The following is a 144,179-nucleotide window of genomic DNA, read 5'->3' on the forward strand; positions in this document are numbered from 1 at the left end:
GAATATACAATATGGAGCCATCTGCTTTGCTCGTGTGGTACACTGTTTAAAAGTAGCCTATTTATTAATCCAGATAAAATATATTAATTTATTTCTGTACTACTTATAATTAATTAATATTAATTTCATACAATTATAGATATGGGTCGGTTTAGTCTCCATTATGTATTTCCCCACGTAAAAAAAAACAAAAAAGAGTACATTTTAGATTAGAAGAGATTAGACTCCGAAAACATAAAAAATGGAGTACCTAGTTAGGTATTGTCAACAGTTGAGATAATAATTATCAAGGCATTTTTTACGAAGTTATTATAGAATAAAGCTTGAAAGATAGATTTGTGTTGATTTTCCTCATTCTTTATTTATGCAATCTTATAGTGCCACAGTCAAGCGTCGGAAAGAACAGCGTGAGTACAGTGAATTATAAAATTATTTCTATGACCAAAGGGAAAGAACCCATGTACTCTATGTCCCTATTACTATTACCCCAACTACTATTGTTCCATATAATAAATATGATCGTAAGTCTTTCGTAGGTACCTAGTCTTTCACTAAAGTACGATTTTATAGATTTAGATGATAATAATTTGCAGTGTGACAAATAGGCAGAAATATGCATTTGTTTTTGTTTCGTCTTCAGGTGAAAATGATTTGGTATAGCTAGCTAGTAGATTAAACAAGTACTGACGTACCTAGTTTTTTGGGATTTACGTATAAGCTTGACCTTTATAACGTGCGATCTGAGATGCATCAATGACATTATATTAACTGGTTAGTGTTTATGAATAAAAAATTGTACCTCAATCTATTTAGCTAGAGTAATAATTAATCATGCATAAAATTTGACCTAAATCCCGATTCACGGTAATTTTTTTGTATCCTTTTTATTTTTTTTTATAATACCTAACATGCAAAAAAAAACATTGCATTTAGTTAATACATAAAAACAAAAGCAATCATATTATATAATTTATTTTATTTATAGCAAGTTTATATAATTTATTATTATTATGTTTAATACATAAACGTTTTATTGCCTCGAGCTAAGATTTAACGAGGTCTACCCATCACAATAATTTTATCTCGTCTAACGGGAAACTTATCCGCTGTGTTTTTGCATCAAACGGAATAACCAGTTGGTTTTACACCGTTGTGAGTAACAGATGTATTTATAAATCTTATAATTATACCAGTATTAATTTATATAAAGCTTGTGTGTGACAAAAAACATCAATTGCTTCTATACAGCGGATCTGTGTGTTTATCAGCGGTGAGATTTGTTTATAAACAAATAAGTTAATAACATAGTGATTCGGCAAAGTTTGAAGACTAATTAATCGTTTTTTCCTGTTGTTGTTAATAATTATTTACCTCAAGTTTGGTGTTTTTTGTGCTCTTTAATTTGAAAATAGATAGAGGTAGGTGTGATTGAGTTGCATAATATAATTATGTTTTAATAAAATAAATTTATAGATAGATTTATTTATATAGGTAGGTAACTACTTACTTAATTTTAACATTTTTCTTCATCATTATACAATCTGAACTAACGAAAATATACCTATTACCAACTTATACTTCAGGTATACCGACTACCTATTTATTCATTTATATCTACGTATTATCATTGTTATAAATAATAATATTATGATCATTCTATCTATAGGGTAATAAAGTATCTCTACATTTACAGAAAGTCGTGTAAGAGACACCACTTGTAACTAAAACGGCTGAACAGATTTCATTAATTTTTGATTTGATTTTGTCAAATTGGAATAAGAGGATAACTGTTAAATATTTTAAAACTTAGAAATACAAAAAAAAACTACCCAGGCCTCGGAGAGAAGCTAGTCTAATAAAGGTAATTTTCTAGTAGGTAGGTATCGATATAAAATGCTCATGTTCATATCCTTCGTATCAATTTAAGTGTTTAAAAGGTTAGATATAAATGTCAAAAGTTAATTAGCTTATACTAAATCAAAATAGATTACCGATCTATCTATATAAACAAAATCATTCAATGCAAATAACCGATACGTATTAAATAACCTTATAATACCTAAATCTACTTCCAGTGAACAAACAATTTAATTAAATATTTAAAATTTGCAGATGTTTACTTGGAAGATTGTGTGTTTACTTGTGACGGTAAATTTGGTGGCGGGTCAACGACCTACCTTCGCAGGATTCAGGCCAATCGGCTTTCCAGAACTACAGAACAAAACAAGTGAAGATGGACTCGGAAACAGGTAATCAATGCATTTTAATATACCTAATATTCTAATATACTTAATTTTTGAGACGATACAGGAAAAGTTAGAACTCAAACTCTATGTAAAGTAGGTAGGTATATAAATCTCAAGTGTTTATTTCAATACAAGTTTGTAAAAAAAGAAACCGCAAATGAAATTACTCATAAGCGCGTCATCGATGATTTTGAGCGAAATTGTTCTTTTCATGTAACTAGGTAATGTGAAAAACAAAGCTAATTGGACATTTTAATCTACGAATATTTTATAGGAGAGGTGACACGAGTTCATAACTTTCCTATTTTTGAAGGGTTTAGCATTCTGAGGATATATTTTTGTAATCTATTTATATTTAGGGATCTCACTACATAATATTATGTGTTCTAATTTTCATAACTGTTATTAATTCTATGTTTGTAACTAAGGTAGTGTCTAGATAACATATTGTAGTAGAGTGGTTGTAACTTAGACGTCTTCTTAGAGAATGTGTAGTTTACTTCTTAATTAGGAACCTATATCTATACGCAATATTCCCTAACATTTATCTATTTTCCAGATTTGGCGATGACGGAACACCGCTACCTTTACCCATAGAAGCCAAAGGTGATGTAGAACTAATAAAACGCATCAGCAAACTCCCAGTCGATAAGCAGCCGTTCTGGTACATCAATTGGAAGGCTCTAGAAGAAAGCCGTCGTAACCCACAAACGTACGACCAAAGACCTAATCCATTCATACCTTCCGACACATCTTCCAATGCGAATATTCCTGAGAATAACCCTTCCAATGAGAATATCCCTTTGAATAACCCTTCCAATGCGAATGTCAACATTCAGCCAAATAATGCGTCGAACGATTTGACATCTAAATTTGGTACTGTTAACGATACTCAGCTTAAACCAGAACAAGCTAAGCCAGTTCAAGCACAACAGACAGGCTCTTATAAACAGTATAGGTACAGATCGTATAGAGGTTATTAATTTGACGTCAAATATTCAGTTATGCATGTAATTAACTCTATTAGGTGTTATGTGGTAAACGAACAATGTCCTTTTAATCGCATTACGTAATTTTTATTAGTGATGTCCGTCTATTGTAAACAATATAAATTTACCTTGTACTGATTTATCTCGGTACATAATACAGGAGTTGTATTCCAAAGGATTGTTTTTATTGTGTGTATGTTCTTTGTAGCCTTTTTATACAATTGGCTTGTATTTTTTATAAGAAATAAAATTATAAAAGATATACATTGTTTTATTGATCATAACATTATCAGTGATACAGGCTGGCTCTTATGAAATAGGTTTAGGCTATACATAACTGGTAATTCAATAAGGTAATGATAATTAACTATAACGCATAGGTGTGACCATAGGTATTAACTTTTTTCTCATACCTATAGAATACATTATATTGTTTATCCTGTGCTTAATCAATTACCACAATCTATACGACTGTTATTAGCCTTAGGAATATTTCGGTATTTTTTTAGAAACTTATGCGATTCAAAAGCTTGTTTATATACCTATTGATTTTTTACAACCGCTAAAAACAAACGAACATAATATAAAACCATTCGATCAGTTTCGTATTTCTTGTTAAAAAAAAGCGCGCTTAAAATTTATCGGTTTAGTCGATTTAATTGACTACTAATAAGGTTAAATTTTTGATGCTAGAGCTAGTCGAGACTCGTATTTTAGAACGAAAACTCGTATTCAGTGTTTTTCAGTATTACCTAGAATCTTTTCTCTATTTACACTAAAAGAATTTGAGATAGTGGGATTAGAATGACCATTCGCACGTTTGATGTAAATTCACTGTTATTAGACAAGCACCATAGGCAGAGATCACTGCTTAGTGATTAGGCCGCCAATTGTATTACATCTTTCTTGTACCAAATTTTATTTTTATTGTTTCTTATATAATGATTGTATTACAATAAAGTGTAATAAATATAAAAAATCATAATATGAGGATTGTTTAAAGGTTTTCAAATAAAACAACTAGTCAAATAATAAAACACATTATATTGACTTTTAAATAAATAAACCTTAATTACTAAGCGTATACTTACAACTACACCTTAGAAAAATATAAATTATAGCAAAATGCAATAAACCTAAAAAGAATGACTCAAAAACATTGTTCGTTTCAAATATTATGTTTTACAACTACCCTTCAATGTTTGTAAATGTTAAAAAGTTAAAATTTCAATATTATTTATTGAGGGTAGTTGTAAAAGTATGGAGAGCCTATGTAGCACAGCCCTAATTGAATGTTAAGTCTTATAAATATTATTTATACATTTTCCATATTTTGCGGGTAGGTATAACTATAAACTGTGTGATCAACAACAAATTCTTTGATAAATACTAGTACATGTTATGAACTATGAATCATTTTTAATTCAAGATTAAACGCTTAGAGGAATGCATTGCAAGTACATTGAAAAAAAATATAACTCAGAAATCAGTAGAAAAATCTTTGAAATTGATAAATTCAAATAATCTCAAATCATAATTAAGCAAAAGAACAATTTTTACAAGAAAATAAAAGAAATATGAAGCCACAGGGAATTGGTTCGAAGCCATTAACTAAGGAGTATTCATTTATAATATTTTTGCTACACAAAAAATTTATAGCAAAAAATATTAGGTAGAAACATCGATAGATTATGTACAAGGAAAATTGAGACGAATCAGTCAGTATATTAATTGTAAATACTATAAAATAATACCATTTGGTATCGTTTATCACCTATAAAACATTCACACAGTCACGATTTAAGCCAACGTTTTCGTGAGCAAATTCGCATAAGTACAAAAATCACAAAAACATTAACTACAATTTAATATACAACATTTCAATGCATTGTTCGCAAGACTCCAGCCACAGATTAATTTGTCAATAAATTAAAAACTGCACAGATAATACGAAACGTATTTGGCATAAACTAATAATAATACTTTACAAGCTTTTCGCTTGGAACGCAATCAAAACAATAAAAGCTCTCGTTTTTTAAACTCACAACGAAAAACAACAATGGGTTTAACCAGTGATATTATAAGTAAAAAGTATAAAACATTCGATGTTCAAAAACAAAAAAAGATGGAATGATTCTTGAAACAATAATCATTCTTTCATTCAATTCTTTTGTTGTCTCTTTTCTACTCATATGTGATCGAAAAAGAGCAATTAAAGTCAATTCTGGCCAATTAGCCACATTTCAATTTACCTTTAGTCTACCTTTCTGCTTATAATATCATCGGTTTTAACATTAACAGATTGTTACCGCGCTATAAACAAAGAGGTTAGAATCAAGATGGCGGATATTTTTGTTCTAGAAGCTTCGCCGGTTGATCCTGTGACTGAAGGAAGTCGGACACTCTTGTAATGGCAGGATTTTTCGGATGCGTCGTTACTAGATAGTCTTGTGTAGTTGGGGTAGTTTTGGATTTGGATTGGCTGAAAGAATAAATATAGTAAATACAATGTCATAAATTTAGTCTAAGGATGGAAAAAATTAAAAAAAAAAAAAAATATGGGAAAAGTTCAAAAAAAAAAATATTTAAATATATTTCCCATAACATTTTAGCAATTGAATAATTCTTAGGCCGTTAACAGTAAAACTTGTATTTTATCTGGTCCAACATTTATATCAGAACATAACTACATTTGTGGGATTTGTGGTTGTGTGGACAAATAAATATTGATATAAATTCTGGGTTTTCCGTCAATTAATGTGGTTTAATGACCACAAAGCTTACAATAAACAATTACTCATTATATCTCTCATGTCATATATTTATATACAATTATTAATTAAAACCCTGCCTACGCGTGTATTAGGCAGAGTTTAATGAGCGAATGTTTTAGTCAACGCCTCTCGGAAAGATTTTCACGAACTTTCAGTAGCGGATTTTGAATCTAGTTGTTTTTAGTAATTCTATTTTTATAGTTTAAATATTTTCACATTGCAGTAACAGTTCAGTGTACTTATGGTGTCTAATAGCAGTATTATGTCCAACATGTCCAATGTGAAAAATTGACAGCGTCTAGCGGAAATAATAAAGCTATAGAAGCTGCGAGCGAAAAGCTATTTTCATATAAAAAAGTTCTTAAAAGATTAACTCACCGCTCCCCAACTATCGTCTCTCTTCTTACAGAACGTCATATGCCATCCTCTGTACAATGTCTTCTCAATTTGTTCGGTTAATAGCGGCTCGGACCAGGGCATTTCGTTCAAGTGCGCCATAAACGTTTTGTTGCGGAATTCTGGGGGTTCCTTTATTACTAGACCCTCTGTGGACGAATAACTTTGGTTTAGTATATGAAATGTATGTGCATAATCTTTAACAGTGTTATTGAAATTTTATAAAGTCTGATTATATACAGAACTATATCATGACAATACATACATCTTTCTTTAACTTACATACTCATTGCGAACGAAAGATAGTTCTAACGCGTACAATATCAATTTTAATAATTAATGGTATTATGTAAAGAGTCTTAAAATAATTAAACTTATTGAAAACAAGATACAGGCCTTGAATAGATGTTGATTCTATGTGATATTTACTAATTTTTTATGATATTACTCACTCATTAAACCGACTCCTTGGTCATCTCCCTGCAGTGCACTTATATCGCCTTCGATTTCTTGTGGCAAGCCTTCCAAGTTCCTGTAACAAGATACGATGTTATTTTTTTGATTAACGAAATTTGCGCTTGAATAATGACAGCCAATTTTTTTTGGAACACCTAATTTTCAAACCACTTCCCTCGCCATATTTCCTCTTAATCTTAGATAATATTTGCACTTTGAAGGCAAATGAATAACAACACAGGTAGGTACGTTATAATCCCCGAACGCATTTCTATCAGTGGCTCATAAAGAAATCTACATAAAATAATTTATATGCAACACACATGATGTATTGGACATTATTTTTCCCAGACTCAAACAGGTAAAACCTAGCTTTAATGTGAATATTTTTTGTGCAAATTTCGAATCTCAATTACGTCATAAGCAAAAAACTTTTATTATCCCATACGTCCATTCAACAAACAAGTTTAAAAATGCGTATTAAAATCTGCAGGCAAAAAACTTGATGGTTTACCTATTGCCCAAAATCGTCTACAAATTTAAGTCACGAAATATTTTCTCACAGATTAATAGGATAATCAATGTAACTACGTAAATTTAAACTAATCATACCTATCCCGTTCCAGCCTTTTAGGATGTCCACTGCAGGACATAGGCCTCCCCCAAAGATTTCCATAATGACCGATCACCAGCGGCCTGACTCCAGCGGCTCCCCGCCACTTTGATCAGGTCGTCTGTCCACCTCGTTGAGGGCCGTCCCACACTGCGACGTCCTGTACGTGGTCGCCATTCGAGAACCTTTTTGCCCCAACGGCCATCGGTTCTGCGGGCTATATGCCCAGCCCAACGCCACTTCAACTTACTAATACGGTGGGCTATGTCGGTGACTTTAGTTCTTTTGCGGATCTCCTCATTTCTGATTCGATCACGCAAAGAAACCCCAAGCATAGCCCGTTCCATAGCTCGTTGAGTGACGCGAAGCTTGTGCACCATGCCCGCGGTTAGGGACCACGTCTCAGATCCGTAAGTCAACACCGGTAACACACACTGCTCGAAGACTTTCGTCTTCAGGCACTGAGGGATTTTGGACGAAAAGATGTTGCGTAGTTTCCCGAACGCTGCCCAGCCGAGTCGGATTCGACGATTGACCTCTTTCCCGAAATTGGACTTACCTAATTGGACTGTTTGTCCCAGGTAAACGTATTCGTCAACAATTTCGAGAATAGAGTTTCCAACTGATACCGGAGTGGGCACAACATGGACATTTGACATTATTTTCGTCTTGTCCATGTTCATGCTAAGGCCCACTTGTTGTGAAACTCTGTAGAGGTCACCGAGCATTGTATTGAGGTCTTCCAGGGATTCTGCCATGACTACGATATCGTCCGCAAATCGAAGGTGAGTGATGTACTCGCCATTAACGTTGATGCCAAATCCTTGCCAGTCCAGGAGCTTGAAGACGTCTTCCAAAGCAGCGGTAAACAGTTTCGGAGAAATAACATCTCCCTGTCTGACCCCGCGCTGCAGAGGAATTGCCTTTGTGCAATGCTCCTGAACCCGGACTGACATAGTGGCGTTTTCATACAAACTTCTCAACACTTCGATATACCGATAGTCGATGCGGCAACGCTGAAGAGACCTCAATACGGCCCAAGTCTCGATCGAATCAAAGGCTTTTTGATAGTCCACAAACGCCAAGCATAATGGCAGATTATACTCCTCCGTCTTCTGTATAATCTGCCGCAGCGTATGAATGTGGTCCATGGTGCTAAAGCCTCTTCGGAAACCGGCTTGTTCGGGAGGCTGGAAGTCATCAAGCCTGCGTTCGAGACGATTCGTAATGACTCTCGAGAACAGCTTATAAACATGGCTCAGCAGTGATATTGGCCTGTAGTTCTTCAACAGGGTTTTGTTTCCCTTTTTGAAGAAGAGGACAACCATACTGCTGCTCCACGCTTTTTGGCGCAGTGCCCTCGAGTAAGGTGGAAGTGAATAACCTCTGTAGCATTCTGAGGATTGGTTTGCCACCCGCTCTCAGTAGCTCAGAGGTGATTCCATCCTCACCCGGCGCCTTGTTGTTCTTAAGCTGTTTGAGAGCCATCCTAATCTCGTACAGGCTGATGTCCGGGATATCTTCGGTGTAATGTCGGGTTAGTCGGGCTATGTATGGTTTTCACGCATAAACTACTGGACCGATTTTGATGAAATTTGGCACAGACAATCTTTAGACCCTTAGAAAGAACATAGGCTACCTTTTATTGCGAAATATGTACCACGGGCGAAGCCGGGGCGGACCGTTAGTTATAAATAAAATAACAAAAAAGCTTTATGTCATACTACTGTTCAAATGCTTTTCACGGAATATGAATATTATTAAATAATATTATCCAATATAAAAATGGGTCTACACTATAAATTAAAACTCACCCAGAAGACAGGAATATTTTCTCGACTTGCATCATGCTGAGTCCATAAAATTCTTTAACTCCAAATGTTTCAAAGAACTCAACAACTGGGGTCATAGAGTAGCAGCCGGCTAGCTCCGTCCGAGGGTAGTATAGTATGAAGGATAGGCACATTTCCTGTAGTCAATGAAATAATTTACAAAAATGCACTGGAATAAGGTCTTAAATACTGTAAATTCTAAATCTTATAAACTTACTTTCGGTAAATTTATCGATTGACTATTCAACACAAAAACATATTTTTCATTGAAAAATATCAGTTCGGGATTAGTTTGTTCAACAAACCAATAAAAAACTATAAGTACAGCGTATTAATATAATAAGGAATAGTTATTGAAAAAATATAAATCGAGATGAACTAAGAAGATCTATAATTTATTTTTAAATACATCTAAGGCCGCCTTTACACCTGTAAGTTACTTTCGTAAAAATTATGTAACTGACTTACGGTTGCATTTACACTTAAAATAAACTTACAGTAAATAATGCTTACGTAATTTTTGTGAGTTTAAACTTACATAAATTATTACACGCCCGTTTACATTAAATCAGTAAAAAAAATGCCTCGAAGACGCCACGTTCAAGCGGCTGCTGCATATATAATTTTGTCCAATAAAAAGCGACGGAAAAATAATACTGAAAGAAAATGCTGGGTAAAACCTTGGTTAGAAAAAAGAATGGCACAAGGTGCGTTTGAAAATCTTTTGAAGGAGTTGACAATGGAAGACCAACACGGATTTTTCAATTTTATAAGAATGAATACTACAAGTTTTGAATTTGTCCTTTGAATTTGTTTTGAAATTGTCCTTTCAAATTATGCAATTTTCTAATGATTTCATCTGGAGTGGTATTAAACATTTCGCTAAGTTCAACATGTAGTGAATTTGTTTTTACGCGGTTTTTGTATTCTTTATTTTTGTAGTCCCACAGTATGGGACGTGCTTCAAAAGCGGTAATTAAAGCTTCTACCTCGTTTGGTGACCAGATTTTATTTTGTTTTTGTTTAGAGGACATTGTTTTGGTGAGTTCTCAACTTATCAAAATAATTCAATAAGCTGCGAGTCGCTTCCGTAAGCAAACTCGAACACGTTTAGACTTGTAATTTTTAAATTTACGAAAGTTGTAAAAAATTACAGTAAGTTACTTACAACGAGTGTTTACACTTGAAAATTTATCGTAAGTAGCTTACGTAAGTGACTTACGTAAGTAAAACTTACAGGTGTAAAGGCGGCCTAATAAATAGTATAATAACTAAAGATATAACAAAATTATCCAATACAAAATATAATTAGCGTATAAACTGACCTGCGTAGCGGAATATCCACCAAGTATGGGCTTATCTCTGCTCGAACTATCGTAAGTGCATTCGGTGATAAGTGTATCGCGTTTGAAGAACCGTCGCCCACCCGGAACGATCCGGGATTGTTGATAACGCGCGTCGTATACGTTTTCCTGAATAATGTATGGAAAAACACATGTAAGGGTTTATTTTTATTTATAGGCGATAACCTGGATTGAGTATGATAAAAAATTCTTAAAGTTATGTATCTTGATTGCTGAAGGCTGAATAACTGTTTTTACTTTTTTTTTGGTGGGAAATTTTGAATGTTATAAAAATTATTTGCCCAACCGCTAGATGGCGTTGTCAAATAGAGAAAAGGTAACTAAATAATAATTTTCTTTTGTAATAAGTGGATAAGTTACATATGAAATTATAATTTGCGATACTAGGTACTTCGTGTTTTATTTTCACAAAAGAACTTTTTCTTAAAACCGTCATCTAGCGACGGAATTAAGAATCATCCTAAAATTTTATAAAAGCGCCATCTAGAGAAAACTACTGGTACTACAATAACGCGAAACCTAGACGATTTATGTTAATATATGCCATAAACGCTAGATGGCGTTAAAATCAAAATTACCTCTGATATTTTAGGAAGTTCCTCGTTTCCCCTAATGTGCTTGAGGGTGATTTTCCTAGCGGTGCCGTGAGCGTGCAGTAGAACTGATACAATATTGATTCCTTCTTCTGGCATCGTCTGTAAAACAAAGAAATTTTTAACCTGTATTCTTTTATAATTATTTTTTATGGCCTTATTATATTTTATTTAATAAAAAATCGAGATCAAGTTTTGTGTCTCTACTATCGATATGAAAAAATATGTGAAATATCACGAAAAAACAGTTGAATTGAAAAAGTACTTTATGCTTTATTGTGAGCTAAAGTACTACATAATGTGCTAATTTTATTAAGTGGCTTAAAAGCCCTTGACAACTATTTCCACTCAACCAAAACACATTTAGCAAAATTTTCATTAAAACCGATGCTTTAAATCCATCACTCTCCGTGATTGATGTTTAAATCGTTTATAAATTCCAATGAGAGAATTTCCCGATCATTATAACTGGTATTAAATTTAGTGAAATTAATTTACGGTTAAATTAAACAATTATAAGAAGACGCTTTATAAATATGGACGAAATTGAAAAGACTATTTATATACAAATTTCTTAGAATTTGGGAGCGTGTTATATTACAGACTAGGGGGTTTGTAGAAAATAATCACGTACAAAACTAATATTGACACTCCGATACCGATACCGAATAACGCTGCTTCGTGTTTGCGATATACCGGTGCTGATATGTATCGTACCGGTATATCGTTACTACAGTTATCTAGTACTAAAGAGTACTACGATATAAGAATAGTACTCACGCTATTAGTGCACTCCGGGCTGCATATACCCACGGTGCGGTATGCTCGCTGCTTCGGCGGTATCACGTGTAATACCGACACACCGATACCGGCACCGAGTAACGCGGCGTCGTGGTTGCGTAATACCGGTGTGTAGTGGATGCGGATACCGGAGTTGTCCAATACTGCAAAAAATTAAGCTTATATAAGTATTGCCTAAGCCCTATGTTATACTTATTATAAATTGTTATAAATTCCCCTCGAAACATCAACGCAATATTTTGTTAACTTTATTTAAACAATACTAAATAAACGTTAAGAAGTAGTTGGTTAAGTTTACCCTTAAGCACAGACTACCTTAAGTAAACAAAGACCACGCTTAGCTTACAACGTCATGTAATCAACTTAGTGCTTATGTCTTACGATAAGTACTACACAAAATTCTCAAACTTTACAGCCATATAAACATATAAATGAAACATAAATCCGAATAGCTCTCAGCGATACGAAACACGTTGTAATTATCTGAAAAGTACTCAAAGTTTAAGGATAATTACTTACCCTCATGTAACGCCTGGTTATCATAATGAACCTCCAACATATAGTATGAGACGCCACCTCTCTCCCCTAGCGGAATCCCAACGTTTTCTGGCAAGAATTCACCTGCAAACAATCATGAACCTTATTAATAAGTAATACGATTGAATTTTAAATGATCTCGAAGGTCTAAGTAATGGATTGTTGTGGTTCTATTTAAGGAATTCAGTTTTCACATCTTGTCTTGAGGAAGATAAACTGTATTGCGGTTTATTTGTGTGATTTAATGAGGGCTGATTTTGTATACCTCATTGTTTGAATAATTACGTACTTTAGTATTTAATCTCTTTGATATCTTTTATAAATTGATGAAACAGTACATACCTATATCTTGAGATGTTTTTTTGCAATGTTATAACAACAATCATACGAATATATTGTTTACACGTAATAATTGTAGGTACGGATAAAATACTGATTTGTTAGTATAATGATTAAAGAGAGAGGAGAGGTTTAAAAGATGTATATCTAGCTATTTTGAAACCACTTTTACTTGTAAGTATGTGTAAGTGCGCAAAATACACAAAACATTCTCATAAACTATTAATATAAATATAACTAAATTACCTTTAGAACCCATAGCCCACGCGGCGATAGGAGTCACACATGTCGCCAATTCACCAGGCCTACTCGGCCCAAAGAAGCCTTCACCCTCCGCCCATTCACTCCATAGCCTTTTATCATGGTCTTCAGCACATTCATACAACACCATATGATGTACTGGAGATAGACTGTCCTTCTCTATCACTGGTTTGCCGTTCCTGATTGGTCGACTGTCTATTAAGGGCTGGTAGCCGACTATGTGATGCTTCTTTGGCAGGTCTGGGGCTTTAAATATCTTGCACCAGAAGAGTGTTGCCATGACGTGGGGGATTGTGAGCTGAAATTTGAAATAATGACTGTTGATAGAAGAATTAAAGTAGGGATTTTTGTATGAATTTTGAATTGTTGTTATAAAGTGCTGAAACAAGATGCTTGCCTACATAATATCGATATACTGTATGTAATTATATGTGTGTAATGATTTATTTTCATAGCCAATAGTGAGACAAATTAAACTAATAATAGTTGTAATTCTGCGTTAAGACTTAAGTATATGTTTGTATATGTAAATATAAGATTCATAATAATTTTAAACATTGTATGACGTACATAGCCATATGAATACACGTTTCGGTTTAAATATTTGAAATGAAATAAACAGACTGATTGAGTGAGGCATTTTTTAAATAAAAGTACACTTCAGACGGCACGATTTGAATACGCGATAATCATTATTCCTATTAATTCATTTAAAATTTAAAACACACTCAATATTCCCACGAAATATATTGAATGAAAAATTGTGTTTTCGCTCAGAGGACACCGTCGTTTTATAATATAATTAACTAGTTTTTAAATCATAAATTGAATAGTGTGCATTCATTGCCTTTTTTGCTATTAATTATTAATGAGAGGAAGTAATAAATATGCTAAATTAGCACGCAGGACGTGCTAGGTTTATCTTAGCATTCTAAAAGTAATTATGTGAAAATAGTAAATTGCCATGAATAAAGAACACGTTTCAAACTCATTATTCATTAATAATATGAATAAAATTGACAGTTCTTTTAACGTTGTTATACAAAAAGACGTTAATTGGAGCATTATTTTCTTTCTGTGGATATAAGAGACTCATCACTATTGTTGGGAAGGAAATTTCTATATGTACCTACATTGAATTTATAGACTGTTTTGTGATTTTATTAATCGTTATCTACATATACAGATTACAGAATACCGTTGTAAAAATATGCTCTCGTTTATTTTGTATAAAATATATTATATTTTTCATGGTATTTCAAGCGTTTGAATTTGCATTGCATAGAAATATTCATATACCTAACTGAGTTTCGGGGGAAGTTGGGAACTCAAACCTGCTTCGGCAATGAATTTCATTTGAGAATGTATTTTTTTATTTCAATTCCTATTTTATGTAGATAAGATATTTTAAGAATTATTGCTATAATGAGAGGTAAAATATTCTTATTAAATAATCTAAATCTAACTTAAGATCTCTTTTAATTTAGAAATTTTATTTGGTATTTAATACATTTACACAAAATTGCTCATATCATAACAATATTTCTTGACAGAAATTAAATAAAATTTAAACTAGTTTCAACATAATACTAATTTCAATAACTTACATTAGCAATCCTGACGTCCCAATGTTTAAGTGGTACGGTGTCTGGTTTGGACAGAGGCTGTAACAACCTGAGTGGTCTGGTGCCGCTATTCACATGTCTGGGGAGGTCCCCATCGGAGCCCTCAGGGCCTAGAGCCCAGAGGATCTGGGTTGTGTCTTCCTGTAAAAAAAAACATATGATAAATTATATGATTTATTGCTTTTGGGATAGATAGAATCACTTCGTTGTATAAAACAAAGTCGCTTTTCGCACCCTATCTCTATGCTTGCTTATAAAATTATGCTGTTCAAGAGTTAAATGTTCGTTGCTCTGTAAGCCAAAACTATTGAACTGAACTGAATTCGCATCGCTTGATTTTACTTTTATCATGGTGAAGTTGGTGTGTAATTAATAAGAATTTCGCTTGCTATGTTTGTCCTTTCATAATGATGTATAGCAACCACTTATAGTAAAATAATGATTATGTGGCTTCAGGTAGAATATTAATTACAATGGAGAGGATTTTAAAATTTATCGTCGCTTAGTTGGTAGGTTCTGCGCAAATTGGCGCAATAAATTTGCGCGTAATGAACTCTATCTGGCTACTTGCACCTTGCAACTGTATACTACTTTTGTATTTTAATTAAATGTAAAGAGTATGCTCAAGTACACTAGCTTTTAAAAAGAATTTGCCATACATACAGGAATTAATCTAATTTATTTTTTAAGAATGTATGAAATAGGTAATTGAAAATTTTTCGATAATTGTATTAAGCTAGTAAAAGTTTGCCTATATTTTTCATCACGTTATGAAGAATGTGGAGTGGGTGTTCTTCTACATCTGGCTTTATTTAAATATTGATACGGACACTAAACAATATGATAGGTAATTTTGAAATTATACTATATGAGTTTTTTCATCACGAGGCGGGATTTGATATAATATTATGGCGTTAGGTGTCCACATAAAAGACACATAAAAGTAGAAAGAGTGGAATGAATTCCATTGCTCTGGTGGGCTCATAGGTGGCCGAGAGAAAGACACGGGTTCAAATCCTCGTGATGATTCTCATTTAGCATTTAAATGCTATAAAACTAAATATCACACGCAATACTTACACCAATAACAAAGTCCTGTCGATCACACGTGTCCAACTGTCTCCTGAACTCCAGGGTGGTGTGGGTGTCATTCTGGTAGCCAGATATCAGCTCGTAGTTCTGCACCTCGTCAGCTACAGCTCTGTCTTCGAAGGTGAGGCCGTGACAATCCTGGAATGGTTAATAAACATTGTTAAATACAATTTTTAATGATGTAGAGATATTGAATATACGAAAATTTAAGAGATATTTATTATACATACGAAAATTTAAGGGACTGACTGTCTTTTGAGATGTAGGTAATGGATAATGATAATCTGGTTCAGAAGATCGAGTTAATGTTTAAGTAAATGTTTAAGTTTTTAATGAACTTTTTTATGGATAATAAATATTTGAAGTTCCTGCTAAACATTATTAAATTACGTTCAAAATTAAATAAAGGATGGGAATTGGGAAAATAATCTATACTCAAAACTCAAAGTTTTGTAATATTAGGTAATATTATAAAACTTTGAGTTTGTTTGTTTGAACGCGCTAATCTTAGGAACTACTGGTCCGATTGTAAAAATTATTTCGGTGTTAGATAGCTCATTTATCGAGGAAGGCTATATTATATCATCACGCTAAGACCAACAGGAGCGGAGCAATGCGGGTGAAACCGAGGGGCACAGCTAGTAATTAATAATACAAATTATAATTTGATATCCCATAAAGTTTCGGGAACTGACAAAACAATCGTCTCTCATCAACTCTATAATTTAAACGACAACCTGTATTTAACAAGGGTTAGAAATTGATTTCATTTCAACATCATATCTACAAAGTAACTAGGTATATTATTTTCAACTAGTTTCTAATCTAGGTAAAAAAAAGATACGGATGCGTGTCTGTGCAAAAAAGTATCATATTCATACCGGTATCAGAGGAAACAGACTTTGATATATTAACGAGTGTAAATTAAATGTTTTGATTTAATTTAATGTCAAAACATTCATTTAGTCTATAATTCTATATCACTTTCGGATCCAAAGATTTATAATGTATTTTCAAATTGCAGATGTTTATTTTTTATATTATGGTTAAGTAGCTTAATCGAAATTCATCTATCATATTTTTTATATCACAGCCATAAGTAATTCACCTTTATCATTTCTAGTCAAAGAGGAAGTTCTATACAACCCATTATTAAACCCACACTAATCTCACAATTTTCTTGATCCTTTATAACAAAAACGGTTAAAGGAATGTGACCTTTATTACGTGCATAAAAGCACCATGTTTGCGTAGCTGTAACGTCTATTTTTTCAAAGAAAACAGCTGATACGTTTTGAAAATAGTCAGGCAGATGTTATATATAAGTGTGCAATAAAGATAAGTAATAATTCCACTATTTCTTGTTTTTTGTACAGCAGATGTCGCGGGCGCACGTGCCGCTCCGTATGTGCGAGCACCTGGCTTCGCTCGCAAGTCGCCATACAGTTTCATTTACCAAATGTCAATGTGCCTATGCCCTTTGTTTGAGATACCACAAACTTTACGATGTATAAAATATCATTTCGCGTTGAAGATTTTTATATAGCGCGAAATAAAAACGTCGAGTGGCAAGAATAAATTTGTAAGCCCCTTTTTGTGAGCGATAAAAATGTTATGATAAAATGGATGAAATATTTTCGCTATAAGCTCCGTTCGGCGATGCTTAATTTAGCAGCTGATAAAACTGCATTATTAGCTGTCAGAATGTCTGTCAAGATATCTTTCGGCTCTTAAAGAATTAAGAACTGCTTTTTGCAATTAGATACACTTCCTTTTTAATTAAACACGTTTTAGTTTAATTGCAAAAAGATTGTCATTTTTTTTATTGGCACGAGTTTAAATTACCTACTAGTAATAATTAAGGTTGAATCACAGAATAATTATGCATAATAGAAATATTTAAAACAGAAGAAGAGTATAAACAACAATCAAAAATTACTACAATAACAAAATTAAAGCAATGATAAGCTTGCATAAAGCAATTAAAGATATTATAAACTCTTGTGCATAATAATTTTTATTCAATTACATCATTATTGCACCAATTACGGATCTACAGTGCTCATAAAACCGCATACAATTTACGATTAACATGATCATTTATACACTGTCCTTAACAAAAAAGCAAGCTGCAGTTCACATCAAACTATCACTACATTTTTTTGCAAACCGGTTACTCAAAATCACGATTAAACCCAGGATGTTAATAAGAACAGCGCACCGTGGGAACAAAGCTTTCGTTCAATCGTATTCCAGTTTGGTGTATTTTTATAGGATTGATAAAAATCGTCGAGAATATTAAATACGATAGCGGAAGCCATGCGGAACGTTACACTAAATACAGATATGCATGCTTTGGGACACCTTTTATGATTAAAGTCGACTCGACTGGTTGTCGTTTTAGCGTGTTCTATAAAATTTGTGCATTCAAATATGTAGGTAACTATATCGATCGTGATTTGTGATATGGCACCTACCTACTATCTTATTTATAGATACATATCGGGTATCAATGTCCTAGTAAGAATTTAAATTACAAAGATACATTAGTTTATGAAGAACGAGTAGATTAAGTTGGAGATAAATTTTAGCACAGATTAGCCTGGATATAAAACACATGAAAATTATTTTATGAAAGCTCTGATAATGATTTTATTTAAATATCAATGTTTTTTCAGAAGGACGCCACACATGACACATATGATAAAAGAGATGGTATGTTGTTTTATCTAAGGCTCCCTAAAGCGACGGAGGTCCTCAATTCCTAGCATAAACACATATTTTCATAAAACGATACAAAAACATGCGTATATTTATACAAAGTCTTTGTAACAATGGGATTCGGTGGCATGAAAGTAATGAGATATGGGATTTTGCATTTTCTATTCTATTACCTATAGCAAAGAGTTAAATATTGTTTGAAATAAACTCCAATCGTTTCCTGGTAATGTTCACTCTTCGTCGTGTTCGTACATTATTATATTTTCATTTTGGTCTTAGAGGAACATTGATAAAATGCTGCTGACAACACAGATTCGGAGGGTGATTTATTGTAAACAAATTTAATAACTTTTCGGTACATATTTTAAAGGTTTTTGGAGGTCCTAGGTGTACTGATACATACACAGATATGTAATAAATAATAATGGATACAGGATATTTTCTAAGTTATATGAATAAACTAACTATTCATGAATACAAGTTTATCCAAAAGCCACTACGCACTGTTATAATAAATTGTGTAAGGTAATCTGAATTTCACAGAATCAATAGGAATTTAGTATTTAAAAATGTAAGTAGGTAGAGTAACATAGACGAAAACCTACAAGCTGCCCAAGTCCGCGCATAATCTATTTAAGCACACAGGACCATCTATATCATAATATCATACAATACCCTACATCTCTATAGCTCAAACGGGACATCTTCTACGATCTTTAGAAGATCAAAGATGTACCATTATCTTTAACTCAAAACATCAAGCGGTTGAAAGTTGCATAGGTATTGAAACCGCAAACACGGCGGCAATCTCCCTACACGCGATTGCCCATCTTGCCCATCTCTAAACCATGTCAGGTAAATTGTCTATGAACCTATTACGTAAGAGCGGTCCCATTGTGCAATTTTACACCAGTACTGACGGAAGCATTAAAATTCCTTCGTCGCACACAAAAGAATAAGTTTTGAGAAACGTTTGATGGTTGGCGCATGTGAATCAAGTTCACAATGGCATTGATGTCAATTGCGAATGCTAGGTGTTCTTGGTAGACGGTATGTGACGGTATCCAGGTATTTCAAACTTTCTACCTGAATTTCGATGAATGAGTGTCTGTATCTGTAATAATAAGGTGCTGGGTAAATCTGTGTGTGAATTTCTCTATAAATTTATCCTCCTCCTAAATCTCTAGCAGATGCACAAAGCAATATCGTAATCAGAATACATATTATACATATCTATTACCTACGATTTACGATTACGGCATTATAAAGTCAACATAAAAATCTCCTAAAGAGTCATCTCGTCGTGTGTTGCAACGATTAATAAAAAATCTAATAAATCAAAACACACGCATACAAAACTTCTATATTATATTTCAAGTCACTTTTTTTAATCCCACCAAGCATGCAATTAACTAAAACCGATATCACATAACACATGCAATATGAGCCTTATCAGACCTTCGTAAAAGCACATTCCCAAATGTATTTATAAATGTTATATTAATATTATAATCTAACGTCAAAGCTTCGAATCGATTTGCATTTTTATCGAAACGCTAATGTAACTGCTTAATTTGCGACGGAACATTTTAAGCATGTTTCACGTTACATTTAAATATCACATAAATAACAATTATGTAATGGCCCAGGAGGGATACTTTTTACTCCATGTACCTATGGGAATTAATCAACGTATAAAATTGATTAACAATTCAATGAGAATACGGGATATTTCCGTGTGAGCGTTAAATCATTAGTATTTCGGTACCAAATCCGTAAATCCTATCGGGGACATGTATTCATTTAAATTATGTAAATTCAATACACGGTTTACGTGTTTAGTTTTAAATATCAATATGGCTATCGTTTAAATTACATGTATTTATGAGTAATGGTCATTATGAATTAATGTGGGAACATTGCCATAAATTATTTGAAGTCACACAGTAGTCATTTAAATATCTTGACTGCTTGTTTTTTTCCTTCCTAATTATCATCAATTTGTTCCGTGTAAACAATATTAATTATTCTTAATCTAGTGCCTACTTATACCCTTGAATAAGCTGTCTTATAGTTTAACATATCATTATAAGAAGAGCAAAATGCACAGAGCAAGCAAAATGGCGTTTTCTTATCAGTGAAAAATGTTTATTCATATTGTAAAAATTAGTATAACGTTATTCTTGAAATAAGCCAATAATAAAGCTGAACTTTCATCCTTGTCTCTTTAAAATGAATAATTAAATTGCAATACAAGATAGTAGATACAACATAACAAAATTGTCTCACTGTATTTGACGGTAAGTATTATGATACCAAATACATAGGTAACTTTTATATATTCACTATAAAGAGGCGCAGGTGTCTGTCCCGCATGCACCTTGCATCAGAATTAAGTACGTAGTACTTAACATTATGTAACAAACATTGTTTGATGGAATAATGAATGCCTACCTCTTTTGGAACAAGAGGTTAATAGACGCACGATTAGTAGATATTAATACTGAATCTACAAAGCGGGATATTAAAATTTAAAGAAAAATAATAATGAAAAGCTATTTTAAATATTATAAACTCAGTGTTTATTATGGGAATTAGTACACATAATAATATGCACACTGTACCTCCCTAACAGCTTGTGCTTTATTCGAGACAGCTTTTTAGGTGTTAGTACAATATTTTAATTCATGTACTTACCTATTGTTTCCTATATATTCTGATAATTCCATAGTGATTAAATTAATTATAAAATAAAATAACTATAAATAAATAACTATATATAAAATAAAATAGCTAAATAATTAAAAATATACACAAAATATTATAAAAATGCGCAGTAAAAAATTGTATGATAAGTATGAGTGTACGTACGTACATCGAATTTTGTTATACTTTGTGGCTTAGAGCATTAAACCAACCGGAGTGGCCATTGGCAGGCGTTCCCCGCTCGCCAAAGGTTTGAGTAAGCGTTACATACCTGTTATATAAAACTAGTTGACGCGCGCCCAACGCCATTTTGCTAATGTCAGTGAACGTGAAAAAACCGGAGCGAAATATGCCAAATTGAAGTGAATTTACGTGTAAGAAGTGGTCAGAAACGTGGAATGTAATTAAGGATAATGTTACTTTTCATCTGTAAGTACTTTTACATCAAAATATTGTGAAATATTGCAGCAAATTTGCAAAATACTGAAATATATTGTCAATGTAAAAGTGTTGCCACATAATGGTACTACATCCACTTTTGGGTAAATTTTAAAGTACGTAGACTGTTTTAATATTTAATTATAACTTTTATCACCGTTCATATTTGTTATTATAGAGTAATAAAATTTAGCCAAAGAAACCATAAATAACGTGAAGTATAATTTGTATAAACTTTATGAATTAATGATAAATACCGTTTGCAAATTCATTTATTGTTTATCTCCAACACATGTTTTTCTTTAATATTTTATAGTATACTAAGTTTAAGTTTGTATTTTATTAATTATAATGCAATTACTTACGTTCGTAACATGTACGTAAAAAGGCATTTTTAATTCGTTATTCTGGTATCACTGCATAAAAATTAGGGATGGGACGGTAAAAGAATAATATCGATATAAATATTATCCAGCCGTGGGCGTCTTATGGCTGATGATGATAAATTTTATCAGTTTGTTTCATTCTCATTTTTTTTTCAGATTTCTCAAAGCTGCTGTGATTCGGGATGTTTGGATTCGATCTCCGAATGCGAATCATGTTTCATGGACTCCTAAACGGACTAGCACTAAGGGGCCATCCATAAAGTACGTCACACTAATTTCATGAGTTTTTGGGTACCCCCCCGTGCTTGTCACAGGTGGTCACATTTCTAAGACCCCCCCCTCCCTAGTGTGACGTCACATGTTTTGCAATTTAACATCGAAAAATTATTAAATTACTTAAAACAGCAGTTCCGAGACTTTAGTTTTATTTCCATTTAAATTAAGTACTTTTTATGAAATCTACATAATATCAAATATTTGAAACAATAACAAAAAAATAAACTACCTAACGAATAAATATAAATTGTCAACAAAACAATTTAAACCGTATTGATCTAAAGATAGAGTTGGACATATTTTTTAGTTTATATAATTTATATTTCAAATTACGCGATTAGTAGGTACCTCTAGAATTTGAAATGTGATGTCACGAAACTTAGGACCCCTCCCACCCTTTGTCACACTTTGTCGACCCCCTCCCCCCCTCTTTACGTGTGACGTACTTTATGGATGGCCCCTAACTAGTGTTTCTGCGTTAAAATAAATGTAAATATGTGTAAATAAATGATGTAAATGAACGACGAAGCTGTCTTTTTGTTCACTATTTCTTGTTTTATATGTAAGTTGTGACATTCACAAAAAATGGTATTAGGCTAAACTTTATGGGACGTCGAGTTGAGAGGCGTAAATTTTTTTGTGGTTAGCTGTTGTCCTACGGAACCTAAATCTAAAATTTGCAATTGACGGAAACTTTTAGTTTTTGAGATATGAATTTTTGAAAACTAGAAAATTACTATAGAGGTTATACTACATCTTTATTTTTATTACGCATATTCATTGTTTTGAAAGTGTCAAATCGACGTCACGACGACCTCTCAACTTGTTATTCGTTATGAATACTTAGATGTCACAAATCACAAATATTTAATTTATCATTAAAATTAAAATTCTAAATTTATTGAGCATAAAGTATCGATTAGTATTATAATTATTATCGACTTAAATTATCGACGCGTTTTCGCACTATCGATGTTTACATTGATGTTGAATACAGACACGGTGTCTATGTGTGTGTTTGTACCAAGGTTTGTACTTGTATGTGTATAGTCATGCTGGTGTTTGATTATTTTGTCGTGTGCGTGTTGTAGCGACGTAATCTCAAAATGCGTTTGTGTTAACACTATTTAAATGTGTTTACTCGTTCCCCCCGCAGGAAATGACAGACTTTTTGACTATGAAAGAATTGCGCGTGTCGTCTCCGGTTGGTTTAATGCTCTAAGCTTTGTGGTGAACGTAGTTATTTTCTTTTACATTTAATTACTTACAAATAATATAGTTTAATACTGATTGAGGTCACATTTAATAAAAAAACCCAGTGCAATATTTATTGGAAAGCTGTACGTTTATAGACGTCCATTGTTCCAGGGAGTAAATTAAAAATATTTTAAAGGTTTTTATTTTCATTTCGCACTACAACTACACCATTTTTATCACTTTTGTAGTTCAATTTTAAATTTCAATCTTCAAACGTCGATAACAGTTTTATATTTTTACAATATTTACAATGTTTTGAGTGAATTTTAAGTAGTCTTCACAAAAGGTCTGTCGATGCGTTTGTATAATGCAAGATACTAAAGTTTTCCACCGTACATCGGATCAGCTATTTTCATTCTTATCACAAAGAAGATATGATTTAAATCAGCTTGACATGGAATTACATTAAAACCATACAAAGTTCCTCGTATTGTATCGTATGCGAAGTTATTGATCTCCGATAAAGCTAAAGAATGCCAGGATTGATCATTAGAACGAGATTACGGGTACCGACTTAACTTTTTAGTCTTTGATGCGTTTATATGGTGTTTATTTATAGTATGAACGTTAGTCAATACTTCAGTATGTGGGAACGAGCCTGTCAATGTTCATTGTTCGGTACATGCGACCAGAAATTCTACGCACTAAAATTGTAAGACTTCCACTGCGGTTTCTGATTTTTTAGCCGGAAAACCATCGCTTTGACGCTAAAGGGCTTTATCGAAGTATTAAAAGTTCGAATTTTATTTGTCTATTGCAGCAGCAAACTAGAAATGCATGTGTGTATTTTGTTAGATTGTTATTTAATTCATAGTTAACTTGGACATAGTATATTATGTAGATATATTGTGGGGAAAAAATGTTGATACGTATTATAGCCACCAAAATCATCATCTATTTTATTACACACATCTGTAATTCAGATACCTCACCGTGTATCTACGTAAATACTAAGTACATAAATGCCCTTTATATGCCACAAGCTTACAAAGAGAATCGTCAACGAGCTAGAATTAGCAGTGCTATCTCCAACTCCACTTGAATAGCTCGTACATCCAATCGAATCCCTTAATCCTACTATCATTCTTATACACATACAAGCTAGATACGTGGGAATCTATCACAGGAAGCCTGATTAGATCTATTTATAGGAAAATGTATTAACCATTCTGTAAACGTGTCACCTATAAGTGAGCTACGTGTACCCGAGTCCGTTTAAAATGTTGTATCACCGGGGGAATTTTAAGTGATACAAAAACAACGTGATCAGAGTAATGAACGTATCAAATTCAGAAAAGATTGGTATTCAAAAATTGAGATAAGGACATTTTGCACACGTTAAAGGTTAGGTTATCGTGTTGGGAGTGGATTGTGAATTATTGGTTGTATATCACCTTTTTATGACGCTGTTAATGTATCAAATGGATTCCTATAATTTATTACCAATATTACATATCATATAGTCAGTATATATTTATTTATTATCAAGTTGCATTCAACAACGATTCATAGAAATGTATGCAAATGTTCTAAATAAGAAGCAACTATGTAGTAAAAAAGCAGAAGTCCGTTATTATGTTATTTGTGTTGAATGAAATTAAAACACAAACTTCTATTTAAAAATAAATTGTAGAGAGATTTCGATCAAGTTCTTAAAAAAAAGAACGTTCCAAAAAGCAATCTATAGTAGGTTGACCTCCTACTTATTGTTAAAAATAGAGTCGTCATATAAATATTGAGAATATTAAAGGCGATAATGAGGCAATAAAATAAGCACTAAATCTTACAAATGCAGACCAGACTGCATAGAGATGACTCAAATTACAGTTTCTAGTTCTAACAGTTTCGCAATAACATATATAATAACCAATGAGACAGATTAGACCGTGGGAATTACATGTGTTTGAATATCTACATTTGATGCAGATGTACTGTGCTTCGATAACTATCTGTGCCCCGCGGTTTCACCCGCATTGCTCCGATCCTGTTGGTCTTAGCGTGATGATATATATAGGTAGTCTTCCTCGATAAATGGGCTATCTAACACCGAAATAATTTTTCAAATCGGACCAGTAGTACCTGAGATTAGCGCGTTCAAACAAATAAACAGTCTTCAGGTTTATAATATAATATTAAGTAATAAGTATAGATATTATTTTCCTGTCTGCCCGTGACCACGCTCGCTGCAAAGTGTGCGAAACGTCATGAAAATAATATAATGAATAAATCGCGTTTAAAATCCGTTAAAAATCTTTAATTTCTAAAGGTATAATACTCGCGTAAAATCAAACACTAGAAAATAGTATTACATGTGATTTGAATACATTTGATGCAGATGCTCAGTGCTTCGATATTAAGTAATTCGTGATGATATTTTGAACGTGTTTCTCTTATAAATGCTAAGTAAATGTTCCGTGAGAACGTCTTCGGTGTACCTAATGTAATATTTGGCTTGAACAGTTGAACTATAGCTTTGGTACTTACGATAAGTTTAATAAATTCTAGATTATTGTTCTAAGATTGCGCTTCGTGTTTGGCTGTTTAGACTTTTAATATCAGATGGCATTATTAAACAAAATGGGTGTAAATCGTATTCAAGTCTAATAAATGTTTGCTAACAATGTTAATAATTATGCTCGTAGCGTGCTGAAATTGTGTTTATTTTAAGCAATATCGCAGTGTGATCTTAACAGTTCTTTACAAACTATTATAATATTTCAACCTTTTAGCTCGTTCGCTGTACAAGGTTCGAATAAATAATAAAACGAATAAATCTTTAAAAATCCGTAAACTTAAAAGCTCGCTCGTAAGTACTAATAAAGAGTGAAGCTACCAATTTTCTATGACAAATGAAGGTATAGGAATTTTTACGACCACTTATAGGAAATAATTTCAGCGTAGGTCGCGATGCCCGTAAGCTAAGCGCGTTAAAGATATATCGATTAATTTTTTTCTTCGCTTCCTGTATTACATTAGAGCAATAAATCAGTACATACCTACTTTTGATTGGACGGTTTAATGTAAACGTGAATAGTGCATTTTGGGATCATTTTTAATTAATAAGTATTCATTTTTAAGGATACATAGAATTAATGTATTAAATGATGTATGAACGTATAGATGAAAAAAAAATTAATGTAAATATAACATTTTTGGCTTGCTGTAAGTACTAAGTAGGTGCCTAAATATTCTATGGTCTAACAAACTGAAAGAAATTTCACCAAAATATTTTTTTTATTTTAAAAATAAAAGGTTTTTTTTATTCAATTCCAACGTGACATAAAGGAGATGTATCACAACAATGAGTCACTGTACGTGATTGTACTTTACGACGCGATTCTACGGAGAAGCTTTAAAGTACAGTCGCGCATACAATTCATAGCATTGGGAATTCCCAAAGAATGACAGCGCGATGGGTACAGCCGAATACAAATTGCCCTTATTTCGTATTCTAAATTACGATAGCCGTGGAACGAACTGGAATTTGACTAAATAAACAGTCGCTTTATGAGCTTCTAGTTTTCCAACTTAAAACTTGTGAAATGCTGACATTTTAAATTACGTGAGGATATATTAGTTTTAAATAAACCTTCGCATTTCATTAATGTGTTACCATTCCCTCTATTTAATATAACATATCAGTAGTTTATAGTTCGTCAAATATTCCAAACGTAAATTATTAATAATATAAAGTGAAAAAACTAAAACCCAACTACGACAATAACCGGCGCTGAAAAAGTATAAAACAAGATTTCAGAATACTGAACTGAACAAAGTTGCTAATGTAGTTACAAGTAAATGGACACAGTAGACTCTACCAAGATGCCTTCGTTGTAAATTGACAATAATGTCATACAATACTATCCTGAAGTATGCAATATTCCACTATGTAAAGACAAATTTCATGTTTGGAAAGGCGTAGTCACACGTTACATAATATACCTATTTACCGTAGCACTTCAACAACGTGTGACTACGCCTTTCCAAACATGAAAATTTATCTTTACATAGTGGAATATTGCATACTTCAGAATAGTATTGTATGACATTATTGTCAATTTACAACGAAGGCATCTTGGTAGAGTCTACTGTGTCCATTTACTTGTAACTACATTAGCAACTTTGTTCAGTTCAGTATTCTGAAATCTTGTTTTATACTTTTTCAGCGCCGGTTATTGTCGTAGTTGGGTTTTAGTTTTTTCACTTTATATTATTTGTACTATTTTGGTGTTAAAGTGTATTTGGGGGCATAATATTAACAAAAGTTAAACTGATGAACTAATAAAGAAGCTATGGACGAAAAGATGTGAATTATATGCAATCAGCCCATGAATACAGGTAAAGTCACGAGCAAATGCTAGTAATATAATATATATATTCAAAATGTACAAGGAAAGCGCTTTCAAATGATACCAAACACGGGATATTTATCTTAACTTTATTTTTTTACTTTGTATGTTTTGTCCGATAGAGGACGCCACATTAGATTTTGTGAAACCCCATATAGCCTATAACCAGCGGACAATTAAGACGCTTCTAATGATATGTCATTTGTCAAATTCTGATAAGTAGTTTAGACGTTACGAGGGAACAGATGAACATACATACATACATACATACATACATACATACATACATACATACATAGCCTGTCAAAATCATAACCCTCCTTTTGCTTTGCCGTAGTCGGGTAAAAATAGTCTTTATCAATCAACTTCAATACAAGCTTTACTAATTTCAACGTAAATTATTTTTTTTTTTTAATATAAGCTTTTTAATACGACTGTACTCAGAAATGTACAGGATTCAAAACCGGAATGGGCAGACTGCATTGTTACGTAATACCTACAGGATATGTAGGACTATCCTGTACATTGAAACAGGACCAAACAAGCGTAATTAAATACACAATAATTATTAAATCGATTAATATGAATAATTGAAAGCATTAAAATCGTTTTATGAAATTATTTGGAACTTAATCGCTTATTGGAAAGTACTCGTATGGAAAATTATCATTGTTTTGATTGTGTATTGAATGTGATAATGGTTTTAATAAAATGCTTATGATTTATTTTAATTTATTCTACTTAGTGAAAATGAGGTAGAATATGAAACTTCAAGTTTAAATTTTTATATTGGATAGCATACTTAAACAAATAAATCGGATTTGAGCGAATTTTTTCGAACTTACGGCCTAAGCTTACTTTTGGCAGATATTAAACTGAAAAGCAGATGAAACAAAAGTGAGCTTCTAATTAAAATAAAGATTAAGACTTCTTTTATTAAAGATTTTAACATGAGCAGTGCAAAATACTTTTACGGTTTCATATAATTCAGATAACAAAAGAATCTACGTAATTAAAGACATGTGAGAAAATTTACAGGAATTCCCACAGTCGTAACTACCCAGATACTAAACTTTTGTATTCTTTTGTTATTACTTGATGTATAATAATATTATCTAATGCACATAGAGGAAAGATACTACCTACTCATATTTTTGGTACGAAAATTAGCGAACTTTAACTATTAGTTTTATGAAACTTACCTACAATCTTATAATATTTCAGGATTAGGTTTTTTCGAGTAATATACTTACTTTTTCGAGTAATAAACAAAAAGCTCACCTATTAGAGTCCGACTCGTGACTCAAATAGGCTATGAAAATTCGCGCCCGGGTTTTGACTGGTTTGAACCTGGATTAAAAAATATTGCAGCTCCACCCATCATACAAAATCTACTAGTTTAAACGTCATTTTTTTATAAAAACAGAAAAATGATTTTGCACTTCCCAAAATTACTAAACACGTGTAGATGATAATTAAAACTCTTCCATATTATGTAATTCACGTAAACATTCCTGAAATTGAAAGAGCAATGATATTCATAGACGCACACTAATAGCTCGAAGACCCTAATGGTTTTCTGATAGCATCGATTCCTAATCGTCCCCGCTCTGCTTCGTCATACTTGACGTAATTGCTATTCAATCTATAGAGAATGTATGTTTGTTTGTTTAATAGTTGGTATAAACTAATTGCTATTAAAAAAATACGCTACAAATTGAGAATTTCATTCGTTTTTAGAGACGTCTCTCTTTGGAAGACTACTACTAATTATTGCCAAAATCCATTTTGTTTTATGTATTAGTATATTTTTTTTTATAAAACACATGTGTGTGACGCTCCAGTAGCTCCAGCAGAAATCTAATGACACCGTACAAAGTACAAACTAAAAACCTTCAAAACCTACATCTTCATCTTTTCCTACCTTTAAATTACTATTACTTACACTGTTTTTTTTATTAATATTTTAACAAAAGCTTTGCACGAGATGTTCAAGCCAAAAGATTGTGCAACATTTACGTTATTTAAAACCACAACCCAACCTTTGTCATTAGATTCTTGTATTACATAATGCTTAAACAATGGCAAGTTAACGCTGTGTCAACGTCCACGCATCGAACCGTGGCGGTTGTCAACTCTAAGCTTTGTAATGGGCCCTCTTCACAATGGGCAGCGTTGGACGAGTAGAGGCAATCACGATAGTGTAGAGGGCATAAATGTGAATCGACCGTCACTGTAGATTGTTTATTCGCAAGCGCCGTAATGGCGGCAGACATCGACGATTATTTGCTGGGCCAACGTTGTCCATTGTGTAGAGGGCCCTTTACTTGTTTATAACAACTATTGTATTCTATTGTATTTGACGTCAACATATGGACAAACAGTTTATGTTCTAACAAGAAAGTTGATCGTTACGCTCGCGATTACGGTGTGTAAAGTATAATTTGCGCTTTTTTGGAGCAATTTGGAAGTTCGGTTGTTTTATTTGGTTTATGAATGTATCCAAATTCATGTATAAATAATGCTTTCTCAACGTTTGAACCGAGTTAATAATTTAGACTTTTTTTTTAAACAAAGCAAAGTACCTATAATGTAGATTGAAGAGCATAATTTGCTAGAATAATGATATACAATATTAATGTACAAATTTTACATGATTTACGATATAAATATGTATAAATACTTAAATCTGCTATTCAACAAGCGCTCCTAATACTGCTCTATGTTCTGGAGTATCTTGTAACCCTTATAATACACTACGGTCACTGTCCGTTTTTGGTACAAGAATATTATATAATCCTCTTCCAGCCAAAGATAGGCTAGGGTTGTGGATTCGGCCATAATGATCAAAGAAACAGAGCGTGTGAGATTCAAAAGGATCTTTTGTAGCAGGCACTTAATCGCAAGGTCCATTCAGACCTCGCATAGTAAGTTTAATTTAATATGTACTAAGATTTTCTCTGCTACGGTCCTAAATCCTAATACGTTGCTATTACTCAAATCTTCGCTTATAATAAGTCTTAGTAGAGACTAACATAAAAATTCTTACTGTAGAGACGGTAAGAATTTTTATCGGAACAAAATGTTTTAGAGCTGTTTTTAACCGACTTCAAAAAAAAAGGAGGAGGTTATCAATTCGGCCGGTATGTTTTATTTATGTATGTACACCGATTACTCCGAGGTTTCTGAACCGATTTACGTGATTCTTTTTTTGTTCGATGCGGGATGGTGTCGAATTGGTCCCATAAAAATTTTATTCGGATAGGCCCAGTAGTTTTTATTTTATGAGCATTTTTGTCTGTATTTGTAAATGTTGCAAGTGCAAGTTTGAAGTCGGTTGTTTTTAGCGCAGTTATCACTTGTCATTAAATTACGGAGGAAATTTTCATCGCACCTAGATATCTTTAAAAACAACCAACTAACAATGATAGAAAAGTAAATTGATATTTTCGGAGTTTAGATAGCCTACCTTCTCAACATACCTACGAAAAAATCTAAGATACTATAAACTTACAGTAGATAATTTTTACTCGAAAAAATCGTGAATGAATTTTTGAAGTTAGTAACTCAATATGATTAAATTTTAAAATAAAACAAAGTTAATTCCGTAAAGCGCAGTTCATTAAGCTTATTTTTGTTTTTTGAAACAAAAAATGGTAGATATTGGATTACTGTAATGTTAATAGCAGTTAATTCGATATCGGAGCAGTGGGAGCATAAATTTAGGGCCGACCGCAATTTATCAAGCCCTTGAGATTTACTATGTGCGACAATATTTATAATTTACTTTTGGTAATCACCCCAAATACGAGGCTTGTTTATTAAAGTACATATTTATTTGCGCAAAATTCTCTTTGAATAAGATTTTCGTTATTACGTTAACATGTAAATTTCAGGACCTACGGGTATCTAAATAAATATTAAATAGAGTACCTAGAGATTCAATAATATTCATTTTTAATGAAGTTACTAAAAGTGTATAAAATAAGGATTTCTGTGGTTGTGTTAAAAGTAAATTAGAGACCTAACTGATTTAGATTACAATTAAATCTAGCGAGGGTAGACTGTTGCGTAACACAGATAAGTCTTGCTTAGTTCAACTCTAGGCTGTAATCTCATTGTGATAAACGAAGCTGTTGTAGGTATACGAATTGCATACACAATATTATATTTTTTGGTAAAAGACTAAACGATCAAAAAATAGATAGTCTGAAAAGTGCTATGAACTCATTTCTAATACCAGAAATATGCGTATTTTAGAATCTATTACTTAACTATAAAAACCAACTAGCATTTTGTAATATAATAAAAAAGAGTGAATAAACACATCGATAAACATCACCGAAAACTCGAATCAAAATTAACATTGACAACGAAGAACGTGCACCGTGAGAACAAAACAACAGGTGCACCGAAATATAAATATATGTATAAATATATGCTTACCAAAAGCTGAGCGTTGCCGTGCCTGTCGTCCACCCAAGCGACGACCAAATCCGCTCCTCTCATATTCCTCGCTGAATTAAAACCTAAGCCCACGTAACCACGTGTTTTCGCTTCCAATCTAAACGTTATACTCGAATCTGTGGTCACCCATCGTAATAAAACATCCCCGTTTTCGTCCAATCGCTCCGAATGCGACCATATCAAACTCGATTCGTACGATCTTGAATCAAACGATTCCCTCCGATGCCGCGTTCTATATTCGTTCACTATTCGACTCGTTTTTTCATTCTTATTTTCCGTCTGTAGTAAGCCCAACGCTTGCGAGTTCTGTGTGGGATTCCTTGGTAATTCGTTCGGTTGGACGTTTTGCTTGTATTTCGGCAGTTTCGCATCACATAAAAGTGAAACGCTTAAAATAAAAAGAGCTTGTATGTTCATTTTGTTATTGTTTCTTATCCGAACATCACTTTCAGAGTACCTGCAAAAGAAAACAAACATTAGCGATTTCAGAACACGATTGTTGATAGTAGATATTTATTGTTATTTTATATCATAATAAATTCTTAACAATACCTAGCGAAAGCGAAATAAAAATAACATGTAAAATTCCTTGGTTATGAAATATTTACGACAAGAATTTCACGAAAGTTGAGAACTTTTAAGACGTTGTAAACGCAATATTTATACGAAAAAATACGCAAATACAACGGATGAGCCTCGTAAAAAGTTATTTGCTTTATTCGGGGAATAAATTCAGCGAATCACCAGTAATTGTTATCTTGTTGACAAAAAGTTGCAATTATCAAAATTTAAGGCTTTCGGAGACAATTTATCGGATAAAGCTCGAAGAATTCCGGATTTATAATATTTTTTATGTGGTTTCGAGATGTCGTACAAGGAACGAGGGGTGAACAAAAAACGGATCGTAAAAATGTTGCACGGACCATCAAACTGGTACTGTTTCCTGTTTAGCGCATCCCAACAAGAAACTTAAAGACCTTCGCCTGTATAATATTATAATAATGTTATATAATCTCCACCTTTTTGTTCAACGCTATTTGTAGAACAATTTGAGGTTACGTAATCTGAGAAGGATGATATTAGTAATTAGAATTAAAATTTGCTCTAATTATGACAAATGCGTGTAGCATAATTTTGTATTTTTCAGATGGCAATTTAATTAGGTACCTATCTATCTAAAATATAGAATGTATAAATAGTGTCTGAATGAAGTAAATAGTTTAATGTTCTAAATTTTTTTTTCTGTATTTTGACGATTCAAAAGCGCTTCTAAACGAAGTCTACTTCATCGCTGTTTGAGTTTAAATTTATGCGAAAAATAAAAAATAAACATATTTTCGTTTAAAGACGAGGCTCTATCGCTATAATTTTACAAATGAGAATGATAATCAAGTAACAAAAAACCGTAAAAGGTTATTCTTTTAATGTAAATTAAATCAAGAAAAAGACTAAACTCATTACTAATTGGCAAAAAGCAGCCCGCTAAAACCTTAACCGTGACCGGCTGTCAAGGTAAAAAACAATAATTTAAAATGCAAAGTTTTTAATAATTTATTCCTAATCGTAACAGTTATGTTTGTTCGCAGCGGATGTGAGATTATTGCAATTTTATGATAACATTCAGAAAAACTATAATAGATTTGCAATATTGAAGATAATTTTAATGTAATAATAACATAAGGAAAATAAGTGTGATATTTAATTTTAATTTAATATCGCAAAAATATATGAAACTAAGAATATAATTTTTGTATAATATTCTGTTTAACAAATTGCTTTTTTGTTATTGTCCGCTTATAAATGCAAATTTGTTGTTTTAACGTTATCAATTTGCATTTAAAACATTCAAAACACACATCTACACAATTTCTTAATGAAAATTAAATATTTCGTCGCACGATATTAATGTGCGATAATTAATTATCAAGACAGCCTCACGATTCACAAAAGAGCAAAACCACGCAATACGTTGGAATTCTACAAATTACTTTAATGCTAAACAAAATTGCCGCTAATGTGACTAATATATTAAAGATATCTCTGTAACTATATTAAAGATATTATACAAATGTATATAAATATACCTTAAAATGTTGTAATGAAGTGTTAAATTAAAATGCATTTTACAAGCCCACGTATTTTATTAAACAGCTATACACGACTTAAGTCGACGAAGAGTATTTTTCATATTCTTAAAAGTAAAATGTTCCTAATGTGACATATTGTCCAATATATACGTAATGAATATGAGCTTAATTAAATACATATTTTATATAAACAACCCGTTGTTTGAATAAAAGTGTATAGACTATCAAAATCTAATTGACTAAATTAACAGACAAACAAAACGGTATAGTTAGTTAAAGTAATAAATTCATAAAGGCAACAATTCTGGTTGTCCCTATTAAATATTCAAGGCACAAAAGATATGAGAATAAGCGAATTTGATACATAACCTTCAAACCATCTGCGTACGAACACCTTTTGAGATTTACAAGCGTATCACGGAAACATTCATTTCAATATTTATTTATGGCTAATTTAATATCAATAAGTATATACCGTTTAATAGCGAAACATTTTGAATATATTTTTCATGTTTTCTTAACATTATTTGAAGAAAAATAGCATAATAATGATGAGATTTTGGATATATGTAGCTACATACGGAATGAGAGTATAGAATGAAAAATCGAGATCATATAACAATGAGCACATCATATAACAATATGATGTGCTCAGGGAAACACTTGGGAAACATGAAAATGTGAAACGATATTATTAATTATATACAACCACTAAACTTGTATATATTAAGTGATATAAAATTTAACAATCGCTTATTAAAAACATTGTTTCTCAGTTCTATTAAAGTTCCGTTAATTTTACACACGACTCGCAAAGTCGGAGTGCAAAACGATGCAACTGTCACAAACTAAACGAGCTTTTTTAACTTAAATTATAATAGAGTAAATATAGTTTTATCAAAATACCACACACAGTAAGAATTTTAATTAATATGTGCTAAATTAGTTATGTAATAATTTATAAACTACAAACATGTGTTCATATGTGTATTTCTTATTATGGGTACTCATTTATGTTACGATTATCTAGAGACGAAATTCTTAATAAAAGTTCCAGAAAATATTAAGTTCTCATGAGACATCCAAAAACATCTTACTTTAGTACGCACTTAATTAATCGTTAACTTTATGGCAGGATAAGTAAAGAAGCATGCGGGTCATATATTAAACGCCGCTCTTTAACACGATATGAAAGGAGCAGGTGCCTTTTCGACCTTCACTTTAAACTAATGTATGTTTCAAATGCCATGATTGATTGTGTCAATCTGCAATTAGCAAATAGAGCCGAGACGTTCATACTGTAAGCTAATGTACTACGAAGTATTAGATTATAATTCTTCACGCTCGTAGTTGTCACTCTGCTGTGGTTAATAACCTCAACCAAGGGAATGCAGCTAACAATTTTCGTCACAAATACGTTGACTTCGAGTTTTTCTGACCGACAAAAAGTAACTAACGGCTCGATTCCCAATAGAATATCGCTAACCACTTTTTGTCTGATTACTTTTTATCACATTTTCTGGGACAAAAACGATTGCAATGGAACAAGATAACAGGTGATTATCCACTTATTGGACGGAAGTCGAAACCGCCGTACGCCTGTGCCCAAAAGAATATTTTTAATAAAAAAATCATAAAAGTAAGTGAAGCGTCACAAATTACTCTCGCGTTTCCCTGAGAGCACCTAGACGTGCATCCGTTCTGGATTATTATAGCTTATTGAGTTTTTATAATCAATATCGGATGCTGGTTACGTCTTTTTATATAGCAGGAAGGCAAACGAGCAGAGTTAATGTTAAGCGATGAACATCCCAAGAGCATCCGCAATTGATAACGCTAATCGATCTCGTTTATGACAAATCCAATAATTTACTCTTTTGTGACGAAGAAATACTTGTTCGCATCTATTCAAAGTTAAGTGAGGCAGCTCAGTTGAAAATTTTCAAACGGAATTAAATTCATAGATTTATTATCCTGCAATACCTATCTAACTAAAGCAACTAATCATTTTATTAAATACAATATCAAATGAATATCAACTAATAATAAGACATTTCATATAGTCTATTTTAATATATCGAAATATTCGGTTCCGTGCGATTCAGCCAGGTTATTAATATTGCATACAGTATAGAGCACGTATAACAAACTTGGAATTTCAATTACTAATTCATATCGATATATAATATCGATATTTCATATCGTTATCACACCACTAACGGTTTCAATGTGTCGATATCATTAACGCTTGATAGAACTTTACTAATCAGCGTGGATAATCTGTTTTGAATTTAACAGAAATTATTACTAATTAGTAATTACAATACTTTAGGTACACGTATTTATTCAGGTGGGAAAATTCATGTTTACTTTAGTGTTTAGCAATTTCTGATTTATATTGGGATATATTTAAATAACTATGAAACAGATTGGACAATCAATAGGTACTAGATACTATTTTTGATAGAATTTTATACATAGGTACGACATGAATTTTATACTTATAGACAACTAATCGGTTCGGTAGTATTTGCGTGAAAGAGTAACAAACACACACACATCCGCACAAACTTTCGCATTTATAATATTATTAGTAGGATAGCACTTAACCCCCGAAATCTCTGCTTCGAATAAGATTAGTTCTTATTATAATAATAAATAACAGTAAAGCAGTTTACATAAATATCTAGATACCAGATAAATGGAAGATTTTATTAAATATCTGTCTCAAAGCACTGTATTCGAATGGATAAATTTGATTTCGTACAATATATACGAACTCCGCGATGCTGAACTTTTGTAAGTCATTGTTATATGCAAATTGTGTGCATGCAGCTTGAATTTACAAAATAAACACGATTTCATATACGATACGAGTATAAAATATGGTTGTATGGGTGGTATGGACGAAAACGTTTGCGAGAAAGTAATTTACTAGATGTAGAGAGGTCAACGTCTTGACAAGTTGACATAGAATATAGAGAAAAACTATGAAGAATACTCGACGTTATAAAATTGGATAAATGTAAGCTATAGATACGTTTGCAAAGATAGGTTTCATTACCTAATGACAAAGTTCATGAATAGGGATCTAACTTTATATGTATAGGTACTAATATATTAATTTATTTGATAACAAATTACCTATAATCTATAAATTTATAAAGAATAAAAAAAAAATCGATCACGAGGCGGGACTCGAACCCGCATCCTTTCACGCCAATCCGGGGCGGACGCTTGACGCCTAGATACACAGCCATTATTTGTTTTTAGGTTCATCACACAATTTATTTTATAAGTTCAAAGAATCCTTACATATCCCAACAGGCTCAATCATATTAAGCAATACCAAGATAACATATTAACGATTTCATTTCCACGATATCGAATTATATTCGCAATTTCAGCATGTTAAGACCATAAATCAAATAAGTTCGTATCCATTACTGCGTGTATACGGAAATGAACTTGTATGTAACATTCAAACGACGCAATGTACATGTAACATTACTTTATTTTCAGAGTGGTATGAATTGGTACACAAACTGAACACACGTTACGTCTTGGAGTAATTTAAGCTAATGGTTTTCATTTGCATCAGGATATGTCGCTCTAAAAAGGTAAACGTGTTAATAAGTTAAGTCGAACGAACCTATTTTTAAACATAGACGTTTGAAGCAGTTAAATAAATATTTGTCATAATATTTTAGGCAGCATTTGAATAAGATTGGCAAAGAAAATTATATGTGAAATCGAACGAAGCATTATAATTGTAATAAGTTATAACTACTAATGTATTACTATAAAATTTACCAACATTAAAAAATAACAAAAATTCAGTTAACATACGCTCAATGACAAGTTTAAAATTTATAATTATTAATTATTTTGTTTAATAATATCTCTATAATCCAACCATGTTTATCTTATTTGCTTTATTTACAAATAAAGCAATTTCTGTATAACATGCAGGCACTTATATATCTTTAAAGAGATATAGATATTATAGTAGGTACATTAATTAAGATGCTCCCATTTCCGATATACCCGACTACCATTACAATACATTACCGTAATAGATGCATTAAATAACACACGATTGGGCAAATACAATTAAACTATACATTCTGTACATATTAGCGATGTTAATTTATACTGGGGCAAAACAAAATAAGCTATCCAGTTCCATACTAATATAATATATACGATTCTGTTACACTTTTAATTTGATGTAATTTGGGATAAATTTAAGACCAAGAGTGTACGCGCATTTTTTTTAAATCAGACAGTGTTATATTATATGTAACATTATTTTAATTATTGATAGATAATATAATAACTAGTAAAGTGGTTAATTGTAAATGGTTAATTAAAATGTGTATTTCATATTTTGAAGTATGGAATTCAAGCGTAAAAGCCACAATGTATATAAATTATTATCAAACCACATACATTGTTGATTGTAATCACTTTTGAGCTAATACAAGACAAAAACAATAGGTATACCTATATTATTATAAACGAAAACATTAAAATTCATGTTTATTTATTACGAACAAGTATATTATGTACATAGGAAAAACTTCGTCTCATTAAGTTATATTAACATACTTAAGTGATACTTAGCCATTGCTTTAACAGGATATGAATTTTTGAGCGGATGCTACTTCACAAATATGGGAAGTCACAGTTTTCTCATAAAAATCTGATTAAAAAGCAAATGTCATTGTCATTTCACAAGATTATCATCCAAATTTAATTTTTTTTTTGTGAAATTACTTTTTCTTTGGGTTGATAATTAATCGTCATAATATTATACGGTACCTACCTACCTAATTTAATACAAGATTTGTACAAAAAAAAATTACATTATGCGTCACATTATTTTTAGATACTTTAATGGGAAATTAAAAAAAAAATAGCATGGTTCTAATTACCTACATTTACACGTAAAAATAATAAATACTGAACTACAATTTATTATCATAAAATCCTTTTCGCCCTAGAACTAGCCTCATAACAGAGTTACGAAGATATCCCTTTCATAGAGGGAACAAACAAATAACTGTTATCGAAGATCGAATAACTCAAACAGAAACTGATCCAACAAACACAGAGGAACAGCGGCGCTTTGTTTTCATAGAGAATATCGAAAGGATCGTAATTGTAATAATATCGTGTTCAGAGCGTTAAAATAAAACGATAAAAATATATACCCAAACTAGCTGCGTCCCGCGCTTTTACCCGCATTGCTCCGCTCCTGTTGGTCTTAGCGTGATGATATAAGTCTATAGCCTTCCTCGATAAATGGGCTATCTAACACCGAAAGAATGTTTTAAATCGGACCAGTAGTTGCTGAGATTAGCGCGTTCAAACAAACAAACAAACTCTTCAGTAGGTAACTCGTCAACTTGTATTAGTATAGATATGCCCACACTTTGAACGATGCAATGGTGTAGGTAAGTGTTACTGTAAGAGGTGAAATTACAAAAGTATTAGCCAATGTTTAATGGATGCCTTTTGAGGAACTTGAATGCGTAATATTGACTTTAGATTGCTAAAATAGCAGTCTGTTTATAATTGTAGTAAGTTCTATATTCACCTAGATATCATTATTGAATGAAGTACTCTGGGTACTTCATTGAAATAATATCCTTAGAAATATGAATTTCATTAAAAATTATATTTTCATCAAACATGGAAAATAACGAATCATAAAGGAAAGGGAAGACATTACAAATAATGTAAGTATTTCTTTTAAATTTCATCGTCCTCGTGTTATCTATAGGTACATATTCTTCAGACTACGAACTTACGACAAAGACTCCATAAAATTCGGTAAAACAAAACATGTTAACGATTAGCACTTACCAGCGAATTGTCCAAACGTTCTCACGAGAGCTTTAATTACTGCTGCCGATTTAATAACTGTTAGAATGATTGTTAATTCGTAACGGTTACACTGAACATCACGAATAACGTTTAGTCAAATGAAGTGTGAGTTTTTGATGCTGAGGTGCGTCGATAATGAGTAATCGCGACTATTTTTTATCATAGTGTGCTGTGTAAAGCGGGAAAGACAGCAAATCCTTAGTCATTTAAAAGAAGTTTGATTCAATGCAAAATTGGGATGCTAAAAAAGGTCAAAGGAATAATGAATCTTCGTTGTCTGTCAACTACGCAAAATAAACTGTGTGCTTAAAATTTTACCTCCATTAAAATACGTAAAAAAACTTAGAATCAAAAAACGAGGCTTTAAACATTTAAAATTAAAGGAAATGTCGTTAAAAAAAACAATTGCGATGCGTAAATCGCCATTTGTTTTAAAACGACTTCGCTTCAACTAAACAGAAAGCACTTAAACAATTTTCACAGTGAACGCTGTAAGCTCGAATTCAAACGTCAGTTACATACAAACATATTAAATGAGCTACCCCTTTTGTTCTGCTGGAAATTACATATGTTGTTACTCGGCTTAGGAGTAAGGAGTATTTTGATAGCACTGTATATGAACTGTTTTTGCTAGTGTTCCTGTAGTTAAAAGCTCTTGCGTTTACGGTTTATCTAGTATTTGCATGTTTAGTATTTGCGTTCTATTGTGTACCTACATTATTATAACAATTATGATAATAGATACTATAGCAGTGTAGTTGTAAGGACTTTAAAATGCATACCTAATATCTCCAAATTGTTTCGAAGTCAAAATAATTAAAATATTTTGCAATATTCTGTTTCGCTTCCAATTATTATCTAATCCGATTGGTTGAACTCAATAACTGCAGATGGGAAGTCCAATTTTCAAACACCAAACGACTATTTTAATAAACGAGAATGAAGTTAATTTTCTAAAAGGATTCCGTGCAGAATATTATTACAAGAGTTCGATTCCCTATGATTGCAGGTGCAATACAAGGTCCTACGAGGAAAATAGCATATTGTTAGGTACCTAATAATGGTCTTTATTTAATTTTAAATATAACATTGTAATTTTAATAGCAGAATGTTGCAGAATTCATATGATTTTAAAAGAACAAACCATTCACTTGCTTCGTTTAAATTCTCTTTATCGAGTGGTATATTAATATATTTCGTTATAATTGTAATTAAAATTTTCCTTAAATTGGCAAATTATTCCCTATCTTATCAGTCTAATTCACAGAATGGTCGTTTTATAAGCGGATATGACCATTAATTAGAAGTCTTCAATTAATGCATCCCAATTCACCTATGACGAGAATTATTAATTACAAAATGGCTTTTAGTAGGAAAATCGATATTGTGCAGATAACTAGGTACCTATGTACCTAGGTATTTGGTATTTAGGACTAGTGAGCTAAGTATTTTGATGAAGTATGAAATATTTTGATGTTATTTATATTGTTATATTTATCAAGGTATTTGATACAAGTTTTAGGGTTAATAGGATCTCTGTATGGATTTGCGATTAGTAATTTGACTTTATAAATTTCGGAAAATGTTAATATAGACAGACTACGTGTATAAATGCTTTAATTTTTTGTAAAACCGCAGAAAGGTTTCAACAATAACTTTATAAAAATCTAAGAACTTTCAGTCAAGCTTTATACCTAATTGAAGTAAGTATACATACCTACAGCTGAAATAAGTAGATAATAGGTACAATGAATTAGTAACGGTTTTGTACTTTGAAACTTAAAATCATATTCTTCAAGTCAATGAAGCCATAGAAGCTAAGTATAAGAAGCTTACACGTTTCCTGTGTTTTAAAAGTAATATATTCAAGATTACCTGCATATTAAAGTATCGACTTTCAAAGCTCCTATTATTGAATATTGTTTCAAACTATCCTGGTTAACATCTACTAATGCAATGTTGCAAATTTTCGTACTCATAAATAAGTAGTGTGCTCGCGGTTTTAAATCAAGTATTTCTATAGCTCATGTGTTATTCTGTTAAACTATATTCCTGTAAAGTTTCATCCAAATCCGTCCAGTACTTTACGTGACAGAGTAAAAAACAAAAATATTGTAAATTTTCTTGTTTATAATATTAATAGGATTTAGTACACGTGCCCTTAAAACGTCATTCTAAAACATTCTTACATCTGTTAGGGCTGGTTTTTCAATCCTTGGTTAAAATTTATCCGTCCAATAAAGACTAAAGTATTACACGAACATTTTAAAATGTCACCTGTACCTAAACTGTCAAATACGGACAATTAGAATACATTTTTGAAATGGTAGTTTAATACGTTATTCGATGAATAAGTTTTAACCAACGAATGAAAAATCGGGCCTTAGTCTTTTAAAGACCTCTTTGTTGGAATTACGCGCTGAAAATTTTTCACAAGGTCCGACTGCGACCCAAATGTGTCCTCTTGAAGCGTTACTTCGTGCTTTTGTGGTGTTTTAGTTACGTTTAATTAAAAACAAAGGGTTCTACAATGTGAATAAAAACAGTAGATAATAAAACATCGTATCAGATTTCTTTTCTATTATTTGGACTGGTACGTTTACAATTTGATGGTTTACTTTCGTTTATTATTACGCTTTGTTTTGTAAAAATGCGATGAATAATCGAAAGACGTAAATCAAGTTGCAATGCTGAATGCAATTTATCCCACGTGATTATCAATAATTTTTATTTAAACCAAAAAGTGAACCAATTAACGACGTTGAATTGCCAAAAACGCTTTTTTATAACATATACAACGGGATATTTTACTCCTACATTAGTAAAAACTGCGGATAACATCAAAGGCAACGTTAAAAATGTTAAACGTGGAACTGTAAAAAGTTTAATCGATCGTAAGCCGACAATCACATAATGCATTTCCTGGAATTGTCTATTGTCATTTCTATTGTTTTCTTTATTTCTCACGATAATCACAATTAATGTAATTACATCTCATCAGAATGTGTGAGGTTGTCTTTGATAGATGCGAACATGAAGAATTATTTAGTACTATCACATTTAGATTTTGATCAAATGTTTTAAAGGTCTTTGCCGCTTTATAATATTACGATATATACGTAAACGTATGGCCTATATGAACAAATATATGGTAATAACTAATATAGGTACGTAAATATTCTGTGATTGTACAGCTTGTATAACTATAGATTGATGATCTATTATTTTGTATTTTTCTATTTTTAAAGCTTAATTTCTTTTTTTTTAAATTAAATGTCTAAAACTAGAATTCAATAATGACGCATACAAACAAGACAGAAATAGCTATAATGTTGAATCTGCACAACGTGGACGCAGGTGACGGCTTCGATTAGTTTCTCTTGAAATTTAATGCCTCAATAACAAAATTCTCGGATTTCTGCATGGGAATTTTGTAGGCGAAATGCTGTAATTCAAAGCGTTAGGAAAGTATTAATGCTTCGGTAAATGCACAAGGTTATTGGAGGTAATGATAATTTATTAGTTACATGTTGAGTAAATAATGCAGTGTGGGCGGTATGCAAAATGTCTAATTTTCAATACGAAATCTAAGAGCCAATATTGAATTATTGTAAAGTTTGTAATGAAAATGTTCTTATGATTATAATAAACGCGACAGAAAAAAACAGAAAATATACCAAATATATACAGCCAGAGTGTAACATACAACACACATAATTATGTCTTATATTCTTTTGTTGCTATACATTTCAAAATCACTTGACCGCACCTAGAAACTTCGAAATTCATTTTCCAATTAGTACTATTTCACAACGTATCGTATAAGTATTATCTAATTGAACCGTATTTATTTACTAATCAACCCAATTCTCAAGATAATTATAAGGTATAATGTTTATAGCTGCTATTAACTTCTGCAAAACTGGTTTTAAATATCCCTATATTGGTATTAAAGCACGTGCTTGAAGATCGTTGAACTAAGGACACCTGAACTGGTGGCATTCCAGCATCCTTTTGTATGGTAGCATCTGCTAGGAAGACTATAAGTAGTTGTACTTATAAGGTCAGGTCATAATGTGAGCTGTACGGTATGGTATAGCTTAGCGAGATGTCCTTTGAAAATTAGAGCTTTGAATAACATTCGTGGACTTGAAAGTACTAGAAATTTATGACTATTTTCACAATAACAACGTACTATCTGTGAGCGCATCTGACGTAAGTTTATTTCGTTCTTTTTATTAGTTCCAATATGACTGCAAAAAGTAAATTAAAGATCGAATTAAGTAATTAAGAATCACAATGTCAGCTCGCAATGTAGGTAACCTGCGCCTTAAGTATTTAAAGGTACAAAATTTATAGTTAATAATAAAATGCCAAGACAATTATGGGTTTTATCTTACAGCTGGAATTCCGGAATTGCACTCACGCGACATATAGGTACGCGTAAGGAGAATTTAATTTACGGTTAATTAAAGAGTTTTGTAAAGCACAGAAAAATACCATTAAAGTTTGGAATGGTTTTTAAAATTCTTAGTGAATAGTACTTAAACACCTTACGCATTCAAATAACGCAATTACAAGTGATCACTATCGCAGACAACATGACAATGCAAATTAACATTTCGGAAAATTCTTAGAAATCAATGAAGTCATCGATCAATAGAACCAGAAGCGACATACACCGAAATGGTATAAATTCAGAAGCACGCGTCGAGATCAACGGCCGTGTACCTCGTGACATTCCAGGCCACTTCTTGCGAATCGTTTTTAGATCCACGAAATCGATTTGTTCCTCTCGCGGATTAAGTAGTCATTTGATGTGGCATGTGCTTTTTACGGGTGTTTGAGAAATTCGAAGGTGCTGGATGCGTGTCGGTGCGGCTTCGTCGAGCATTTGAAAGGGTGTGGAGAAACTGCTAGTAATTTGAGCCTAATTTATTTAAAGACCCACTAAAAACATCAAATGTTGATTTGATTTTGATTTGATTCTGAGTTGATTTTGTGTCGTAAATATTCGAGTTACTTTTAACTTTTTCTATGCTAATCTGTAGATTGTTGAGATACAAGTGAACATAATCAAGCAGCTATTACAAAAATATGATGTGTCATGCTTTAAAGATCTCTGAGTGCTTCAGCTCTTAAGATGAAGATAAACCTCTTTATGAATAAATATTTGCACGTGTACGTGTGTCTCCAGACAAAACCAATGACTACTTTACTGTGGGAATATGGATTGTTTCTACCCATTTTATAATTTTATGATAAAAAATGTACCTGCAGTAAATAGGTATACAGTTTTAAAATAATATTTTTACATTATTTTAATTTGAGTTAATTATTGTATTTTTCCAGATCGGGTTTCATAATCAATATTTATATAATTCAATACTTATCTAAGTAGTATGTATTTGCTTACTACTTTACTGACAAACATACAACATTACGGAGGGTTCAGGAATGAATTAAATTATGTCAACATAAACAGCTGATATCCATATTTTGTTCACATACTTTTTGATTCATCAATTCATCATACATTTATTTTTTTCCGAAATAACCTTTTATAAATTCAGACCTATCAATCAGTTTTTCTACATTTTATAGGTAAGTCTATAGTCCTGTAGTCCACTTGATTCCCCTTTCTATCATTTCGTCTTGACATTTCACAATAAATTTTAACATAATTGGATAATTTTATTAACTGTCTTATTTAAGGTACGTCTAGCTATAGTATAGTCCTTCTTTATCTTGATAGTAATTTGCAACATTTATTTTTAAAAGATACTCCTCTTTAGTTCGTAGCGTGATTTTAAACAACCTATATGCATAAAACAGTTCTATCCAACGTCAAAACTCGAACAACTACCCAAAATTGCGTATTACCAAAAAAACTACCTTTATAAAATTAGTATAGATCGTACGCCCTTTATACACTGGTTCACACGCTCAATTCATACATGGCCCATTCATCTCTCCGTGAGAAAATTAATATAGTTACGATGATACTGTGTCAAGACCGAAATGGTGCCTTATTAGTAACTACATAATGCGCCATTGTAGTAGCTTTAATATTAAATAGAGTAGAACATTAATTTCTAGAAACTAGAGTAGAGAAGGTACGCGGCGTCTAGTTTTTATATTTTAGAATTTATTGCTTAATGATTTTTCAAATTGAGGAGTTATCAGTCGATTATTTCTTATTTATATAGTTTTAAATATAGAAAGACTAAGCTATAATCAAAAAGCGGTTCCGTGTTAAAAACGTTACTTGCTTTCAAATACGCTTTCGTATTCCATTTATGATCATTAAAACCTATAAGCTTCTTAAAAAAAGTATACAATAAAGCGTAGGGTAGTACAATCGTAGCCAACGTCAATACCAATCAATGGCTGTACAATCCTATTAAGGCGTTCAAACATTTGCAATAGCACTCAAGACTGTTACGAAAGGCGCTCCCATCCGTGAACATTCCACCGGACAAAAACGGTTGCTAAAGTCTGGCTATCGAAAGATGAGACTGGAAAAAGGCGGCAAATTCAAAAAATCAACATATGGCAACTTAGGTTATAGTTGGAAATATAGTTTTAATACTTTTATTTATTATTTTCTCTTACGAACAAAAAAAAAACAACAAACTCTTACACAAACTTAGAACAGTTAAGTGATACAGATAGACAAAAAAGAACACCGAATGAAAGCAAGAAAAAACACAATAAAAATACAATTAAAGTTTGTTTAATCAATATAATCATATCAAATGTAAAAATTCAACCGCGAGTGAATAGTAAGAATCACTATCACTATCTCTGACTCTTATTATGAACCCTTCCATTTCTGCAGTTATTACATTTCGTTTTTTATACTATCTTCAACACGAATAACATGGTCCGGTCATAGAAGAAATCTCGTCAAGATTTTGTGTCTTTAAACATTTTGAACGAAACAGATCATTCAATTTTTTTTATTGTTGCTTGAATAGAATATAACTGGACTATTGGTATCATCCATGTTACCTGCAAAATAATAAATATTAAACAATGCAATCAAAATGAATAGTATCAAAATATCAAAGTCACACTTAACAATGCATTGAGATATTTCACGTAAACACTCTTATTTTTCTTTGAAAACTACATCTCTTTCAACTTGTTTCTTTTCAAATTTACTAATCATAATAAAAAGAACCTTTTTTAAGTCGCATTTCAATGTTTTCGTCTCGTTTTCAATTAGAAATCACTAAAATCGCGGAAATCATTTTCACTTTGACACATCAACAACTCAGGTTTTAATGACAATTACGTAATTATAAGTGTTGCCATATAAATTTTCGAAATAAAAACCCAGTCTCATCTTTCGTTAGCCAAACTCTAGATAACTTTAATGCTTTACAAGTAATTAACTGGGGATTGTTTTTACTACTGGTATTGAAATTAAGAATAATTTGTTTTTAAACTGAGTTTGGTTCAATTTTTTTTCAGCATTGGTCAAAACTCGATATTATGCCCTATACCGGCATGGCAGCACAAGAGCGTTTTTCTACTTTTGCAGTCAATATCTTGCAAATTGCAATCAATAGTTTGTTTGAAGTACGTACGTATTAAACTCAATTTCACAATTATTAAGCTTCATAGATTAGAAAATTATTTATGAAGAACATGCTTTAATTCTTAGAACCAGTATTATGTAATGGGACATCTTCGTTCCTATTTTAGTGTTGTCTCTTCCTAGTTGTCTTTTATTTCAATGCAGAATTGTCCAATGTATTGCTATGCAGTGGAACGCAGGTGAGAGTCGTTACAATGAATAGGTCGAATTTCGATCAACGGGAGATGCCAGGTCCTTTAATACTGAATGCCATCAAAATTTAAGAAGGGAATTCTGTATTATATGATTTTTCCTTCTCTTACTCCTGAGAAAATAAAAATTAAAGGATACACACATAAATTAAAATATTTAGTGGCAAAATTTTGTATTTATGTGTAGGTATACAACTAGGTATAATATGTACTTAATCTATTAACCCGATTTTCGTTGAAATATTATAATTTAATTTAAATGCTCTGCTATGTTAATTAAGAAAGTATACTTACGGTACTTTCAAAAGTAGAGAATCTTCATTAGCGAAGCTTATAAATGCGACTTGCTAGTAATCGTCTAATTTATTTGAACTAGTATGATATCAAGATATTTCCAATTTATGTTGATAACCTAGAATTTGTCAGTGTATTAACCTGACACCTCATAAATCAAGGTAATATTTTCATACAATTAATTTCGGGATAGATAATATTTATGCTTATAGATTACAATTGACAGAGTAATAATATGTTCGCACCAATATTGATCCATACAAATAAATTATTTATGTGACCGTTTGAATGATAAAATAACTTATTTAATTAAAAAAAAAACTGTTGTATAAAATTCCTTTATAATAAATACAAGATAACTTTGTCTCTAAGAAAGTTTATGTACCCGCTGTCTGTTATTTAAATTGAAACGAAAGCAAATAAATTGCAATTCTTTAATCTCATAATGAAGATAAAAAATGCATCCGATTCAAATATTACCGCTTATAGTAAATGGATAATCACTGAGCGCCGGAAGGAAAACATTTCTCCTACAGTTAGACTTTCAAATCGCTTTTATATTTTATTAGGGTTCCGTACCTACTCAAAGAGTAAAAACGGTTCTACATTACTGAAGCTTCGCTGTCCGTCCGTCCGTTTCACCAGACTGTATCTCATGAACCGTGATAGATACACAGTTGATATTTTCAGAGATAAGAGAGAAGAGTAAAAATGTACCTACTTACATATTTCTGATGCCCCTGAAACAACAATTATAATAAAAAATCGAGGTCAAGCAACGGTTGGCGTGGTCATAAATTGGATGGGTGGCCAATTATTTTCAGATGATCTTTAGCTTATTAGTACGGGTCATAAATTGGATAAATGACCATAAGTTGTTGTTTAGCTTATAAAAACTTTGTACGGAACCCTTCGTGTCACCGCGACTCGCAATTGATTTTTAATAGATGTACCTACAATTTTAATTATTTTTCCACCTTCAAAGGAAACACGTGTAGGTAAATGAATTAAAAATTAATCAAGAGCGTATGCACCGTACTCGTATATTCTGTGAATAAATAATACTCGAGAAGCCTCCGGATTACGGATTTATTCATTCATTGCTTTTATAATTTATCTCATGTAAAGTAGTATTAAATTTATTATAATAGCAGATTAATATTCAGCTTTGGTTAAGAGTGAATAGTAATTAAATATTGATTAAATAAATTATTGTTATTTCTAGCTAGAAATAACAATAATTTATTTATTTAAAAAACATATTGAAATTAATTCAAAAGGCCATAAACTTTACTTTTTATAGTATGTATTATAGGTATTTGTATTTCACCCGCGACTGTACTGGCGTGGTTCTCGGATTAAAAATGGCTAATGTGCTAATCCGATCTATCTGTACTAACAATTTACGTTTATTATGAAGTAGGTATTATTAAGGTAAGCATTCCGCCCGCAGCTTCACCCGCAAAATTAAGGAAAATCGCATGGTAAATAAGAAGCTTCAGTCTTCACCGCGGTTAGCATATATCACTCTCTTGCCACCTAACTAAATTCATATCATAAAATGCCTTGCGACGTGAAAGAAAGACAAGCAAACCCACTATCGCATTTATAATAATACAGTAATAAGGAAGATTATTGTGCACATTTGAGCAATGCACAAACCCAAACGCATACCATCTCCACGGACCGTTAATGACCGGAGATGGTAAGTCGTAATTAAAACTATTCAGAGCACGCCACTCTTCCAAAACGGCCTTGTTTCTGATTCGGTTTGCTTCACTAAAGTAAATCGTTTATCACTGTACAGTGTACAGGTTAATGGACTGATGAAACCGATGTTTAACAGATTATTTTCCGATTTTAAAGCTCTGTGTCCAGCTATGTTTTAACGGAATAGGAAGGTATATTTTAAACAGTTCAATTACCTGAATTAGATTTGCTAAGCAATTGCTATGTGTGGGTATGAAACGGAAACAGAAAAAACTACACACATTGATAAATTGTGTACCTATATGATACACCGAGTATAAATAGGTGCAAAAACCGATTTGCTTAATCTGATGCTTTTGAATATAACCTCAATCGCTTATTGTGATGCAAATATATGAGCAGTGGCGGTTAAGGATATTCGTTTGATCCTCGATTGCGACTTAAGTGAACAGCCATTATTTAACTAGATACATAATGAATGAAACTATACAGCTATTAATAAGCGAGGAAGGAGTATTTAAAGAAACGATAAGACACAGATTTTTACTAAGCCGAAAATAGTGATTTGATTTGATTAGGTATCATAGTTTACTACATTATCTATTAAATTTTCCATCAATTTGTTTATAGAGAATGACGATCGAACACGAGGTTTAAATTATTATTTCATCATTTTTTTTATTCAATAAAAATAATAAATAAACATCTCATACACGTGTGAATCACGATATAACAACTACTTAAAATGTATTTATGTTCTAATATATTACGTCCTCGTCTAGTTAAGACATTGCTTACAATATTTTCTCAAGGAAATAGCAATAGTGGTTTATCTAGTTTAAAAAACAATGACTCATATATTACTAACATATGTACCTGCTTTAGACGTCTATGTTTTAAGAAATACATTGAAACGTAATTAGTATCGAATTGTATTTTAGTATAGGTAGGTGCTCTGTGTTTCTTATTTTTTTCGGGTAACTCAAACTCAAAATAAATTAAATGGGACCACATAGAAGCCTAACCAGCTTTCAAATAAAGAAGAATTATCAAAATCGGTTGATCTAATCGAAAGTATTGAAGTTACAAACCCAAAAACAGTCGGTTGAAATAATGGGCGCAGTTGGAGGATAATGATTATTTCTATACATTATACATTATTTTCATTTGTAAAACAAAAGAAGAGGATGTGTACCTCTTCAAGCCGATCGATACTTATCATATTATTATACAAATTACTCAGTCAAGTTGTATTGGCTTATGAATATATTTAAATGCGATTATTTATTTTGTGTGTTTTTGTAGCACGTTCAACATGATGGTACTTGAAAGTGTTTACAAACATCTTGTTCTTTTAATTTTTTATTGTGTCGTTGGATCATCTAAGTTATCTGCTGTTATAATGACTAAAACATTGTAGATGACCAGAATTTGCATTATACCTGACACCATTTAGACATAAATATTTTATTAAAATCTATTATTATAGACTTATAGTTCAGGATACATCGCCCATTTTTGCAAGTGACTACTATCAAGCTGATTTTCCGTTTGTAGCTTTATTTTGATGAGACACCGAATAATTTCGTGTACGAAACTCTCGATTGTGGTAGCTAACAGAGATAACAAGGATAAAATTTTTTGATTTGATGGTTCTCAAATATTTATTACGCAATTTGTAGGACAATATGTCTGTTGAATTATATAAACATTAACTAAGTGAAAACAAAAAAATCAGCTTGTTAGTAATCATTTATGATGACCTCGTTATCGATACACTTTGGAAAGGGGGACTCTTTGAACCAACCATAGATTTTGTAGGACAAATATTTTTTCGAATAATTTAGGCAATTATCTTGAGATTGAACAAAAAAAAAATTCAGTTAGTAATAAATATTTGAGAACCATCAAATCAAAAATTTTTATCCTTGTTATCTCTGTTAGCTACCACAATCGAGACTTTCGTACACGAAATTATTGGGCGTCTCATCAAAATAAAGCTACAAACGGAAAATTAGCTTGATAGTAGTCACTTGCAAAAATGGGCGATGTATCCTGAACTATTATTTGTCACAAAAAATTCAAGAACTTATATAAGAATGGAATAACCATATTTTAGCGATAAAAACTAATGATTCATTGGCGCCTATTTACCTGTACAGTGTATGTACGTGCATACGAGTACAAACGTGGTTTAAAAACTATTCTTTATCTCATTATTATACTCAGACTAAACTATATTCATTATTACGTATAAACCGAGGCAACTTCTAAACCTATATTATGAATGGTACCTACCATAATTAAAAAGAATCCTAAAACAAAAGTGTGTAAGATACTTTCTTACAGATAGCATTGAACCATTTCTGTTCAATGTCTCAAGTTACATAATGCGACATTTCTCTCATTGACACCCTTATCAATTGACACTTTCTTTGTCTATTCTCTAATTATAGCTGTTTTCTATTATAGCTGTTTCCCAAACAATACAGATGATTGGAACCAATTGATAACGTTTGAAAGTAAATATTGTTTACTACAACAGTTTTATTATTTGAAGATAGATAAGATCAATGCTTATTGTCAATTAAAGGAATACAATCGTTTTTGAACAGTTATTGATAATTAATTATTTGTTTTGTTATAATGAAGTTTTTTTATTGAAACTGATTAATACTAAGTTGGTTTTTAATTTTTATGCCACTATTCAGTAATTGTAAATTAAGAAAATTATTTTATTATCTGCATGAATCTTGAATGTATTTAAATTCAACACATTTAAATTCACACACTTCACAAACACCTATTCAATGTATAATAATTAGGAAATCTATTTCTTATTTTACACGTCTTATATCATTATTTCTATTTCTAATAATAATTATTCAGCTATTGCATTAGCAAATTGATATATTTCGTATCACCATAACTGTGTTTGGATATCGTTGAATTGCAAAATGCCGTCGTGACTGAACAGAGCCAGCGCTAGTAGAATCGTAGAGTATAGAGTACCTATAGACTATAGTCAAACTTAGTAGCCGGCATTTGAAAGATAAAGGGGCTGGTAATTGGCTTACTGACATTTGCTAAAAGTTACATTCTTCTATATGAACGTGGCAATAGTTATGGAGTTATTTGCGATAGAACTGTAAGGGGAAGGTTTTGTAAGCATCTGTTTTTTATCTATAAAATAAAGAATGATTTTTGAAAATAAAGTAACATAGTACTATATATATATACCTAGTAATCAATAAATACTGTATTGCCCATAGTATCAATGACACTATTAAATATAACTTTGCCTTTTGCACTCGTAAAATGCACTACCTCGAATATCAGTACATATCTCAAATCAAATAATAGACATCAAGGTAAGTTTCCGATAGTACCTAACGCTAACTAAGATAGATGTTCAAATTTATGACAAGCCAAGGAAGCCAATGAAATCAGCTCTGTTCACAATACTCGAGGGAATAGCCAAATTGCAGTTTCTGTGAATACCGAACACAATCGGGGAGGTTACCGGTACGTCTTTTAGCAGTATTTATTCCAGTAAAGGAAAGTGACGGAGCTAGATAACCCGTCTAGCGCTATCCCTTTCTCACATTGCATATAGTACTGTTTTAAGAGTTCATGGTAAACCCCGGGAATCTGCAATTTGTTGAACAGAGTTACTCTCTGTATTCCTGTAACTTTTTAACATACGACGCAATAAAGCTTTAATGTTCTTCTCTATAATGTTCTTCTATTGTATATAATATATAATAAAACCTTAGCATGCCTACGTAATAGAAACAAAGTTTTATGTAACCACAATAAAATGGATTTGCCAGAAAGTTATCAAAGCATTTGCATTTTGCTGACTGATATAGGTACGTAAGTACATAGATTAATTTGACTACGATTTAAATAACTTTTATATTAATAGAAATATTAATTGTTATAACATAACGATATAATTGATTGATTTTTGCGAGATAAAAGCGTTTTAAGTATTTAATGAAAAAGGTTCACGATGAAAGCCGTCCATTGATTAAAGTTAACCTCTTTGATTGCGTGTGAAGTTCAAGTGAGTCTAATTGAGCAAAGTCCCTTTACTGCTAACTTGGCGATCCCTTTTGAGGTAATATTATCTACAGGTAAGGACATTTGGAGATACATACAGCAATAAAAAGAACATAATAAAATATTACAAAGTAATTCAGAATTTATTCCAAGTCTAGACAAGATTAAACTTTAACGTTTAATCGCATGTAATTAATATAACTCGAAGAAGTCTGTTGAAAGTTTTAGTTGAGTAAATTTTTAGTTTTCATCGCAAAATTTTTGTCTAAAGAGGAGTTCACATACATCACTTTCACGTGTATTATACATATGATATATTAGGTATATCTATTTTTACGGTATAATAATGTGACAAGTTATTCAATTTATTATTCAGTATGTTCAGTATTAATATGTACTGTACTGCTTCGATATGGATGCATATTCATTATTTCTACCTTTATATAAGCATATTATATAGATTATATAGATATTGTTGTAATAGAGAAAACAAAGCGACGTTATTTACTTACATGTATATTGCTTCTGTCGCCATTGTATGTGCGCCTTTACACCTGAGTAATGCACTTTCATAAGATTCTCATTATTAAGAAGTTCAACACAGTAAGTATTATCACAATGGGTAATTTAATTTAACAAAGTCTTACAGAGAGGCGTTCTTAATTAGCCTTACATGATACAATTATTAACAGCTATTAATAAAAAAAAACTACAAAATTCAAGGTTACACGGCAGACTTAATTATGGCTATTCGGTGTTGAAAACGTGAGAAATATTAGATAAATCGAATAAATCGAATAAGCCGTGTGATGCACATCGATATCGCCGTGACGAACAATGGTAATTGAATCGATAGAAATCATGAGATGTATGGATACCTACGCATCGAATTGAGATTGATTTCTTCACACGGAATGAGGTTAACGTCGTAATCAGTACTTTAGACAATTTAATTAAGATGTAAGAATATTATCTTTAGTCGTACATTTGCTCTAAATCTATCTTTGATTGATAGTAGGTATTTACTATTTAAACTATTTAAACTACTTAATTTAAAGTAAGTACCTATTTTATAATATACCATAGATTAATGCTGTCTTAAATGCTGGTGATTTTTTTATATATACACGACGCACGTCTGATATTTTACACCTCAATTGTTTATTCATTAAATATTTAAACTATAAGTTTTAAAAACTTGCAAAAAAGGCTTGAGTTAATTCCAGTCCGATTTTGTGTACCTATCCGAAAATAAATTAAAACCAAACTTTAAAAACATTGCAATTGCCATAACGAAACTGTGCTTTATTCTCTTCTAATAAGGTTATTTTCACTTAACCGTTAAAAATTTAACCGTTGTAACATATTGTTAAGGGAAATGATCCATTCATTGTTACTCTCGAACCGAATTTTAGGGGTTGCTTTTGTAATACTTACCTTATCGTAACGAGGAAGGATTCAAAATCGTGTGTGCGTTAAAATGAGTTTTACGGTCTTTCGAGACAGGGATCTTGATACGGAACGGACGTTGAAAAAAGGGGCACGACGGGAACACACCTGTCAGTAGTGTTGCGAGTTTTTGAAGAGGACGGGTGAATGGAGACCGGTACAATGGGCTGTTTGAATTTTGTGTTTCGAACACTTTTTCCAAATTCCAATTATTCCCGCTTTGCTCGCCCATTGTTCAAATGCTATTTACTAAAAATTATTGTCACTATTATAGAAACTAGACATGCTATGTCCTAAGATTTATTATCAATAATTTAGCTAACAAGGCAAATTATGCAACATCCCGTGAAGCATTTATGACTCAAATTAAATAGGTGTAACTAATAAATATTCGATAATCTGCCCACGTGCGGAGTCGACCGGTGTATTAAAAAAACATAACATTATAGAGGAGTTCCTAGCAAACAGATAGATGTGTCATTCACTTTGACTGTTTCGTTACATCATAACCAGTTGAACAGAGCAGCTTTTTTACTATTCTCTTTATGGTTAGCCACTTTAGTCCACATTGGATGCGACAACTATCGTATTTGGATATTGTTTGGGAGATGAGAGCACTCGTGTTGTATTTTGGCGCTATGTTCAGTGACAGTGAAATTATGAAGATTTTGTAGCTGCTCGCAACGTGAAAATTATTGTCTGTTTCGTATATTAATATTACTTATGTAATTATTAACGCAAACATTTGAAGATTAATTATAATTAATCTGACTATTTTTTGACTAATCCTTAAATAGTAGATATGACTTAAAATATATTTTTACTTTAAATATAAAACATACTTACAATGTCTTATTTGGCTTGGTTTGCTTGTTGGCTTGGTTGTAACTTATAAATCAGTAAACGCGACAAATAAAACAAAGTAAACAATATTTTACACGCAAATGTTATGTTTTACAAATCACAATGCCCATTCAAGCACACTTCTTGTATCTGAATGAATTATTATTACCACAATTAAAGGCAAAAAATAACCAAAAAATTGAAGTTACAAGAGGAACAAAGCAAAGACCAACCATTCATTCGCCCACGACTGCATACCAAAATATAGGTAATGTTATATTCTTTTTTTCGGCCTAACATTATGACGGACGATACGAAATCAGTCAGATCTTACTATGTTAATAACTTCATAGTAAATTATGAAATTTAATACACAAACGCAAAATAAGATAGAAAAGTTTAATGTTATAACAGAAAATGTATTTTACATATTATGTTAAGGTACGTAAAGCTAAGTATATCGAATTTTAGTGACACGATAATATGTTAAAATAAACCCATAAGCCATGTCTACATAATATGCTACTCGGTAGCAGTAAGTAATTTTCTAGCCAAAACGATTCAAAAACAACACATAAAATTACAAAACCCGAGTACAAAAACATGTAGCTTTTCGTCAAATACATGGAAATTAGCTTCATTAAATTCGCCATTAATACAGGCATCACGTGACGCCATTACTAATAAATTACTGCCTCGCCCATATATTTGTCTTTTAGTTAAAACACGAGTGATTATTTCGAATTAGATGACATTTCGAGGTATGCGGGCGAGTGTAAAGCTGCGTATTCACTTAGTTCTACATGCTTTGTAAATTTACTGCTGAGCGAATGTATACCTAATGCAATGTGCATTACGCGTTGTCACTGGATTTTTCTTGTAGTACGTACGTAGTAGTGCTTTTGAAGCCCTCAAGTGAATACACAGCTTTAGAATAGTATTATGTATTCGTTCTTTAGTTTATTTGCATAAGCTTACGTTTGGGAGCTGTTGGGAATCCGTAATCAGATTTGAGCTTAGGTGAGTCGGTGAATTCTCGAACTGACCGGGTAATGAAGGTTAATGTCAGTGTGATATTCCGATGGATGTTTCTGGAGCTAGATATAAACGAAAGAATCATAGTTAAAAGTTATAAACACAATTTAAATATTATTTATAATTTTTTATAAATGCTTTTTTATTTTATTTGTAAAGTGGTAAAGTTTGAGCTTTACCAAAAAAAATGTAGTATCACAATGTCTCACTATTTTACGTCACGCATCGCGTACCTGCCTGACTCTATCACTAACAAATTTAAAAACTGCATACATACATTTATTATATCCACGAAATGAACTACGCCAAATTCCAAGCGAGCTATGTAAAAGCATCCACAGCGGCGATCCCACGGAATTCCAAGCCAAGATTTAGTCAGGATTTACCAGAAAGCCGCACTTAATTGCGAAGAATGGTAGAAATTTCAAGGCTTAACACGATACCAAGTAATCCTGATAAATAAAGATTAAAGTATAATTACGAAACATATAAATAAAGGTCATGTCCCAAAATATTTAAAGAAATTCAAGGCATAAGAAAGGTCAGGAGTATGAAATAGAGCGAACGTGCTTATTAATGCAAAAATAAATATGTCGCCTTTTGTTTTTACGAGTTAACAACTAGGCTGAACATAAGACATAAAACTGTAGTACCGTTTGATATACGAGATAAGTAATCTTAAGAAAAACGCAGACTCAAATACCTACTACTGAATAAATTATCCTAAGATTTCGTATTTTTCGTTCACAATACAAGAATATTGTCAGTGTCGAAGTTAATTATACATTTAAACCCATGCATGATTATATATCTCCAGTCTACGGGATAGGAAAAGACCTATCAATAAGAAATATTACATCTAAATTAGATGTTACAGATTTGTTCAACGCGATTATACATTTCATTACACATAACTCGGTAAAAAAAGAAGTGAGGTTGCCGGTTGGAAGCCGTCAGTCCATCATTAAATGAAATCTGAGCAATCATTCATCATCAACCGTGATTTGAAGAGGTTAACCTGCTACCTCCCGAGGCGGAACCGGTCGAACGAGAACCCGAGATAGGATCCCGTGCTAAAAAAGGATAGGTTTAGATACAAAATTACAATTAGTGATGTATGGCGTTGGTCAGGTTTCTTGTTAACCGCGTTGTAGATTATTATTGTCTAGATTCATCCGACATCGTGGGTACCTATAATGAATTCTCCGAAAATCTATAGTTACTTCAGTGATGTTTTTCAACATAAAAACGAAAGGTTAATAAAAATTCGAGAAGATTTAACAACACGATATGTAACGTAGAAATGGTAGAGAAATAAGCACACGCGTGTTCATAACATTTAATTCTAAAGATTTTCAAAACGAAACAGCCATTACTTAAATTGAAGACGCACGGGTTATTTCTCATAATATTTCCTTTTCTGTAATTTTCGGCACGCGAAGCCCCTCGAGTAAAAAAGGTAAAAAAGTAAGTAAACGGTAGCCGTACGATATAAAACATGAGCGTCTTTTTGTATCCTCAAACATATGTGGAGGATATCCTGTACCACAAGGGGTCATTATATTATACAGAGCAATCCATACTTTTTGCTTAAACAGGAGCTGTAATACGGTAAATTATCGGCTATAAAATCAACCTAAATTGCATGAAAATAGAGTTCAGATCGATCGATTCCAGTTAATATCGCTAATTAATACACTTCGTATAATAAAAGCGGAAACACTTAACTCGTCTAGATTATGTTTTGGCGGCAGACTATGCTGTTGATTTAACTAGTTTTGGTTTTATTAAAAAACTGTAATTTCTCTACTGATTTTTGTTTGTTGTGATGTGAATGAATTGAATTTCCTGTGCTACTTTTGCTGCCAATAAATATTTCTACCAAGAAGAAACTGATTTAGCTATCGATGGGCAAAATATTTTTGGACCAAGAGGAGTAATTGAAAACATCAACTTTTTTGGTATCATTTCGTAAAACATCAGTGAGTTCTTAAAATTGATGTCTCAAGAATTCTGCAGTTTTGGCGATTATGAATCAGTGAGTCAGAAAAATGATTTTATGTGTAGTTTCGAATAGGAAATTTTAATAAGAATCCGCATTACGAATTGTTGGTTAAGGTGAATCACAATCGACTCACTGTGCAACGTTAATAAGCCATTTCCTCTGGAAGATTAAAATTGGCACGAAAAATTAGGATTAATTTAGCGTATTTTGAAGTCAAACTTCGTTAACGTTTTCAAGGTACTTACATATTTCGTTCGTGAACTTTTATTATAAACTTATTTAGGTTTATAACTAGGAAAATATTTGTAGTAATTATTTAGAAAATTTGTACAAAATAACATTATTTTCTATTGGGAATAAGAGTAGACACCAGAATTCAATTATTTAAATGAGAGCCGACGGCGATTGAAGAGATTTTAATCAAAACAATACTGTTTTATTGTTTGTATTAAAAGATAATAGGAACTTATTTCTTCTATTTTAATAAAAGACTTTATTCAGAATTTATAATGAATTTGATCATGCGTTACTAATCAATACGCAACTTCATTATTCAGTGAATAAAATATAACAGTTGTACGCAGTTGTACGTTACTTCATTAATATTAACGGTGTATTTTATTATTTATACCTTTTTATACCTTTAACATATTAAATTTATTGCTGTAAAGGAAAAATACTGATGATATTGTAATTTATTTCAGCCATGCAAGATTGCTACTTGATTTTATTTATGAAAGTCTATGATGATGATTGATAGATATTTGCTCAAGTAAAGTTTACTCTCCAATTTAGTACTTGATAGATTGGTTTACGATAAATTGATGAAAGACGTAAAGTCAGTTAATTATGGGGAAAATATTTAAAGACTTTCGAGTTTCCAGAAAGACTTACCGCCGCGGCGCAAGAAAGAAACTGTAAATTGGTACTGAGTGAAGACAAACAATACACTAAATATGATTATTAGTTATTACAAACAAAAAGTTCTTAACGTTCAAAGAATAACAACTGTAAAAACGTTTGTTGATTCAATGTTTATTTGACTGATGGACGTAATTAAGCCCATGGTTTAAGAATAACAAATGTTTGAAGTCAAGTTCATGACACGAATCGACCGGTCACGACATGTCTTCAACTGGGATGTGATAAAATAGCAGATGACTCACATATGATTACATCTGAGTAATCGTCTCATTGCTCGTTGATTTATTGATGTGCTTAATGTTAACACTAGGTGCGCAGCAATCACAGTGATCATAAAATTGGGTTTGTGAATGATACTATGGAAGGCTCGAATTAAATTGTTATTCTAGTGAACTTCTTTGGTAGGAATATTTAGATATTGAGGGCTTTTTAACTGATTTCAAACATGATTCAAGACATTCTTAAAAATACTCTGTATTTATTTTCTTGAAAGCTCGCACATATAATAATATTAATGGAAAAGTGTTTTGTTTATTGATAATGTACTTAGCATCTTATACGTTGAATGTAGTTTAAACAAATCTGCGGATATAATATAAACGGAAATAACCTACCAACTTCGTTATATTTCCTTCAAAAAATAACTAGTGCAGCAGAAGTTTTTCCCAAAGAATCTCCGTACAAAGCCGCGTCAGCATGCCGTTCTTTTAATCTCATTTCTGTCAGATATATTGAAATAAAGCTTCGAGATCTCGGCCTTTTATCTTATCTGGATCTTAGTTTAAATATAAATCGAGAAAACGGTAGCAATTCCGTAGCATCCACAGCTATGCGGAAATACGTCCAGAGTAATTTAGATTGCCGTCATATAAATACACGGTGCTGTATAGATGTTTATTATAGTAGAATGTTGATAATAGACTTTCACAACACGAATCTAGTGGTTGTGGAAATTGGAACTGCTTATCTAATTCAATTATCGTAGCGTAAGCTTACCTGACTCGACAATCGGTACAATATCTTCATTAGCTGAATGGTAGTCATAGCTACACATATTCCGTTTCATTTCTGGTACTTAGATGAAATAGTTTTGATAGTACAGATGATTGACAAAGATTATCTGGATAGGTATTTTAATTTTAAAATATTTTTTGTATATCTGTTAAATACCTGAAAGGAAAGTGATAAATTTATATTTTACGTACCTAGTTACCTACTTACTATCTATCTAATTAACTGTATTATTATATTCGGACCGATCGAAGTATATAGCTCGAATAAATTGTTAAAAGTATGTAATGATAGGAAAGGATGAAAGGATCCCTTATTCCCTTCCCTTTATTAAACTTACTTTCATATGAATTCGTCTTTATTTATATTTGCGTTTTTTTAGCTACTGGGAACTTCCTTTACAAGATTATCATAAAAAGTCAATTCCGGCATCCCACAAGGCGCCGGATCCTTGTTATTTAGCACCTCGACCACTCCCACGACTCCAAGCGCTCCCGTCTGGGAATGTCCTGTTGGTTTCAAACTTACCGTGAGGCAATTTTGTTATCTATGGAGTGCGTAATAAGGGTTAATTTGTGATGATTGTGGGTACGAATTGTATCTTTCATTGCGATGTTACAGAGCAGTTACAGTTGAGCAAAAGTGGGGAAATTCGTGACTATCTTTTTTCATTTTCTATTTTTTTTTTTTGTTTAAGTCAGAACATATATTTACCTGCATATAATAATATAATATAATATATGAACAAAAAAGAAGAAAGACCCTGCTCTATTCATACATGCATTCAATTTATTGCTTGTAAATTGAAATTCTATAGAGTACGTAAATATGTATTTATTTATTAATAATAAACACTATCAACTTAACGTCTTCAATATAAATTGACAAACCGTTATTAATATCAGAAATGGAACATTAACATTAAGATAGTACCTAAGCTATCAGTCACAGTAATTTCAAGCAATAGCAATTGAACACGTATAGAAATATATATCAAACCTAAAGAGCTATCAACGGACAGATTGAAACTATGATTTATTTGAGTGGATGGCAAATCAATAAATTATTCACTTAGAGGAATGTTTCTTTTGGTATTTGTCGTATGATCCTATTCCCATAGGCACTATTCACATCTTTATTATAACATATTATTAAGTAACTAGCTTACCGCCCGCGGCTTCGCCCGCTTTGTTGTAATAACCTAATAAATTATATACTAAAACCTTTCTCTTGAATCACTCTATCTATTAAAAAAATCGCATCAAATTCCTTTGCGTAGTTTTTAAGATTTAAGCATTCGGGACATAGGGACAGAAAAAACGACTTTTTTTATACCTACTATGTAGTGATATAGTGATAACTAATTACTTACTTATTCGTATAATACAAATATAGAATTCAAATGCGTCTATCGTCGTCATACTCAGTTATTTTTAACAAACAAAATTTTATTTCCATGTAAAATTCAATATAAAATTCTAACAAGGATTGCTTTCTATCAAGTTACAATCCACAAAACGTGTAGATCTATGTACGATAGTCTGAACCTTTTTAACGTTTATCTTATAATTCAAAAGTACGCTCTTATTATCATAGCAGTAAGGAGCATTTTCATTGGCAAATAATATGTGAATGAAAACTCACGTTCGAACGACGCAGCACATTTGAAAAGGCTTTTCAGCAAACATTTTACTTGAAACCATACTAGGATCGTATTTATTGTTAAATATAGAAACCTCTTTAAAGAAATGGAGTATTATAAATGCTATCTATAAGTTTTTTTGTTAAAGACACTGACTGAAATAATTTATTAATTTAATGTGATACGAGTAGGTTTATGAATGAATTGTCACTAAAAATAAATATTTATTTTCATTTTATGTAGGTGTCACTTAACTCATCGATCATTAGATACATTAAATTCCATCTTTGGTTAAGATATTTTTTATAAATAAAATAATTTGTGTTCTTAAATAAAAGTGAATGAAATGAAAAGATCTAGGTACTTTTAATAAAAGCTGGAGATTATTTTCTATCGACCCTTTTATGAAAATGAAACAGAAAATGTTTATTCTTTCAAGTCTTCCATTTCATAAATCACGTAATGCATATACGATAAAATTCCGAGTAAAACTTGGAAAGGCTTTTTCTAATATACATAAACACAAAAGGTTTCTGTTTTCATAAAAAGCTCTAGAAATCATCCGATACAATTAACCATACATATCTAAATTAATTAACAATGATTGACAGTTGGTGGTTATTGCATCGCATCACTAAAGCGCCATGTCGTGTGACGTCATGTCGCAGAGATTGTTTATTGCCTGAGTCATATTAATTGGCCAACAAAGCGGGGGTAAATTGATCGTCGTTTGTACATTTTCGCTATTCAGGTGTATTTTGTTCGTGACAAGTTTTTGTACAATTAATATTCCTTACATTGTCCTTATTATTTTCAAGTTTTCATAGCCAATAGAATTTGGTTCATTAGGAAAATTATAAATCACAATAATTACAAGAGAGATCCATACAATAAGACCTCAGAGAATAAGATAGAAATTCGAAAATATTGTCAGATACATTTCATGACATTTTTATTTATTTTATTTGGTACCTACATTTTATTACACTTTTAACAACATGACCCTTTTAGCTTGTCGTTTATTTAATTATTATCCTCTCAAAATATCTCACATAAAGAAAGAACAAACTTTTCCTCAATCCCCTGTTAGTCGTCAAATGTTTGCATAGGCCATTTGCTGAGTAAATGTCGGATCGCAATTTGACTACACGACTAACTCGAATGTACAAATAGATACAAATAGTACTAAGCCGCCTTTATACCAGACGATAAATGTTTCCGATAATTGCTGTATGAAGTGCTAAACTTATTTTTATCCTGGATTATTCACACGTTGTTTTATCCGTGCATGTTTTTCAGAACTATGTGCTACCACATGTAAAAATGTCAACAAATACGAGACAACTAAAATATGACTGAGAATTATTATATATACGATTTTGATATTTAAATGGTACAAACGAATAGACGAACGATCTATTCAGAATTTGATTTCGTCGTTACGCTTATAGCTAGTGGGAATTTTCATTAAACAGGATGGAATATCGAGAAATATGGCAGAGTTCTATGTCAAATAAAATTCTCGTAAGCTGCTACGGAACTAAACATGTCAATAACAGAATTCCACTCAACGCGGAATCTTAGCTCATCAAATAAAACCAATAAATAAAACCGCAAATAGGATAATGTCATTACATCAATCGCGCCTCAAAAATGTTGATATCAATAAACATCGGGAAGTATGTGCGTAAATTTCGAAAGCAGTAGAGTGACTCATATATTATTACTAGTTTTGTTAGGTATGCAGAGTAAACTAAAAATATAGACAGGGGTCGAGGCCGAGGCAATGAGTGGAGTCAACGGCACGCTAATGTGACCACCAGTCGTTTCGCGAAAAATAGAATGTGTGAAAATTGTTACGTGCGAAAATACTATTGTTAAAAGGTGACATTGTTTTAATGGAATTTTTCTATTACAGTAATTTAAATCATGTCGGAAATAACATGTTTAAAGAATTTAATTATCTTGTGGCTTCTTTAAATGAAGTCCTTATAGTTAGAGATGTTTTAAATCTGTAGACGTAACCTTTTTTTAAACCAGAAGGGGAATTAAATTATGGCATGATGCACGCTAGCAAATTTAATTTTCAACGCAAAGTGAAAAAGTTAATCGATTACAAACAATAGCTAGATCAGATAAAACTCATTTGAATTACAAGTACATCTCCATAATAAAGCAAAATTTCGTGACCGTAATGTGTAGCATTTATGGTCACCATTAGTTCACAGGAAGACAATGTTTAGCTTATCTGACGGGCGCGACGAATATTTACTCGGCTATACTTTTGTTCAAGTTAACCTCTAATTATGAATCCCTTTAAGCCGACTTACGTATTTAACTAAACATTTTCACAATTAGCGGTTAAAGGGTCCGTCACTTATCTAGTAGATCCCGCAATTGATCTCGCAAAAGGGACGGTTTTTGGTCAGCTTTAGGCTGATACAATCGTTATAAGCATACTAGGTAATTTATATCGATATTTTTATCACGGTGACATCTTTGCTGGTAATTTTACGTTATATTTTGAGAAATGATTATTAAAATATAAAATGTGAACCTGTTCCATCAAGTAGGGCCTTTTTTCCAATATAATGTGTCAAATTTTTTCTACAGCTGATTAAACAAATGGGTGGAAATTTCCATGTTTTAAAATAACCATTCTGGTCGTTCAAAAAATCAGTGATAACGATCACTTACACGGTTGAAATGCGAATTCCGCTTCAAGCCGCTTAACAACGTCGTTTGTTTACCAATTTACATCAATTCGTGATCCCGAAACAGATTTAAACTCCACTTCCCATAGCTTTTAATTGTGTTAATTAAAATGGAATGTTACAACAAATATGGGAAGGAGTATAGGACTTAGTGGGGCAAAGGTATGTGGCCGCTCCTTGAGAAAGAGCTGCCTTTCGCAATCAGCGTGCGTTGGCGAAGTTATGCTCAACTTTGATCTATCAGAAGTTTAATGGCTGTCTGTGAACACGAAAATTCACTCGAATATATACCAGTAAGTGCATAGTTAGTGAAGAGTTAGTCAGCTCGTTAAATTAACATTATTACAACAAGGAAGTGAACTGTTCATTTCTTTTAATTCATCAGTTCATCACAAATTAATTAAGGTGCAAATCCTCTCGGAGTATGTACATAAAACATGTTTTATTAAACTGTCTGGCTATTCATTGTTATACGTTCTTATTCCCACAGCATTGCAATAAAATATGTTACCGTCTTTACATCCTTATTGTTATATTATTCGCGAAAGAAACATAGATTTTAGGTGGAGATATGCGAATTACCTGAACCAGTGCCGACGTCAGCGGCTATAAAGTGACTTTATATCTAATTGGAATTCTAATTAACTAAATTTACCCATTAATGATACAATGACCCGTGCGAAATGTATCATCGCTAGCATAGGAAAATGTATGGGCACTGGACAGAGGTGCCGCGTTGACGGGGTATGTTTTGTAACGGATATAGCCAATCAATGAACGCCTCTTATTTTCAAAGGGCTTCAACGTTGATTAGATTTCCAGATAAACGCTTTGATAATATTATTAATAAGAAAATTGTACAAATAGGTTTATTAATGTGCAATTATAATTTACAATAGATTCTTGAATAGCTAGTGAAAAACATTTACACATACATTTTGTAATTACTAATCTTATAATATAAAGATGAATCCCAAGAGGTAAGCGCATAACTTGAGAACGGCTTAATCCGATTTCGTTTATTCTTTTTTTATAATATTTCTTGAAGTTCGAGGATGGTTCTTATGTACTTAGAGAAAACGTGAATATGTACCACGGGTGAAGCCGGGGCGGACCGCTAGTTATAAATAATTTTGAGACATTTTATAATATACATCTTGCAGTTAGTTAAATTTTTAAAGAATAGAAAAAATCTTTGGATTCAAGATTTTTATAACCTTTTGAAATATGATTCATGTGTATATATACTAAAAATTATTAAAATACAATGTCTAGGTATATGCTTAAATATGTATGTAGAGCGATGCGCTCACTTGTTTGCAAAACTAATAGGCACCTAGTTATTAAGTATTTTAGAATACATGTAACATGACTAGGTAGTTACCTACCTATGCGCAGTCTCGCAAAATGCTTCATTCAAATCTTCATTCTAAATCTGTTCTGTCTATTACAAAACGATTTTCAAGTACTCTATATAGTAGGTATGTTCTATATTGTCTATGCGTCGAAAAGAATACGAGATAGGGATATCCATCCGATAAACGGTCCAAGTTCGCAATTTATATGTCTGGGTTGTAACTTGTAAGGGTAGGTAGTTTGTGCCGTGTACGTGTGGGGTCTCATTTTGATTCCCATTGTTCGAGAAAGTCTTTATATGAAATTTCGATAACCTACACAATATTTTGTAGTTTATTGCTGATGTAGGGACTATTTCTTCGATATGTTACCAAAGCTAAACGCAATTATTTTTACTTTTTACCATTGAAAAAATTATAGGTATGTACTTAGGTATAGATATTTTATTTAACATAAGATGTTTATCGCAAAAAGAAAAAATCGTTTTGTCGAGTAGGTAGGTAGGTATCATCGCGAATTTGCGTTTCGGATGGTAGGTGAGTACGTATACCTACCTAATAAGATGAAAGAGGTATTTTTAAAGATTCAAATACCTAAATGAGAAAAACATTATTATCTATTAATTTTGCTTCTGTGACAGAAACATAAAAACAGTCATTAGGTTTCCATAAAATCAATGCGGTAGGTACCTAGGTACGCAAAAACACCGGTGTCTACCTCCTTACAATGAGAGATTAATTAGAAGTCTAGCTAGACTGATTGGACTTTCTTTGGCACATGTCTGGGATCAATGGCCGGGTAATTGCGTTTTGTTATGAAGTTTAATTCATTTATCATTTATTGGTAAATATCTATATATGATTATATGATTAACATTTAGTAGGTATGAATTTCAAACACTAATTCTAAATTGATACACCGATTTGTTTATTATTTCTGAATAAATAATTGTCCGCATATTCGATAAATTCCCATTTTCATATTCTACCTATTTTGTACCACTCCTACCTACCTATTTTGTACCACTGCAAAGTTCAAAAGGAACCAAGTAGGCTTGACATAAAAGACCTCTATCAAAATATAACTAGGTAGGTACCTACTTTATAACATCTACATAAGAACATTAATTCATACATGGTATACCTAGGTGCTTACACTAAATTTGAATATAGAATACTTATTTCAAAATAAAAAATAAAAGAAATAGGTACCTAGATAACATCAAAATTAGAATAAAAACGGATGTCATGAGCAATGCAAAAATAAGTTTAAGTCCTATAACCACATCAAATATTTAATTTAATTGTAAGGAAGTTAATTGTTACAGTTAGAGATATTGATCTTTACTTCTTATTTGATGATCCCGTTGCACAATACAAATCACAGGCAATGCCGGCTGTGCACCGTGCGAAAAAAAAGACAAAAGAAATACTCACTTGCAAATTCGTTGCACTAATTGGCACGGTAATTGAAATAGTGTTCTTATTGATTGTAATTAACTTATATCACGCACTAAGCAGTATGGGCTCACGTAAATGAGATTCACTTGTTTATTTACGTGCTTCGAATTGACAGTTCGTTATTGACGCGCAGAGCGCATGCGCGGTACGTTCAAATCGACGGTCGGCGCTAGACTGGCGGTGGCGCGACTGAACAAAACAGCGCGGCGGCGGTCGGCGAGCCGCGAATGGCGGAACATTTTTCCCTTTTCGTTTTGGAATTGGTCAATTGGAAGTCGGAACTTTTTCGTCACTATCCGTGTACATTGGCGTGCCGGTGAATGAGTCAGAAAGAGAGCACACGTGGTAATCTGTTAACTTATTATTTTATTGAAATGAATTTAGCGTTTTACCTGATAAAATCGCAGATTTTCGTTATAGAGAAATGACCGTGAGAAAATCACTCTATCTATGGATTTCGAGAATGTTTGGCATTAACTAACAAAACATAAAATTGTCGTTTAAATAGTAGGTATGTAGGTAAATAGGTACCTACCTACCTACTTAATACCTTAAACGCACTACAAAATGACTACAACTGCAAAAATATGAAAGAGAAAATACTTACTGTGATTTAAAAAAAATTAATCATAAAGACAATGACAATGGTCATTGCCTACCTAAGTACCTAAGTATATGCATAAAAAAATAATATTCAGACAAAAAATAGGTAGGTACTTACCTACCTAATATTCGATAAAAAGAATAGTTAAGATAAGACGAACGTGTATTATCAATACATAAGAAAACCGTTATATAATGAGGAATTAGACTATGTAGGTACTTACCTAGTTTGTTTTTCTTTGTCTTAATTTATTGTGTATTTTTTTTTCATAATAAATACGAGCATACATAATAATATAACACAGCTTATAATATTATAATACCTTTGCAGTAGATGAAATATTTAAATAATAAACCAATTTATATATCATCGCAAACAAACATTATTATAGGTAAACCAGAATCTGATGGCAATTAGGGAAATCAAAATTTTGAGTGTGCAACCCTAGGGAAAATGGACTGAACGATCTTGATACTGCTTATTTTTTATTTTGTCCTCAATATCATTAGTCACATTACATAAGTGGACAATACTGTACTTAATAATGAGATATCCACTTAATATATTATTTAGTTACATACTTACATGTATAATATACAATTATACATATTACTTTTATACTATATTTGTATATTCATTACCAGTGTGCCATGTGAAAATATCGATATAATGATAATGTAGATCAAAACTGCTTATAATTTTTTATAAAATAAAATTTAAATAAAATAAAATTATGTTTATTTTCGTCACACATTATAAAATTGACTTGGACAGCTTGGACTTGACGAATAGCCGTATTGGAAACTCCTGTAATAAGTTTTCATAAAATTATATTCTAATCAACAAACAATATTATAGTTACCTACATATAATATTTTTTAATATAAAGTATCAAAACGGGTAAGTCAAATTTACAAATAAAATCTTGAAAATTGAAAATTGTGATGTGTTTGACCCTTCTTCATCGAATGTTTTTCTATACACATTATAAACAACACCTCTTGCTTGTGATCGCAGCGGCTTTTTCGACATTTTCGAAGATTTTTTAGACAAAATCCTAAAAATTATTCATCAACTGCAAAAAAGACAAATAATTTGACAACCAATTTGATAGTTGTCTATGATATATAAAAGAGCTAGATACGTTACCCGCTCTCTATTTTGGCAAGAAAAAACTCAGGTAAGTGCCCGAGTTTCACTTAGTCACGCACCATTCAGTGTCGTGGCTGGACGTTCTTTTTGTATTTTAATCGGCAGTTGTTATTAGATACGAAGTACATGAGTGAGACATGTATTATGTCTCGTGCGTGAGAGTGAAAGAGAGAACAACTGTATTGGTGATAATGCGTTAGTAAGTAGGTATGTATTAATTACGCTGTTTTTTAGTGCAATGATGTTGGCGTATGCCGCGTCTACTAGTATAATAGGTCATTGATAGTTGTCAAATAAGTTGCCACATGAAAATCTTTTATTTCTTAAATATAAATATGCCATCAGATTCTGGTAGACCTATATAATATTTTATGAACACGATTACATTATTATCTGTGGTTTCAGAATTCAATTTTGGAACTTAACGCACACAAGCATACTTTCATATTGTACTGAAACTTCAATCTTATAGCTATTGCAATAAGATTTATAATGTACTGGCTGTTCTTGTGATGTATAATACAGTTCGTTCTTAAGTATGTGGTACTGCAAAGGTGTGGGGTAGCTCTTTTATTTTCAAACAGGATATCCTGAGCAGGGAACCATGCCAGCTTCCGAACGTTCGGTTCATTAGGTGTTTCTATAAAAAACCTAGCCGGTAGCACGTGTGCCTACAAGTGGCTTAAAATAACTTGATATTTCATCACAAGGGGTGACGAAAGGACTTATAAGATTATTAAATTATAATAGAGTACCTAGGTAGTATGTATTTTTAATATAATTATCTTATAAGCACTTATTTTAGATCACTAATAATATACCTAGCTATGTGAGCTAGTATCTAATGTAGTGTGATGTGGGTATTTTTTTTATTTAACGAAGTACTAAACATAGACCAATAAAAAATACCTAATTCTTAATGGTTTGTGCGGTAAACTAAAACATTTTGAATCTGTGTAATTTATTAGCGTTTAGATTAACATAAAATGTAATGTACCTACCTAGGTACCCAAGTATTATTTTTACATTTCAATTATGAAACTTATTACCTAAGTACCGCTTTTAGGTACTTACCATGTACTTACATGTTATAATCAAACAATTATACAATAACAAGACAATTATAATATAATGTCCTGAAGCATTGTTTGCAAATACGGAATTGGACGCAATCCCGTATCAGTAAAAGCAAAATGAGTCCCAAAAATGTAATTTCTCCGTCAATTAACAGTGAAGAGCCCTTGAATTAGATACAAGGGCCTTTTTAAGAACAATAACAGAGCAAAACAATTGTCTTTTCTGCGTTAAGCCGAGAACAAATGATTGTAACATCTCAAAGGACAATCCTCTCGAAACGTAATTATTGGACACACTTTTTTTGCCACCTCTTGACTCGTGTTTGTACTTTTGAATGGTTACAATCGTGTTTCTGTGTATTTATGGTGTAAGTACTATGTTCCTATGTGGACTGTTACTTTAAATTAATATAATTAAAATTCGAAGAGGCTAAATGTACATAACTTATTAATTATTACAAACGATTTGTTGCGTTTCTTTCTTGTATATTTTTCATTATGGAGAGATGTATCCATCTCTCATCAATAATATCTTATTCCTTACATGAACTCAATGCTAAGAAGAGAATTATGAATGTTTCCTTATTATTAAGTAGGTAGGTATACCACTTTCAAGATAGGTAAAGTTAGCCATACGAATCATTAAAGTAGGTCTAATATTTCACATTATCCCAATTCCCCAGATGTCCAGGGGTGAAATAATATCCACAACACTTAAATAAATCTACCTGGCGGCCATATTGTTAGTATCCCTCATTCATACAAAGTGTAGACCGGTAAGGTCAAAAGGGAATTCCTTAGAATTGCAGATACATTGAAAAAGATCCATCTCTGTCGTCTATTGTGGAGTAAATATTTATAAAAAGAATTTAGTCTTACACACGGGAATGGATCGATTTACATGACCTACCAGGTGATGTATGTAAAATAATCATAAAGATGATAGAAACTTGGTAAAACTTCGTTATGAAGAAGCAATAATGGTAGTAATGTCGAACCTTACAGATAAGTAGAAAGTAAATATTCTATAAGTACTTTAAAATTTAAATGTCCAGTTTTGCGTCCAATACAGAATGACTAGAATGTATTTAGGCACGTGACGTGCGGGTTGCAGTAAAACTTTAAAATAATCTCTTATACCTTTTTTAAAGTATGTATATTATTAAATTTGTGAAGAATCTGTGTACGGTGCTACCAGCTACATATTATAATAGTGCATTATAAAACAGAATTTTTAATCATAGATATTATATCCTACGTATAGTTAAAACTTTCAACTTTGAAATTAACATTGCATTAAGTACCTACCTAATATAGAGAGAAGTAGGTAATACATAAAATTTTAAAGTTCATCTGTTGAATTAATTTTTTTTTCATAATTTGAATATAATTGGTTAACTAGGTAATTGTTTTAGAATATTACTTATCGCTTACCATATGGTTACATAAAGCTTATTTCCTTAACAAAAAATAAATATGCGGATGCGGGTGTCGGTACATATATATAACGTCTGTTTTGCTCAAAAAATAAATTACATCAAGAAGAATTATTTGACTTTCTAAATCTGCGTAAAAAATCCTCGAAGTGCGTGTCTCAATGCCACAGCCTGTGAAGCCTTTTTGGCTCGTGTCACGCAATGAGATGACCATGTAACATATACCTATGTATATCACCGTATTTTTTTTTAAATTCCGTTATATATGTTGGTATAGATTCTGACAAAGCATGCGAACCGAAATGTCAATGAAAATCTACCTATCATTTTTTTAAATATAGGTAGGTACCTAAGTATTCTTACAATTTCGGTAAAGAAGCATTGTGTTAGCAATATGAACAAAAATTGTACCGACTTAAATAATCAATCAACGTATTGAAATTCTTCAATAAGCGCAATAAATTGCAATCTAGTTGAGCATTCCCTGCATTCGTCATATTAAAGCTTGAGTGTATTGTTTTTACAATAAACTACAAGATAAGTACCTAGATCCAATTCAGCACAAAGCAGTAATTTAAACAACTTTTGTTTTCACAGTTCCGCTTTTTTATGAGCCTAACTTGGTGAAAAACCTGTTACTTCCGGGGTTTATTTGAAGAGTGCTTGAAATTTTGAAGTAAGTAATTTATAACAATAGAATAATTACAACCATAAATAACTCAGGTATTACACAGTCCTCGATGTCTAGTATGCAATTGTTGCAGGAAGCCTTCACACAAAAGCAGTTTATACGCGAATATCATACGTATATCCACAGCATAAGGATGGTTATTAAATACACATATAAATATCAATGGCAGTACATCGCTGTGGGGTTTGTCGTACGTTTGCAAAGAAACAATGCATCTGTACCTATACTTTAAAACAGTTATTTATGAGGCCTCCGTACGAGCATTATTTTCGCGTGCTGTTGCAATTTTATATTTCTTCGTGAGCTTTACAATATTAATAGAAATATTATAGGAATTTAATATGTGAAACTGCTGGAATAGGTAACCTAAACATGAAAAATAAATAAGAGGAAATTTACAAGTAGATTTTAGGACTATTCACACTAATAATATTTATTTCACTCTATACCTCTGGGTTTGAATTTTACACACAATGGTGTAATTTAAGATCTACAATATCTTAAAAAAATACGCCTTTTGTAATTGAGAGCAATGTTCGCAAGGCGCTACTTTGCCATTTTCTCCTTACTTACATTATCGTTTTAACTTAGCAAATAAGCACTATACGAATATTGCTCATTTCCAAATCAGGTGTAACCCGTTACTTAATTCTAGTACTAAAAAACTCCTTACTTACTAAAAAAATACATATTGCATACCATCCAGGTATTCCTAGATCCTAGTAAGTAATTTAATACACTTTTCCAAACACAACGAACGTTCTCCTCAAGCACAGCTGTTAATTTCCAAAGTAATCTTCAAACTTGATAAGGACTTAGTGGAACTCTGAAAGTTTTATAGGTACATATTTAAAGCTAACGTTGAATTTTTGCTATATGCTTTGCCTTAGTTTTGGATGTCAATTGTGGTCTAGTGAAAGAAGTATTAGGTAACTTAGGTACTTGAAAATACTGGATTATCCATAGAGTTAGCTAACTCTAAGGGGAGCTACTTAGCTAACTATAGATCATGGGATCAAGTCTGACTTGATACTGATTTGCTACGTATTTTGTATTGTCTTCGGAACGAATGTATTCTGTATCTGTGCCAATTATTTAAATGCAATCAATCAAATCTGCATACTAAAATACATTACTTTGAACACAATAAATTATGACCGAAAAAAGGTACAGACGAACTCAATTGAACGTACACATTTTCACTAAAAACCGATCACAAACTTATGCCGTACGTATAATAAATTTCGTTCCGTTTTATTAGTTCAATTCCCCGAATGTTTCCGATGAAACACACTCCACAAACTATACTTTTCAAGTCTGGGACGTTGTAAGATGCCCCGTGAATAGAAACGAGGCTAGACAATCTGGAAATCAATAGTTGTTCGAAATCTATCGATAGCAGCTTTTCTAGGTGAAGAAAATTCTGGAATACGTTAGTGTCGTGAATTTTATTTGGTAGGAAATTTTGAGTGCTAGATAAATTTTAGATCTGTAATTATGTGAAAATAAGGGGTTGTTTTTGTAAATTATTATTTATCTTTTTCATTCATGCTAAAGTTAGTAGTGTATATAATCTCGATTGCCTTACCACAGAATAGTTAGTTCCATCAGTCTGCAACCGGTTGACTGACGGACTGATGGTTCAGAATGTACCGGGTTTTTCATCCATCATTCTGGCATCAGTCTAAGCCGGATCAAACTGATGGACTGAACTGACGCCAGACTGAGCGTGTAACATATGAATATCTAAGATCTAACGAAAAAAGAGAGAGAGAAAATAAAATAAAGGTAAGTACATTTTGCATTATTTTCATCAAAGATTATTTTGCATGACTATGAAATTATTTAAGGGCCGATTTTCAATGCTTGGATAAAACCACAGATAAAACGTCTTATCCGTCCAATAAAGTATTACACGATAATATTAAAATGCCACGTAAACTGTCAATTGTCAAATACGGGCAATAAGAATACGTTTTTAAATTGGTAGTTTTATACATTATTCGACGAATAAGTTTTAACCAAGCATTGAAAAGCCCTAATTCTATCAGCTGTTTAGAATTAAATTTGTAATTTAATCCGATTATTATAAAAGCATTTATATCATACTTTATTTGAAACCACCGAATTAATCAGATTTGGAATCAAGGTTCCTGCTAAAATATTGAGCAAAGTTACGTAAAAAGGTTTTTATTAAAAAAGTTTGATATAACCTAAGTAAAGAAAGTTAGAGAATGACATTCAGAGGAATAAAACAATTTTCTTTATGGAATATGAATTGGAATTGCCCTTTAACTCTATTCGGACAAACTTCATTGAATATTACTCAAAATTGTTAGATTTTTGAAAATAAGTAAATTGACAAATGTTTTAGTCTAAAGACGCGGACACGACGCGGATTTTGACTCCCGCCTCGTGATCGAACTAGCTTTCCACCCGCGGCTACGCCCGCGTTTTCAAAGTAAAGCCGCATAGTCCGTAGTATATTTTGCGTGAAAGAGTAACAAACACATCCTCACAAACTTTCGCTTTTATAATATTAGTTAAGTTATTATTAGGTATAAATCATATGAATACTATAAAGTATAAAGCAAAGTATCAAAATAAACAAATTGCTCATTTAAAATAAGGATTACAACCGTCCTTTGTCCGCTTTTTATAAGAAAAACACACACATAATAATTATTTCTGCAGCACAGCTTTACAGTTCCATAAGCCACGACCGCGAATGTCTTTGATCGTTTTGAGATGACTGAATTGAAAACGACGGCAATGAATGCCCGTATTTCCTTTCTGATTTTCATCCTGAAATTGTTAACGTAGCCATAGATTCGTAAAGGACTGGAAAGCGCATGGTTTGTATATAAAATTTAACCCTCCTTTAATTGGTAAAGCTCTCGAATATTAATATTATAATATATCTAATATTTCTAATATACAAATTACTGGCTTGTTTATGTAAGAGCAACCGGGCTGGTGTTACACCTGATGGTAAAAGGTTTTGCATTACTTAAACTTTTCCTACAAACGTCGAATAGTGTGTAAATTATAATATATACATATTTCTTGATTGATTTGTTTCTTTATTCATTTTTTATTATCCCGAACAATTAAGACAGGAGCTTAACGTTACCGTACATTAAAACCAACATTAAAACAAATAGATTTATATTACTTGCTACTAAAATTGTCATAGGCGCATGAAATGTTGATTTTGTTTTATCTGTTAATAACTAATTATTCTGGACCGATGCTTATCCAGGATATTTTATAAACCTTTGTGAAAGATGACGGTTCAGTAAATAGAAATGTGCTTCAGTTTGTACCATTTGTGGCAAGTATAATAAATGGTTTCAATACAAACATGTATTTTCAAACTACTCGGGAACTTGTGCTTGTATTTAATTTCCGTAAAATTTTAGTTAATTTTGTAGCATATTGTGTTATTTAGTTATAAGCATTTTAGGAAAAGAACAGAAAAATGTTGAAAATTCTATAACTTATCTAATGTAAATAGGATAACATTATAATAGATAGTATATTTACGACCTTTATGTTTGTGTTTTTTAACCGACTTCAAAAAAAGGAGGAGGTTATCAATTCGGCCGGTATGTTTTTTTTTTTTTTTTTTTTTTTTATGTATGTACACCGATTACTCCGAGGTTTCTGAACCGATTTACGTGATTCTTTTTTTGTTCGATGCGGGATGGTGTCGAATTGGTCCCATAAAAATTTTATTCGGATAGGCCCAGTAGTTTTTATTTTATGAGCATTTTTGTCTGTAGGTATTTGTAAATTTTGCAAGTGCAAGTTTGAAGTCGGTTGTTTTTAACGCAGTTATCACTTGTTAGCATTTTTGAATCAGCTGTCGAGCAAGAGCAAAGGCATCTCCATATTTTTTTAAGGCTCATACTAAACCAATAATTTGAAAACATAAATATTGACTAATTTACAGATACATTTGAATACAAAACAATTATTATTTGCTCCAGAAGTTAAAATCAAAATCTCAACCAAGAGAGTTCTCAACATACCACTAGATTCCTTACTCATGTTTCAGTAAATTATAAACGACTTAAGCACCCTATACACAAGTTTTAGTAAGTTCAATATTCAATAAATGTAAAGGAGTTTACTCTTGTGTAAGGTTACTTACCTTTGACGTAACCACAACCAATGTTTAATTAATATCTTTCGAAGTTTCGAGAATCAAATATAAAACGAATAAGCCGAATTCGCTTTCTACTGCTTTGATTAAGAAATTGAAGGACTTTTGGAGCTTTGAATTAGAGGGAATCTATAATTGATTTAAAAAGTAGATTTTTCTAGAAATTTGTTATTGCCTCAGATCCGATGGTATCTGATTGACAGAACAATTAAGTTCAATCAATTATTTAGAACAGATCCTAAAGAATACTGGTGTATAAATATCAAAACAGTACCCACTGATGTAAATTGTTATATTTCAGTTGGAAGTTTATAAACATCTGTGTTTTGTGTTAGGTATGTGTAAGTATTAGATCCAACAACTGCTTATTTAAACTATATTTATAAAAATATTAACTACGAATTTATAGTATTAAACAAAAATCAAACTATTGCCAACTATTGTAATGAATTTTAGACTATTTATCGTTTCCTATAATACATAGTTTACCTACCAGAAATAGCTCTATATCAAGGCTTATAAGAGAAACTACAAAGCGAATTATATATTACTATCATTATTATAATATTCACAGGGTTTAATATAAACTCGAATCGCATAAATCCCATCAAAACAGTCAGAGAGAAGGTTCTAACTACTTACTGATAAAACGGCAAGATCATTGCAGGATTATAAATAATTGTATCCAATTGTTCTGTAGTTTTGTTTATAAGCTTCATATAATTATAGGCTAAGCTGTAATATCTAACCCAAATGTCTAATTGGTTTTGGGTTGCTGTTAAGTTTGTGAGCTTATCCAAATTTTGAACTTTGATTGACGATGGCATAATTAGTAATGGAGAACCATAATTCTACTATTTATTTTTTCTATAAATATAGATATAAAATAACAAGCGGTTTCACCCGCGGTCGAACCCGCTGACAAAATGGCATTTCTATAATAGGTCATGTGTAATGTGTAACTCTTATACTTATGCTATACTGCCAAGTATCATGAAAATCTATTCAGTGCTAATTTCGTAAAAGAAAAACAAACATACATACTTACTAATCTAAAATCTCTAATATTAGGAAGAGTAAGATAAATACAAGATATTAGTAGCATAAGATAAGATATTTTTTCGTAGTTCGATAGTTATCAATATCGACCAGAATATACACACAAAATACATTCTATACAATATATTATTAAGGTGAATCTGAGCCATTAACTTCGGAAACCAGCACAGCATCCGCTGCATTTAACTTGGCAATATTTCAACGAACTTCTGCATATTTGGGTTATTTTATTTTTTATTAGAAAAATATTAAATTCTGAATATACCTTATACATAATATTATGCATGAAGAATTGATAGGAAAATCCACAGTAGCGGTCCGCCCCGGCTTCGTCCGTGGTACATGTTTACGTTTTCTCTCCATATAAGAAACATCCTCGTTCTTCAAGGAATATTATTAAAAAATAATTAACGAAATCGGTTCAGTTGTTCTCGAGTTATGCGCTTACCAACACCTGCGAATCATTTTTATATTAAAGATAATTAATTATCTCTAGGTACATCTTTTTTTTCATGGTTCATAGTTATTATAACTTATATTAGCCAGATAAATTCATAATTAATGTGTATGAAAGCAGTAATTATACATTACATCTCACATTTCCATAAAATTTGTTAGAGAAGCTAAATTTTAATAGTAGTTTACTTTTATTTTAATAAAAATAGCATGTAAATCTTCCAGCTTACATCAACAAAATAACACAATAACACTAAATCTCCTCAAAATGGTTTTATGGACAAAACCTGCAAATAAAACCACACACGCACGAGCGAGCCATTTTCATTTGAAATACATATGTAGTTTAAAAAAACACTAGGTATTAGATAAATAATATTAATCTTGCAAGTAAATTTGTTTATAAAGCATTGAATGCATTAAAAATATTTTAATTTGGGTGCCAAATTAGTTAAGCTCTCGCTAGAGTAATTTTCATAAACAACCTATTAAAATAAATAGAATGAATAGACCGAAGTACCATTTCTTGATCTCTATCTGTCTCTATATTATGAAACACTATATACAAGTTGTTATAAAATAAATTTCTTCACGCAAATTCGCAGGTAAGGAGTAAGTAATAAAGTGTTAGATTGTTATATAATCTCTGTATCAAAGATTATCTATATTCACGTTCATAAAGCTATCCATATAGTAAATTGAACTCTAAAACTAATGTTACACTTAGGGTTGCCAGGCCATAAGATGCAAAGGCCGGACTGCGCACTATATAAGGCCGGACATTTTAGCCTAAAAGCCGGACATGTTTTTTTTATTGCCAAACATAATGTTTTTACAGCTGGGCTGTTGAAAAAAGTATTTATACGTGGTGAAAAGTGAGGATATTCGATATTTATTAAAAGATGGACATAATATTTATAATAAAAAAACTCGTTTACGAATTTGAAATGTTTATTAAGTTACACTATTACAGTTTTACTTACAAATGGATCATCAGTCTTTTGTAGATAATTAAATATTATTAAAACTAAAAAAACAAATGAATATAGCTCTCTTTTGGCATTCTTAATACTATAAACTAAAAAATATAATAAAACAAATAAAAATAATCATTCTTCTGGAAAGTAACAAAAAGATAATATTAATTTTACGGCTAGGTAAGAATTTACTTTATAGTAGGTATTTATAGAACAATTTAAAATCTTTAAAAAATAACAAAATCTAGTTATATTTGCCGGCCGGAAGATAGTTTGCTCTCCGCTCGCCCTTGTCCTTTCGGGTCGGGCGCTCGTCCGCCCATCGTCGTACGAATCGCCACTCTGACAAAAAGCCTGACAAAAGCCGGACAGGCCAAACACGTACATATTTGGCCGGACGCGACTGCAAAAAGCCTAACATGTCCGGCTAAAGCCGGACACCTGGCAAGCCTAGTTACACTAGTTATGCTAAAATCTAAAGCAGTTTCCAACTAACGGGCACAGATGAGCCAGTGTTGGCAACTTGTATCTTCTGTAATATGAGATAAACTAGCAATTAAATACTCAGGGATATAAAACGTCTTTCAATCCATCAAAAAGTCTGTTATATATTTTTTTATTATTTGAAATCGTTAACTGGTCGTCTTTTATTTCGTTCAATTCCCGTAAAACAAAAATAAGAAGACAATATGAAACCTGAAATAATGTTTAGCTTTCCATAAAAAAAAAATTTGTGAGAAAATAAAATGTCATCGTCCTTGAGAGTATAGAGAATACATTTCATTTTCTTCAGTTCCACATCTACCTTAGAAAAATCTCGAGATGCATTATACATATCATGCACATCGGAAATTTAAAGAGATTACCGCACGACTTTCCACACAAAGGCTCTATGAAAATTAGTCGATAGAATATAACGTTTCATCGCTACATTTTGAAAAAGAAAAATTGAACGTGTACTAAATTTGAATGGTTGTAGTTTTGAAACTATTAGCTTTGTCCACAACTTCGCACGAACTAGACTTTGATTGTAAAAAAGTTTTATTGTTACCGGCCCTCGTAGAGTTCAACATTCTACGCTCATCGTACCGAAAAGGTTGGGCATATTATAGCGTATCCATTTTTAAAAGTTGGCTTTGAACTAGTAAAGAATATATACAAATTCCCGGAAAACAATTTTAATACAGTCTTATGCATATATTTTTTAAGATTTTGTGTGAACTGCATTGTCAGAAAAATGTTATATTAAAATTTGTAGAGGCGTTGTAATATTAGAGAATATATATCATCTCTCTGATGCACTGCGGCATCTTCTTATGACAGATATTACGATAAGGAACACATGGAGTAGTTCCTTTACTAACATAAATTAGGAAAGTTTCAATATTAAGTTACCCCCTTTATTCTAAAGGCATTTTACACTGTGCGATTTAGAAAGGCAATCCTTCCCAAATCTCGTGCAGCTTAAAACGTATACTTCACACTGGCAGACACAGCAGTGCATCAAGCCAGGAATATCCAATTACGCTTCAAAGAGACTTGTATCTCACGTGCAATTCCTTTCAAGTTCTAACATATATTCTGACATCGAAATTTTGAACTTTTCAACAAAATACCTACTTCATTTTTACTTTAGACTAAACTCGGAGTTAACTAGAATTTAAACAGCCAACTCCCGAACATCCTTTGAAGTTGGAGCGCAAAGTGAGCCAGAACTTACTTATTAGCTCCAAAATTTTACGGTACACGATTACGCAATTAATTTGGTATTTTTGTTTTTGTATGCGATAGAGGACGAGGTGGATCGCCCGGACCGTCGTCATGGCAACGGGGTGCGCTGTCGGCGCGCGCCGCATCTCAACGGCAGAAGTGACCCCGCCACCGCCGCGGATGCTGTGTCAAACCGCCCGTTACCCTTTTTTGACGTATCGAGAACAATTAGTGCGTCATGCTGCATAACCTCTGACAGCTAAGGTTATCCAGTGATATATAAGTGTCGATACAAATGTGTTTGTGTGTGATCGAATGTAATAGCTATGGAATGACGAGGGGAGGGATGGAACTGTGACCGGGACGACTGCAGGGGAGGGGCGCTTTTCACGCTTGGTATCATGCCTTTCGAATTGAGATCAGGTAAGCCTTATAGAAACCGCTTAAGGATATGCGAAACCGCAATTGCGTGGATTGAATCTTAAATGTTGTGATGTGAAATGATTCGTTATCGGATACATAATATTGTCAGCTCGTTTTGCTTAACAGAAAAAACGTTGAATGGACATTTTTTGTAAACAGCCTTGAGTATTACATAAACGAAAAATAGCTCCTTAGCGAAAATGCCCCTCGCTAAAAGTTTTCTTCGTCTCGTTAAATGTTTTGTGTCTACAGGATCTCCAAGGAATTTTGTACACGTTTATTGTGAAAAAGCAATGAATTCGTTATTCATAGCTTATTTCTTTTGTTTTTTAGTTGTTATCATGTAAAATTTACCACTGTTAGCAGTCTCCTCTGAGGATAAATTTAAGGGTTACAACATTTCTCTTGGGATGTTCATTTCGCTTCATTTTTCATGTTTATGGCTTACATTTAGCTCTATTTGAGACAATGGCACCGTTAAGTGGCTGTTTATCCCTTTCTGCTGCTCCAAGAGTTCCTACTGAAGCTTTGTAATGAAATTCTGCCGTGATATTGGAATAATTCATCTTCTTGGTGACTGCTTTATGTATGTTATACATTTTGACGATGTATTGTTCAATGTTCATACAGAGAGAGATAGTAAAACTATAAACAGCATCAGAATTGTTTATTTTCTTTTATTTAACGATAACATAATATGTGTAATTTTTATCTACAATTAAATGAGTTTTTTTATTATTTTGTGTTTTATTCGAATAGAAATTCGCATACAATACATATCTTCTTTCTAAATTAATGGATAATTACGTATAAATGATAATTACGTAGTATAAATAGCTGAAACAAACGCTTAATACATCAGCGTTAAACTGAATAATACATTTTTTTGCACCGAATAACATTGTTCCTCCAAGCTACTTCGCACCAAGTAAAGATACATTTTTAAAGACCCGAAGCGTAGCGTCAGCGTCACGTAGAGTCTCATACAATGTAGGATTTCACTGAAGTTTTCATTGTATAACGTAGTGCAACACTGTATTGTTAAAATAGTTTTAGTAACTATGTAGTTTTAGTGTATTTTATAGTTGAAAAAGATACGACAAATTTAGATGTCTGAAATTGTACAAGTATGTATATAGATGTTGGTTACTGAAGACGAGAAGTAGTTTTCACTAATTCTTTTAGAAATTGCGTTTTATGAAATCATGCACGGTCGTGTGAGCTTTTGTTTCAGTATATACCTGAATCTGTATGAGGAAAAATATTCGATTAAAAATGTATGAACTTGGCAGCGGAGGCAGGACCAATTTTTTTATTTTGATTAAATTAAAGGTAACTGCGACTGTGTCAAGATGAGTCGAAAGAAATACACAATTTTGTAATTAAACACGACTAATAATCAACTTAATGTAACTATTTTTCAATAGTGCAACTAATATTCGTTACTATTTGCTTATAGTTGAGAATAATTATTTCATTGATATGATACGATTTATTGAGTTATGCAGAGAAATGCGAGGAATGTCGGATTTCAGTCTACTAAATAGGTACTATTAGTACATTGACTAATATTGATATCTAACTAGAGCTTCTAGGTTAGGTTAGTAAATACTAGAATGATCTGTCTTTGTTTGAAATGTTCAAGTAAAATCAAAGATTCATTGAAGATGTTAAGTATTGCTTTAATTTTGAAGATATTATGATGGAACGGTCACTTATATTCTAGTCCCCTCTTTTAATGTTAAAAAACTAACAAAATTTAATCCATACTAATATTATAAATGCGAAAGTAACTCTGTCTGTTTGTCTGTCACTCAATCACGCCTAAACTACTGAACGAATTTTCATGAAATTTTGTATGGAGATATTTTGATACCCGAGAAAGGACATAGGCTACTTTTTATCCCGGGAAAATGACGCAATCCCGGAAATCCCACGGGAACGGGAACTATGCGGGTTTTTCTATCAAAACGCGGGTGAATCCGCGGGCGGAAAGCTAGTAAAAAATATAATAACATTTCTATTAAAATACAATTAACAACTAACTTTTAAACATCCTTATCTATTGAATATACGCCAAGCAAGAATGCAAATAAAAATAAATTCCTGTTAAATTGTTAAATTACTAACTAACAGTAAATATTCCTTCCTATCTACTTAGTGACTTCCTATTCTTAATAATTACTTGTTTTGTTTCTAATAAAAAATCAAATGTACAGAACCTTCTAAATCGTATCGTATCGAAGCGTTTTCATTTTAGTTTGTTGTTTTGGTTTGTATTTTGAATGTGTATTAAATCATTGATTTTTTTTCATATAAATATCGAGCTTATTCCTTATTTACTATACCAATAGATTTAAAACTCTATATACACATTTCACGTAGCAAAACTATAGCTTCGAGGTGTTCTACAGAGTTTCAAAGGATGGATACAAAATTAAATATTTAAACGTTTTCGCCAACTAATTGCGCATTTTGTTCCGCTTCCCTCGTTGAAGCGAGAAAACATTAAATTTTACTTACTAATTTTATATTCTATTTTTGCTTTTTTATTTATTATCTCATGCATTAAGTATGTATTCAGTTCTTGTGAAAGTCACACTACCTATAGTATTATATTATCTGTGCTACTACTATTTCCACTACTCCTATACATAGCCTATCTATTAATGAGTTTCTAACCTATATATTACTAACGGTCCGCCCCGGCTTCGCCCGTGGAACATATGAAAAATTGATGTTGGCCGATTCTCAGACTTACCCAATATGCACAGAAAATTTCATGAGAATCGGTCCAGCCGTTTTGGAGGTGTATGGTAAGTGGTAACTAACATTGTGACACGGTAATTTTATACATATATAAGACAAATAGGTATAGATTATTATATCTAAGTGACTGCTACTACAAATTAATAAACATATCACAATTCGCACAAACTTATAACAAAGTTAATCTATACACTTAAATAAATACACTTCTTTTCTTTTCTTTTACTAAAATTTCACTATAATTGAGTAAAGCTCTTCATATTTCGACTAGGGTCACATAAACAGCACTGGGTGAATTCCACCAGCTGCATATTGAATCGTAAATTCGGTTCCCAATGTCGTATGTTTGCACACCGCATTTGGTTTACTTTACATATTTTACTAGAGATGAGTTCGAATTTTTATGATTATTGTGTATGAATAATATTTTGTGAAACTTATCTACACTAGAAAAGCTTTCTTTCAATACACGACATAATTTGATAGGTACTTAAACTAAACTAGGTACTGATTCGAATTGAAAAATTCTATTTATGTTATACATAAATACATTTATCGAGGAAAGCTATAAATTTTTAAATTAATAAAAGCGAAGCATCAATAAAAATGGTGCAAAAATAGGAAGAAATATTCATTTTCATGCAGGACTAAGTTGTGTGATTCAGCTAATCTAGATATAATAATTATTGTAATTATATAAGCATTTCTATTTTTTTCGTAATTAAAAGCTGAATCTTATTGTAGATTGCAGATGAATTTATAATTTGTGTTTACGGCTTTGAGTTCAAGAAAGTAATTAAATCGCACTTATTAATTAGTTTTCAGCCATTTTATAAAAAAACTGAACGGGATTATTAACAGTACAACATCGTTTTTTTTCTTTGAGTTTCTTAATATTACTTGACTGTTTGCTTATCATAAAAGTCAAAGGTATTTTACTAGACTATTTATTTATTACATTATCTTATTTAAAAATGCTTCAATTAAATATATAAAGGAGTTATAAAATTGCAATTCTTCAAACTGCCTTTATTCATTAAATTCACAATTAAATAAGCTCTTTGCAAACACCAAAAAAGTGTGGATTATGATAATGTATTTGAGTAATTGATAGGTCATTTGTGATTGAATACTATAATATCACATTGTATTATAACACAATGGGTATTAGACGGGCTGATGACGATGACGTCATATCAGGTGGCATAATGCAGCTTATAATATTTAAGCTGATATTATGTTCATACAACATATTCAGTATTCACATTTGGAGGTATACTCGTATACGTAACTCTTCATTCTGTGCTGGACGTTTTTGCTACTTATATACCTGACTGTATTTAATATAAAATTATAATCTATACTAATATTATAAAGCTGAAGAGTTTGTTTGTTTGTTTGTTTGTATGTTTGTTTGTTTGTTTGTTTGTTTGAACGCGCTAATCTCGGGAACTACTGGTCCGATTTGAAAAATTCTTTCGGTGTTAGATAGCCCATTTATCAAGGAAGGTTATAGGCTATATTTCATCACGCTACGGGCAACAAGAGTGGAGCCACGGGGGTGAAACCGCGCAGAGCAGCTAGTATACTATAAAGGTAAAGACACCGTTTCGATTATATAAGACTATTCCGCCCGTGGCTTCGACCGCGCTTTCAAAGAAAAACTCGCATAGTTTCCGTTCCCGTGAGATTTCCGGAAAAAACCCTATTCTATGCGTTAATCCAAGTTACCCTTCATATTATAAGTGCTTTCATTGTAATCTGTTTAGTCTGTAGCATTTGCATGAAAAAGTAACAAACATACAAACACATACATACCCCACAAACTTTCGTATTTATAATATTAATAGGACTTAGAATGGTAACAAATCCTCATGTAAAGATATATCTTTCAATCTAATTTGACTGTACAAAATGATTTCCAATAGATCTCAATTTTTAACAGTCAGATCAATGTACGCAATATGCGATATTTAAATAAATATTTGTTATTATTGAAGATAAAGTGGATAGTGTATTTGAAGAAGCTTTTTAGCAGACCAATTTTGATAGAAGTTGGCAAGGACTGCCTCTCATGAATATGTATTACTTTCGATTCGCTTTATAAATCTAGAATTATATGAAACATTTTCCTTTTTATAGTAATTTCAATGCAAATATATTTGACAATATTTGATTTTCTTAAATATTGTTTTCTCTTCAGTATTCGATATTTTATTGGAGTATGATAATATTATGGTAATGCAGTTACGAAGTGTATTGTCTTTTTTGATAGCATTTGTAGTTCAAGCTGAACTTTTTCAAGATGTTCTGAATAATATTTAATTTAATAATTACTCAAAGTATTGAAAATTATATACTTGCATACATATATCTAATAATTGTCGAAAAAACTTCAAAATAAGCTTTCATCAATTGCGTTTTCTCATTTTCCCGTTGTTCAAACGCTCTCAAGATATTTTCGTACCAATGAACACCAACTATTGGTTTTTATCATTTCATTACATTTAGTTAGCAGTCGATTGAAGCTCTATGGATAGCGAAAAAACTGAATTGTAACAGATGAATGGTTGCGTCTTTGTGTTGGTTCTTCAAAGCAATAATCAGAAGCTTTCAGCTGTGTATTGTGTAACGTGTTTGTGTGAATACTTTAGAAGTTTCAATTCTTTTTTTTTCATGTTATATTTATGTGGGACGATAGAGCGTACCTTTGGTGAGAACGATTTCGGTGTGTTTGTTTATTTTTATTTAAACTTATTACTAATTTATACAAAACAAAAAACAGTACAGTTTATTAGGCGGCCTTATCACTTGGAAGTGATCCTTTATCCTTAGTGTGTGAAGGTATATCTAGCTGAAAAATGGGTATTTCAGGTATATAAACGTTGGCAATCTATACTTATAATAAATCTGTAGAGAGGCCAATTCTGTACATGAAATATATTTAAAAAAAAACTATGAAGGGGTGATAAGGGATCGCTACTGATGCCAAAAATGCAATCAGTAAAATTTTTGTCTGTCTGTCTGTCTGTCTGTCTGTCTGTATATTCGTTATAGAAACAAAAACTACACGACGGATTTTAACCAAATTTGGCACAATTATTCTTCATACTCCTGGGCAGGTTATAGTAAAAGAATCATGTAAATCGGTGTAGAAACACCAAAGTTATACATGAAATACGCTATAAGTCATCGCGCGTGAATACAGAATCATGCAGCCATAAGGATTATTTTTGTGTATCAGTTGCCGCGTTCGACGCGCTTCGCGGCGGGAGCTATAAAAAGGCGGCGGGTCTGCACCCGTTTCGCGTTGTCATGGCATCACGTGTGAACGGCTGAACCGATTTCGATAATTCTTTTCTATTATATTCCTTGAAGTACGAGGATGGTTTTTATGTAGAGAAAACGTAAATATGTACCACGGGCGAAGCCGGGGCGGACCGCTAGGAAACTGACCGATATAAGTTGCGTTGCTACCCCAATCTACAAAACTTTTTTGGTCTTACATTAAAGACAAAAAACGCGCTTCGTCCGTTCCCACGCTTACTCTGGGTAATCGTTCAGCACATACAGATATTGAAAATAAGTAATATGTTCGCAGAGTTCTTTTCATCTGTCTGGGAAAAAGACTCATCAGAACGTGCACTTAGCCATGGCAATTAAAATAAAAATAATTTCGTCATCAGATAATGCAAACACGTGTTTACGTGAGTCATAAATTTATTATGGTATAGTCCTAAAATGTTTTCTAAGAAACAATAGTGTACTTACATTGTCGGCAAGTTTATTTTATTTTATTTTATTAAGGCTCATTAGCAGCTGTACATCGATTGTTTTACATAAAAAGTACACAAAAAAAGTTCAAGTTCTTAAAGTCGGCAACTTATTTTTGTTCGAACAATAGAGATAATAAATTCCAAATGATCAAGTTGTAGATAAAGGTTGTAAAATAAAACGTTGCTATGGTCGAGATACAAAGGTGAAAGTTAATTTTTCGAGTTATTTTATTTTATTTTATTTTCTTTATTAGGGATAATAAACAGCAGAACAGTGGTTAATTGTACAATAAAACTTAATCTAAATACAGGTATAACTGTCCAACCAACAACATTATCCACAGTTTGGATACATACATTTTTATACGTGCAACAAATGCGAATAAGAAAAAATAAATATAAACGTGCACTTAGCCATGGCAATTAAAATAAAATAAATTAAGAATTGGAGATAAAAGTAGAGGGACGCAAAATAAGATAGGTTATTGCATGTTTAAGAGCAGATCAACTAAACTTCTTCGAACGGTTAAAGAGTGAAAATATGTACCAAAATGGCTTGGAGGGACTCGGTGATTATTTCAACTAATAGAGGGTCAAGATTTCAAGTAATGGAGGTTTTGGTGTTTGAGGGGAAGGGAACAAAACATTTTTTCTAGATTTGGAGGTATTTGACTTATCGAGGTTCGACTTAACGAGGTGCTACTGAACATGAAATACGCTATAAGTCATCGCGCGTGAATACAGAATCATGCCATAAGGATTATTTTTGTGTATCAGTTGCCGCGTTCGACGCGCTTCGCGGTGGGAGCTATAAAAAGGCGGCGGGTCCGCGTGCGAGGTTCATACAATATTTGGCTGTTGATGCGAATAGACGTTCAAAGTGTTCGACCTTATTGACAGATTTCTTTTGTTGTTGTTGTTGGTTTTAGTAGTGTTAAAGCATATTATTAGTTTACATTTTATTTCTTTATAAGTGAAGTACCAGTAGGTACGCATTTTAGTTATTTTGGAAGTGTTTAATTATATTAATAGTTTTTTTTCGTAATTATTTGTTTTTCTATAGGTTTTGGTAGTGTTTAAGCATATTAATAGTTTACATTTTATTTCTTTATAAGTGAAGTATCAATTGGTACGTATTTTAGTTATTTTGGTAGTGTTTAATTATATCAATAGTTTATTTTCGTAATTATTTGTTTTTCTATAGGTTTTGGTGGTGTTTAAGCATATTATTAGTTTACATTTTATTTCTTTATAAGTGAAGTAGCAGTAGGTACGTATCTTTGTTATTTTGGTAGGTATTAATAGTTTATTTTCGTAATTATCATATATTTATTATAGTAGTGTTTAACTATAATTATTATAGTTCATTTATAGATTTCTTTTGTTGTTATTCTATAGGTTTCGGTAGTGTTTAAGCATATTATTAGTTTACATTTTATTTCTTTATAAGTAGTAGTAGGTACGCATTTTAGTTATTTTAGTAGTGTTTATATTATATAATACTAGCTGTTGCCCGCGACTTCGTCCGCGATTAGGTCGTTTTTCGTCATTCGTCGTTTAAAAAAAATACGTGACACTTTATTTTAAAATTTTCTTAATTACCTATTGTCTCTTATAAAATTTAACTACATTAAAATTGAACACTCTGATAAGAAAATCTTAAAATCTGAAGAAAACATGAATGTGGTTTAAATTCTACATTACTTAGTATCAAATAATAATCTAAATTAAATGTAGATTAACAGTTTGAGCACACCATTATAGAATATGTACCTAAGTTTTAAATTACGTTAGTTTACATAGTAACTTTACTAAAAACACGATGACTATCTTTCGCGCTCGATACCACAAACTAAGCATGTTTGTGGTACGTGGCCCGCGTCACTTGACCCCCCGCGAGTTCCCCTCCGTTGCTATGCGAAAATACATTCGTCGCCCTACTGTAGGAAAAATTGTAATACTGTGGCCTGGGTGTTATAACACGTCCAGGGAGTTCCTGAGTGCCGATATCACCATCTTGACGAAAAGCTTGTCTTGCTTGCTAATGTCGATTTAAAACTGCATACATACGAATTAACCTGTTCTAAAATTGTGAAATGAGTTCAGTTTTAAATTTGAGAAATATTGATTTCTTGTATTCCACTTTTCGTTGTAGTCGAATACAAAATATATTTAAACAAACTTAGGTTGGCCTTCAGGCAAAAGCGATCCTATCAAATGGTAAACTTGACCTTGTATCTTAAAAGTAAGCATGAACGGATCTTCTGATAATTATTGAGCACCAAAGGATCATTTGAAACGCACTACTATAAGAGCGAATATTGTCTAATAACAGTTTACATTGCACCACAGAATACATAATAGTAGCTAAACGCTAATTGCACAGTATGTTCCTCTAAAAGTAGTGATTTCAAAGGTTCCGGTGTATCTTCAAACGAAAGCCGACTCGCCTTACTACACTTTAAAGCATTACAAAAAGAACATACTACGTTAATATCGCCTATACAGAAGATGATCTGTAATCAATTGTGAGGTTATAAGCAAACCCACTTTTATATTTGTCAGACCACACCACCGAATTCGTAGATTGTTTACCTCAAGACATTAAGACTATGACGAAATCTGTCTGCAGTAAGACGGGCCTCTCGCTATTCGTACGTTTCCAGAGACCGAATAGTTTCAATTCTTAATCTTTCATTAAACAAACTTATTAATCGTTCTTGTCTCATATAATTGTAATATTCGCGTCCCTACTCTAGTCATTGCTTATGCTCATGTTCATCTTATTATGATGCACCCTATCATTTGTCAAACGGTCTTCATATTGAGTAAGTAAAGTTTTTAATTGTGAAAAAATGTATTATGATTTACACTACATAGTAACACTCTTTTATCATTTAACATAAAATATAAGTCTGTGAGTGTGTAAAAATAAATCCAGCTAATTACACATTAAACTTATGTTTATAATTTGGTATACGACATGAAAATATATTAATTGTCAAGCAATAATAATACAGATAAATACTGAACATAAGTATAATAGATATAAAGTAGTATTAGTTAAAATATACTTTGACTACTTTGACTGTAAGTTAAAGTTTATTTTTACTAACAACATGTAAATGAAGAAGAAATAATAATTACCAACTTACTAACCTTTTCTATAATACTTAACACGGCACATTTTTCAAATTATCTTGCTCAACTCTACTAAAAAATTTGAGGGTTTTGTTGGAACTTTAATATGTAAAAACTATGATATATCTAAACTACGATACAACTTGCATGCGGAAATGCTCATTACAATTGTGAATCTAAAGAATAACTAACAACATACTGTTCAATTTTATTGAGCTGATGAATATCTTTTGCCTGGAAGAAATCACCGTCGCCTAACAAATATAATGTGTTTTCTTATAAAACCGTTACATAATTTATTTTATCTACTTAAATAATGAAAATGATATATTTATAAAATATAAAACATATTATGTAAAATGATTAAAAATAAATAAATGAAGCAACTATGATTCAAAGAAAACATCTTTTTCAGTGTGAAAATGCTCTAAGCAATCCTGGATGATGAACTGTATATCATGTACCTACTCTGATCCCAGTACGGTCGGTACGTCGATAGCCATAACGATAAATATTATAATCAGATAACCGCAAAGTCAAAATAAAAATAAAATTTTGACTTTGCGGTTATCTGATAACTTAAAACATTACTTGTAAAGTTGTGAGTGCAAAATTTACGTTTCATTTGGCAATAACATTTTTTTCGGTACTAAAACGTAGTAGTTTGATATGTGGTTGGCTGCCCCTCCTCTCCTTCCTGAAAAATATCCTCCAAAATTTCCCGAGATACTTCCAATGATTGAACCATTGGACGTTGGACATTAACTTCAGTCAAAAATTGACGAAGCGGATGATTACTAATTTCCACTTAATCCTCGCTGCTACTGTCTTTATCATCAAATCATCAATTTTCAAGTGGTGTAGTAAAAATATCAGCAGAAATCGTCTTCCAAAGGCGATATAATTTTATTAGCATTGAATCTGTAAATAAAAAAATCAAAAGTTAACTGTAAATCTATAAAAAAAGCTACTTACAAATAAAATTTTATCAAAAACTTCTGTTCCCAATGCACCTCAAAATAATAAAAGAATCATTCATTTCATTTCATTTAACAACTTACCAACAAACAACAACAACTTACCTTTTGTGGGAACGCATGATGGTGAAAATTCACAAAACACGAAGATTGCATTTGATATTTTTTGTTTTATGGCATTCAATTGCTTTATAAATATCACTACATAGTATAAAAAAAGTCGCTTTCTGTGTCCCTATGTCCCTTTGTATGCTTAAATCTTTAAAACTTCGCAACAGATTTTGATGCGGTTTTTTTAATAGATAGACTAATTCAAGAGGAAGGTTTTAGTACATAATTTATTAGGTTTTAGACAAAGCGGACGAAGCCGCGGGCGTTAAGCTAGTAAATTTATAAAACACGAAGATTTTTAAAATTGTAACTAATGAACACAACAATATATTATTATACTCTTTGGAACACAATCATTAGATTAAATGTAGATAATGGTGTCTATTTTTACTTAAAATAATAAACATCTACCCTCACTTTAAAAAAGATGTAGTTTATTATTTACACGAAATATATCTTATAGGGAACGGCAGATATGGGTTAAAGAGTTAAATAAATAAATAACATAATTATATTTAAATTATTAATTTTTAACATTGTGTTCAGTAGTGTTAACATGTAAATTGATTTGATTTTTACGAAATCTCATAGATGGCGCTGTTACAAAATTAACATTATACAACTTACATTCTTTAAGCTATGTTTCTCTTCCCAAGTTACTTAAATGGCATAATTTTTTATAGTGTCAATCTAGATATTGTCAAACAACATTTATATATGCGTCATTTGATTATTAATTTCCAATAGTTAACGTGTAAATTGATTTGATTTTTATAACATTTAATAGATGGCGCTGTTTCTAATTTGTCTTTATACTACTAAGTTCATTAAACTGTTTCTCTGCCCAAATTACGTAAATGACATAGTTTTTATTTTGTAAAGCTAGATAATAGCATGGCTTACTCGAAACCAACATTTAAACATGAGTCTTTAGATTGTACGCTGTCGTAATACACGGAATACGTAAGAAAAATAAAGGTTCACAGCTCCTCCCCCGTAGGTGATAGCTTAATAATATGTAGCCTATAGCCTCACCCGTCCTGTTAGTAATATTCATGCAAAATTTGAAGTAAATCTATGCAGTACTTTTCGAGATTAGCTCGGACAAACATACAGACAAACAGACAAACAGACAAACAGACAAACAGACAAACAGACAAAAATTCTAAAAACTATGTTTTTGGCTTCTATATCGATTATAGATCACGGCCCAGGTATTCTTTTAAAAAAATATTCAATGTACAGTTTTGACTTTCCTACGATTTTATTATATGTATAGATTAATACAGGGTGGCTCTGAAATACGTTGACAACTTATTTTACGATTTATTTTATTTTTCTTTTATACAGTATATCTGTGACTACTAAATAATAAAAATACAGTATTATTTTAATGTAAATATCTATTTATTTTCAAAATAACCACCTTTAGCTTTAATACAAAGGCTTAAACGTTTTCTGAAGTTTTCGACGATTTTCCGTACCTCCTCTTCAGATATTTTGTCCCACTCACGAGTAAGTGTTGCCTTCAGCGCGTCTACACTTCTGTGTGATGTTGCACAGGCCTTCGCCTCTAGAATTGACCATACGCTGAAATCCATTCGATTAAGGTCTGGTGAAAATGGAGGCCATTCCTTGGAACTTATGAACTCTGGGAAATGGTCCATACATCACTACTGTACATTTGAGGCCCTGTGAGATGCAGTAGAGTCATGTTGAAAAGTCCACGGTTGGTCACCGAAGTGCTACTGGCTCCAAGGAAGAACTACACTCTCTAAAATATCGCGTCGGTTTATTTCTTGATTCATTTTCACACCTTTTTTTACGAAAACGAGAGGAGTTTTGCCTGTTGAGCAAATGCCACGCCAAACCATGACTGAATCCGGTCTATGCCGATGGGGGATAATTGCTGTGGCTCCAGGGCGACTAGAAGAGTAAACTTTATCGTTTTGGCGGTTATGAGACTGTTCAACCTGAAAAATTTTTTCATCGGTGAAAAAAATATTTTTCCACGCTTCACCAGCGGAGCGCGCTTTCAGTAAGCGACATCTTTCAAGGCGTATTTTTTTTATCTTTATCATCCAACCGCTGCGCTTTTCGAAGCTTGTATGCTGTTAACTTGAGCTCATTTTTAACAACTCGTTGTAACGTTGAATGACTTACACCTAAATCTCGAGCCATTTTTCTTACCTTGGCTTGTGAATTGCGGGTCTATCTTTGTTTGACGATATGTCGAAGCCTAGGCGTCTTTACAGTTCTTTTTCTGCCTCTTCCCAGACAGTTACCATGATGGCCAAGCTCATCGTAGCGTTTAATAGCAGAAGAAACTAACTGCCGACTGATACCGAGAAGTCGCACTACCGCGCACTGCCGCTTACCAGCCTCATATAAGGATATTATTGCACCTCGTTGAGCAGACATAGTAAAAAATGACTAATTTTTAATTTATTCTCTTCACAAATAACTTTAAGTTGGCGCCAAAACATGTGAAAATAATAATTAAAAAACAAAAGCAACGCAGCATGTCCCATTTTTGAAATTTATTATTTTGAAATTTGTCAACGTAATTTAGAACCACCCTGTAGATTTCATAAGTGCAAGGTAGCTTCAGTTACTGTTGATTAAAAATACACAATGCCACCTAAAAAAAGACCATCTTTATCTCGAAATTCTAGAGATGCTAAGAGGATGAGAAATGCGCGTTCTCAAGAATCGGCAGAGGAAAGAGCATATCGGTTAAACTCTATGAGAGTTAGTGCCTCAACTTCTCGAGCCAATGAAAGCTCTTCAGAGAGAGAGATGCGATTAGCAGCTGACAGAGCGAGACGAGCTACATCACGGGCGTCTCAAAGCTTTTCTCAACGAGAGCTAAGGCTTACCATTGACCAAGAACAACATGTGTTATCCCGAGCAGCTGAAACTGCTTCACAACGAGAATTGCGTCTCACAGCTGACCGCGAACGACATACATTATCTCGCGAGTCCGAAACATTTACTGAAAGGGAATTACGTCTCACAGCTGACCGCGAACGGCATACATTATCTCGCGAGTCAGAAACCTTCACTGAGAGGGAATTACGTCTTACAGCTGACCGCGAACGTCATATATTGTCTCGCGAGTCAGAAACCTTCACTGAGAGGGAATTACGTCTTACAGCTGACCGTGAACGTCATATATTGTCTCGCGAGTCAGAAACCTTCACTGAGAGGGAATTACGTCTCACAGCTGACCGCGAACGTCATATATTGTCTCGCGAGTCAGAAACCTTCACTGAGAGGGAATTGCGTCTCACAGCTGACCGCGAACGTCATATTTTATCTCGAGAATCTGAAACTTTTACTCAATATGAAGACCGTTTGACAAATGATAGGGTGCACCATAATATTGTTCGATCACTCGAAGATGAACATGAGCATGAACAACGACTAGAGTCGGTACGCGAACATTACAATTCTTTGACACAAGAACGATTAATAAGTTTGTCTAATGAAAGATTAAGAATCGAAAATATTCGGTCTCTTGAAACGGACGAACAGCGAGAGGCCCGTCTTACTGCAGACAGATTTCGTCATAGTCTTAATAACTTAGATGTACACATAGAAGATCAATCTAGAAATACGGTGGCGTGGTCAGACAAATATAAAAGTGGGTTTGCTTATAATTTCACAATTGATTACAGATCATCTTCTGTAATAGGCGATATGAACGTGGTATGTTCTTTTTGTAATGCTTTAAAGTGGAGTAAGGAGTCGGCTGGATTCTGTTGTTCTGGAGGTAAAATAAATTTGCCTTCATTCGAAGACCCACCGGAACCTTTGAAATCATTACTTTTAGGGGAACATGTGCAATCTAAACAGTTTTTCGACAACATTCGCACTTATAATAGTGCGTTTCAGATGACATCCTTTGGTGCTCAACAAATCTCCGAAGGTCCTTTCATGCCTACTTTTAAAATACAAGGTCAGGTTTACCATTTGATAGGATCTCTTTTGCCTGAAGACCAACCTAAGTTTCTTCAAATATATTTTGTATCCGACTACAACGAACAGTCGAATATAAGAAATCAATATTTCCCAAATTTAAATGCTGAACTCATTTCACAACTTCAGAACATGTTGCATCAGATTAATTCGTATGTATGCAGTTTTAAATCGGCATTAGAAGCTCTTCCTCGAGATGATGATAACAATTATAAAATTGTTATAAATGCCGATAGGCGTCCAACGCAGGAACACCCTGGGCGTTATAATGCTCCATCCACGAATGAAGTTGCTGTGGTATTGGTCGACCAGGAATGTGATAGGCGTGATATCGTTATCCGTTCCAGAGACAATCGTTTACAACGTATTTACGAAACCCACAGGGCTTACGACGGTTTGCAATATCCTTTGATATATTGTCGAGGGGAAGATGGTTATAATTTTGCTTTATACCAAACTGATCCGCATACAGGCGCACCTATTTATAATAAAAAGATTTCATGCCTTCAATTTTACTGTTACCAATTGCAAGTAAGACGGAATAGGTTTGTATACTTGCAACGTTTTCGTGGCTTATTCAATCAGTTTATTGTAGACATGTACGCAAAAATTGAAACCGAAAGATTAGTTTATATACGATCTAATCAAAGGCAGCTGCGCGCTGAAGAATACGTGCACCTTCGCGACGCCATGCAGCAAGATAATGATACGGTGAATATGGGCCGTTTAGTTATTTTGCCCTCTTCTTTTACTGGTGGTCCACGCTACATGCACGAACGTACTCAAGATGCTTTTTGTTACGTAAGAAAATATGGACGTCCCGACTTATTTATTACTGTAACTACCAATCCTAAGTGGGATGAAATCACTCGGGAGCTTCTTGAGGGTCAAGCACCGCATGACCGCCATGATATCATCGCAAGAGTTTTTCATTTAAAATTAAAATCAATGATAGATCTATTTACCAAAGATAACATTTTTGGAGAAGTATTGTGTTATATGTATAGTGTTGAATGGCAAAAACGCGGCTTACCCCACGCACATATACTGCTTTGGTTAAAAGATAAGGTTCGACCTAATGATGTAGACAGTTTAATCAGTGCCGAAATTCCAAGTCCGATTGCAGATTCCGAGTTATACGACATTGTTAAAACTCATATGATACATGGTCCATGTGGTGCATTTAACGTGAATTCTTCTTGCATGCAAGACGGTCGTTGCACTAAAAGATATCCAAAAGCCTTAGTGGAAGAAACTGTAACAGGACATGATGGATACCCGAAATATCGTCGCCGTTCAAGAGATACTGGTGGTTTCACTGTTGAAAAGCGAGTGTCTGGACAACAGGTTATTTTAGACAATAGGTGGGTCGTTCCGTATTCTCCTGTGTTGTCCAGAGCATTTCAAGCTCACATAAATGTTGAAATGTGTAATAGTGTAGAGTCAATAAAATATATTTGTAAGTACATTAATAAGGGCAGTGACCAAGCTACATTTGCTTTGAGAAATGAAAATGATGAAGTTACAAGATTTCAGTCAGGCAGATATATAAGTTCTTCAGAAGCTGTGTGGCGGATCTTAAGTTTCAACATTCATGAAAGATATCCACCTGTGACCCATCTGGATGTTCATCTTGAAGGCGGTCAACGTATATATTTCAACACCGAAAATGTCACAGAACGGTTAGAGAACCCTAGACAAACAACTTTATCAGCATTCTTTCGACTTTGCCAAACTGATGATTTTGCAAAATCTCTTTTATATGAAGAAGTTCCATCGTATTATACCTACGATAAGCAACGAGGTGTCTTTAATCGTAGACGCCGTGGCAGGCCTGTAGATGGCGAGTCAGGTATTTTCAAAGAACATGTTCTTGGTAGAGTATACACCGTTCATCCTAACAACGCTGAGTGTTTCTATTTGCGATTATTATTACATACTGTGCGAGGACCAACCTCATTTATAGATTTGAGAAAAGTAGACAATGTTGTTTATCCCAGTTATCATGCAGCTTGCCAAGCGCGTCATTTGCTTGAAAATGATCAGCATTGGGATGACGCTTTAGCAGAATCCTGTGTTAGTGATAATCCAAGACGGTTACGTCATTTATTTGTAACATTACTTACATTTTGTAATTTGTCAGATGCTGTACAATTATGGGAAAAATATAAAGACAAATTTTCAGAAGACTTTCTTAGAAATATATCTAACAATGATGAAGGCACAACTAATGATAATTTCCGTGATCTTGCCATAAATCAGTGCTTATTAGCTCTTCAGGATGAGTTAACAGCAGTTGGCGGTAAATCACTATGTGAATATGGTTTGCCAACACCAACCTCAGTCGGAGAGGTAACTAATAGGGAATATTCCGCAGAGATTGGTTACAACTTAATGGAACTGCTGACAACATTAGAAAACGGTGTCCCAATGATGACTGCAGAACAACGTTCAGTTTATGACCGTGTGTGCGGAAGTGTTCAAAATAATTTGGGAACAATATGGTTTTTAGATGCACCTGGAGGAACTGGGAAAACCTTTTTGACTAAATTAATATTGGCTTATGTTCGAAATCAGCGTAAAATAGCTCTTGCCGTAGCTTCATCTGGGATAGCTGCAACATTGCTACCAGGAGGTAAAACGGCTCACACTATGTTCAAAATACCAATTGATTTAGATCGCACGGAAAGTCCAACCTGTAGTATTTCAAGAAATAGCGACAAAGCAAAGGTATTACGCGAGTGTAATTTAATCATATGGGATGAATGTACGATGGCCCATCGAAAAGCAGTAGAAGCGGTAGATAGAACTTTAAGGGATATAAGACAAAATGATCGACCAATGGGCGGTATCACGGTTTTATTTTGTGGTGATTTCCGACAAACCTTACCGGTAATACCACGGGGAACCCGAGCTGATGAGGTTAGGGCTTGCCTGAAAAGCTCTTATTTGTGGCGTGATATACAATCGGTGCATTTGACTATAAACATGCGAGTGAGAACTGGAGATAACCCGGATGATAGTCAATTTTCTGATTCATTATTAAAGATTGGTGAAGGTACCTATCCACAACTACACCAAGGAAAACTTATTCTGACGCCTGAATTATGTTGTATAGTGCAATCTCAACCACATCTTATATCGTCGGTTTACGGTGACGTAACAAATATATTAAATAGGGACAATTCCTGGCTATGCGAAAGATCTATTTTAACTCCTAGCAATGACCAGGCATCTGAGATTAATAACAAAATACTGTCGAATATACAGGGGGAAAGCAAAGTTTATAGATCAATAAATAGAATGGTCGATGAACAAGAAGCAACTAATTACCCGATAGAATTTTTAAATTCTTTAAATATGCCCGGACTTCCTTCTCACGAAATTTGTTTAAAAATTGGCATTCCGATTATTCTACTCCGAAATTTAAGACCACCACAACTTTGCAATGGAACTCGACTAAAAGTAACCCAGTTGCAACAAAATATAATCGAGGCTCAAATTTTAACAGGTTGCGGTGCAGGAGAAACCGTCTTTATCCCCAGAATACCCTTAATACCAAATAATTTTCCATTCCAATTTAAAAGGACGCAATTCCCAGTATCGGTGTGTTATGCAATGACAATAAATAAGGCTCAAGGGCAGACTTTTCATGTTGCCGGAGTAGATCTCGGTGTCAGTTGTTTCTCGCATGGTCAGTTATACGTTGCTCTTTCCCGTGTTAGCAGTTCTAGAAATCTTTATGTTCACGTGCCGGACGGGTCAACTTTCAATATAGTTTACCCGGAAGCTTTGCGCTAAAGTATTTTGATTCTATAGGTCCTTAAGCCTCATGTGAACCTGATGTAAATAATATTACCAATACATTTTAAATTAATAATACACAAGGAGTTACACGCTGACGTAGTCGCGGGCACAGCTATCTATACTTTTCTGCCGGAAGTCACTATTCCACGCGGACGAAGTCGCGGGCAAAAGCTAGTTTATTTAATAATTTATTTACTACCTAGTTGTTATGTATTCTATCCCAATGAGCAAAAGGGTAATGTTCTAAATTCTAAGTTCTGAGTTTACCTATACTATCAAGTGCTTTAATAATGTGTGTGTTTTAATTATTTATTCATTTTTATGAATAAATATGAATGATATCCCCTGCTTCCACTCATAAACGGAACTTCAGATAATATGGACGCTACATAACTTTATACATGTTTAAATACGAAATTATTTATGTATGCGTCCAACGTTGAAATATTTATAGAGTACTGTTAAATAACTAAGAATAAACAGCAGAATTTCCATCACTACGTCTATTAAATTGCATATTACGTAAATTCCTTCTGTTCCTAGCATTATTGTGCAGAAAGAAACGCCGTTTGATCACAAGCGTGGCTCTAGATTGTTTTGTATTGATCGATTGTTTTATTTCCAATCGCACAAAGCAGGACGCCCACTAGGTGACATTTTACTGGCCTATCCTTTTGTTCCTATTAATCAGATACATATTATTTTATTCCATGTGTATCATTTTTAGAAGTGAAAATTCTTAATGTGCGTTGAGAGTAAAATTTTGAGGTTGCATCATGGCAATACCGTCACGTCATGGACAAAAGCGACGATTTTGATATCTTTGAATAGAGACTTACATAAAGAAGTTTCACTTCTGACACGTGTGCTCGGCACACACGCTCTTTTTTATTTTATAGAAGTCCTACACAATATGGTAATAATCTGACAAATATATTTAGGTATACCGTATATAGATATGCAAACGAACATATATTTTGAATGGGATAATATTTAAGTAAACAAAGTGCTTCTAGGAAATTGTAAGCGATACGATAACAAGGATGCGTATTATATTTTGTGTTAAGGAAAGTGTGAGAACTATAAGTGACGTAGCAGCTTCCTTATTTCGCACATTATACGAAACGTGATAACATTTTATGAAATACACCCTCACCACGGCAACGCCCTAGTTGACCCGGTATAAAATCAAAAACAATATTATTATAGCCTAGCATTGAGAAATATTATTACAGGGTTTTTTAAGGAAATAATAACTTTTAAAACCTTCTATGTTTCGTTGGATTTTATTTAACATATAAATTGTTTCTTAAAAAAATATATTTTATATCTAATAATATAACAATAAATAATAACGATTTTCTCTTATTAATAATGTTCACTGTTTTCAAACGTAATTAAATATGTTTTTAATTAATTTTGCTAAAATCACTCTAGATTTTCGAACACAATATGGAACCTAATTACGTTTCAAAATTACCTCATATTTAATAATGTTAATTGAAATATATTTCTCATCATACTTAGTCTTTACGAGGCTCAACATTTTATATTAATATATATTTTGCTTCTCCAAATTCTAATTTTGCATAGTTAAGGTGACATGAGAGGGCATGACTCTACGAAGATATTGTCTGGTTGACGAACTCGGTTGAAATTCTATTCCCAAGTGGTATTCTTATAAATAGTTAGATTTTTGTCATTAGATAATGGAATGAGTGGGTGGGTAATTGTGTAAGTATTTTCTTTTAAATAGGTAATCTGATAAGGTTGTATATGATGTATCAATGAGAGTAATTTTTATTAGTATTATATATTTTTTAGATATTTTATTTAAGCTCTACATTCGAAGTTTGTAAATACTTTGATGGATTTTTTAATTTTTACCTAACCGACTTTTCACAACTCGTAAGTGAAAGTGTTATAATTATGTTGTTATGCACGTTGTTATCAACTTTACAAATACACTTTTACATAGCGTATTATTCTTCAAAAGGTAGGCTACCTTTTACTTTAACTTTTAAGCTACATTGTTAAAGTTTTAATGTGTTATTTAGTTAACATAGACAAAGAAAGTACCATTGTCACACAAAATGGAAAACAACTACCCAAAATAATGTTGAACATAGCAAAAATACGTATAAGAATAACAATTAACCAAACGTAGCTTTATACCTGTAGGCTAGTATATTCACAGTAATGAAAATTCAAATAGGCTCCTTTCAGGATATAATAATTCTCCTTTATTGTATGTTGGTATGAAAATTGTTTTCTACACTAAATGAGAAAAAGTAGAACCGCTTTATGCCGTAAGATAAATTCGCAAAATAAATTGTCAGAAGTTTTTATTGTTTGTTAGCGGAGGCTTAACTTACTTTTGGTGTAAGTGATCATCATAAACAAGATTTATCCGGTTCCTAGCTGTTGTTTTTATCCTTTCAGTTTATTCAAGTCAATTATACCAATGCTGCTGGGATTGATTGTTATGTGTTTATCCTATAAAAATACTGTAATAAAATTAAACTCTTTACTTTTCTGTCTGAAATAAAAGCTAATATAATTTATAAAATTCAATAAGTTGTTTTCGATAATAATGTATAAATATCTGACAAATCAATAAAAAGTACATATATTTACTATTTCAGGGAATTCCCATATAAAGTAAAGATGTAAGAGAAAAAGCAAAATTGTAAAACATGATTAATGATTATATTAGAATTTATTTCCAACTTGAACAAATACGAAAATGTGGACCGTTGTTTAATTTAAAACCTCAAGAGCGTAGCAAATAGAGTGACCTGAAACTCGTTCGTTCAGAAACAGACACAAGAAATCAAATAACGCGGTACAAACTAGCCAACTGGGCACTTCAAGCTAGTAAATTGTATATAGTCTCCTATTGTGTATAGAAATACCTAATTTATTTTGGTATTTTATGTATATTTTTACTATGTTGATAAAAAGTATTAAATAAAAAGTTATTCTTAAGGTTCTATTAAATTTATTTATTCTTTCAAAACACAATTTTAAATACTGTTCTAATACTGAACAACACTGAATACAAGTTTTCGTTTATACTAAATGATCACGAAAGTATAGCTCTAGCTCTATGTTCGTTTGATGTAAATGCACTGTTACGATGTTACAGAATATACACATAGTAATGACATCTGGAATTGAAATCGATTTTGTTCAAATATGTATATTTGAACAAAATCGATTTCCATGTATGGTAACAACCTCTAAGTCTTTATTATCTTAGTCTATTCTAATAAAAGTAAACTAGATAAGTAAATATTTAACTAATTTTGTTATACATTCTTATGTGAAACGAATCCTTTAATAAACATCATAATGATCATCACACAGACAAATGCATCAAGCGAGATATTAGCAATGCTGACGAATTAGTCAAAATTAGTAGCAAAGTGAAGGAGTTGGTACGTTCAAATAGCCTGAGTTGCGTAACGAGAATGCGCAGTTGAATCTAGTTTCAAAGGCTTTGCAACTTGGCACAATGCCAACTAGCCGATGTTTCATTTCATTAGATCGGAGATCTGCGTCCCTTTTGCGTTTTAAATTTGAGTAATACACCAAACTAGTTCAGACATGAACTGAATTTGCGAGAGGTATGTTATCGATTATTAACCAGTTGTCTGCAAGGAAATTTCCATGGGAATGGGAGGTTTCACCGCGGTAAAAAGTCTATATCATTCCCTAGCTCCTAACTATCTCTAGATGCAAAAATCGTAGCATATAACCGCTCCGTTGTGATTTTAAAAAAGGACAAACACTTATTCGTTTTTAATATTAGTAAGTACTAGTACAGTTTGGGCTATGGCTATTGTTAAAGGCCTAATTAATATTACCAAGATAGTCAAATTGGTATGCCATTAAAGTTTCATCTGAAAAGTAATTTGTCAATATTAAAAATTGTATAGCCTTTTCATACTTTTCGTAACGCAAAATTAATGATAATACTAGCAAATGGCCTAAACCAGATAATTAGGGTTGTTCAACCCACAACACTAAAAGTTTTAATTGAAAGCGTTAATACAACGCTGGGTTAATGTTTTCCATTTAATTTGCTGTTTTATTAGTTGCTTTGATGAGGTATAAAAAGCATTGTATCGGAATTAATGATGAAAGGTTTATTTAGAGAACTAACAAGTATCGACAGCCGAATAATGATATCGATATTAATGAAATATAATATTATTTCACTTATTTTTAATTGAACCGCGAATTCTGCTTATTGAGATTTTATTAAAATGACAGAAGCTGACTCGACAAACATTGTTCTGTTGGGCCCCCTATGACTAGGTGATATAAAAATTGTTATCGATATATTTTCAGACCTACTAAATACGTACAAAAACATCAATCAATTCAGTCAAGGTTTTTCAGAAAGTCGTACTATGAATAATTATAATAAACATGTGTTTTCTCTTTGATACGTCTTATTCATGTGTGCTCGAAAAACATAAGAAAATATTTAATTAAAAATTCAAACCACTTATCACTCTCGCTTAAGATTATGAAGTAAATCAAATATCATCATCATCAATACATATAATAAAATCAATCATCATCATCATCATCATCATCAATACATATAATAAAATTCTAGAAAAGCGGTGTCTGTACAATGGAAATATGAAAAAAAAAATTAGCAGGTGTTATTATTAAATCGATCCCAAACCCAAAACTGTAGTTAAAAATTTTTTTGTCTGTTTGTCTGTTTGTCTGTATGTTCGTGCACGCTAATCTCTGAAACGGCTTATCCGATTTAGATGCGGTTTTCACTAATATATTGGAGTAATCTTCATTTAACATTTAGTGTTTATTTCATGTCAATCGGTTCGTAAACAAAAAAGTTATGACCATTTAAGTATTCACGGCGAACATTTGCTAAGGCATTCTATTTATTGTACACTGTACCTACAGTGTACGATGTAAGTTATCTGTTACAGTTATTCCTATAAATGTCCAGGTGATCATATCGAAAGTCCCCAAGGGTGGGAAGGGGAGTGGGGTCAGCTGAAGTAGTAGGGGGGAAGGGGTCAAATTAGAATTATGTTTTTTTCTAGGTAAATTTTATACATAAAATGTCCTTTAAATTATGTCGTATTATATTTTTAACTCCCGACGCAAAAAGTTGGGTGATTAGTTTTTGATCGCTATGTTTGTCTGTGTGTGTGTGTGTGTCTGTTTGTGCCACCGTAGCTCGCTAACAGGTAATCCGAATTAGATGCGGTTTTTTTGTTAGGCAGCATATTTTCCGACGCTGGTTCTTAGATAAAGTGTATCAAAATCGGTTCATCCATTTATTATATCTAGGTATATAGGGGTAAAAGTGAAATGAAAGTGAACGACCTATCAGTAACAATAAGTCAAATTTTATCAAAATCGGTTCATCCATTTATTTGATATAGGTATAAAAGTGGTAATAAAAAAATGAATTTTGTCAAATATACTCCAGTAACATATCAAATGAAAGGGCATGACGTGTAAAGTATAATTAGACATATTTAATCAAAATCGGTTCATCCATTTATTATACCTATATATGGGTAAAAGTGGGAATGAACAATAATCGAATGTGGTCAAATAATATACTAAAGCGGGGCATATGAAAGGGCAAAGTGTGAATTACAATTAGTCATATTTTATCGAAATCGGTTCATCCGTTTATTACATTTAGGGCACTTTAGGGGCGACAGTGGGTATAAATAAACCAAATGGAGCATCAAACGACAGGATGTGACGTGTACAATGTACATATAGGTACAAATAGATATGGTTTACATCAAAATCGGTTCTGCCATTTACTAGGGGTGGAAAGGGAAGGGTTGAAAGTCTGTGAAAGAAGAGGAGATATGGGAGCGAGAGGATAGCCACACCCTGGAAATTTTGAACTCTACTCAAAGCCATATAGGCCTGGCCCTTGGAATTTTTTTTTTCCTAAATATACCACTTCTTTTGCCACTGTGGTCCATTACAATTTTTGCACGGTTACGGCCCAACGTAAAAGATGTCAAGGAGCAACAAACTTATAGATATCAATATTATGTAGGAATGTAATATGGAGGTATATATTTTGATAGTTCAGTCTCGCTCACTTGAAAATATTACATGAAAATAAGAAACCGAAGTTTAAAAATTTAAAAATTAAAAAAAAAATCCCAAAGCAACGAACATAAAGGAATAAATCATTTTACAAACTTCCCGACGATCTTAAAAATTATGTACCATTATAAAAAAATATTTATATACAGGTATATGATATATTAATTATTATGATAATGTTGGCATGGCAGCCCCGACGACTTTGTTTTTTTTTATAAATATTATTTAACATGGTATTTATTTTTAAAGATCGTCGGGAAGTTTGTGAAATTATTTATTCCTTTTTCTATGCACTTTTCTTCGTTGCGTTGGGTTTTTTTTTTATTTAATTTTTATTGCACGGTCTAAACGGTTTAGTTACCACAGGCGTGAGACAGGAAAGATCTGATTTGGATTTGGTGCTGGATTTGATAAAAACTGAGTATCGAGTAAGCTGATCAGTTGCTGCACGATACATTGTTAATAACATCCATACAAGGAAGGAAGAAATTGGCTCGCCTCCCCCATGGTGCTTAAAAATAATATGACATATGTAATTTAAAAGAAATACGTAGAAAATTAATTAGGCATTTATTTTTTTATTTTTTAGCTCAGTCCGGTAATAAATTTTACTATCAGTTCTTTTAATTATTTATGGTAGTACGTGTTTACTCAATAATTAAGTTAATTAGTAACTACTATGCAGTTACTATTCCACGCGGACGAAGTCGCGGGCACAGCTAGTATGAAATACATTAATAAACACACCCTATAACTGAAGCAACGAGGCGTAATATATAATATATAAAGTAAATCCACATCTCCACTCTGTCTATATTATTTAGAATTTAAACTGTAAACAATGTTCAAAGTAATTTCATACGTTTATTATTACTATTGTCAAACAAAGCTGTAATAATATAGCTCAGTCAACAGATATAATGAGAAATATATTTTACAATGTTAACATTAAACTGTACTGTTAACTATATTTTTTTTAGCCGAACTAAAGATTTTCATTTTCAAGTAAGTTACTTACGAATACATGAAACATGTATTTTTGTATTAGTTTTCTTAAACAAGAGCATTTTCTTTTAATACTTTACAACTTACGACGTGACGATCACTTATCATCAAATACATAGTATGATTATTATCATCATCAAATAGAATGAGCCTGCTCTTTTGCTGATACTGTTATAATATTTCGTAAATAGTTAAATCCTCACCTAGTGGTCATAAGACAGGATTGAAAATTGCTATTTCTTGTGCCAATTAGGTCGTCAAAAGATTAAAACTTCGCAATATTTTCTCAAGTTGCTCAGTTAATCCCAGATCTGTATGCCGAGTTCAGTACTTGGCTCATCTTTTGGATGAGCCTTGCCCCATTTTGCAAATAAACTCGATTTTATAAAACGAGATAATGATTGCAAAGATTCTTGGTAATACATATATATGTTTTACGTGCTTAAATTATGACGTGACGAGAAAGCTTATTTGTTAATGCGAAATAAAGGAACGTTTATGTTAAATTTTTTATTGTTTCATAATTTTTCTAAAAGCGTAATTTGTACGTTTTTTGAAGTTACGTAACGTATAACATTGCAAAAGACAACTGTATTTAGCTAAAGTATTTACATACATGTGATTCATTCGTTTTTTTATAATTATTTATAAAGATTTACATATCTGTGTTTCAAATCTTCTATACTTGCTACTTATGTCCCTTTTAGGTGGGTACGTGAAAAAAGAAATACCCAGCATGCAGCCAACGTGCCATTTTGCGTTCCTATTCTAAAAACAGATTCAAGCCCACGGCGGAATACAAAACTACATAAAAATTTTACAAATTTTTGCGTTGTAACAAAATTGAATTTATAAAATGCAGATTCGTATATACATAAATTTTCGTTTTGAGAAATAGTTTTACGGTTATTACCGTACTGAGCCACGGCTAGCTGAGTCGTAAAAATCGTGATTTTATTAGTATTTGAGAAGTTCACAAAGTCATTTAACTGGTGACAATCTAATTTCACGGCTCACAACTTTGGTAATTGCACAACACTGCATGGAGGTCTAAGTGCTAAGCGGCAGTTAAAAAGTCACTGTTTTAATAAAAACTTTATAAAGGATGATTTGTTCTTAATTTCCAAAAATTCTGGATTGTCTCTGCAGTACGAATAAATATGGGCTAAACATAAGACTTTACTTATGGTACTGAATCGTTATCTATTCTATTGTGGAATAAGTTTCGAAAACTTCGTATATAAAGTGGTAGGTAATAGAAAAATTCAATTAAATAAACATTTAATTACGGTGAACGCACTTTCATATGATCAGAATTCGTTTCATTCTTTTCGGTCGGCGCGTTCAACTCGCTTGATATTTTTTTTTTGATACTATGTGTGTCATTTAAACTCTGGTATTTTTTGAGTGTTTTGTTAATATACAATAGGCCAGAACAATGATTGGGGCGGCGTGTGGGGAATTTCTCAAAATACCATGTATTATTTTGGCAAAACATTACATCTTTTAAACCACATAATTGCAATTTTTGTTCAGTGCATGCATCTTGTTAAAAGATAGCGCTATACATCATACGTATCTAAGGATGGTTTTAATATAATAGGGCAGAATAATAGTCGCGGTCGCGTATGGGGAATCCAATCTAGTTGTTTATGGGCGATGTGTCGACAGCTCTGCGCCATTAGCCAACGGTCCATTTACTGGAGTGTGGCCATGATGGACGATAATATTGAACGATTTATGGTGTTTTTCAATTTTCATTACTATCCGAAGTAAGGAAAACCTGCAATGTAAACGATACTATGTTCTGATCTATCGGCTTTTTGTGATGATTGTAAGTGTTACAGTTGGATAGGCTTATGCTTTCGATTCTTGGTTGGAACAAATAAAAATATGTATATATGTCGGTAATGTTGGTCAATGTTTGTAAGGTGACCTATAGTAAATCAGGTATTAAAGACATTGAACTTATGTTTGATTTACCTTTATTCATTTTGATAATGACGGGTGGAAGAGACCTATATTGCACGAGAGTTTAATGAAAATAATTATAAAATAGACACTTAATATCCAAAGTGTGGTCGCCCTATTCGTTGGTGGCACGAGTATGATTATATGCATTATTTGCTTCAACTAGGCATTATTTATTATCCTCATTTATTTTTTAGTTATCTTGCCTTCATTTTGTGAAAAGGAATGGAAAATTCAAAATATCAAACTCGTTCAATCTAGAGGGAATTTTAATACAATATTTTATTTAATTATTATCAGTAGAATATGTAACAAAATAAATATATTATTATAGACTTACGCTAAGTTATACTTTCAACGCTTACTTCTTGATGGAGTTGCATTTTAAACGAGGGTAATGTGTATATCTACGTTTCACTTTACTTTCCTTTTTACTTAATTTGATTGCATTTTATTTTTAAAGCTCGTAAATGATTCATAAAAATTACTAGTAAAAAGCTTTCTGTACATTTTATAGACAACTAGCTGCGCTCTGCGGTTTCACCCGCGTGGCTCCGCTTCTATTGGTTTTAGCGTGATGATATATAGCCTATAATAGCCTTCCTCGATAAATCTAAATGGCCTATCTAACACCGAAATAAATTTCAAATTTTACATAATACATATATACCTACTACATTATTAAAAATTCTTGAAATAGACAATATAATAGCAATTCATACAACCTACCTTTTGATACTGTACCAATAGAACACACAAATTAAGTATAATTATTATTAAAGCGAAGTGAACTTTTAATTCAACTTCGCTTATTAATAATTATAAATCAATTTTCCGATCCATAGAATTCACTTACAAAACGCTCAGTGAATTTGCCGTGCACAAAGCCTTCGCCGGTGAAATTACTTATTCGTAATTAATAAATACCAGAGAGGGCTATTCATGCGTTTACTGGCTTGTCCTCTTTACTCTTTGAGAATGGTCGATCGACTTATTGATGAAATATTGACACTTACTGCTCATGGCTGTTCATTTATCATTCATACGTGTTTCTAAACTTTCATACGGGATGGAAATTTATATATCTTTGTGCTATTTCAACAATTATAAAAAAAAGCGCGTGTGCCAAGCATACATGTCAGAAGTGAAACTTCCTACACGTCATGACGCGACGGTATTGCCATGACACGACCTTGAAATTTTACTCTCAAAGCCCTTAGACAAAGGAGTATCTATCTAGTCTACGATCGACAACTTCATAGTTCATCGAATAAATTGTAAAATAATTAAAAGAAAAATAACGTATTTTTAAATTTTAAAGATATTAATATTTATGAAGTTCAGTAAATTTTATTAATGGTTTTATATATACAGTAATCTATAGAAAAAGGACGAAACATACCTAAGTATGAATTGAAATTTGTTGGGTTTCCAAGACATTTCTTTTCTTTTATTTCCAAGACATTTTATTTATTTGAAATCATCGCATTTATGGTGATTGCAAATATATTTGTATACGAATGAATTTTATTAACTAATTTAATAATCGATATTATTCGTATAATGTTGTTTGCACTTAAACACGAGTGCCTTATGGCGATTTTCATGAAAATTTGATCAAGAAATGTAATAAATATTGGGTTTAACTTATAGTTGTTATTTGATCTCTATTTAATTATGTGTATGCAATATGCATCATTGTTAACATACACTAAATTATAAAAAATATACCAACATTTGTTTCCAATAATGTCTCGTAACGCAGTGTCTTCAAGCTATATCTGGATTCCACGATGTGGTAAATTATATTAGGTGCTTTGTGGTTATTGAGAGGGGCGCAAGTATTCCAATAATGTAAAATTAATACGTAGTTGTACTTAATAAGTATGACTGACAATATGATTTACCCTATATATAAAATTATGTTACACACTATGCTTAAAATGAAACGAATTAAATTTTTTTTTAAGAGATTCATTATAGAAAAGACAATATATTTTCTTAAAAACGCTACGTTATTATCAATTATTCTAATGCTGTAGATATCTAATATTTTAAGGATCCTTCTCGTTTAAACAAATATTGTCAAAAATGTTTCTGAATTTTTATATACAGGGTTACTTGTAAAACACCGGCAACCTCGCAGGACAAGATAGCTAACATCATAAGCAACAACATTTGTTCTACGACTTTTGATAATTTGTTAGATTTTATTTTCATACAAAAATAAATATTCATATAATTATCCGTTTGAATATTATAAACTCTACGCCTCCCAAAAATTACGTAAACAAGAAGCGAACGAGAGGGGGAAGGGGGCGTCGCGTCTTCCATCCGATAATGAATAGAACATAGACTTACAAATTTTAGGAGAGTACAATAAAAGTTTAAAAAATCATTTAAAAATAATTTATTGCGTTATGCCAAAAGTCGTAGAACAAATGTTGTTACTTATGATGTTAGCTATCTTGTCCTGCGAGGTTGCTGGTGTTTTACAAGTAACCCTGTATATTTTAACACGTGATATCTTCAGTAAAAAAAGCAAGTAGTAAAATATATTGATCATCAGTTTTAAAACAAAATGTATGGAATTATTAACTCTATACGATCGTGCTAAAAATAACGTCCTTTCAATACTATTCTAAAGTTTATATTATTCAGTGAGTTTTGTAATTAAATAAAGGTTTATTATTTCATTTGTGTCCACGTGCACAAGGCTACACGAGCGTAAAGTTCACTTAACATTGCAAGTTTTTTCTTAAGTTCAACTTGTACAAGGGGAGTTACTTGACAAAAATAGTTTATTATGTGCTAGAATAGAATTTCTTATTTTTAGTTGTTTATTTAAGGGAGAGTTTGTGTCATCATATGCCTAGAAAGGTTGGTATCGATAAGCATAATAAGGTTTCTGTATCAGTCAAAATAGATCAGTTTAAATAAGTCTGTTGTTGAATAGATATTATGCAAATTTATTTTATCGTATTTTAAAGACAGATAATCCCACTACACCTCAGTTTTCTAACTCGTCGTTACTTTGTTGGACTTAAATACTTATGGTGGTCCTAAATTCATTTATAAGATTTCAGGCTCTATTAAAAAAATCACGAATATGAATGAATATTGCAAAATCCCTAGTGGTTCGGGCAATATAATTCGTTCATTCAAAAGTTTTGTTGAAGCCTAGAAGGGCACATTAAATATTTCAGTAAGCTAGACTTGGTAATTCTTGTTGCCTTTTCGTTAATTTTGATAGCTATCTTTTTCGTTTATCTTATGCGATTTTTCTAATTGTTTTCAAAAACATCGAAACATCAACGATTTGCGTGTATCAAATTTGGAAATAACCTGAAGAAACAGTATCATTATGTTTCTGCGACGATTACTAAACATAACCACATTTATATTTAGCTATAGAATCAATAAGGCTTATAATTTATGGACAAGCTTTGACCCAGTTTTCTGTTATTAGATTTAGCGACACACTCAATATAATGAATATATTTGTAACATAATATTATCTATATTTGAAAATGAAAATGAAAATGAAAATATATTGAGAAAAGAAATGAATGAGAAAATGGATGAGTCCTCCTAGTAAGTTAAAAGTTTATATACAAAAACCTGCGTCAGGAGGTAGAGAATATTTATTAACTGTCAAATAAAAATACGCATTGAAATAAAGGTAACACTCCCTTACGTTTCTTTTTAGTTGAAAAGAATGAATTCTGACCAACATACAAAAATTTGAATAAGTAGGTACTTACCTAATACCTAATTATTACAAAAAAAAAATGTAACAAAAATCCAGTTGTAGTTTTATCAGCGATTTTCCAAACAATCAATACAAAGCGAAAGGGCGCGAAAAATTGATATTATAATTATTGAAAAGAACAAGGAGTTTAATTTTCCAAATCTATATAGAAAGGCGTAGAAGGCAGGGGAGAGACGATGGAGCGTCCAAAACACTTTTGTGATTCATAAGTGCAATTTGTCAGTCATCCGCCTCACTGACGTTTGATGGAATTCTTTATGGTCTTGCAAAATGGAAATGAGGAACGTCTGTAAGTTTTATTTCCTTGTTTTTATAAAAGAAAAAGTAAAATGACATGAAGCATATCTTTCAGGCAAGGTAACTTTTGTAAAACAACTTTATTACATACTAATATTTTTAGATAAGATTTAATATCCTTGGTACACAGATTGTATCTTTAATGTCAGCTTTTATATCAGCTTTTCAAAGCAGAGGTTTGTTTTCATTATTTTAAGAAGGGAATTAACTATTAAGATACACATGCTTTTAGTTAATCTTTAGTTAAACCACAAAATAGGTCCATATAATTAAAACAATTAACATTATCCCCCACAATTTTAATCGAATGACCCATTCTTCGCAACTGTCGAATATTCTAGATAATTTAACTTTATATATATGTAAAGCTGGTGACTTGGTGAGGCAGTTAATTAATTACGGAAACAATGCTCGAAATACTTCCCCTTTGTCCCGACTTGTTCAGACACTCGTTTCGAGAACTTTGCACGAGTATGTTCCGATATTCATTTAACTTTTTCGTTATGTTGTTAACAACCGTTACGGATTATTTATTGGAGATTTATTTGTTGAGTTTTGTACGGTTTTGGTGGGGGCGATTAAATTAGATTTTTTTTTATATATTCAAGCTCAATAGTGATCCATTTTACTATATCATAGATAACATTATATCGATAGGTATATATACGGAAATATATTATAATGCATAGTAAAAAATGCGCTTTTTTATATTTTAAAGTTTCTAAATATATACTTGCCTTTCCCTGTTAATAATATTCCCAAATAAAAATTAAATTCACACAACATAGGACTCACTCGCATATAATAGGAACGAATTCTTTAACTATTCATAAAATTTTATTCAATTTCAAAACCGCTATATAGTTTTTCTCAGAGCTAGTTTAAAATTGATAACTACGAAAGATTTCAAAGAAATGAAATATATCTTTTTTCAGGAAAAACTCATCTTTCTAGAAGATTCCCTAATAAACCAGTCTAAATATTTACAACGAAGCAAAATGTAGACAGAGTTTGCTGAACCAACATAAATTAATTCTGTGAAAATATCTCAATAATTATATTGAGATGATATTATAAATATACCCGCTTCATGAATAAGGTAATAGAGTTTTTATTGAAGGGTAAATATTTGTACATTCGCTTAAAATAAAATGTCGATAGCTAAGTATATGAATGTGATACACGTACAAGAATAGAATATCTTCCAGATTAATATAATCTACTGCTTGTATTTCCAACAAATAATGTACAGTACTTATTAAATACACCGCCTCCTTGGTACAGTTGTTGACGCGTGAACATAGAACCGAGAGGTCCTAGGTTCGCTTCCCGTCGGAGACGAAGAAAAAAAATGTCTCGGTCTGGCAGGACACATAAGGTTGATCACCTACTTGTTCCTAAAGGAAATCGATCAGTGAAACAGATGTATAATCCAACTGCTCCTTATCTCAACGGACATGGGACTTCACTTTAACTTATAAGATAGCATTCAACAACGGTTAACATTGATTTTTTTAAATAAAACAACTTAAAAATCTTCTTTAAATATTTATTAAAGCCGTTTATCTTTTAATCTACTTACAAAAGCTGTAAATTTAAAGCATTACTTTAAAATATTCGATGTATTTCAAAAACAACATACACGAACGCGCGCTATTTTTAATAAAGCTTGGTGTTATTTCTAGTGCCGAGTTCCAGTTCTAACCTCGCAGTAATTCAAGGAATTTAAAGTTTATTACTTTCTATGAACCACTATAAGAGTTATTTTTAAATATAAATACCAACAGAAATGGCTACAATTTTTGTATTTTTAATATTGCTACGTATAAAAATAATATAGAATCAAGAATGTAATGAAAACAAGGTTTCCTTTATTCAATTTTCATGTTAAGGGCCCTTAGTAGGTGAACACGGAAAAATGGACTGTTTTCTATGAGCTATAATTGAAAATATTGAGGTTTTTTCGCACTGAAATTTCTAATATGTATTACAGAACGTATGTGTGATGGGATGACTGTTTCCAAAACACGATTGGAAAAATTTTGCTCGATAAAAAAAAATCCTGAAGTTACCTCTAAAATATCATATAAATGCTCATTACAACCGTATTTTACGATAATAATTCGTATAAAATCACGAGTACATAGGCATTTACCTTCTCGATTTCGTGACTGTTTTAGATTTAGAAAATACTAAATATTTTCATTCACTTTTTGATAAAAATGTGAATGGCGCTTACGATTTTTAGTTTCGAGCACGTTGATTCCATACTAAACGCGGACCCCCTCACCGCTTACCTCAGGCCCGAATAGCTGAATTTTCGCTGACCGCCTAACCCCCCTTAACATAACGTGTGCGGAGTACGGAATACGTACCAAACTCTTTATATTTGCTCGACTTATTTCTAGTTTCAAGTTGGTTCCGAATAGAATCTTTATATTATTAAATTTCTGATTGTCTTCTACACATACCAATAAAATATGTCTTAGACAATAGTAGGTAATCTAATAGATATTTCTAATAGGTAAAAAATAGATAATGTCTTGTAAGGCCCTGTATGGTCTGGAAGCTTTTATAATTTGTAATAAATCTATTTGCAACCATAGACAATACGTACTCATAAAATTGTAAGAAACAGGCTTCAATTTAAAAAGTAAAACAGGAAAGAATGTGCTTCATGCTCATGTCGTATAACCTAACCTAACCAAAGTAACCTAAACGTGACTCAACTAGCTTTAAAAATGCAAATCGACCATTGCCAACTAACTTATCGCACGCTCTCCATCAATTTTAAATTGTATTACCTAAGTGTTAAGGTATAAATTCGCTTAGCTTTAACAGTAGAGAATTTTACGAACATTGGAACACGAAATCCAAATCTATCTCGTTTTTTGGTGAAGCTCTGAAAGTCGCAAAAGGCGTAATTAATCTCTACGTTTATTCGTTTCAATATTATAATCTTAAATGTATTTATTCGTTCGCTCTAAATATTATTGTGATTTTGACGTGGTGGAACAAAACCAATACAATCAAATCAATTCCAACCTAGCTTCTGCACAGACAAATACCTAGTCAAATATGTATACCTAGTCAAATATGTAGTAAACAGATTCCCAATGAATTTAGAAGATCCGGGATAAAATAAACGTGTAGACACTGAGTAAATTATGTCAATTTCAACACAATTTCAGTACACTAATTAGGGACATGGGTAACTTTGTAAACATTATTCTCGCTAATTTGTCGCCTACGATATCGTGATGACGGCCGTGTAATTTGATTATTCGACCGGGCTTTGAAGGGACCGCCCGGTGAGGTACTAATAATTTTTGGGAAATTTAAATCTGTTAATAATTATATAGAATAAAATTGCAATGAAAGAAAAAGTTCGTTGAATAATGTATTATTAATACTAATATTATAATTTTGAGAGCAAGAAAAATAATTACTTTACTAAAATTTATACTTCAATGAAATAATTTTCATACTTCATGAATTGAAACCACTTTTTGTCAAAAAATGTTTTTCAATTCATTTGTACGAAAGGCGACATAACAATAGATTTTATTGCTTAATTTAGGAACATTGGCCATATCAAAACAAGTAATAAGCAATAAAATTTTTACTTCATGGCTCATAATATATACGTACATTATGCGTTTTCCTTTAAGATTATGTGGGATCATGGTATCAGGGTGAAATATGGCAAGCGTAGCAATGGACTAATTGGTCAGGCTTATACGGGTCCGAAGCCGCTTACTTTCCAATTGCGTTGATGTGTTATTGATCTGTCGCTCGGTGCTGCTCATTTTATTTAAGCTTTTGAAAGAAATACTTAAATATTCAAATATTGTTAAATTGTCTATTTAAAATATAACATTTAAGGGTATATATAAAATTATACAAAGCAACAAATTGAAACAAAGCAACAAATTTTTACAGCTTCAAATCCGGCCCGAAGGACCATGAAAAAATAGTAGGAGTAGCAACGTGGATTTTAGATGATGTTTATCTAGAATTTATTATGGTTCAATGTTGTTAAGTGTGTAAGCGTTTTGTTAGGCGAGCTCTTGTTTATGCGATTTCGGAATAGCGAATCGTGATTTGAAATACTAATAAAAAAAAACGTAATAAATAAAAAATAAAATATATCATTGCTTACAGTTATAAACATACAGTTACTAACTAGCTAACAGTGGCGTTTAAGTTTATGTATGATGTTACCTTCTTTACGATTCTAACAAGAAAATATTTTTATATCCTGCTGCTAGATTAATCCTGGTGAAAATCTTTGCAAGTTTTTAATAACAAATGAACCATAAAATATCAAAGAAAAGGGTCGGGATACAGGAATTTATTGATGGAAATAAATTCCTATGAATAGTAACATACCTCCAGAGGGACCGTTTGGTCACTTAAAGGTCGGCCAGGTCGCCTGTCAACCGTGTTATTATTGATTCATTATTTATTACCCTTTATCAAGAAGGTCGGGACGCAATTATCTATTAGTTATTTTGAGGCTATGTCCATAATTTATATAATGACTAGATTTCCGCCCGCGGCTTCGCCCGCGTTTTCAAAGGAAAACCCGCATAGTTCCCGTTCCCGTGGGATTTCCGGGATAAAACCTATGTGTCGTATCCTATGTGTTAATCCAAGTTACCCTCTATATGTGTGCTAACATTGTAATCGGTTCAGTAGTATTTTACAGTAAGGTTACACACATCTTCACAAACTTTCACATGTATAAATTAGTAGGATATTAAAATAGTACTAAGGAACACTAATAAGGATAAAATATGTTGTGAATGGAATTGTCATTGGCGATATTTCTTAGAAAACTTGTGCATAAGGAAATGTGCTTTTTTTGAAATTATTTATGGATTAGTCTGATTTTTTAGTTAATTAAAAGCGAAACGATATTATGAACGATTCTACAGAAATATTATTTTAGAAATTAAGCTTTTTCAACGTATTCTAGCTTTTTATTTTGAATTCAAAAAATTGCTCTTGAAAGTAGAGCATAAGAAAATTTTGTTTTATTCTACAAGATGGAGTCAAAGAAAGCACTCCCAATACACAAAATACAATATAAAGATAATATTTTCCTTTCTTTGTTATTGAAAAATTCAATAATGAAACAGCACAGATAAGAAATCGAATTGTGTTATTCGGTTGCTCATCGAATAAAAACCAAAAGACGTTCCTAAATGTATCGCTTACGGCTTACATATTGTATAGAAATAAATTGGTCGAATTCTACATTTTAGTTACAATACCTGACGAAACCAAATACCAATGTTTTAACTTTTAACTCAATTATTTAATTCCCAGGTCATAATATTGAACTCAATTATATGCTCAATTATACATTACTTTCATTGAATAACTTATTTCATTTCTGAGTCTACAATTTTACTAATACATTGTTTGACTGCTTTTTTTCCTTATTAACATACTTTTATTATTTTCTTAATGCAAACAAAACTGTCCGGGTTTTACGAAATCATTTTTTATCCTAAAAAGTAGTTACGCATTTACGCATGGTATTTTAATATGTCACAGATTGTAGATAATATAAAAGTGTATCCTTTCTCCAAGTTCGTCTACGAATGTCAAGTCCATTCATTTGATTCCAGGCTTTTGTCGGTCCTTTTATATTTTACATCTGGTAACCCTACTTTCGCCCAACGCTGACCCATATCAAATGATCAACGTATTCTCCAGTTTTCCTGATAAACGAAGGAAATGTGTGGCCGTAGCCAGCGAACTTTAAAGACGCTTTATTATTTATTTTTAGCGTAATAATTGATCAAAGGCTAAACGCCCTTTTCTGGATCTCTTCTTTTTCTTTACAATATAATTATTCGTTCAATATCTCTACCATATTATGTACTTTTAATCTATTTTTTGAAACACCTCTCTATTATTGTCGGTCATGTCTGAGAATCGTGGTAAGCATCAGGGTTGCATCTGGAGCGGATGATTTGCCTCCACCGGTCTTTGTTCAAAGCGCCTCTTAGAACCGTGTGAAAAAAAATAAGTAAAAAAATATACATAATTATATAACGTAGTAAAAATAGCCAATTGTTATACCAAACCAGTTATAAACGCCTAAGCAAACACGTAAGGAAACCTATTTAAAAAGCTCTCAAACGATGCAATGGATCGTCATAATACAAGGCTGAAATATCATCATTTCAATGTTTAATCGTCCTGCAACCTGAAGTACTTCAGCGTGATATAAGAATAAATCAGTTTAAAAAGGTGTCTGACGTCATTGTCTGATGATTACTCACGGCCGGGTGGCCATCTGCCAGGTGACCCGGAAGTTATGACGTCATCAATTTCACAGACCACGCTCTCCAGTATATTTTTATAGGAGTTGTCTCTGAAACGTGCATTTCAAACAATGTTTGCGAATGATTCTCTCGAGCGTTTGATTCTGCTATAAAGCGGAATTTGTATTTTCAATTAGGTATGTCGTCCGTTAAATTTGGTACCTATTTTAATTTGATAAACGTTTGTGCTCTTTGTATGTTAAGTAGCGTTCTTTTTCGGTTAATTTATTTTTCATTTCGTACACGTGGTTGACCAAGCAATTTAAGCCTAAATATTTAAAATGCCTACTTCTATTAGTCCATAATAAATACCCATGGTTGTTAAGGCTTTATACTATAATAATTAATATCAACTTAAAAAATATAAATATACAAATACATAGGTAGTTGTTGCCTGGAAGCTAACCATTATGTTACATGCATAATGCATATCATTTGAAGACTTTACATAATTAATTTCATAATTTATAACAATCAGAGCCGTTTTGTTAATTCCACAAAAACTTAAACGAATTCCATGTAGAAATTCCACGTAAAATTCACGAAATGATCGTCCCACAAAGATTGATCCCACCGCAAGCTGACCACGCCGTGACGTACCTAATTGCCTATCGATTTTCAGTTGACGGATGCCGTGAAAAGACTTTTTATACAGCTGACGATTTTCCCGCGATTTTCTCATCAATATTAAGCTTCAGAGATGGATTTTATAGGAAGAATTTCTATGGAACCTGGCTTTGAATGTACTCTAGTGAACGAAGGGTAAATATTTGAATTGAAAAATATTTCATAATGGACTTGAGAGTTCTAAGAAAATCTCAACGTTATAAACATGAATTGTAAAATGCGAGTACATTTTAAATTTCGTTTATATTTGAATTTTTTTTTCAATACATGTGAATAGTAAATTAATTAAAAACTTGTCTTAGAGAGTGTAACAAATGTTTTCCTCTTATTTGTTAGTTTTTTATACAGCGAATATAAGGTAAAGGCTCCTAATACGGCGGTAGTCAAAATCGCTTCCTAATACGGTGGTATTTCTATTTTCGTGTTTTATTCCTGTTTTATTAATTTTAAGTACACCAAAACGTAAACTATTTATTCCAAATTTATTACTCCATGACTTAACTAACGTTTGCAAGTATAGCACATAGACAACACAACAAGATCAATCAATCTGTGTAACGGCATCGACATGAGAGGTGTTTCCATACAAACGCGAAACAACAAAAGTAAGTACACTAATATATATAAACTAAGTTTTTCGTATTAATAAGCCGTTCAAGTTTGTATATGTATTGTTTATTGCATTTTCCTACTATTACACTCACTATTTAAATAGCTTGTTTCATATTTGTAAGTCATTTTCTACCCAAAAAATAAGAAATAAAATACCGCCGTAATACGATACAAATTTTATAGATTAATCCTAAGACGGTGGCATAACTCCGAAATAGGAAAAATACTGGGCATGTTTAATTGTTTATAACTTTCATTTTATTTACTTATTGAATTAATTCCAAGATTAGTTGAAATAATTATTAATCTGATAAATTAGAAACCATATTCTGCGGTATGTGTTCTTAATTAGAAATCCAGTTAAATATGAAAACGGTTGAGTACAAAATGTTTGTTTCTTAGAAGGGGTAAAAATTGGAAGGTGTATTTTAATGTATCACAAATCATTTATTTTGTATAACTGTTGATTTGAGTTTTACACATCTGAGCCAAAAAACTGTTATCATTTGATTAAGCATTTACATTCTCTTGTTTATCGAATTTTTGATGGGTCAGAATTAGGATTATTAACAACACGAGTAGTTTTCCTATTACGGTGGTAGATATTTCCAGGTAACTCTGTATTAGGTTATATGATCTCCTATTACGGCCCTAATATAATAGAACTTAAAATTACCAGATTTAGGGTTGCGTAAATAAATAAGAAGTTTTGTGTCATTTTTTATGGATTCTTATTTGATATGCGTGTTTTTTTTCGATAAAACTAAAAGCATAAATGAAACACATTAAAAGTGAATCAACGTAATCAAACCAATGGTCAATGAATAAAAAACTTACAATTTACTTTACTAATGCATTCCTATTATTTAACAAATATTATTTGTACGGAACTTCAATGAATATAATTTCTGACCCTCCGTATTCGGAGCCGCCTATCGCAGTATTAGGCTCTGACCAAAATTATACCTCCGTATTAGGGAAAATCGACCTGACTATTTAAATATTTTTTTAAAATAAGAAATATCATGAAAATAAACATAGACTCAACAGCAATACAAAATTTAAGTTCCACTTTTAACGATAAAGTGGTTTGGCACCTTTAGAAAGACTTACAAATGCTTATTTTTGATACTTACTTTCAAATGTTGCGAAATACCTCCGTATTAGGTGCCTTTACCTTAAGTTAGTTTCTATTATTCTAACATTCTCAATATAGCCCTACAAAGAGTAATACAATTTAATAAACCCGTGCGCATAATAACAAGTGATAACTGCGTTAAAAACAACCGACTTCAAACTTGCACTTGCAAAATTTACAAATACCTACAGACAAAAATGCTCATAAAATAAAAACTACTGGGCCTATCCGAATAAAATTTTTATGGGACCAATTCGACACCATCCCGCATCGAACAAAAAGAGAATTACGTAAATCGGTTCAGAAACCTCGGAGTAATCGGTGTACATACATAAAAAAAAAAAAAATACCGGCCGAATTGATAACCTCCTCCTTTTTTTGAAGTCGGTTAATAACTCCAGTCTCCACACAGTTTCAAAATACATGAAAGCCTTTATACATTCAACATTATTAGTTCCAATAAATTAAAAAGCAATCTAAGCACATTTAACACAAATATCTCTCTCTATCTAGTCACTATGAACACCATTAAACTTTCAGCAAGATGTTAACTCGGAAACAAGCAAGTAATGACAAATTACGTTGACAAAGTGACAAGTTACTTATACTCGTAAGATATCATCAGAGAGGGTCATTTATAACAGGGACTACTATAAGACCGCGTTAAGGACCTTGGGATTATTCCTTTGTCGCACATTGTATTAAATTTAACATTTAATACCGCATACAAAGCACAATATGAAATATTATGTAGAGTACGACGGGATAATAATGCATTTCATTATCCTATAAATTTTATTGTATTTTCTATATACTATCATATTATTATTCGTGAAAGTATGTGAGAATGTGTACGTATTGATTAGAGGTTGCAACCTTTCCAAACAAAATATCTAAATTTGGGTTTTGTAAGTTTTGTATTTTTTAAAAGAGCAGAAAATAAATAAGGAACAATAGTTTCGTGAAAATTAATGTGGAATTACGAAGTTAATATTTTTACTATGGCAGTAAGCTAAAGCTACCCCTAAGTTTTATAATATGAAAGACTTTTGGTAAGTATAAGTATTTAATTACTTTTAATATCCAATTTCTGTATTATTTTATTATACATTCTCTTCAAAGTTCCGATAAAATATTATCTATTGTTCATGCAGAGTATTTTTATCTGATCCGCAGCAAAAATATTTATTTGAAATCGTGAACTGTGTACATTCAGATTTATAATATCTGTCAACTAACTGGAATTATTTCAGCGTGTCAGTCATGAAAACATTACAAACAGACAGAATTAAATTGATATATATGTGATCATATATTATAAATATCAATATGTATTACTATATTTCTCTTATGATTGCAATTATTATTATTTATTACAGTTATTATTGTAAAAATAATCTTTAAAATTGATCAAATTTATTCGAGCTTAGTCATTTATAATACTAGCGGTCCGCCCCGGCTTCGCCCGTGGTACATATTTCGCAATAAAAGGTCTATGTTCTTTCTCAGGGTCTTAAGATTGTCTGTGCCAAAATTCATCAAAATCGGTCCAAAGTTTATGCGTGAAAACCGTACATACAAACATACATACATAATTACAAACCTTTCCTCTTTATAATATTAGTATAGATAGATAATACAAATGCAAGGCCGACCGACTTCGATATATGACCGACTTCACATCTCATTTAGTATACAGTTGTTGAGTAAATTGAGAAGCTGAGGAAAGGCTAACAAAATTTTCGAATTACGAGTTTAACCGCCACCGTGTGACATAAGTAATTCAGTTAAGTCTGTTCATTTGCTGATTCACTGCTCAATATACGGGTCTTTATTTATATAGTTTGAGGGTAGATATGAATTATTTATCTCCTATTCATGTTTGGGTAACGGTCCTGTATTTCGTACAAAGTTTTTTCAAATGATTGATGAAGTGGACTTTTATAAAATAGTATCAATAAAATTATAAGCGTCAATTTAAACAAGAAAAGTTCTTATTAGTTTTTAATGAAAAGCTCTTGTTGCAAAGCTTTTAAGATAAAATGTAGGTATAGTAAAGGTTGATAAAGTCATTAGTAGAAACGTCTAGTACTTACTTACTTAACTTAAAGAAAAAAACTTTAGCTACGGGAAGTTTATTCGAAACAAAAAACGATCTTCAAGTTTGTAAATGCATTACACAAGTTAAAGTTAACAGTAATTAAAACTGTCTTAGCTTTACGCGGGCTAGTAATTTCACTAATTAAAACATAGATAGAGCTTAAATATGTATATTAAATACATATATGTATTTTATTATATCGTGATAGACTTTGGTATTGACTTGATAAGAAATGCAGTTAAAAATACAAAAATCAAACTCCCACGTAAATAATAAAATGTTTACACGGCCGCTATAAATCTATAGAATCACGCGTAGCACGATTTTCGAGTAATATTCCGATAATTCCACCGAGATTCAATTGACATCGGCGCACTGTTAAAACGCCGGCAAATATGCGGTGAAACCTCATTGGTCAAACACACGGGGCGCACTGAAAGGCAATAGAAGCCCTTCAGAATGCAATCAGGCGCGAGCGAAGCTAACACTATACCGCTTGACGTTCGAGTGCGAAGCTATAAAAACCGCGGGAATACTTGCTTTCGAAACTTTGTGGATTGTGTGTTGAATGAAAATGTTATGAAACTAGCTGTGCATCGCGGTTTTAGCGCTATTAGTCTTAGCGTGATGATAATATGACCTCCCCGATAAATGGACTATCTAGTTCAATTTTAAATATAGTAAATATAGATGATTATTTTGTTAAAGTCGTCTTTTTCTGTAAAGCTATAAAAGGTTGGTAGGTAGGAAGGTCAACATAATTAGTCTATTTTTATTTTTATTCTCGGTATAAGTCGGTAGGCGTTTTATCTTTCGTGCTTGTTTTATTCATCAAAGGAACACCTTTGTGTAGTTGTGTACTGGTATCTTTATCAACCTACTTCAAAAATTTTTGTATCTCGATATTATATTATTTCATCATTTTATCTTGAATCTATGTAAAGGTAAAGAGTTTGTTTGTTTGAACGCGCTAATCTCGGAAACTACTAGTCCGATTAGAAAATTCTTTCAGTGTTAGATCGCTCATTTATCGAGGAAGGCTATAAGGCTATATCATCTCGCTTAGACCAATAGGAGCTATTAATTTAATTTATCAATGAATTAAGACTATTTGTAATGTTCATCAAACGTATGTTCAATAAACCCACGCTAACCGCGAAGTTGTAATATGAAAGGTGAAGTTATGTGAAAATTACAAAGGTACTAAGGTGGTTTGTTTGGCGTCGTATAACGAGAAAATGATTGAAAACAACGAACGGCCAATACATTACAAATTGTTTCTACCATTAGTATGCATCGTATTACTTTTGAAAATAATTAATTTGTTACTATTGCCAGTTATAAAAAAATATCTCTTTTGTAGGCATATTTAGAATAAGTCAACACAAAAACAGCATTTATGTGAAAACTCAAATGAGAAATGCATAAAAAGACTATCATATATTATGATGATACCTATATACCTACGAAGATCCAATGTCAAACATTCAAAATATAAATTATGAACATGTAAATAAATTTATGTTTCTACGCAATTTTTCCGTTCACCACTTGAGTGTACATTCTCTATTGAATGCACAATGTTGAGGTTATACCTCGTTAAGCTGGATACCGGATCTGTGATTTTATTAGCCCGAGTTTGTCGTAAAATGCACGGAGATAAATCTGCATTTTACAGAGATATTTTGTTCGCTTTACAGTGCATTTTTATGAGCATTCAGCAATGTATTTTGAAGGAGAGATAGGTGGAACTCATGTGGAGATGAAATGGATACGTTCTCTTACATATTTCATAGAGAAATACGTTTTGATGGATCTTAATAATGTCCGACTTGATCTTGTAAGGTTTCGAGAAAGATTCGTTGCGTCTGCGTTGTGATTTCCATTTTTAAGGATAAAATATCCTTTAATAATTTTTTGAAATATACGATTTGCTTTCTAGTTGTTCGTATCATTTTTGTGTTGTTATAGACTGTTGTATTAATTTATAAAAGAAATCTATTAATATAAGTAATATAGAATAGTAGTAGGTGGCGATCGAATTAACTTGACCTTTATTATTCCAAGTAAATAGGTACATGAAATTGCTCCGAAGCTTTATTAATGAAACTTTGGCAAATATAATACGAAGCAAAATTAAGTAATTCTGTACAATAATATAAAAGAAAATAATGTTTTCAATATTCTTAGTTCTGGACATCAATTTTCCACGTCTATTACTACTCAATCGAGCAGAAATCTAAGTTCATTCCTTTCATTTACCTTTCCTGTAACATTGGGGACGGTCTAATCGGATTTACTATTTTCTTCCAAGATTTCTCTTTGAATATTTTATTGAAATTTGCTGTGCAGCTTTTCCATCGAATCAATTATACTATGTGCATTTTAAAATTGATATTCAATTCGTATAACAAACGATTTATATTACGTTTCTTTAAGAAAATTTTGGAGGTTTTGTTTGTGGACTGTATGCCATACTTAATATACAGTAGATTAACAACTAAATCAGCTGGTCTAGGAATGAAATACTGTTATTAATAAATAAATATTATAGGACATTATTACACAAATCGACCTAGTCCCACAGTAAGCTCAATTAAGGCTTGTGTTGTGGGTACTAGGCGACGATAAATATAATATTTAATAAATACATATATATACAATAATACCCAGACCCAAGAACAAATAATTGAGTTCATCACACAAATATTTGCCCTGACCGGGGATCGAACCCGGGACCGTCGGCTCAGTAGGCTTAGTTACTTTACCACTGCGCCAACCGCGTCGTCATCCGTAATATTCCGTAAATTCCCAATACTATAAGGGCGCTTGTGCACTACAAGGAATTTTACCGTCCGGCATTCCGATTTTTACGGTCCGGTGTGGCATGAAAAAACCGATGAATTGCTTGTGCACCTGTCCGTCTTTACTGGGATCAGTGCGGTACAGTTCAAGGAAGTTTGGCGGTATAATGCTATCATAAATGATTGTTTTTGCATTATAAAAGAAACGAGTAAAAAATATAGAAGGTGAAATATTATATTACTTCGTTATAATAAAAAGTAAAGTTCCGTAAGAGATTTAAAATGCGTGTTTCACTTATTTATTTTAATCGGTGACGAGGAGCTAAAGCTATTTCCACATACCAACACTTACAGATAATAATTATAGGTCAATGCTTGGTCAATGTATATAAAATAACAATACCGACTTCTCAAATCTCATTGCCAACTAAAAGAAAGTAAAACAAGAGCTTGCTTTCAATTGGCATATGCAGTAAAAAGAGTAAAATCCAAGCAAGTGGGCATTCGAAAACAATTATACCTACAGCGACTCGTAGACACAAAAAACCATCCGGAATAGGGAACAGTAAAATGTCGGACAGTAAAATTACGTATAGTGCACAAGCTAGTATTTAGATTAATGGCGTGCCATACCGGACCGTAAAAAAAACGGAATGCCGGACCGTAAAATTCCTTGTAGTGGACAAACGCCCTAATGATATCCAAGCTATAGAATGATGTATCATTGTTAAATTTAATGTAAAGTTAGCTTAGAACCATTTTAATAATGAATTATATTGGAATAGATCCCCAGTATAATTTACCACTTTATGATAATAATATTTACTTATTGTTTCTGTTTTGGCATTTCGCTTTAGCCAACCCTCAGTGGCCCATTTACCAAATATTGGTATGACCCAAATTAAAATGTATTGGCTACAATATTTTGCAAGTAAATTACGAATTTACTTTCTTTGTAATAAATACTAACTATTTATATTATTTTCTACGTAATTGGATGTAATGTTTGAACATCGATGAGTACCTATACTTTCTTTCAGATCTTCTCAGAAAATATTTCCTCCAACTATCTTAATTGGCCTCTCTAGAAATGGTTTTAAAGCTCTTTATATAATATAAGAAGGTTTAAAATGAGAAGTCAGAAAAACATGACGTGGAACCCCTTTTTGTTATAAATAAACATTTTTATACATAAGAAGACAGTTCTGAATATTACTGACTTTGAAAGTCAACATTGTGCTGATTTACACAGGGTCAGTAACATAGTACATTTGAATAATATATTTAATCAAATTAAGTTTAGTATTTATTATCATGCTATTTAATTGTGATGTAACGCATTCAATTATATTATGTTTTAAAGTGCATTTATTAATTTTAATTTATATTGTTTTGTATAGATCGCTGTTGAATTGTTGATTAATCAAATAAAATACTTTCCCGGACTAATGTCCAGAGAAATTAAACTTAAAGAACATATTTGAAACTCTATTATTTGCAACATTGTGTTTTATTCTTGGATGTAGAGGTCCGCAAAATTTTCACGATAAAGAAACAAAGTGTACACACAATGATGAATTTAATTTATGTTTCACAAAAAGTGGTTGTAAATAATTAATATTATATTTTTTTTAAGATTTAGAAAATTATTATACCTAAAATACTTGTTTTTGTACTTCTAACAAATATGATGAACTACAAAATTATCTTAATAAAGCTCTAGTAGGTACCATCATTATAATATTATATCAGTTAAAAAAATATTTAATTGTAGATTATTAATAACACTAATATATTTCGATCTGTCCTTTTCAAATTGGAACTTCTTTGTAATTATAATAATTATAGTTTTTTTTTGCGATGTTATTAGGCGCTTACTATTACTGATTAATAATAAGATTTCTACTTCTTACTACTTCTACATCTTCAATCTTCTATCATCCCCTCAGCGCAATGAAATAAACGAGCTAAATTACAAATAAGTTTCTCGTGGTTTACGACGTAACTTCACAGCCGTCATTTTCTTCCCAATGTTATATTGTTTACGGAAAGTTTCACGAAAAAACTCGTCTAATGTAACGATAGAAGTTTCTCTTTCCTATTGTTATGGCCCTTAACTTTAATATTTGATCGGATATCGAAGACAACCTTTTAAAGTTCGATCTGTTTCTGAAGTTAATGGTGTGGATTATTTTACATTTTACGGCGTTCTTTTTTGTAAAACCAAGTTCCTTTTTATAAAATCGAAGTTTTTAGTAATGTACAACCTGGAAAGATTGGAATGTGTGTTACTTACAATTTAACTCAAAAACTACTCAACCGTTTTTATAAATTCCATATACCATTAGATAGCTGATTTTATTCCGTATCGACCTCTACGAAGCCGGGAGAAGCGATTAAAATAAGAATAGTAAGTGTGTCACTGGCTTTACATTTTATTATAGTTTAACTAGCTGTCCCAGCAAACGTTTTTCTGCCCTACTCTAGGGGTATGAAAAAAAATTATCTGATTCTCAGACCTACAGGATACGCACACAAAATTTCATTAGAATCGGTCAAGCCGTTCCGAGGAGTTTTAAAAACACTGCGCCAGAAGAATTTTATATATGTGGGGATGGTGTAAATGAAAAGCCAAATTCGCCCAATCGATTTATTTCCCAGACACCGGTTACATATCAAAAATACATTTCAACAATCCTCCATTACATCGTACCAAAAAACACAAAGTCCAGTCATAGACAACCAAAAATCTACAGTCTACAGATAACATGTCCACAGATTAAATAATAGAAAAACACAGACTAAAAATAAAACTAGTAATCATGAAATACATCTTAATGTTTTATCCTATTCCCACACGGTCATCCTGCAGAATCATCTGTCCCAGATGAGTCAACAGTCGTAGATGATCAATATGGTAAGTAGACAATGGTAAATCACCTTTATCTATTACATGTAGAAATCCTTCCTTCTTTCCTCTTTTATTTGAATTAAGTATACATTCCACGCAATTATCAATGTTTGTTTTAATCTTTTCTTTTAAATTCTCCATATAATAATTTCTATTTATTAATTCCTCAGTCTTAACACAACCAAAATGTCCGTTTTCATGATGTTTTCTTATAATTTCATTTTGCATTTTCTTAGGTACAACCATTAATTTATTTCCATCCTTAATCTCCCATAACATTCCATTCTCTAAAACATAGTCATCATAAGATTCCTTTTCTAATACTTTCTTTATTAGTTTTATTTGCAGATCATCATCTTGAGCTCTTCGCAGGCGTGCTGCGGTATCGGTAAGTACAATTATATTCCTTATAGGCTGTCGGCTGAGAGCATCTGCATGTTTCATCCTTGCTGCAGGCCGATGTTCAATCGTGTAGTCATATTCTTCAAGTAAGAGCGCCCAGCGAGCTACTCTCGGAGGTAAGTCTTTTTTCTGCAATGTCATAGTCAAGGCGGAGCAGTCTGTAACAATTTTAAATTTAATACCTAGCAAGTATACTCTAAACTTTTTAACAGCTTCAACAATAGCTAATATTTCTAAATAATAACTGTGATACTTTTTTTCAGTAGCGGATGTCTTCTTGCTCATGTAGTAAACGGGATGCATCTTATTATCTGTTAAACTCCTTTGCAATAATACAGCACCATATCCTTCAGCACTTGCATCTGTGTGTAGTTCTGTTTCTAAATTCGGATCATAAATCTTCAAAACTGGAGATTGACATAAAATAAACTTTAATTTCTGAAATGCTTTTTCACAGTCTAAGTTAAAATTAAAAACAGTACCTTTCTTTAGTAAATCAGTCAGAGGTTTTGCTATTAAAGAATAATCCTTTATAAACTTTCTAAAATAACCTGTTAGTCCGAGGAAACTTTGAAGTGACTTTATATTGTGAGGAGTCTGAAAATGTTCTACAGCGGCAATTTTCTCCACTGAAGGTTTAATTTCACCTTCTGAAACAATATAACCCAAGTAATTAATACTTTTTTGCATAAAATAACATTTATCCCAGTTAAATAATAAACCATACTCTTCAGCTCTGTCAAATACTTTTTGTAAATTAACAAATCCTTCCTCTGCAGATTGAAATGGTAAAATGAGATCGTCAAGATATGATAGAACAATACCATCCACAATAAGATCCTGAAAAATATCATTAATAAATCTCTGAAAAACAGAAGGAGCAGTGCATAAGCCAAAAGGCATCTTAATGAATTCATATTGACCTCGTGGTGTTACAAATGATGTATACTTCTGACTATTAATATGAACATTCACATGTAAAAATCCATTTTTTAAATCAAGCGAGGTAAACATTTTTGCATAAGTTAATCTGTCTAATTGATCTTCAATGAGTGGTAGTGGATATCTTTCTTTAATAATCTTCTTATTCAATTTCCTGTAATCAACACACAATCTATAGTTTCCATTCTTCTTTTTTGCAAGCACAATTGGACTAGCATAATCAGACTTACTTGTTTTTATTATTCCTTCATCAAGCCATTCTTTAATCTGTTTGTCAACAATGTTAAGCTCCAAAGGTGACAATCGTCGTGGATTCTGATAAACTGGTACATCATCGGTTAATAATATTTTAAGTTTTACATTTGATGCTTTAGTACATCTTTTGGGGTTATATTCTTTTATAATATTCTGTATTTTATTCTTATATTCTTTGTTTTCAATATTTGTGATATCTTCATTTTCATTCTCTAGCATTGTAAGGTGTAATATTCTTGTTGCAGTGATAGTTCCAGATTTAAAATTGATTTCTACTTCTTTCAGTACAGGATTTCCTAATATAATGTTGACAGGGATAGCGCCATCATCAACAACATAAAATAAAGTTTCAAAATAACAATCATCAATTTCAATTTTTGCTGTGAAAGATCCTTTTGTATAAATTTCCTTTTCAGCTATTCCAGTTAAAGTTTCTGTTGTTCCTGAACTATAAGATAACAATTTTTCACCTTGAATCTTCCTAAAATAAGACATAATTATTAAATTAGCATCGCTTCCGGTATCAATCAGGGCTTCTACATCAATATTATTTATTTTCAGCTTCTTGAAAGGTCTCACATCAATATTATTTTTAGTTGACATAATTTCCAAACTCTTTTTTATACTTTTAGAACATTCAGTTGATTTATGGCCAAACAAGTTGCATTTAAAACATTTAATGCCTTTAGTACAATTAGGCGACTCATGATCTAAATCTCCACAATTGAAACATCTCTTTACTCGTAGTGTTTTTTGAATTTTCATGCCAATGGACTTTGATACTGAATTACTTTGAATCTTATTAGGTGAATATGATTTTTTCTTAATTTCTGAATAAATGTCTAATTTCTTTCTGAATTCTTTAATGTTACAAGCGCCATATAAAATATTTTTGTTGGACTCACTGTCTTTAATACCGTCGATGACATATTCCATCAGGGCTTCATCTTCAACATTCCCAAGTACTGCAAGTTCCTTCATATGTAAAAAATATTGCTGATGAGTCTCATTCATCTTCATCCGGCGAGTTGAAAGTCTCTTGTGAACAGTTGCACTGTTCAACTTCTTACCAAATTCCTCACGGAGCTCAGACTTAAGTGTATCCCACGTGGTGGTCCCACTTAGTGAACGTAAAAATAGCTTGGCGGTTCCCGCGAGAAGCCGCTTCGAAAATATGAGTTTTTCTATTTCGCCCCATTGCATTAAAGAGGAAATATCTTCAAAATCTTTTACGAATGTTTCGATGCCATAGGCATCATCACCCGAAAATGGCGTCATTGATTTCTCTAAGTCATTGAAGGAAATACGCGGCGATGGTTCACCACAATCATCATCATCTTTTACTCGTTTCGGCGGCATGTTGAATAATGTAAATAAAAAGTTTTATAGTCTTCAAGTCGTAATCGTATAATCATAAGCTTCTTTAAATCTTAGTCTTCGTTCGTAATTCGTAAATTCTTAGTCAGGTTAAATCACCGGCATCATAGTCTTCGTCTGTTTTTTCTTTATTCCACCATCCCGTATCCCGGACGAGCCCCCAAATTATGTGGGGATGGTGTAAATGAAAAGCCAAATTCGCCCAATCGATTTATTTCCCAGACACCGGTTACATATCAAAAATACATTTCAACAATCCTCCATTACATCGTACCAAAAAACACAAAGTCCAGTCATAGACAACCAAAAATCTACAGTCTACAGATAACATGTCCACAGATTAAATAATAGAAAAACACAGACTAAAAATAAAACTAGTAATCATGAAATACATCTTAATGTTTTATCCTATTCCCACATATATTAGAATAGATGTAGTAAAGATTAAACGTGACTATCTAGTTAAGTCTGGAACAACAGGGCGTACCTACAAAATATATCGATATCATTAAGAGCATTTATTCGCATAGTAAAGCAAGGATACAGCTCGAATTCCTTGGGAAGAGTTTCGGGATAGAGAGGGGAGTAAGACAAGGAGACCCTCTATCACCGAAACTATTCTCAGCTGTTTTAGAGAGTGTCTTCCGCAAGATGAACTGGGACAGCTTCGGCCTGAACATTGACGGCGTGAAACTTAACCATCTAAGATTCGCAGATGATATAGTTTTGTTTGAAGACGATCCCACGAAACTCGAAGAAATGTTAAAATCACTCAACGAAGAAAGTGTTAAAGTCGGCCTATCAATGAATAAAGATAAAACCAAGTTGCTCACAAACTCCAAACCAACACCTATAAAAATAGATAACCATCCTCTCGAATACGTAGAGGAATATATATACCTAGGTCAGATAATTTGCCACAAGGATCAAACTTCAAAAGAAATCAATCGAAGAATAGCTAATGGTTGGAAAAAATATTGGTCACTCAAAGAAATCGTGAAGTCTAACGGACTTAGTATGACAATTAAAAGAAAAGTATTTGACACTTGTATTCTCCCGGTTATAATATATGGATGCGAAACTTGGTCACTTACTAAACTGCACAGAGAGAAACTAGAGCGATGTCAAAGAGCCATGGAGAGGAGTATGGTAGGAATAAAATTAAGGGACAAAGTGAGAAGTAGCACAATTAGAAAGAAAACCCAAGTAACTGATATACTTAGACGTATAGACCAACAAAAGTGGAGATGGACTGGCCACATGATTAGAGACATACAAAACAAATGGAGCACTACTGTTTCCAACTGGTGCCCCCGTGACGGCAAACGCAGCAGAGGTCGTCAACAAACAAGATGGGAGGATGACCTAAAACTGACAGCGGGTCCACACTGGAGAAGAGTAGCGAGGGACAGAACCCAGTGGAAGATGTTGGAGGAGGCCTATGCCAAACGGCACACTGAACTACGAGATATTTTATAATTGTTTAGTGTATAAGAAAATATATGTAGTGTATAAGTTTTTAGTTCAGAATAAATGGGCTTTTTATTTATTTATTTATTATCTAGTTAAGTAAACAAGTGACCCTATTTAGGTATTTTATGTCCTAATTTCAAGCTGGGCCGAAAGCTCGATACCTCAGTGACGTCGGCTAATTACAGCCTGAGCAGCTCTGAATTAATACCTACCATTGTAGCTGCGCTCTAATTAAATATTTTACTGTTTAAACAACGCTGTTTCTGTACTTTTATTAACTGTATAAGTTTAAGTAAGTAAGTATCTTAGTAGTAACTAAAATTACTGTTTACAACAAATCATGTTACTACTGTAAATAGTTACTTTTAATGTCATTATTTGAAAAATAAAGCGTACGTTGTAAGTTGTAACACAAGATAGAGACATTTTTCTTCATAAATTCCTAAAAAAAATGGTTACGGTATTTCACACATTATACTAAAATTGTAATTAATTGATCAGATTATTTCAACGTAAGAGCAGTTACACATTATTTTTTAAATTTGATTAACTTCACAATTTTGGACGCTATCGACCTCATATTCCTTCATTCCAATCAGGGTTTTCGCGTAACACGCCCCAGATAATTGAATTTTAAGTATAATCGATCTAAATTACGATGAAATAGATAATAGTACAGAGCCTTTGACCTATCTGACCTAATTACGCCAGGCCTGTAATTCTATGTTTACACGGATTCGGATTGTTTTGTTAATTCGCTTAAACCACAGGGAATACGCCGCTAAATGCTCTGTTTCGCTTGTTTTTGAACGTATTGCATCTGTTTACTGAAAACATTTATTTGTAAATGGTCATTATAACATTTTTCGAAAAAATTCGGCGAAAGTATTGACCTTTAGATCAAATAGTTAATAGTAGTTCAATATTATTTTATAATATTATTTTAATAGTAGTTCAATATTAGTTAATAAAACTAAGAACTTATAAAAAAACGCAGAAGACTAACCGGGATTTCCAAAACGAAATTTCTGAATTTGTATTTTTGTTGTTTTTAAAGCGAAAATTTGTCTCATGGATATTTATTTTTTATTGTGAATCAACTGTTTTCCCGAAGGGCCCAGAAAGTCAGCCTTGAAGATGTTTCTTTTAGGTCCTTAAGGACTATTTGGAAGATCGTTGTATAGAAAAATATATTTATTCTCAACGGTATCTTTTGTACAGTTCTTACAAATGTAAAAACATTTAATAATTAATCATGAATTTTTTTAGATAGTTTTTATTATAAAACATCAGCTGTCGAAGCTGATACATAAAACCTGAAACAAAATTAACTCCAGTAAATATTTGAAATTATTTTGGATAAATTTGACACGTTGTACATACGTAAAAGTTAAAATTTATTGCACTCTAGAGTGGAACTCTGGTATAACTCAGGCGTGAGTCGATATTTTCACATAGCAGCTCGCCCATAAAATTACTTTGGACTTGAGTGGACGTATGTTTTATACTACCATAAATAAATTGGTTATAGGTTCCATTCCCTCCCATACTCTTTTTGGTTTATTTTAAAATGATTTTGAGTGGAGGTTCAAAAATGAATACTGTGACGTATCTACGAGTTATGTACTCTAATAGAAGTTTAGTCTGAGTGTAGTTTGCTGCTATTTTTCTTTCACTTTCAAACAATGAAAAATAACAATAAATTAATTGATAATTACAACCTATATTGAAACTTGAATAATAAAAAATAATGAATAATAAATACAAAGCAATTTTTGAAACTAACTAGTTTTTTAATAGAAATTTTACCGTTCAATTTTATCACTGTAACAAAACACAAATGTATTTCATTTTTAAACGAATTCAAAAAGGATTTCGCGTTTTCGCGATATCTAGTAAAATATGGCAGTTATAAAAATCAATCCAATCTAGAATAATATGCCGTCAGCGATGTTGGGTTGGGCACGTTTTGCAGACGATTTTCACGGCTTATGGCACCGTAAAATTAACTTGACATGACTTTCCTGTTATATTTGCTATTTCAATATTTATACGACGTATGATGAGTAAGATTTGCCGATCTATGGAACGTCTACGAGAATCATGCGTTGGATTACGTAGAGGTACTAGTATATCTTATATTATGTATGGTATAACATAATAATTGAATGTTAACAGTGATGTCAGCGATATTATCCTTGGTTAAGGTTACATGCGAAGAGACTTAGGTGTATAATAAATATGCGTGTGTGTGTACACACAGCTACACAGCTGCCGTAGATTTGATAATGGTTTAAAAAATGATAGCAAGAATTTAATCAACGGAATTAATAACATAATTTTAATTATTAGGTGACCTTTTTGTGTGAACCTCATCAACTTCGTTGAAGACCGTTTAATTATGTTTTATAATTTAATGTCTGGTGAAGGACATGAACAATCGATGTTTTTTCCTAGTACGACAAGGAACTTATATATTGTAACATAACATACTAGTGGTAAGTTTATTAATTTATTATTACGCATATTATAAAAAGTTTTAACGTTATAATAATTGGGAAGTCTCACAGAAAAGTCCTTTGTATCACATAAACTTGTAATCTTCACATGCATGTACAATTAACCATTTTACAACGTAATTAATATTACGAACAAGTATTATCGGATGAAAAAAGGAATTAACCTCGCTTATTAAATGCAATGTTCGATATTAATAAAGTATTATTATATTATAGGTTATATTTTACATTCTCCCGTGAACGTGTAATAAATTTACGGCATGAGTGTGACCCAATTCCCGTTGAAGCATAAAAAATGTTCAGGAACATTATAAAGGCCAATAAAATATCGGTAAACCGTTACTAACTTTTGTTACTATGTACTCGAGCATTGTTACGATTAAGGAAAATTTAAAGAGAGTTATATGTATAAAGTATTTTATAATAATTCATATTAATCAAAATACTAATACATATTTTTATTTACTACTAGCTTCCGCCCGCGACTCCGTCCGCGCGGAAAAATTAAGATTTATTTTTTTTCTACGTATTTTTCCGGGAAAAAAGTATCCTATTTTATGCCCAGGATAATAAAGTATAATTATACCAAGTTTCATCGAAATCGAACCGTTAGTTTTCACGTGATGCCTGAACATACAGACAGACAGACAGACAGACAGACAGACAAAAATTGTTTTAATCACATATTTGGGTTTGGTGTCGATCCAGTAACACCGCCTGCTATTTATTTTTTCAATATTTTCAATGTACAGAATTGACCCTTCTACAGATTTATTATAATATATGTATAGACTAGATGCTCCGACAGCCGATGTTATGCCCAATTGCTCCCTCTTCGTGTTTTTCTCTACATAAAAACCTTCCTTGTGGCTTAACAAAAAACGTCGAGCCGTTTTCGAGTTTTACGTTTAGCGATTAATTTTTATCAAATGAAGGAATAAATGGAATAAAAGTTTAAATATTCTCAATATAATGTAGTGTAATATAATTTATAAATATTAAATAATCGCTTGTGAAGACGTTCTGCAGTCACTTTTTCTAATAAAAAATCGAAGGGTCTAAAAATATACCAAGCAGTTTTGGTGGAGTGTGGTTAATATTGCCAAATGTATCTTATTTGTGAAACATTCAATTTCTCGTACTAATAATATCTAGCTAGTAAATTCAATTTGTGTTAAACTCAACAAATATTATTGTTGTGAGCAAATGCAATTACAGGATTTGCGTATGAAGTCACGTACGCCAATGGACTTTGGACCCAGCTATTGAGGCTAGTTTAATTTCATAAATGTTATGATTATTGGAAATACACATTAAATTGTCTTAATATAAGATATTTAATTATTAGATAAGGGTACTCTCCATATGAACATTATTAACAAAAGTTGTAATACAAACACGTTAAATAATAGTGTTTTGTTTCCAAAATTAGAAAGAGTGTTACAAAAAAAGTAATGTTTTCGATTATGTCTATATAAATCTATATAATAAAAAATATCTCTACATCTATATCTATATCTATATCTACCTCTAAATCTATATAATAAAAAAATCCCCATATGAGTTGGTAAGCGTACAACTCGACAACGGCTGATCCAATTTCGTTGATTCTATTTTTATAATATTCCTTGAAGTACGAGGATGGTTCTTATGGGAAGAAAGCGTAAACATGTACCACAAGCGAAGCCGGGGCGGACCGCTAGTAAAATAATAAAAACATCATAATGAGTTACGAAGTGTAGCATGCAGCGTAGCAAAACAGCGTAGCACATTCAAAGTTCTACGTAAAACCGTAGCATAACACGGAATAGTTTTAGTTTTAAACATGAATTTAATACATCAGTTGTTTGGGAAGTGTAATTAGAGGATATATTCGTATAATTTCGGTCACGTACATTAAAACGGACCACAGATGTTAGATGCGGGTTAAAAGCCCGAAGTACTGATAATAGACCTCTTTTGCGGAATATTTTGACGTTAAACTTTGGGGAAGTCAAAGTTTAAATGTGGTTTTACGATAGAAACGTATTAAAATAAATATTAAATACGTTTAAAATTGATGTTTTTATAACCATTTCTCAATAAAGTTTACTATGCTAAGATAATTCAAACGCTGTAATAGACATATTATTTATACTATTATTCGTATAATAACCTAATAATAACCTTTCAATATTTGTTTTTACCATTTAAGAAACGTTGCTAAAATTTTCCTTAAATATTGGAAAGTAATATCCCTAATCTTAAGGATAATGTTAGCTTTACTGGCGATAAAGGATTTTCGATTGTTATCCTTATCCATTATTGTAAATAGGTTGCTTTTGGCTATATAATAATATGTTACTGTACCTTTTATAATATATTCTTTGTCCTATTTTGTAAAATCGTATTCATCTCCGCTCGAGTTGATCCGTCATAAAAAAAGGTAGTAACGTAGCTTACCTGTGATGACAGATTTTTTATTTATCAATTGAAAAATACTTACTTGTACATTAGTTTAAGTAAAATACCCGCTATATGACGTTAGAATGCATCAGTACAAATAATTTTACAAACTCTTTCCTAATAAAGTAAAACAAAATTTATTGAACTCCCAATTCCATCCCATATGGTTCAGCGTTCGCAATCGTACTGTTCCATAAACTTCGACATTCCGATTCCGAACTAAAGTACTGCGTATTCGTGAGTCCAGTTTGACACTTCCGTTCAGCAGTTTGGGAACTTGGACGTCCAACTTTTGTGACGTCACAGCGTAATGGTGAAGTTGGGAATATGTAGGTGGCTATATAGTGAAGCTGTTAGTCTTGTTAGAGGATGCTGTGGATTGAGTATGTAAGATGATTAACGAAGTTATATTAAATTATATCTATATGGAATTGTATTGCCTTCATAATATTATGATGAACTGCAGCTCTTTGTTAATACAAAGTGCTTGTACGTTACTTTGGTTTGTAGTATTTGTTACCAATATTGAGATTGGCTAGCCTTGTATTATTTTAAACATGGGCTAGTAAGTCACGTAGAGGTATAATTCATGTTAAAAAATCTAAATCCGATGATGTACTTATACATTGAAATAAACTTATTGGAGAAATATTAAAGTCTTCTAAAGACCTTCAATTATATTTTATGAAAGAACACAATATAAAATTCATGCGTTTTCTAAACTAGTATCGTAAACGTCGTATAAAATTTTTAACAAGAAGCACTCAAACTCAAGTGTAGCCATTTTACGTATAAAGATGCGATCTCAAAATGATTGTACAAAAATCCACGCTTGTTGAAAAGATCGTTCGTGCTTCAAACGCCTTAAGTCAGCTTAATGGCTGTGTAAGGTCTGAAAGTTAACGTTTAGCAAGGATTTGGAAACAATTTATGTTTAAAAATTCAGTTTAAATTATAATTCGAGTCATGGAACTTTTTGCTTAGTATTGATCAGCGTTATGAAGAATTTATAAATGTTGTAAGATGTTAAGGTTGAAAAAATTTAAGGCGATAGGTGAATTTTGTTTATATTATAAATAAAGCTATGTGTTAGCAGAGTAAATATAAGCTTATATACTGATATATTTATGAAGTAGTTACCTACATCATACGATCAATATAATTTCAACATAAAATAAAACCAGAACATGGTTTTCTTCCATATTTTTTTACGAATATCAACCAAGATACCAGTGATTTAATTGCAGTCTTAAATAAGACCAAATTTAATTTTGCTCGGAATTTCGAATAAATCAAAACAACAGTATTGTATAGCTTCAGGATCAATTACAAAAACAAATATTTTAATTGACACTAGAGATTGCTGAAGCAATATAGCTTCAATGCCAACATTGGATTATCTACAATAGGGAATTTATCTAATTTATTTCGTTCTAAGAATGGCTTCGCTTTTGAGCGAAATATTTACATTTTGTGATTACTTCTCTCACTGTGTTTAACTTCAAATTGAATTTTCTAATTTGATATACTTCCACTTCAAATAAGAATCGTATTTATTAGATTTATAAATGTAATTATATATTAAGTTTTGAAGATTCACTCGTTTTGTTAATAATGTCACTATCTATTGAATAGGTACAGCGTATTACAGTGCATTTACATCAAACGAGCGAATGCTTCTTGTTTGTATATTATAATATAATATCATTGGCGAATGCTCAATCTAACTCCACTATGTCAAATAATTTTGGTGTAAATAGGCGTAGAACATTCTTTCGTTGTTCTTAGTGCATTCGAAGATTCTATGCAATGTTCAAATACTGAACAACACTGAATGCGAGTTTTCGTTTACACTAAATAAAATGATCACAAAATAATGATCTAGCTCTATGTTCGTTTGATGTAAATGCACCAATAGATATTAAATGTTTACAAAACAAATCTAATTTGAATATTAGCAAACACAAAAACAAAGGATACTTTAATATGCCGCGCTTTATTGAACTCTCATACAAATTCAAATCAGATGTGTAGTTGAATACATTAATATTTTACACTGTAACATGATTTAAATTCGTTAACATACAGGTAAATGTTATATCGTCCTTGCTTATTATTCATGAGCATGAAGACTTGATTATGGTTTGAAATATCTGTACTCCGGAATGCCAGTCACGACTTATCTCAATAGAGATTAGCTAACGACACAAGCTTCTGGTGTGATGCATTTTATATTTCCAATGGAAAGGAGGAACAAGGAAGGAAATATAATTAACTAGCGGTCCGCCCCGGCTTCGCCTGTGGTACATATTCACGTTTTCTCTAGGTACATAAGAACCATCCTCGTACTTCAAGGAATATAATAAAAAAAGAATTAAAGAAATCGGTTCAGCTCTTCTAAAGTTATGCGCTTACCAACACATTTTGGGATTCATTTTTATATTATAGATAGATGTAAGACTGAACTTCTTTATTATGTGATCGAAAAAAAAACATAATTATATAAGAATTATAGTTTAAGGCTGTCTTAAATTATGTTAAAGTGTTTTATATTGGTTAGTTTGTTGAAATTGAATACTAATATTTATATATAACACCTAAACAATAAAGATATACAAATGTCCATCATTTTAAATTCAATTTTAGTTTAATAAAAAACGTATTTAGGAAAAGTAGATAACATATCTATTTATGAAATGTATTACGTTACAACAAATATTGAATATTATTTCTACAACAAATTGGATAGAAAACACAATTATTATATACATATAAGTGCACGTTTAATATAAAGTGGACAGGATAATGTAGTGGGTCGATAGCCTCAGAATTCAAAGTGTTATATTCTGAGAGAATTTGAAACAAGAGTAAAGTACTGCGTAATGGTAATGCATTAGTAAGATGAGCTCTAATGTGGCTCTTAACCCTCCGAGTACGTGACTACAGTTATGAACGAGATTGCATATTTCTTCGCTTTTTGTAATAAAACGCAAGATATATTACGTATGTAATGAAATGGAGGTACTTTTTTGCGCTGACACTGTAAAGTATTTTAAGCTTTGTGTAAAAGTGCTTTTACATTCATATATCACTCTGGTGGTCTGTGTATTTAAAAAATAAAATGTTAATAGAGAATTTTGAAAGGCTTTCGCAGTGCGCAACGATTTAATAACGAAATATTATAGCTTAAAGTAATCGATTTCGACTCCAATTGAAACGAGTTAATTAATAAGGAGGATCCTCGATGTATTTTTAAATTTCTCGTTCGTAAAATATCAATAAAGATTTCAAAGAAAGCTCCGATTTCAATTTTCATTCATCCGTTTTTCAATACTTCTATAAAAACGAATCGGCGAGATAGGAAAATTGGAAAATCTCTTGACAATTAAATTACTTTTGTAGTAGCAATTTTAGTTTTACATTTTACTTAAGTAAACAGATTACTAAGTATAACTTGACTATTCAGTAGAAAATATAAGATGGATATTTTCTTAGAAATCCATTAATAATGAGATTTACTAGGAAATTTAATATTATGAGCGAGTAGGAAATCATTTTTTCTTCGAACTATTTACATCGTTCTATATAGCTACTTGTTTTCTTAAGATTTTTATTACTGTGTTTTCGGTAAACTGTGTACTAATCATAATTTTATTATTTTCTTTGCTTTGCGTATATTTGTTTATATTATGCATAAAGGAACTGATAAAAAAATAGATTGATAAATTAAATGAGTTTAAATGTTAAGTATGATAACAGCTGATTTCTTAGAGCTCTTCAGATTGTTACTATTTGGCCTATATTTAAAAAAGTTTTGCATACAAAATATCAATCTTACACCGATTATTTTTAAGTTACGAGTTATAAAATTATAAATATAATTTCTAAACTCAATACATAGAGGCAATGTGCCGCAAAATATTCGATTTTCATTCAATTATC

The 144,179-nt window shown here is 32.0% G+C and overlaps 3 protein-coding genes across 3 annotated transcripts in view; 2 read left to right on the forward strand and 1 right to left on the reverse strand.

Annotated features, from left to right (window-relative positions):
• LOC123698090 (carboxylesterase 1E-like) overlaps positions 1 to 3,497 on the forward strand; it is a 19,771-nt gene extending 16,274 nt beyond the window's left edge. The window contains exons 4-5 of the mRNA XM_045644683.1: positions 2,113 to 2,249; positions 2,806 to 3,497. Of these exons, the coding sequence (XP_045500639.1) occupies positions 2,113 to 2,249; positions 2,806 to 3,229 (561 nt within the window). The 3' untranslated portion in view covers positions 3,230 to 3,497. The remainder of the gene's footprint in view (positions 1 to 2,112; positions 2,250 to 2,805) is intronic.
• A 762-nt stretch (positions 3,498 to 4,259) lies between these two features.
• LOC123697810 (MOXD1 homolog 1-like) lies at positions 4,260 to 68,991 on the reverse strand. The gene is made up of 13 exons (XM_045644361.1): positions 68,779 to 68,991; positions 32,498 to 32,975; positions 15,907 to 16,056; positions 14,809 to 14,967; positions 13,187 to 13,499; positions 12,584 to 12,685; positions 12,044 to 12,207; positions 11,249 to 11,365; positions 10,632 to 10,778; positions 9,289 to 9,443; positions 6,858 to 6,937; positions 6,388 to 6,554; positions 4,260 to 5,717 (listed from the first exon to the last, which is right to left on the reverse strand). Exons 2-13 carry the CDS (start codon positions 32,933 to 32,935, stop codon positions 5,541 to 5,543), a joined length of 2,169 nt encoding a protein of 722 aa, XP_045500317.1. The 5' UTR covers positions 32,936 to 32,975; positions 68,779 to 68,991; the 3' UTR covers positions 4,260 to 5,540.
• A 26,971-nt stretch (positions 68,992 to 95,962) lies between these two features.
• Positions 95,963 to 101,110, forward strand: LOC123698202. Its single transcript, XM_045644792.1, has 3 exons — positions 95,963 to 96,585; positions 97,009 to 97,294; positions 97,439 to 101,110. The coding sequence occupies exons 1-3, from the start codon at positions 95,963 to 95,965 to the stop codon at positions 101,108 to 101,110; spliced, it is 4,581 nt and encodes a 1,526-aa protein (XP_045500748.1).
• Positions 101,111 to 144,179: the final 43,069 nt, after the last annotated feature.

The sequence above is a fragment of the Colias croceus genome, chromosome 15 (genome assembly GCF_905220415.1).
Source record: "Colias croceus chromosome 15, ilColCroc2.1".
Lineage (NCBI taxonomy): Eukaryota > Metazoa > Arthropoda > Insecta > Lepidoptera > Pieridae > Colias > Colias croceus.

Coding starts and splice junctions, on each gene's coding strand:
- LOC123697810 (XM_045644361.1), bottom strand. CDS start 32,935: ATGAACATACAAGCTCTTTTTATTTTAAGCGTTTCACTTTTATGTGAT. Junction 9,444..10,631: donor GTGGATATTCCGCTACGCAG/GTCAGTTTATAC, acceptor CATTGACTACAG/GAAATGTGCCTATCCTTCAT. Junction 6,555..6,857: donor CCAAGGAGTCGGTTTAATGA/GTGAGTAATATC, acceptor ATTCGTCCACAG/AGGGTCTAGTAATAAAGGAA.
- LOC123698202 (XM_045644792.1), top strand. CDS start 95,963: ATGCCACCTAAAAAAAGACCATCTTTATCTCGAAATTCTAGAGATGCT. Junction 96,586..97,008: donor CGTCATATATTGTCTCGCGA/GTCAGAAACCTT, acceptor AATTGATTACAG/ATCATCTTCTGTAATAGGCG. Junction 97,295..97,438: donor CTTTTAAAATACAAGGTCAG/GTTTACCATTTG, acceptor TCACAACTTCAG/AACATGTTGCATCAGATTAA.